Below are 120,903 nucleotides of genomic sequence, written 5' to 3'. Positions count from 1 at the left end.
GTTCAAATCTAAGCACAGAAGCCTCGTCTAATTGAAACCAATCCAACAGAATGGAGTGGCAGCCCGCTACACCTATGACGCCACTCCCGATGCGCCCATTCCAAGGCAGTTATCATTGGTACAAATAAAGTGCACTGCACCTTTCTTTCCAACAGGTGGTGCATAAAGCTAACAATGCGGCCTAACAAAAGCATTTTTTTAAATTGAAAAACCACAGGAGATAAAAAAAACACCGATAGAGGAAGCACTAAGCTCACTGGAGCCCATTAACTGTTAGATGTGTGATCTGCACCTCTGCTCCTGGGTGGGCAGTTGTGCCCCCTTTACAGCTGTTCATAGAATTTAGTGTTGATTTACACCATTTCCTCCTGCTCCTCTTTTACTATGTTGCAGGCAGATCACCAGAATGTTTAGTGGGCTTGAATGAAAGTCATACCCCCTTTTATCCTCCTTGTGATTTCCTATACTTTTATCTATTTAGATTTTACTTATTAAGTTATACTGGTGTTTGTATTCAGTTTCCACACTTGTATGCTGTTTGCTACATGATTTGCTATTGGATAACAACATTAGAATGAGAAATGCACAGCAGTTTAATGCTACATGCATTACCAAATGCATTCCAACAGATGGTGCCTCTTGCTAATTGTGCTGATGTGTAAACCTGTCGCAGAACACAGGACAATGTTGACTCTCTAAGCTGTAACACTGAACACACCAAACACGTTGGACTTGATGGACAGACAGACTAAGATTTTAATTGTACATTTGACTGATCTCCAGATCCAAAGTGACTTCCAAGTTTCAGATACACTACATCTACCTACAGATATGTTACAGCTGGAGCGCAGGCAGGCTAAGTGACCTGCACAGGGTGACACGGCAAGTCGCAGGTTTGAATTGAAGTTCCATGCCAGTGCGAGGGAAGCTGGGCTTGTCTAAACGTTTCAGAAGTAAAAAGACATGGCAGGGGGGCTCCAGGTGGTGTGTGCGCGAACTCTTGAGGGTCTCCTTGTGTGGCCTCACAAGCCCGCTTTCCTGATTAGAAACATTCTCGCCACAGGCCAGCGTTCTCATTGAAGGGAAGCTTTAGAATTGTATTTGGAAAAATAAATGGTGTCGCCTAAAAGAACTGGATGATAAAACGATGAATCGCCTTCCTCTTTGTATCTGTGTTGTGCCAGAATGGCGACGCTTGAACCACTTTAAAAACCGGGCTGCTGTAAATGAGCTCCGGCTTTGCATTAACCCCTTCTGCTGGGCAAGCAGCAAGTGTCCACCCATAGTGTCCCTGAGCTTAACACCAAGAGGCTGGCTGAGCTAAACTGGAGCAGGATGGTTGGTGGTGGTGTAATCTACCGATGAAGGTGATGGCACTCGCCTGTCAAACACTTACACTGCCTCCATAAAAGACGGCCAACTTCTGACACTCATTATAACCGAGGTCAGGCCCAGCTGTTGTGCCCTCTTCTGCTGCCCACCTGGCATACTCACCAACTGGTAACTGAAAATTGTGTGGTGATCCCAAAGTTATGGAGCCAGCATGGTGGTCAACGGCCAGGCAGACTTAGGGTGGCCACATTTGAACTGTTTTTTCCCAGTAGGTCGTTGAACCCCAGGGTTTTATTGTGATGGGATTGTTGGCAACGCTGGCTTTCGTCTGCATTTTCCTCCCAAGTCGCCTGTCCAGATTTTGCATTACTGTGCTGCCTTCTGCTAGACTTTAGCTTCCCGTCCCCCTGAATTAGGTGAATTGTGACCGTTCCATAATGCGTCTTCTACATTCCACCATTGTACGCGTGGATCGGTGTTGTTGTTTTATATGTGGAAATCCGCTTTGGTGCTCTGCTGCTGACTTCTTTTAAGAATAAGATATAAACTGCACTTGCTGTCCATCCTAAGCAGCTCTTGACACTGAGCTTTGGTTTACCCATTCGTCCCTTCACCCCCTCACCCCAATGAAGCCTTTTCTGATTTTCATGTACTTATTTTTGACATTTGCCTGACTCTGTACAGACTGCTTTGGTTTTTTTGGACTGACCGAGTATTGCCTGTTAGGAGAGAACCTGATGCTCGTCATTAGTTCATCCAATTACACACCTACTCCCGGCAAGAATGAACCCCGAATGACATGTCAGACAACTGCTGCCCACACTCACTCCAAGTCACCACTCAACCTAACCCGCATACCCCTGGCAGACTTCACATGATTGGCGAACACTTTGCCTCCCCAAACTGTTAATCAGCCCTCCGTTTACAGAAACCACAGACTCGACCAGGAGAGTAGGACTTCAGGGACCTTCGAAACCCACCAATTAGGTGGCTGTGATACGATAGGATAGGACAGGACAGGAGTGTTCTCCTCAAGATTCGGTTTGGGGGTATTGCAGGACTCGGTCACACCAGTCAGTCTGTGTGTCCTCACAATATGCAGAACCAGAGATGAACCCAAGCAAACACGGGCTGAATATTCAGACGATAAGCCATTTGAGATACACAGCTGCACTAACCACTGTGCCACCACAGTGCCACAAACCTAACCAACGTTTTTTTTTGTATAGCGCCTTTCACGGACCGTCCAAATAATTAGCCAAACAATCTTAACCTCTAATCTGTGTTTTGAAGATTTGTATCTGGTAGATTATAAGGTGTTGGTGTAAGCAACTCAGTATTCCACCTGTAACATTTTGAATGCACTTTTTGTTTGGGAATATAGGATGGAATAATGCATGGAAAGCACCAAATCACCATGAGCTTACCAATACAAAGACGTACATCTGTGTTTAAAACACTCGACCCCAACTGAGGGCTGAAATGTCTGTTTTTTTTTTTTTAAGAACCCATTTTATATTTTTTTGTAATTACTCTGTGCACACCAAAGTTTTCCAGAAGGACGCTGAGCTCTAAGCCTTAACGACTGGACCTCGAGCTGAGCGGCGTTAGTTAAGGACCTGCCTGTTTAGGCCACAGGCTTCCACGTTCAGCCCAGCTTGGCTGTCGGTTTTCATCCCAAACAATTTCTGCTTTTTTTTTTTGGTCTCCTACCTGATCAGGGAAGCTGTTGTCTCCCAGTTTTTATTTCTATCAGCTCAGAAATTACAAACTGGTTATGCTAAAATTGTATGGAATGAAGTAAGAGTTTATTATACAGCGTAGATTTTTTGCTCATTTTGCTTTTCACAACTTGGTTCTTTCTTTTTCTTCTTCAGATGTTCTGTTAAACGCCAGTGGTTTTCAAGTTCTGTGCTTGGGGCACAAAATTAGCCAATCAGAGTGCCATTCTTACTGCTAGTTGGTGTCGCTGTTTACTTACGTGGCCTACAAATCGATCTGACCTGTTCAGAAATATCGGTACTCTTTGCCGTGGCTTTAAATGCTTATGTTTCCTTTGCCAGTTTTGAATTGACCTTCTTCTGTGGAGTTTCCTGCCTTACTTGTATCCAAATGCTGATGAGTGCACTGGTCTTTCAAAGGAAAAAAGAAATGACAATAGCAACAACAATAAGAACAGCAATAGCAATGTTTTTTTTTTGTTCTTTATTTTGCCTTATACAATTTCTTGTATTAGAAATTTGTTAGTTTTCGCATACCCCTTGGGGACAGAGCACAGGGTCAGCCATTGTACAGCCAGCGCCCCTGGAGCAGTTACAGGTTAAGGGCCTTGCTCAAGGGCCCAGCAGAGTAGGATCTCTTTTGGCAGTGACGGGGATTCAAACCGGCAACCTTCGGGATACCAGCGCAGATCCTTAGCCTCGGAGCCACCACTCCACATGTTTCACTGCTGTTGAGGTGTTCTTATAGATCTGAGGGTGCAGAGCCCGTATCTGGCTAACGAATCCCTCAATCACATGAAATTGAAAATTTAAAACAAAAATACTATTTTAGAGAGAGAAAAAAAAACAAATTACTATAACTGGAAAAAATGATAAATGACACCTCCAGTTGTTTTCAATGTAATTATTACTCACAAAGAGGAGTCACTTGGTAGTTTCCTCTATTATCCTGCTGCAGGGTGTTCATGGTGTCTGCTCACGTAGATTCACTCCACTGTCCACATCCATTTGATGAACGGTGGCCTGCTGGACCCTCTCCCCATGTTCATCTAAGGGGGGTGAGCGTGCAGGAAATGGATTTTTAAAGACTTGTCACACAGATGAGCCCCTCAGCCCATTCCTCATAGTCTGCCACCTTTTGTATTCCCAAGATATCAGTAGGCACTTCTTTAAAACTCAAATGACCGTCACTGCCAGACAGCTGAGGTGCCACTGAACCTCTGGAGTGAAAGGTCGGCTTTAGTTCCCCTCAACTTCCTCTCAAAAGTTTGTAAAGCCAGTAACTTGTGTTGTCTCAGTAATGGAGGGCAGGGCTGTGTATTCTTTTACTGTTTGCTTACCTGGTCAAGCCAAGTCAATCGGTAGATCAGGCTAACCGTGCACATTTCTGTAAAAACTACTGAAACACCAACATTTTCTGTTTTTTGGACAATAAAAAGTGCTTCTTTCTTACCTTCCAAATATAAATCCCCAGCTATTTACAGGAATTAGAAGAGAGACAATGATGTGCAGCACGTATTTCATTTCCGGTTGGTGCCACCTCCACCACTGATGTTAAGAATGAGGAAGGCTGAGATTTTTCAGCTCCAAATAATATTTTGAAATATGAAAAATATTTATGCCATAAAACAAATCTAACTTGTTAAAAAAAAAAATTTCCAGAAGGTATTTTTCACTGAATCCAATAACTCCAATGAACACGGTTTGTGGTGGAGAAATTCCAATTTCAGAAATGCATTCTGCACACCAAAATCTATAAAGTACAACATTATTATTTTTATTATTAGGAGGAGGATTTTGGTGCCAACCAGTATTAGTGATGAGAGGTGCAGACAACATTGAATGCTAAAGAGCAGCAAAGACTTCAGCGCCATTTTCACGGGCCTAGTCGTCATTCTTGTGATCATAAGAATGACTTGGAAACTCCTAAGAATCAGTTCTGCTTTTATGGATATGAAGTGTTGGTTTTCTCATACTATTTGACTCCTCTTGATGTCTAGTTATTGAAGACCTCAAGCTTTTTTGGGGTTCTCAACCCCAATTTTTAGCCTTCTAGACCCTAAAAACCCTCATTTTTATGCCATTTTTTGGATCACATTTTGTGCCAAGATCTGGTAAAGAGTAAAGCATTCAGCCCGCAGCAAAAACGATCAGGAGGACTTGAAGTTGTGCAGGTGACATTAACTGACCCCACGTGTTCAACTACTAATGGGATATGAGGGCTCAAAAGTGCCCCTTTTTCTCTCAACTTAAAAAATAAAAAATGGGGATCGGTAATACGGGCACATGGGCCGTCATTCTATGCGATTTGAAGGCTACTGATCACAAAGATGATCCCATGTTTAATATTTCATTCTATAGCCCTCCATGGGCCGCTCCCACAAGGTTAAAAATGGCAAATTTCAAACCTATGCATGTCGAGGATTGTTTTAGACTATTTCAGGTTCAGCGATTACTTTGGACTAGGAGTCTAACTCCACCATGGCCCTCTGTCAAGGGGAGAGAAATGACAAATTTCTATTACAATTGGGAATATAAAGACTTTTAAAATTTAAACTGAACATGTTTAATATGTCAAATATTTGACAAAACTATTCTTGTTTAGATTCTAAATTGTCCCTAGTGTGTGTGCCCTGTGGTGGGCTGGCGCCCTGCCTGGGGTTTGTTTCCTGCCTTGCACCCTGTGTTGGCTGGGATTGGCTCCAGCAGACCCCGTGACCCTGTAATTATACCAGCGTTTCTCAACCTTTAAGTATTTGTGACCCGAGTTTTCATAACAGTTTTAATCGCGCCCCCCCTAATGTTTTTTTGAAAGGAGCCCACTAATACCAATCTGTTCTTTTTAAATTAATGATATATCATAGATGCGTATTTTATTATACCTACTTAACTTTTATCGACATTTGTCTAACTCTATATTTATTTTTCTAGTATCAGAATGTAGTTTAAGTTCATTTGTTTTGGTTTCAATAGACGGATTTTTCATATTTTTGATTCTTGTTTTCTTTTTTTCACATCTTCGTGCCCCCCACTAGGGCGGCCCGCCCCACAGATTGAGAACCACTGAGTTAGGGTATAGCGGGCTGGATAATGGATGGATGGATTCTTGTTTAGTACACACTTTGATTTTGACCTTGTGCATCGTTACATTTCCTTTTTTTTTTAATCTTTTATTGAATTTATTAAAAGTATACAACATTCCATACAATCAGGTCAAACCTTAAAATAACTAAATTCAAATCAACGCCCATCCATGAGAGAGGAAGGCCAACAGCCCGAGTAGTAAAGAGAGAGAGGAGTCTTTCTCCCCAGTATAAATAAATACTTATTCTATAATGTTATTGATTAGAAGATCCTGCCAGACTTTTTAAAAAAGTTTTACACAGATCCTCTTAAGTGAGAATTTGATTTTTTTTCCAGTTTCAAATCGTATAGAACATCAGTTACCCACTGACTTAAAATAGGTGGGTTAGGATTCTTCCAGACAGATAGATAGATACTTTATTAATAATTCACATACTCCAGAATCAGCATACTGATAAAAAATAATATTAAAGAGTGATAACAATGCAGGTATACAGACAGACAGACAATAACTTTGTATAATGTTAACGTTTACCCAAAGGGTGGAATTGAAGAGTCGCATAGTGTGATGGAGGAACGATCTCGTCAGTCTGTCAGTGGAGCAGGACGGTGACAGCAGTCTGTCGCTGAAGCTGCTCCTCTGTCTGGAGATGATCCTGTTCAGTGGATGCAGTGGATCCTCCATGATTAAGCAAGACTATTACAGTTTGTTTGTCCTCCTCCACTTTAAGCCCCTCTGTGAGCCCACCAAACACCAGCTGTTAGTGGGTTAGGAGGGACTGGGACACCAAGGCTGTCTTCTAGGCATTTCAAAATTTTGGTCCAAAAGCCTAGTGAGGCTGGAGCTCGATTGCAGCATTCACAGGTTGGATTTTGCCCAATCTTAAATGAGACCGATGTGCTTGATATATAAGTTCAACAACTTAATGTTTTGCACGTATGGAGCTCGAGCGAATGCTGTGCATGGCTGCCTTCCACTCCATCAGAGATCCTTTTCCCACTGTGCTCTGGGGCCTTTAAAAAGGTGGGACTGTAAAATGTTTTTTATATATTCTAGTAATGCTGTCTGCCTCCCCAGGACTGGAATTGCAATAGGTGGGAGGTGAGGAAAATTGGGCAGATTTCATTTAGCAACGTTTTCTAATTTGGAGATAGTGGAAAAATGGTGTTGATGGGAGATTAAATTTGGAGTGTAACTGTTCACAGGATTATTATATATTATCATTTATATTCTTATGAACCGTCCCAAATTATGGCAGCCTGCACTGATTTAGACTTTTTACTTATTTAATGGACTCCTGTAGCTAAGGCGATTTACAACACTGCGGAGTGGTGGCTCTGAGGCTAAGGATCTGCACTGGCAATCGGAAGGTTGCCGGTTCAAATCCCGTAATGCCAATAGGGACTCTGCTCTGTTGGGCCCTTCAGCAAGGTCCTTAACCTGCAATTGCTGAGCGCTTTGAGTAGTGAGAAAAGCGCTATATAAATGCAAAGAATTATTATTTTTAATTATTACATGCAATTGGTTTCATTTCTCTTTGGTTTTGGTCACACATCATCAGTACCAGGATTTGAACCCACAACCTGAGGGTTTAACACCCAAAGCTTTAACCACTATGGCACACTGCCTGCCTAATTAGCAAATGTTTCTAACAAAATAATAATAATAATTCAACACATTTATATAGCGCTTTTCTCAGTACTCAAAGCGCTATCCACACAGATGAGCACATCAGTCGCTTCAGGTCACACACCTGAGGCTAAGCTTGTTTGGACCCAGCCAGTACTTGGATGGGAGTCCATCTTGGAAAAGCTTGGGTTGCTGCAGGTAGAGGTGTTGGTGAGGCCAGTGGGGGGCACTTGCCTTGTGGTCTGTGTGCAGATGCAGTGCATAAGAACATTTGATAAACGAGAGGGGGCTATCAAACCCATTTGTTTAGCTAATGGCTAAGCTGTCCCAATGTATCGTCCAGATTTTTCTGAAAGGTTGTCGAGGTTTTCTGCTTCAACTAGAGGTCTCAGTAGTTTATTCTGGTGCAGTGATGGGTACACTCTGTGGTCATAAAATATTCCTGGGCATACTTCAAAAAAAAAAAAAAAAAACCAGTAGCGCGTACCCTGACATCCTGGCTAAATTGCCCATCAGGGTCTCGTGCGTTATGCCCCCCTAATTCCTAACTATCTCTGTCACCCCTTCATCCCCTAATAGCTAATGTGTGTGGTTAGCAGACTGATGTGAGAATGGCTGCCATCACATCACTGAGGTGGATGCTGCACGTTGCTGGTGCCTGAAGTGGCTCCACTGCTTATGTAAAGTACTCTGAAAGGCGCTATATACACATGATTATTTATGATTATTGTCATCATTATTATTATGGCACTCTGTTATTTCCCTTCCTTAGCATTCACTGTTGTCAGCAATGGGATACAACTAAGAGAGCAAACTCTACAAAATGGAGGAGTTCCACTAAAATGTGAATGGGATCTTGGGCATTTAAAGTTATGGCAAAAACTGAAATGTTTCACCACCTGGCTGAGCACAGAGATCAGGCTGATGCACTGATTGTGAAGGTGCTTGGAATAAAAACCTGCAGCCTTGAGGGGGTCCCAGGCCTGACTCTGTGAATCGCTGATTTTTAGGCCGTAAGGCACAAATAGGTGAGAAAACTCGACAGGAGAAGAGAATTGCAAAGAAAAGCCATTAAAGATGGGCCCAAAAATACCACTAGGTCTTAACTGTACTATTAACACTGCCCTTTTCCAAATCAGAATTTGTGAAGGTTCAGCTAATTAAACAATGACATCAATCAAAGGTAAAACTGGCCGAGCGATTCTCAAATTGTTTGGAAGCAACAAACCGGCAGCCACGGGTCTGAACTCGAGGAGCTCAGCTTGGGCCAAATGGCGACGCACAAGTCATTTGTTGTAAATGAGTTTATATTAATACTGGGCAGGTGTTTTGTTTGTAAAACGAAATTGCTCACATTCTGTCCCTTCAACATTTTTAAATGAGCATTGTTTGAAGTTTGTTTAAAAAAAAAAACAAATGCTATGACAACTGTTGGTGTATTTATACTGTTTAACTTGTTTTAGAAAGATATATTTAAGTAGCCGTACCTTATAAATTAGTCATCTGCTGTATTCGTATCTAGTGTTTTCTTTTAATTTTGCTGTCATTGCTGTAACTTGTCTTGTTATCCTTTTCTTGTATTTGAGATTTGTCACAATAAAGGTTACTGAAAAAAGGGCGCGCGCATGCACACACGCTCGTCTCTCGCATAAACAACCTCCCGCCACCAGGACAATCGAGACTCTTCGTCTGTGGGCGGGCTGATCTGGCCAGTGACCCAATGGCGCCGTCGTGAGCCTGTCTCCAGGGCAACTTGGCCAATCCCCGCCTGCGTAATACATGTCAATCAAACACATTACCAAACCCACAGCCAATGGATCCTGCGTTGGCGCATACTGTTTGACGACTCAGCTAATGGCTCGTGGTCAGCTGCAGGGCGGGCTCTTTGTAGCTTCCACCAATGATCGGTGTGCTGTGGCCAAGACTCCGGACGCCGCGCTGCTTGCCTCCATGCGTAGGCTTGAGCCAATGGGAGTGAGCGTTGCGGGGCGAACGCTCAGTTGGCGGACCAATCGTGACACGCCTGAATCTCGCTGCCTTCGGAGCCCCGGAGATGCTGCCGAGCTCTGGCTGAAGGGAGCGGATCTTGGAGCCGTCGCATCGCCTTTCATGTGGAGCCTCGTGAAGGAGCGCCATGTCTCAGCGAGTACGGAGGAACGGCTCGCCCACCTCCAGTGGCGTCGCAACGTGCACCGGTAGTGTGGGCGCCGGCAGCCGTCTACTGCCCATGAAAGCCACGGTTCCATTCCAGCTGAAGCCGCAGCAGTCGCCTCTGCCACCCCCTCCGCTGCCCCCCTCTCCTCCTCCGCCACCACCGCCGGGCTCCACGCGGGGCAGCCCCACGGTAGCGATCCTTGGCTCTCCCTGCGCATCTCCTCCACCTACGACCTGCAGGGTGAGGCCTCCCAGGGGATCTCCGGAGAGGAAAAGCCCAGGCTCTCCTCGAGGTAAGCGTACGATTGGGGGGGGTCCTCAAAAATAATCATAATAAAAGGTGAGAGGCCTGGGGCCTGAAGGATAACGAGTCCAAAACTGAGAGAGGGGGACAAAACGGGCCTCCAGGACAGGACAATAAGAAGAAGCGGGGGGCCACGCACTCTGTCACGTTGTTCTATTCCTGTATGAGAAGAGCGTGCACCCCGTAGAAGGCGCTATATTAAGGGGCACGGGGGGGGGTGTCGCGCACGTTTGTTGGTGATCGTAACTAGTCGGGCTCACTATGGAGGGTCATTGACGAGGCAGGGCTGAGCTGGAAACGCGAAACGTGCGGGCCTTGAGGAGGACACGACTTGGAGCAGAAAGGAGATCAGGACACGAGCACATTCTCCATGGGAGTCGTAGAGAGAGGGGACCGTGGTACTGCTCACGATGAAGGGCGCTGTATAAAGTAAGGTTTGAACGAAATGCCAATCTACCTGGGGGTGTGGGGTGAATGATTAGCTTTCAGAATAATGTAAATGTTGACTTGGACAAGTGAAGGACTTGGAGCACAGTGGCATGAGGAGGGCCCACCTGAGCGAGGTGTGCAGTCCAAGTCCTAATGGCGGTTCATAGCCAGGGCAGAAACTCTGAACACAAACTTTTGTGGTTGGTGTGCCTCAGAGCTGCTTCTTTGTGCACCCTCAGGCCAAAAGTTGGGAAACAAGTAGATTTCATGCATAGAAGTTTGGTGTAACAGTAGCAGTCAACAGAGTTTTCCGGGAAAGTGGCTAGTGGCACTGGAAATTGTCAGTCGATCACTTTTTATTTTTCTTTTTTCTTTAGACCACCCTTAGATAGAATTGGCCGTTCTTGGCAACAAGGGGTTCAAGGCAGGAACTGAGCTTGAAGAGGAGACCACACTTGTATCCATTCATCTGCTTTGTGCTGGTCAGGGATATTTGGAGGCAGAATCTACCCCTGCAGTCTTCCATACTAACTTTGTATGTTTGAAACTTTATGTTGCTATAGTGTGGTGAGAAGGTGAAGGACGGGACAAGAAGATCGTTTGAAAAGGGACATTTGCATTGTTGACCAAAGTAGGTGTTTTTTTTTTTTCTGACTGACATGGGTCCTTACTCTCCTCGTAATCCTCCGCCAACCTGTTAATTGCTTTTTTTATATCGACACATTTTTCTTGAGCTTACTGGTCATTTGAGTAGAATGTAGGGATGGCCTGTCCCATAACAAATCGAGTCATATAACTGGACATGTCAGGGCCATTTTGTGTGAGAGCCCAGGTGCCCTGCTGTTCGTGGGCCTCCACGGCTCTCTGTTCAGGTTATTCATAGTCTTGACGGTATTAGCATTGATGGCACTCGTTCAGGACAGAACAGGTGCCCTCTAGTGTTCATGGGCATCACACAACACCAAGCAGGGCCTTCCTGGTGTTGGTGCCCGTCATGCAGGACAGAGCAGGTCTCTCTTGGTGTGATGGGCTTGTTTAGGACAGAGCAGGTGCTTCCAGTGTTGAAAGGTCTCGCGCAGGACAAAGCAGGTAGTCCCTTAGTATTACAGAGCAGGTGCTCTCTATATTTGGCAAGCGTTATGCAGGGTACAGCAGGTGGGGTGCCCAACTGTTGAGGAGCCTGAAGTAGGACAGATCAGACACATTATATTTGGTGAATGGCATCTTATGGAACAAACAGAGTGGTGCCTACAAAGTTTGAAGATGCCACTAACACTCTTGCAATGTGTTTTCCATTTTCTGTAATGCTAAAGCTATCTAGGGGTCCGGATTTCGGTCTGTATTGGATCACACACATCACAGATAAAATAGAAATCTTTAGTGTTGGTTTTCCTCCACTTGGTTCTCTAATTGCCATTCCTTGTTTGCCCAGATGGTCTCTGGTTGCCCGCAGGTTTTGATTTCAGTAATTCTTTTGAATTTTCTGCCACTCCCTGTTTTTGATGGCACTTTGCTTCCCTTTAAGTCATTTGCCCCTAGTTCTGTTGTCCAATGTCAGTTTTCTACCATAGCTGAGTCCTGATTTCTGATAAGATCAGCTAAAGGAGAACATGTCTGTTGTTTTTATTCGAGCCACTGGTTTGTGAACAATACACACAGGTGCCAGTGACACAAGTGTGTCTGTTCTGCCACTGGCTTTGAAGTTACTTTCACTTCATTGTTAAGTTACTGTGAGTAACGATAAAACGGAAACAAGAACCCTGAATTTAAACAAGCAAGGGAAACCAAACGAAGGGAGAGGAAGCTGAGGTGATAAATGTCAGCCTGAAGTGCTCGGTGAAGAGGAGCCTGGATGGAATGAAACCAGAGCCACTTCACATTGTGCCAAGAGGGTGGCACACATTGGGGGGCCCTGTACTGGTCATCTCATCCTCACTCTGCAGTCCCTATAACAATATAAACACATATATGCTTAATTATTCGAATGAAGCAACACATGAAACGGTTAACGTTTATTCACAATGAAGTCTAAAAGTGCTGGACCAGCAGTAGCTCCATTTGAAACTGGAGGCACGTCCAGCCCCCTTAAGTCATTGGTCACTAGTTGCTTGCTAAAAGTTATTTCAGACTGTGACCTGACTAAACCAGTTTGGGGTGTTGGAGGAGACTTGGCTGGTGGTAAAATGGTGATTTCAAGCAGAGACGGCGGGCACATGACCACCGTGAGTGCAAGAAAAGAAGAAGGAAGCTGAAGGAGTTAGGAGGGAAACGGTGCAAGTGAGCCGTCTTTGGGAACGTTGGTTATAAAAGTAGGAGCGAAGAAGAGAAGGCTGTGGGTGGGGAATCTGGGCAGCTAGTAAGACACCTGAAGGCTGCAGTGGCATTAGTGACAACTGCATGTCACCTCCCTGCTGCCATCCATCCATCCAAAAATCTTGTGACACCAATCCCCCTGTCGTCCCCTGCTCGCCCCTTGAGAAAGCCTTCAATGGGATTAACAGTCCTGAGGGTTCCTTATTTTAGTGTGGGCCGCAACACAACAGCAACGCTTGTTTCGATTGTCTATTTTAATACTAAAAGTTTCTCTCAACATGCTTTACAATAAGAGAAAAGTAAGAAATAAATTAATAGAAACGTTTACAATACAAATAAGTAGTAAAAATAGATGAGCCCCCAGGCATGGTCTCAATTACTGTGATGTAAGTTTGGAGTCCCCTAAAAGCCCAAACCCAGACCACAACTACATTCTGCAAGGCTCGGGTTCATAAGATCATTTTATTTGTCTGGAAAATCTTTTTCATAAACCTTTCTGCTATTTCGCAGACACAGCAGTCTTCGTCTTCTTTTACCACCTCCATTATCTCTGTCCTCCGCTTCTTAACCTCCAGGCACAGGACAGGGTGACATCCCAGTAGCACCACCCAGCAGGGCCATGCAGATCCACAGGCCTCCAGAGGGGAGCGCTGCCACCAGTGTACTCTGGGAACACCTGTGCCTGATGGGCAGACTTCCACTGTCATTCAGTCCCGCTGGCCTTGTGACTGGGTATGGTACCACCCACCAGCCTGGTTTGGGTTGCCAGTCCATCTACTGTTAACTACACTCAGATGTAATGGTTACAGTGGTAAGTCTAATACCAGTGGAGACAATTAACCTGCAGGGCTTCAAGGCCAAAAGACCAGGCAGCATCGGGCACACTATTTTTGTCATGATGGAGCAAGTCTTGTCAAAACATTGAAGTGTCCACATTCCTTCCAACACCATTGGCAGATGCCACTGCAGAAAACCAGAAAAGTGAGGAACACAGTGAAAGGTGCCAGTCTGTTAAGTGGATGGCATAGCAGCCCAGATTATAACCTGTTAGAACTGGCACAAAAGCGGGAATTGAGAGATACTCACAGGGTGACTGACAAAAATTGATACACAATAATAATTCTGTGCATGGAAGTGGTTGGTAACATAAGCGTCAAGTTAGCGGGCAGCACAGACAGACTCTGGCGTTTGTGGGCTTATTTCCGTCTCGTCTGGTGGTTGGGAGTCTGCGCCAATACAGCACCTTGCTGCACCCACCACATGGCTACTGAGTATTCACGTGTAAAGTCGGAGTCAGTAAGGCGAGTTGGTCCTCACACTCCGTGTCACAAAGGTGAGCAGCACAAATACGAGGGCCTGTCTGGGGCTGGGGTGGCACATAGATAACCTAAGCCCGCTCCGCCGACCGGCCTGCTCATTTGTGTGACACTTTACGCGTTCTGTTTCATCAAATGTTGTCTTTGCGTGTTTAAAGCGCTCCGAGCTGGGAGGCAGCAATTGTGCAATATAAGAATTTATTTGAATTTTATTTTGTGGTTTTTAGCTCTTTTTGCATGACTGCTATTTTTGGTTTTGTGAAGCAAAATAAATTACAGTAGGATGAATCAACAGGTCACAGAAATGAAAAGGCAGTATGGCCGAATAGGCAGTGACTCAGTCTGTTACACCATTAGTCAATGTGCCGCTCCTCACTGGCAAGAGTGTAGCGAGGCCCGCCGACGCACATGGCGCGTGTTTGTGGCACCTGCCACAGTCTGATGGGCGATGATCGGCCACCACGTCTCAGGCTTTTTTATTTGCTGCCGGTGTTGGTAGATGGATGGGCCACAGGACAGATTTTCTTTGGATAAGCTGGGGTGGTCCTTGTCTGTGTGACGGGGGACCTGACTGAAGGAGCAGTCCTTACGGGGTCAGGTGGTTGCTAATCGGTGTGAGGAAGACTTGGGAGTCGTAGTGGACTGGTCCTCCACTACATCCAGACAGTGGACAGCAGCCGGTAAGAAGGCTGACAGGATGTTAGGTTATATAGCGCCCTGATGTGTAGAGTACAAGTCAAGAGAGGGTACCCTTATGTATCTAACAAGTATCTGCACCCTTCAGTTTTCTGTGTAATAAGTTGAAACTGACAGCCGTTGTTTGGCAGCCCCCATTTTTTTATTCCCTAGAGCAGACCCTTTGTTTTCGATATTGGACTGACGTATTATTTTAAACAATAGAAACAAATGAAAATAGCAAGGACAAAGTTTAGGGGTCCCAATGATTATTATTTCATACCACACTCTTTTGAGGCACAGACTGCAACCAAGTGCTTTCTGTAGCTCTGAATGAGACTTCTGGACCCCTCAGTTGGCCATTTGGCCCAATCTTGATCGGAGTGCTCCTGTTCTCAAAGGCCAGGTTTATACTTCAGAAGACATGACGCGCGCTCCAGTGGACACAACTGCTACGCGAGCGGTGTTCTGTACATACTTACACGCACACTGTATGTAAATCTGGAAGATTCCATCAGGTGGCAGTGCGAGATATCATCACTGGGACAGCAGGTTTGGCTTTGCTGTGGTGGGAATTGCCGTTAACATCCATTAAATTCGGAGGACACCTTGCCACAATATCTCTGAAAAGGATGGACGTTTAATAATTACATCCATTAATCCAGGGATGCACCCATTCCAGCCAGTCTTGGGTGTGAGGCCATAACCAATTCATCACAAGGTGAATACACTGGCGTCATTTTAGTGTCACCAAATCCCCAAAACTGCACGTCTTTGGAAGGAAACCATAGCACATTGTGGCAACCCACCAGGAAAACATGCAAACTCCAGGCAGGGAACACCAGGGACGTGACTCCCTACTACGAGGCAGCAGCGCTACAACTCTGCCACCGTGCCACCCCATATGTGTCATTATTAACAGTATTCCTTATTTAAATGAAGTTACCTGTAAAATGTAACATACATACTTTAATGCATTTCATCATGGAAGTGACGTCAAGTAGAAATCTAAGGATTCTAAACATGCAGAGAGCTGGAATATTACAAACTAGCCAACCTGTGGCGCAGCATACACCGCATGATTATGTATTGATGGGTGAACACTTCCTGAAAGACACAGTTGTCCAAATGGGGTGGGTTTGAGGATACGACTGTAAGTGAATGCAAAGATGGAACTCTGGAGAGAGAGCAGGGAAGCGGGCCCAAGAGGTTTTTGGGTCCTAACCGTCCAACGTCGGGTCGGCACAACCGGTGACGATCCTTTCGCGGGTTCACCTACGGAACCCGTGTTAGGACATTTACATCCTCTAGATAGGCAAGTTCGATCGTCTGACGCCCATTCCGCCCCCGCCATTCTAGTCTGCCGATTTGTTAAGTCATCTCTTAGTCATCGTTCAGTACGCACTGCCTGCTCATGTGTCCGCCCCCAACTCCTCACCAGAATTGCTTTTGTCTGTGTACAGTCCACATGCACTTGTGAGTCACGTTGACTGTTCATTTTCCACACACCGCCTCAGTCGCATGCACCTGCGAGCCACGTTCGGGTCGGGTGAGGTTTCCCGTGTTGAGTCAAATTAAGCCACAGGCTCCACACCTGGTGGTGCCCTTCCGTCAATTCCTTTCAGTTTCAGCTTTGCAACCATACTCCCCCCGGAACTCTAAGACTTTGGTTACCCTGTTGGCTGCCCGGCGGGTCATGGGAATAACGCCGCCGGATCGCCAGTTGGCATCGTGTATGGTCAGAACTACAATGGTATGTGATCTTCTTCGAACCTCCGACTTTTGTTCTTGATTAATGAACACATTCTTGGCAAATGCTTTCGCTCTCGCATGTGCCATGGTCGGCTGTTTAGTGAATTGTTGGCGGGCATGGCTGTCTTGTGTGCGTCTTGCTTGCCATGGACTTAGTGAATTATATATATAGATGTAATGTGTTCTATGTGGCGATTGTTACCTGCTGCTGCTGTCAGGTCAGGAGGAAGCCACAGAAGCTGGTAGCGATTAACAAAGGGGTCAGTTTGAAGATGACGTTTACAACGGTCTCCTTTAATGATAAACTACAAGATTAAAGTGGGCATTTTGAGATAAAAGCCGAAATTTCCACTTTAATCACATATAGAATAGAATGCCTTTTATTGTCACTATACACATGTACAATGAGATTAAAGGCAGCTCCTCCAGTGCAAACATATATGGAGAACACAACAAGTCAATAAACGTCCATCCATCCATCCATTTTCCAACCCGCTGAACCCGAACACAGGGTCACGGGGGTCTGCTGGAGCCAATCCCAGCCAACACAGGGCACAAGGCAGGAATCAATCCCGGTCAGGGTGCCAACCCACCGCAGGACACACACCAAGCACACACTAGGGCTAATTTAAGAATCGCCAGTCCACCTAACCTGCATGTCTTTGGACTGTGGGAGGAAACCCACGCAGACACGGGGAGAACATGCAAACTCCACACAGGGAGGACCCGGGAAGCGAACCCCGGTCTATTAACTACAAGGCAGCAGTGCTACCACTGTGCCACCATGCTGCCCAGTCAGTAAACAAATGGTGCAAAAAAAGTTCTGCGACGCTATATACAAATGGAAGAATAAGTAACTATTGCACATAATTTAAATATTACACAATAATGCTGATCATGTGCAGTGAGTAGTGGATGTTGGACCCTGAGAGTAATGATATTGCACAGTTATTATCAGTACCATTTAGATATTGGATATTGCGCAGTTGATGGCTAGAAGGAGGTCCAGGGATTGGGGGGTTGGACTGTGTAGTTTAGAACGGTTCTGGCTGTTCTCGAGTCTATTTGTCCTTGTTGTGATGCCCCTGTAGGCGGCAGGTCAAACAGATCAAAGCCAGGGTGGCAGCTGTCCTTGATGATGTTGATGATGAGGTGTAAATGTCCATCAGGGAGGAGAGAGGGCAGTCGATGATCTTCTGTGCCATCTTTACTACTCTCTGAAGCCTCTCCCTGTCTGCCGTACCATACTGTGATGCAGTACGCCAGCAGGCTCTTGCTGGACAAGTGGTAGAAGGTCAGTAGCAGGTTGGAGTCCAGGTTGTGCCTTCTGAGGACCCTCAGGAAGTGTAACCACTGCTGAGCCTTCTTGATGACTGCTGTGATGTTGTCTGTCCAGGAGATGTCCATGGAGATGAGGACGCCGAGAAACCAGAAGGTATGGACCCTCTCCACACACTTGCTGTTGATGTAAAGGTTGGCCAGGTCGGTGCTGTGCCTCCTGAAGTCGACAATGATCTCCTTGGTTTTCCTGGTGTTCAGAGCCAGATTGTTCTTTGAACACCAGGCTGCCAAGTCCAACCACTGTGGTGTCGTCAGCAAACTTGACGATGAGGTTGTTGTTGTGGGCCGAACAGCAGTTGTGGGTGTAGAGACCGTAAAGGAGGGGGCTCAGCACACAGCCTTGTGGGGTACTGGTGTTCAGTGTGCGAATGGAGGAGTGGTGGGGGCCGAGTGTCACAGTCTGGAGCCGGTTGGTAAGAAAGTCCTTTTATCCAGACACATGTGAGAGGGGGAGGCCAAGAGTGACCCGTTTGGTGATGAGGATACTCCTTTTCACTGTGTCCCTAACTTTTTTTCCCTCTGTTGCTCAAATACTCCTCTATACAGGACTCCTAGCAGGCCACTTCTGAGCTTTCCAGGGCCTTCTAGATGCTCGTAGACGTGCTTAGGGTCATCACCCTGCTAGACGGAGCTTTCAGACACTCGCTCCAGATTGCCTTTATGATCTTCTGACTTCATTCTGCTCCTGCGCAGATTCAAGCACAGCAAGCCCCCTAATGTTGATGAGCCTTCTCTATTTGTCACAGTAGGGCTGGCATCATTGTGTCATCTGTGACTTCACAAGAGGCTCGGATTTCGTTTCATCTGTCCAAAGAACCTTCTCCCATGCCTTTTAGCAAACTCCAGTCTGGAGTCTTCCACCATGGAGTAGGGCTGTGTGATTGTCACATCACAATTTGAAAGCGTCTTCACTGGACGGTGGGGGTTATGAAGGTGCGCAGGATGCAGTAGTTGTGTTTGTAACTCGGCACACGTGACGGTGTTCAGTGATGTTCTTACGATGATTCAGAGGTGATTCACTTCACTTAAAACTGCTACAAATCACGATTGTCTTATTGGCACAAAGTGAGTCGTCTTCACCTTCCTGCGCTCCAGCACCTTCCTTATTGATCAGCGTTGTGTCTGCACGGCGTATCAAACTGGCTTCTAATTGGAATGTCGTCAGTGTCGGGTTCGGTTCTCTGATTCTGTAAACGGGTTTGTTTGCACCACTAGACTGACGTTAATGAACTGGCGTATCCCTGAGAAGAACAGAATGATCAGTTGTCTCACTTTTCACCTTCAGCTTTTTCTTGTCTGTCTTTTTGGGAACCCAGAATTTGTCTTAGGTAGGTTTTTGTGTTGCTGGAACTGAACCACTGAACGATGGCCTGCAGCAGCTGCTTAATAACCGAGGTGAGCAAGGATCAGGCAGAAAGAGAGGAGGGGACACCATGTACAGACGACTTGGCCAAAAAACACAAAGAAGATTATTCCTGCATTTTCAATAACTGGCTAATAAAAACTAAAAATATAATATATATATGTTCCAGTATTTTTGAGGCCCCAACCCATCTGTCACAGGCCCTTGGAATTGTCGTAAGATTCCCCCGTGACGATGTGATGCTAAACTGGCATAGCACAGGAATGCGAGGACCTGACCGCTTCCTTGTGAGGCGCCTGAGATTTAAATTAAAAAAAGAAAAGCGATGGCCGCAGTTTGAGACTTGGAGGAAAGTGCAAGTGTTTTTAGCCAACTGACGACGTGTCCAGCCAATTGGTGATGGACGATCTCCTTAACCCTGTCATGGGGTCCACCTTCATTCACGCAGCCATGGATGGTGAGCCCTGATCCTGCAGGTCAGCCTGAATGTGTATTATTGTTTCTCCACCATTTGAGCTGTCCTTCTGTTCATTCTGGGGTCACACTTCATCTTCTCGCCACATTCCATAATGTTGGCTGTGGTCCTGTTGACCTTGAAGTTCTTGATCATTTTGGCACCGATGGTCACAGAAACTTGGAAGATCTTGTTGCCTTTACCTTGACCATGTTTGGCTGTTATCCTCTTCCTTTCCTTCTCCTCTTATCCGTGTTCAGCGTGAGGCAGAGACAGAGTGACAAATTAGAAGACACTTGTGATGCTGATTGGAGGAATTAGTTTGCTTGCTTTATAATGATTTTATTTTGTTTAAATAATCCATTAAGTCTTAAATCAAAAGCAAAGGGTCTGCTGTGTGGTGCGTTCATATAGAATGTCACTAAATTGTGATTCTCTTTTAAATAGTAGAAGGGTACCAGGACTTGAGGCCTCACCTGGGGTTCTGTATCCAGTGTTGGTGTGCACATTACAAAAAGAGACCTAGCAGCACTAGAAGTGGTCCTCTTTGGACTAAGAGGTACGAGGAGAGACTGAAGGAGTTGAACTTTTTCAGTTTAACCTCCTTGGCGTTAACCGGAGAATCTGTTGGACTCCAAATTCAATGGAAAAACGGTTAAGCCCCCTGTGTCCCTTGGGATAAGTTGTTATGATCCAATGATCTACCACATTAGGCCTGACTAACGCTCAGGGTGGTATTCTGCTGCCATCTAGTGGATAAAGTAACATTGTGCTGCTAAAACATCATGACAGTTTCTATGTATTTTGCCACTCTACTGTAACTCATCAATATTCATGAGTGGGGCGGAGCCTTCAAACCTAACACACAATGGCGTGTAATCAAGAAGCTGTAAAGTCAGTTTTAGAACAAACTGAAACCAAACTGTTAGTGGAATGAAGTGCTAGAGAAGGAAACGTGAGCGGGCCATCAGACGCTGACACGCACAGTGAAACTGATGCTTACGACGCCTTGCGAGTGAACTGTCGTGATATGTCCGGTGACTTCGGTCACGAGAAGCTTCAGCATGGCGCAGTAGGTGTGTGGCAAAAAAAAAAAGCAAAATGATTGCAATCAAGTAGAAAGACAAGAAAACGTGAGCCCCCCCAGTTATTGTTCACAGTGCAGCAACCGTCTGTGTTTGTGTCCGAGGAAATGTGGAAGTGCTTTGCACCTGGTGGCCTACAATGACACGAGACGCGCCTCGATTGTGCAGTTCAGGCACCAACATTCTACCATCTCGTGTGCAAGATAAAGAAAAACTGCGAGTGATGTCCCCTCGAGCTTCTCGTATGCTCAGATGTGGGGATGGATATCACAAAACAAGGATTAGATTATTCTATTATGGACATTGAAGAACAATCAACGAGAAATCAATTACTGTAAAAGTAAAGGTGAATAAATCGGACTCTGCAGCGGAATGAATAAAAAGGTAAAGTAGCACTTCTGGTTGGTGGAAATGACCCAAAAGTTGATAGAAATCTGCGTTTTGTACCAAATACCTGGTTGACTGAAGTGAAAGCGTCCTCGGGTTATCGCGTTCACACACACACACACACAGACAGACACATAATTCCAGAAATGGTATTTTTCAGACTTTTTAGATGATTACAGTACTATCAAAGTACTTCGTATACGAAAAAGTAAAATATCTCAAAGAAACAGGCGTATGCTGTGACGGTTAGACGGCGGGTTGGTGACAGTCTCATAACGTGTCACACAAAGGGTGTGTACTAAATCTGCATTACAGCACTGGACACTCGGCAGACGTGCCACGTTTTATGTCAGCAGCTCGGTATTTAAGGCTTCTGTTACTCGTTTTTGGCTTAAACCTTAGTTTCCATTTGCTGAGCCTCCTCAGTAGAGTTTGTCATTTTGCAAGTCGAAGTTGTAACACACCCTGAAGTAGCTCAGGACGGGTCACGCTCTGCGTAGTTAGTGTCTGAGACGGTGACACTTTCAGATATTTATTTCAGGACAAAAACCCAACTTTCTGAAAGCGTTAATACATACAGAGGTACATGACGGTGACAGTAAAGGACAATGCAGCTCAGTGATCGAGGGGAGGGTCACTTACCACAGCAGTGACATTCGTGGCTCAGGTGACTGAGCAGTCGGATTGAAGGAGCATGTCATGAGGTGGCTGGACACGGGTGTGTGGTGGTCCTGATATCTGCAAAAGGACGAAGGTCCAAGTCTTTAAGGTGCTCCCTGTTTGTGAGACATGGACGCTATCCAGTGACCCGAGATGAAGACTGGACTCCTTCATGTGGGTCTCTTCAGAGGGTCCAGGGGTCCCGCTGGTTTGATTTTGAGTCCCGAATGAGGCACATGACCTGCACTGTGACAGAGCGTCAGTTACGGCACTACGGCCATGTGGTGTGATTACCCGAGGGTGATCCGGCTCACGGGACCCTGATTGTTGAGGACCAGGCCAAGGGGACGCCTGGCTGTGGCAAATAGAGGGTCATTTCCAGAGGGTGGGACTGCCTGGGGAGTTGACAACCAGGATCCTTGGCTGTTTTGTCGTGTGGTGGGTGCGGTGACGTGCTCCCTGGCCTGATCGAGGGGTCACTTCATTAAATTATTGTGTAGACGTATAACACGTAACACAAAGTCCAGTCCTCTGTGGGCTCAAGGTGAGCAGCCTTCAAACAGGTTAGACACTTCCTACCAGTTCCTTACCAATGAAGGTAAATGTCAGGTTCAAGCACGTTGTCTTCAGAGGTGACACTCCCGCCACAGTGGTGTATGAGCCTCCGTTTGAACCGTCCTCAGTTGTCCTGCACATTTGGTTTTACCTTCTCCTGTTTAATTCCAATACTTCCTTTAAGTATGGCCAATAAGGAATGACAGGGACCCCATTTTACTCCATGTTGAGGGGCAGAAGGGTTTAAGAGATGAAGAGGAGACCTGACTGACTGAAGTGTTTAAAATGATGAAGAGGATTAGTGCAGTGGGTCAAGACACTGACTTTAAAATGAGGTCATCAAGAGCATGGGGACAGCTGGAAACTTGTGAAGGGGAAATTTAGAACAAACGTAGGGATGAAAACCAAGAGACCGAGTCGTGTGGGGGACAGAAGGACTTTAGGGACTTGATGTTTTTTAGGAGAAATATGTGGATGGGAACGGCGAGTTTTGTTGGGCTGAATGAATGGCCTGTCCTCGTCCAGACTGTTGTAACGTTTAAAGAGACAATCCCAACACACTCGTTGACATCGTGTTTAAGAACATTCCCACCTTTCACAGATGTGTCTTCACTAACACGGGGCGCATGCGTCTTGCTGTGTGAAATTGGGCTCTGCAGTCCAGCGATGATCGTTTTTCTTTTAATAAATTGTAATAAACTCTCCGGACCCTACTGACGTTTCACATTGGAATAACGGGACGGGCGAACAGAAGCCTTCAGACTTACCAGTTAATGCCGTTGCCGAGTGTTGATCCGCGTCTTGTAAAATCCGGTGGGGTTCACAAAGATGCGTCTGATTTCAAAGTGATTTGTTTCACTTGTACGTCATTACAGAGCAGTGCAGTGTGGGTAAAGGGTTTAGGTGAGCGTCACATTTATGACGTCATGTCACGAGGGCTCAATATGACCTCCCATACTGACGGAGCTGAGGGGTCGACATCTCCTCGCAGGCTCGTCCGGTGACAGTCACAACTCTGTGACCTGTGATTGGTCCTTTGAAATCGAGTGAATCTTTTTGAATGACCCTGTGCTTGAGACCCGGCGTGACTCTGATAGGAGGAGAGTGGGAGAGTGAGAGCCATTTTGAAAAGCGTGCAGCACTCGCAGTCCTCCCCGGGTGGCGGTGCTTTGTGTCACATGGTTGGTTTTGATCCGATTCACACTTCATGTTTGTATCCTTACCTCGAGCATCTTGGTACCAGGATTGTGCGAGACTTTGTGTCGTCACTAACATGCTTACGGGTTTCCTTTTATCGAAGCTCAACGGCGGCCGTGTTTGGTAAGTTTTCAGTTTTTGTTTTCCGGGCAGGATATCGCTTTAAATGGCTCGACTTTGGAACGCCATTTCACGTGATAAATCGGGCCAAACTTCCCGTTTACGAGGTCGCCTGATTGAAGAGGGTCTGCAGAGCAGTTGGAGGACATTAGGAAATCTGAAGACGAGCCGCCCAGAGGTGACAGAAAGTAATTTAGCAGTAAGGGTGGGTAAGGATATGTGGAGGGTGAAACGGGCACCATTGTCCTGAAGACGTTGTGAGTGGTTTATGAAGGCGCGGAGACCTGAAGTAACATGGCGGTGTCGTCTCGGGAGATGCGGTCGCGTAGCCGTCGTGTGAGGCACCGTGCAGGATGTGAATCATTGACAGCCGTGTACTGAAATGCATAGACAATGTGTGGAGGGGCACACACGTGGTGGTGGCACACGTACGCACTTGATTCTGAAACTCTCAACTACGTTGTGACGTTGGCCATGTGTCGAAACACGGCGACTTCATACTGGAGTGCAGTTAAATTATACAAGTGTGGTGGTTTTGTGGCTTTTAAATGTCGGCTCCTGCGTTGTGCCAGCGAGAGAGTGGGCTTCACCCCACATACCCCTCTGAGAGAGGACACCATGGATTGGGGAATCGACTAGAAGACGCACTGAGACATTCAGTTACCCAGCGTGTACGATAAGGAAATCCGTAATTTGGTTGCCCGGTAGCTCGACTCATCAATGACGGCGTGGAGATGAGCTGCACGTTGATTGGCACAATGATGGATTTCTGTGGACTCTGTAATGTTATGACGGTAGCGGGTGGAGTAGTCGGGGTTCCCGTCATTTCACGGTGAGTTGGTTCTACTTCACTACCCTGAGATTAGCGATTGGCACAGGTAGGAATTTTAAACCATCCTAAGGACATGTGACATTAGTGACCCTATAACCGAGTTTGGACACTAGAGGGCGATGTGTTGCATGTTGATTGTCACAATGAAGAATTTCCCAGAACTCTGAACTCAGGACATAAGTAATAACAGAGGTCAGACACTAGGGGGCGGTGTAGTCCTGGTCAGGTACTCCTACTGACTGATGACGGTGCCAGAGAGTGGCAACGTGTTACATGGTATCAGTTGAGCTGATGCCCCCCCGTGTCATTCATGACTACTGAAATAAGGAAAGGTATTAAGTTGTCTGCGGTGTGCGCACTCGGCTGTATCGCTGAAGGTGGTCCACTGTTGGGTGCCCAGCGAGTCTCGAGTCAGTGCCCAGTGTAACTGCCATTCACAGCCCTTCTCTCGCCTGTTGTTGACAAGTTGACGCTGCTGCCATTTTTGGCTTTTCTTGTGTGGACACCAGAGGTGCTGTTCTGGCCGCAGCGGTGGGCATTCTCAATGCCAGTACTGCCTCGGGTGGCCTCCCTCATTGTTGAGTGCCACTCACCCTTTTCTCCATTCTGCATTGCCACTTTTGTGGTGGGCAGGTCGTTAGCCGAGTGACCTGTACTGGTGTGCTCACCATCTCCCCTCTGGGCATGTTGACTGTGCCGAGGGGCCGCCATTGGCTGGTGTTTGCTGCCTGTGCTTAATCCCAATATCCCTGGGCCAGTCGAGTGAGGCCTGAGCAAATCTTAGTGCCAGACAGCCAGCTGCCACCGGCAATTAGGCACACGGGTGCCCAGCAGGGGTTGTGGAGGGCAGATGGCCAGACAACAGTCCGTGCTTTGATCTCGGAGAAGAAAGGCCACCATGTCACATGTCCATCTCTTCTCTTCATACAGAAAGACCACGGCCCCCTCCAGTGAGCCCCTCCAGTAACAACATCCGGCGGACGTCTTCTTTGGACACCCTTGCAGCCCCTTACCTCTCTGGACACTGGCCACGGGACGGACACACGCCATGCGCACCCTGCATGAGGGACAAGGCCACACAGGTAATTCTGGGTAACCCTTGGTTTCTTGGGGGGGGGGGTCTGAGGGTTCAACACAGTGCCCCCCCCTTCATAGTCTTTTTGTTCTCTCCACAGACCCCCAGTGCCTGGGCTGAAGAATATTCAGAAAGGAAGAAGGGCTCCCATAAACGATCTGCTTCCTGGGGAAGCACCGACCAGCTGAAGGAGGTGAGCGTCCAGCATCCGGGGGGGTCCAGCCAGAGTGGCTGCAGGTTTTCATTCTGACCGTCTTCTTAATCAGTTTGTGCTGCTAATTCACTTGTTTTGTGACTCAGACCCCCTTGGTGGTCTCTCTTTCCTTAATGAGCAGCCAAACAATAACGTGACACAAAACAAGCCATCGCAGGACCAGCTCACCTGAAGATAAAGGAAGGTGACGGCCTCGGCCATGTTGGTCTGCTCAGGTCACCAAAACAGAAAGTGAGCAGAATGAGAGCAGCGACGAGTCCTGAAGTTCAGCGACGGCTTTGATTAACAGCAACAATCGGCGTCTGGTTAAGGATTGGCAGGAGTTTGATGTTCACCCGTCAGCGCGTCTCACATCTCGGTTCTGATTGGCTCGTCTCACATCTCGGTTTTGATTGGCTCGTCTCACATCTCAGTTCTGATTGGCTGCCATTTAATGAAGAAACAAATCAATACAGAGGACCGAATCCCTAAACTCGGGAGTTCATGAGCAGTGAAACTGATCAGGAAAAGAATGAAAACCTGCAGCCCTCCAGGACACCCCAGCTCTATGCCAACCTCCACTGTCGTTTGGCCTCTAGGGGGGCACACATCTCACTACTGCTCTCTTCCCCCCTCCCATAGATTGCCAAGCTGCGTCAACAGCTGCAGAGGAGCAAACACAGCAGCCGCCACCATCGGGAGAAGGAGCGCCAGTCACCCTTTCATGGCAACCACAGTGCCATTAACCAGTCGCAGGTGAGCGTCTCCCCCTGGCGTCGCTGTTATCGTGCCCACCTCCTGCCGTCACCAATCTCCACATTTCTCTTGCAGACCCACATTCCAAAGAGCGTACTCATCCCCATCCCATCGGTGTCCAAGCCCACAGCCTGCCGCTTCCGGAACAGCGTGGAGGGGCTGAACCAGGAGATCGAGCGCATCACCATCAAGGAGGGCGGCTGCCGTGAGGAGCAGCTGCTTGTGAGTCCGCTACTGGTCTCTGTGGGTGGTCTGGGGGTGAGGGAGACCCCGGCGGACTTGTCACTCTTGTTGTGTCTCGTGGCTCTGCAGCCTCAGGATATTCCCGACGGCCACCGGGCGCCCCCTCCGCTCCCCCTCCGCAGCAGCAGCACGCGCAGCATCGACACGCAGACGCCGTCGGGGGCCGACAGGAGTAGCAACAGCAGCAGCCGCTCGCACTCGGTGTCACCGTCCTTCCTGGCCGTCTCCATGGAGGGCGGTGGGGACAGCCCCTGCTTGGCGGACGACTTGTTACCTGATGGCAAAGAGACAGGTGAGAGTGCCTACCCGGGTGGCACTGGCTCCTGCCAGGCCTGCCGGCTAATTTGTATGTCTGTCGCCCTGCAGAATACGGTGCCAGCTCACCGCTGCCCAAATACGCCTGCTCGCCCAAACCTAACAACACGTACACGTTCAAGCGGGAGCCGCCCGAGGGCTGCGAGAGGGTGAAGGCTTTCGAGGAAGGCGCGTGAGTAGCGGGTACAGGTGGGCGGGGGAGGGGTGAGGTCACCGAGCTGGGGTGTCTTTGTGCCACTCTCACTTTCCTGTGTCCTCCCACAGGCCTCGGCAGCTGCACGAGGTGCCACCGTTCTACGCGCCCGACAAGAACAAAGTGAACTTCATCCCCAAGAGTGGCTCGGCCTTCTGCCTGGTGAGCATTCTCAAACCACTGCTGCCCACCCCAGACTTGACATTTAAGAGCTCCACGCACAGCCTGGCATTACTGCCCAGCAATGGCGAGCAGGAGCGGGTCTCTCGTGGCACGTCGACCAGCAGCCAGCAGCCGCCACCGCTGGCCCGGTACATCGAGGAGTCCGACGACTAAGCGGCATCGCCACGACAAACTTAACCAAACGGCAGCTGCCTTACCTCCCCAAAGAGCGCGGTGCCAGACTTTTGAACTAAAGTGGGCAGCAGGGTGGCCCCCTGGACAGAAGGGTGGAGGGAGATGGGACGGGTCCCAAGCGGCTTGTCTCCAGTTTTTTTTTTTTTTTTTTTTACACTCTGCACGCTGGGGGCTCCTGGTCGGGGGTCTCTGCCTGCCTCAAGAGGTCGTTAGGGTTGGCATGGTGGGTATGGACAAGGAAAGCAAATCCAACAGCTTTGCACTTTGTTATCTTTTTTTAAAATCAATAAATTTGTGCTTCTACGTCACCTGGCGTGAGCAGCCTCTGCATGATGGGGGTCCGTGTTGACCCGAAACAGAAACAAAGCAGGCGAGGGGGACACCAATGGACAAAAAAAAAAAAAAAACAAAACATTTTATTAGAAATCCATCCAAACACACGGGGGTAGAGGGGGCACTCATCTGCTGGGACTGGCAGGCCCACCAGCAGCCACTCAGGCATTCAAGAGGTCCCCATCAGTGCGCCCGATGGCATCGGGGTTGGAGAGGGGGTCCAGGTCAGCAAACAGGTTGAACCAGGCAGACATGTCGCTGGCTGCAGTCTTTGTGCCTACAGGTAGGAGACAAACAAACCAACAGCTAGGGTTAAGTGGCAGCAGCAGGGGGCACCAAGTGCAGCCAGGGCACTACTTCACCTTGGGGGGCTGTCTTGGCCATACTCTGGGTGGGTTCCTGCAGGTGGGCCTCCATTGCTTGAGCCTTGAACATGGGGGGTGTCGTCCAGCCTGCAGTCAGGGAAAACAAGCTGAAGTCAGTGACCACCCAGTGTGTATGAGTGAGGGTACTGAAGTCTGCCCACTCAGCTAAGCAGGTATTAGTGAAGTCCAAGCCCATCCAGGGTAGATGGGCATTATTACATTTTAGTCTAAACCCACCAAGACTAGGCAGGTATCACTGAAGTCAAAGCCCACCCAGATTTAAGCAGGCAGTGGTCATGTACTGAAGACCAAGCCCATGCGAACTCGGTGAGTACTGGTGTAGTCAAGTCTGAGCCCACCCAGGCTAAACGGGTATTCTGTCACCTGAAGGCAGAGCACATTTGACTAACCAGCCAGCAGTGGATGAAAGCGGGAGCCCACCCAGGCTAGGTGGGTACTACTGTACGAAAGTGTGAGCCCACCCCGATTAAGAGGGTACGAGTGTAGTGTGGGTTTGATGCACTCCACCCACCTGTGGCACTGAGGCTGCGATCGAGAAGCTGTGAGGGCAGAAAGCCTGTTGGACTGGAGGGGGGCTCAGCAGAAGACCCCTCAAAAGCCCCGTACCAGTCCTGGCCGAGCTCGTCCAGGCCCACCGGTGCAGGACTCCAGAGCTCTTTGAGGAAGGTCAGGTCGGTCCTGTCAGAATCGCCAGCTTCCTGGAGGTCCCCGAGGAGGTCCCTAGGCACTAGGAGTGACAAACACAAACCCCAAATTATTGGCTGTGCCCCCTTAAGTGGTCTCCCTGCCCATCACCGTTACCTGTTTCCAGGCTCAGGGACAAAGGGCCACTTCTCACTTTCCCGTGGACGCCCGTCTCCTGATCTGCAGAACAAACATAAGCAGGGTGAGTGGCGTGGAGGGTGAGAGACAAGGGGTGTCAATTGTGCCATCTGTCTCACCAAACTCTGTGCCAGGTGCTGGCGGCTGTTCCTCATTGAGCGCAATCAGCCTGCAAAACAGAGGTGGCAGCGTCAGCCCCCCCACCGGCTCATGAGCACACGTGGGGTCAGGCACCACCCCCCAATCCCCCCCCTCCCCAACCCCGACCCAGAGAGACACTCACTTGTCCAAATGGCTCGCTGGAGACTCCCCCGGAAGCTTCTCTGCACTGTCGTCACACACCAGTTGGTTCAAGGGGTCCTGTAGGTCCTGTGAATGAAGGACACAGGATCAGGTGACATCACCCACTCTTCATGCCCACGGCCAAGAGAACGGCCAACTGACCTTCAGTGTGGTGAACTCGTAGGGCATGTGACCCGAAAATGACTCCTCGATTTGGGACATCATCAGGGCCGTCTTCTCCCAGAAATGGAGGAGAGTCATCTGTGACACAAAGGACAGGGGGGCTCTAATGTCACTCGCCTTGCTCTTCTTCTGGGGACGGGACGGGCAGGACGTGGCCTACCTGGTATGTGCCCAGAGAATGGGACAGCATGTTGCAGCGGCTCGCCCCCAGAATGTCCACCTTCTGGCACACGTCGTTCTTGAGCTTCTCAAACTGCATCTTTGTGTTCCGCACCTGCGCTTGGACCTGCACAAACCGCAGAGACCCTCAGTGAGCCCAGCCCAGTGCCCCCCACACACAATAGGACCCACTCGCCATCTCACCTTCCGGAACTTCTCCAGCTGTTTGTATGTATCGGGGTCCAGCTCCTGTGACACGTCCTTCATCCACAGCAGTGCCCCCCGGTACTCGGTCCGGGCCTTTTCCATGCGCTCCACCGTGATGAGCGTGTCCGAGATGGCCCGCCGCCTGAACGTCTCCACCTCTTGTTCCAGCCGATGGAGGGGCGGCACCAGTGCCAGTCTGGGAATGGGCAAAAGGGAAGTGCTGGGGATCAGCTGCTGTTCACAGAGGGCCGCATTGGGTTTAGACTGGCGGGGCAACTGAAACCCACCAACCAACAGAAAAGGAGCTTCAAGGAACTGGCATCCATGTGGGTGGGCCGAATGCTCGGTGGCACTGGCAATACATCAGCGACTTGTCTGGGGGCCACTAAGGGGTGTTGTGGGCAACAGGGTCAAGGGGTGGGTCAACTGCAGGGGTCAAAGGGCACAGAAAGACAACGTGTAGAGGGGGGATGAGGGCTACACCACATACAGAGGTCAAGGGGCACACAGAATGAATGATCAGGGGCAGTGGTGTCAGGAGGGGGACTTCCAAGGCTGAAGCCCCTGATCTTTTTTTAAACATCATAGAAAAGGTCAATTGTGACCCCAACTGTATTGTCCCTTACAGATTATATAGCCCCCCCCCCCCCCATATTAACACGTAGGGAAACCCTAAGGGGGATTTGCTCCCAGTCTTCGATTTTCTTTACAACACCCCCATTGGGAGATGGGGTGGGCACACCCTTTAACTTTATTAAAAAGTTACAGATTCTTATATGTCAACTGGGGGGCAAGCAGAGCAGTCAGGGGGCAGAGCACACAAGCACATCAATGTGTAGTATGAGACCCCCCACCTGCTCATTTGATGCCCCCATTACTCAAATGGCTACTCCGTGACCCACAGACCCCAAGTTCACAGTCAGCCTCTCCAAGATGAGGGTGACAAACGGGTGGGGGGGTCTGAGTGACTCCTCACTGGTGACAAGAGGGGGGACATTGGGGGGAGGAGCCTGAGTGATGAGAGGGGACGCTCATGTGGTCGGTGCCCTTACCTTTGGTTTGCGGACGCACACAGCGCCTTGCTGGTGGCCTCCATCATGTCACCCGCTTTGCTCCTGTCACGTTCAGCATGGAATTGAAGGAACAAGCCGAGTTCATTTTCCTCCACAGAAAGACCTGAGAATGAGACGAGCGCCACTCAGAGACCCTGGTCAGAGTGTAAGGGGGGGTGTGGGGGGGGTCTATCAGTGGACTGTTCTTCTGCTTTCCATAAAAGTCACTCTAAAGCATACTGGTGCTGACGGGAGTCATTCAGCTGGCATTTTATTTTAGTGAGGCCGCCCTTGGCATTCCTGCTCCCCTCATGCCCACCAAGTCTGCAGGGTGCACTCACTAATGGAGCAGGCAGCAGGTCAAGATGGCCTCTTGTTTTGTTGACAATGGAGGATTTAATGGCTCAGATGGACTTGACGCTGCAGCCCTGGACCGCTTTAGGGCCCTGTGGCCATACAGGTGACGTGCCCGACCTCAAAGCTCAGCCCACCATCGAGACGTCTCTGGATCTGCTCTTCAAGTTCACCACAGACACTGGATGTAAGGGTCCCCAGATGACTTGGTCAACCACCAGTGCCAATTATGAGCAATGCCAGATGTCTAGATGGGGTGGTGCACTTTGGAACAACTTGGAGAAGTTACTTTGATGACAAAAGGCCACCCAGCCCACCAAGAGACCCTCAAAGTGTTTGAATGTTAAAGTCAGCCAAATCACCCCAGATTTGTGTCACCAATGTGGGGACCCCCCGGACAGGGTCAGATAGCAAGCCCAGGGACCTGGGGGTGTGCATTAGCTGGTTTGTACCCATCTAAGTCATCCTGACCCTAAATAAAGTCCCCTCTAGCCTGACACCTACTGGGCAGACGACATACAGCAGCAGATGTAGTCAGAGCCAACGTCACAGAAGGGACTCGACCATCAGATGCAGTGCGCTAGCCTGGCACCAGGTGACGACGGCAGCCTTCTCAGGTGATACTCACAGTTTATCCTTTGCTGGTATTTCTCCACAACCTTCAGGAGGTCCAAGCAAGTCGTCTGCAAGGATCGAAAGAACTGAAAAGAGAAGAAGATAAATGAGTGTCAGCGAGCCAGGCCAAGAGAGAGAGACACGCCAGTGATGCAGCGCGAGGCACAACGCCACAAAGGAGATCAATGGCCAGCTGATTCCCTTGCACCCCAGTCACCATGCAGGGTGAGGCCCTCGTGACGGGCACTGCCAGGTCACATTACAGCGCGTCCTCAAGCGACTTCAGCCATACGATCGAGCTAGTAGTGCTGCTGTCCTCTGGTGCCACCGAGGAGCCCGTGTCCATGGCGACAGTAAAGTCACACGGCATTTATAATTAAAGATTCTCCAGGGAATGGACTTGGCACGTGGCGACTGGGGTGTGTGTGCTGAGTGACATTGTCAGACCTCGCCAGCTTATGCTGCCAAGAACAGCTGTGAAGCAGGAACAAAAATGCAAGAATGAGGAAAAAAAACCCAAGACAAGAACTGGCCAGGGGACCGCTGATGCAGCCACGCCAACACACTGTGCCACCATGCCATCCTCATGACCACTACGGTTACGCAAAACTGACATTTTTGGGTCCCCAAGATGGGGACTTGGAAATGTGTCACTGTCCTGTGTGCCTGTCAGGAGAAGAGAATAAAACTTTACGCCTGCAATTTGAGGGCAACTCGGGCACAGGCCTCCGCAGAGTCACACAGGCCAGGCGGGCACTGCCGCTCTCTTCATTTTAAAGAGAAGTACATTTTAACAAGAACCTTAGGCTTGGTGCCACCGGTGTACTGATGCAGATTTAGGACATGCCCATCGTGTCACATGTTTCAAGACGGTCACCAGTGCGCAGCCTGACGTCGCGATCAGGACAGCAGACGCACATGAGGCCTGACATATCACGGTGGTCCAATGCCCGAGGACCACTCATCATCATCATCATCTTCACCACGAGATTCAATCAATGGTTCCAATTTCAGCTTATTCTAAAACTGCCTCTGCAGCTTTTATTGACATGCCATTGTGTTTTGATTGGAGGCTCCGCCCCACTCATGAATATTAATGAGTTGCTATATATATTCACAATATTTGGGCGGCAGAATCCCACCCCCAGAGTTATTCGGGCTTAAAATGATGAAGGGAATTAGTGCAGTGGGCCGAGATGGTGACTTTAAAATGAGCTCCTCAAGAACACGGGGACACCGCTGTCACACTTGTGAAGAGGAAATGTCACACAAACATCAGAAACCACAGACACTTGACACTGTGAAGCGCATCATCAAACGTCACCCCGAGTCGGACTCTGGTGTAATCGTAATAATGCAGAACTCTGCCTGGGGTTACCGAGAAGAAGAGCTAAGGATTAGGGCTGTGGCCAGGACTAGGGGGCACCTGTGACCGGACCACTTATCAGCATAAGACCCAGGTGCCCCTCTGATCCTCGCTGATGACAGTTCCCTGCCTCCTCTTCATCTTTTCCCACTTCTACTGTACGTGGGGTCGATGTGTCTGATGAACCTTCTCCACACGGCTCAGTCCTGCACCTCTTCGCCAGTCAAGCCCCTCTTTTCCTTTATTGGTGCCCCTGCACCTTGCCCTCCTCACTTTCTCTTCTCCGTGCCCATCACTCTTTGGCCCACATTATCTATTGTCCGTCCACACCACCTGATCCTGCTTTCCTCTCTTATTTGTCTCTCCCACTCTTGTTGTTCCTCTGATGGTCTCGTTTCTTATTCTGTCCTCTGCACTGCCACCTCCACATTCTCCTTTCTGCCACATCTGCTACACTCCCTTTACTGCTCAGGTCTCTGCTCCATACATCATGGCTTGTCTTAAACGCCTGACCTTGAACCTCATTTCTCCTCCTGATGTCTTCTTCCAATTGTTCTATCTGCACTGCACTCTCCGAGTTCTCTCTACATCTAATTGTCCATCTTGGGCTCCCACTCATCCTCCACATTTAAACGTCTCCTCTCTTTTCAGTAGCTCTCCCTCAACCTGATTGTTCAACCTCAGCTATTGTGTCTTCTCCATTCTCCTACCTTCCTCTCCATGTCCGGCAGAACTTGATGTCATCAGCACAAAGCTTGCATGCGCCAGAGAGTCTGCTCTCTCACCCCACGACTCAACACACCCGTAACCCGATCAAGGAGGTCAGGACTCCATGAAGATCCCTGGCATAGACCTCCTCTAATTGGGGGGGGGGTCCGTTACCCCAACCCTACTTTGACCCGAGTCTTCCTGGATTTTCCTCACATTCTTCTCGGGTCCTCCTTGGTCTCTCATGGACCTCCAGACCTCTTGACGTGGCACCTTCTCCAAGACCACCACATGCAGGCCTTTCTGTTTTTCTCGATGCTTCTCTATGAAGAGCAAAGTAGATGGACGAAGTGAAGAAAAGTCTAGAAGGCCATGCAGTCACGTGGCAAAGCAAGACCACACATGGACAGATGAAGATGTGGTCTTCATTTAAACAGCATCAGTAATGAGGAGTCAAGCAAAATGACCCCTTTGATTGGCAAACTAAAAAGATTACAATATGCAAGCATTCGAGGCAACTCAGGTCCCTTCTTGCTTGACTTGTCACGACATCCATAATGGCCATCACGGTACAACACCCTCGTACTACAAACAGCATCAGTAGATAAAGGTGATAGAACAGGACAAACATCAGGCCACGCGGACATTTTGTACTCCACTGTATCTTTTAAATCTCATAAATGCAAACTGTACACGCGGAGAAAGTGAAGTGCAGCCCTCCATTAATGCCAACCTCAAATTAGATTAGAACGTCATCAGAGGGTCTTAGCACAACGTCGTCCTGTGTAAAGCTCAGGAGTTATCAGCACGTCGAGACCCACAGAGCTCTCCGAGGACTTCAGATGAAAGCTTATGGGTTGGCTAGGAGTCTGGGAAGTCAGCCACTGCACTGTCCAGAAGGTCACCTGCAACTGCAACGACTGCCAACTCAGCCTGGTGAGGCGACACCCACCAGTTCAGCCCAAGATCAGGACACAAGATGGAGAACGAAGTCTCTAAGAAGCCCAGAATGTCATCATGGGACCTACGGGTAGGCAGAGTGGCACAGAGGGTAAGGCTTTGGACTTTAGGTTTAGATCCCACTACTGACACCACCATGTGACCCTCGGCAAGACGCTTCACCCGTCTGTTCTCCAGAAACACAAGAAATGGGGCCAACTGTATAACCAATGTTAGAATGAAATCATTATTATTATTATCCATATTACTAACCGAGAATGCTAAACCAGATGATGGACGCAGGCACATCCGGCAATGGGCCGTAGCTGCAAAAAGACGTACTGCGCAGGCGCAAAAAGAGTCCGCGAGGGTCGGCTGAAGAGCCGAGAAAGGCGGATAGAAGAGGGCGAGAGAGGCGGATGAGGGGCCGCGAGAGGCGGACAAGACCACAGAAAAAAGGAGTGAGCACAGGAAAAATTGAGAAATGAGGCGCAAAGAGCACCGAAAAAAGGAAACGGCACATAAAAAAGTATTCAAACGCAAGCAAAGCACGAAACACATTGCACACGAAACTAAACCCAAAAAAAAAAAAAGAGGCTCGCGCACAACAGCAAGGCACCCCCCCCCCCCCCCCTACAGGCACCGGACGGGACACACACCAAGAGGGGGATTCAACAAGCCCATGGAACACAAAAAAAAGAACACAAAACCACCCCACAGACCCTACAAGCAAGGGATGGGACACACAAAGAAAGAAGACGCTCGCGCGACAACAATCCTCACCCCCACACACACACACACACACACATCCATAAGAAGTGACACCCAAAGCCACATATTCTAAAGTGAACATCAACACCTTCACAGTAGACAGCATAGGTGTCAGCATTGGTGGATCTCCTTACAATAAAGCACTATTAACCGTTCAACTGCAGAAAAAGAAACATATTAACAGTGACTGCGACCCTCCTTATTACTTATCCATATTTCGCATGCTGAGAAAGAAACAAGTCATGAATACACGGTCACGGGTACAAAACGAAAAGGAAAGGATAACAGGAACAAACACACGAAAACGAAAGAAACAACAAAATAGACGGCTATGCAGCATAGGTGGATCTCATTACAATAAGGCACTATTAACCGTTCAACCGCAGAAAAGGCTCCATATTAACAGTGAGTGCAATACTCCTTATTACTTATCCATATTTCTAAAAGAAAAAATGTCTCGACTCCAAAAACGCAAAGCTCAACTAAAGCTTCTAACTAACGATGTACCTAAAAGTAAAAACTTTATGAACTGCGTTAGATCCTACAATAGTTCATTTGCTTTTAGTAAATATCAGGCCACCAAAAGGCAATGGCCCATACTGCTTTCGCATATGTGCACAAATACTGCATCGCATTGGAACAGTGCACCCTGAAACAAATCAACAACGCAAATATGCACAAATCTACATCCTAGATCCACATGACGCAAACTATCAATCAAAGTGCTGCATCACAACAGGCACGGATTCAAAATGAAACACCTCCCGTCTCAGACATACGTTAATGGCAGCGAAGGCTACAACGGGCTTCTCACACAGCACAGACATATCAAATACAGCTCCAAAACAACACGTCCCAAATACTACACATGCAACAACGCGCCTCTCAAACGGCACAAGAAAAACATACACCAGTAAAATTCATTCGGATTAATGAATGTCATTTGCAATCATTGTCATTCAGTTCACTTCCCTGAAGAAACAACTGGAAATACAAGTTATACATTTACACGTTGTTGTCAAAAGGGTCAAATTAGACTGCCTTCTTTACATTCATATACTGAATATCTACAGAGGCTTATAACTGACGATGTACCTGAAAGTGAAATCTTTATCAACTACATTAGATCCTACAAATCGGAATCCACTATGAACATTAACGGTGGCACTGCACGTGACATCCGTCTTGAAAAAATGTTGTTTATTGATGATGTACAATGGCATGAAGTCACTTACTCAACACCATTCATAAACTTCTACAAACGTTTATGAATAATAATATTCGATTTGAAGGAAAGGTACTTTTATGAGGAGTAGATTTTAGACAGTGATTAGCTATTCTTCCAGATGCCATGCACTCAGCTATTGTTCAGTGCACCTTAAAATACGCAGACAATTGGCATTGCTTTCAAAAGATACAGTTAGTAAAAAAGATACGATGTCCAGAACCAGATCATAACAATTGCTTATTACAACTGAGAGATGGTACACTCACCAATACAGCTGGACTTCAGGCACATATTATTACAATTCCTCAAGCCTTTATCTGCGACAACTTAGTTACAGAGACATTTGGAACAGCAATCTCATTGGACCAAATGCCCCTTTTAACACAACGCACTATATTATGTCCAAAAAATATTAATATGGAAAACATTAATACCCAGGTCATTCCATTACTTCCTGGAGAGACACAACTCTTTCTAAGCTCTGACAAACTTGACTCTGATCACAACAATAACCATCTTAAATGACCTTACAAGTTCTGAGCTGGAATTACCTTTTACACTTAAACGGCGTGTACAAAGACATTTTCAAATAAACCTTTACACTGTGCCACACACTTTATTGTTTGCTTTCTATTTGCATCATCTACACCGTCACACTATTCTATATCTCATTCATACATCACACTCTTTGTCATTCCCAACACCAGGGGTTGGCGAGCGAAGCGAGCAGGGGGCGGAGCCCCCTAGTATTATTATAAATTATCCATCATCCAACCGGCTATATCCTAACTACAGGGTCACGGGGGTCAGCTGGAGCCAATCCCAGCCAACACAGGGCGCAAGGCAGGAAGCAAACCCTGGGCAGGGTGCCAGCCCACCGCAGTATTACAAATTATTATTAATTCAATTATTGGATGAAATTATTACGGCTGATGTTGAAGTGCGCGAGTCCACCATCACAAAGAGGCTCCACAAATCAGATCACCATGGGAGGTCTGCCAGGAGAAAGCAAGAAAGATGACCCCACGCCGCACTGCCCTGCATCTTTTTTATTTGGGGTGCCCAGCTGTCATCATGCCCACCTGTGCAGGCAGTCTGGAACTTGTCATTGTGACATGTGACCCCCCCCCCAAAACTCCACAAGGGGAGCCCCCCTCCACTGCTTGTCATTCATGTTTCATTACTTCGCGGAGACCACCACCTCTGCTCCTGTGGTGGTTGTTATGAGATGGAAAGTTCCAGAAAGTACCAGGTAGCTCCTGCGTTATTCACATCTGCTCATCGGTTAAAATAAAAACAAAAAAAAAAACAAAAAAAATCAGAGGGAACAGAGAACGTGGCTGCAGTTGCCCGTGAACATCTAGGCAGACTTTTCGCCAAGCCTTAATTACCGTCTTTCCAAACAAAACTAAGGACTTTTAACAATGAGCATCATGCAGACCGCTCTCCCTCCTGAATAACGATGTTAAGATTCTCTCCAGAGTTCTAGCTAGAAGGACTGAGAAAGGCCTCCCTTCTGTAACATCACACGGCCAAACCAGATTTACTGTTCTGATGTTCTAATTCGCGTAGATTGGCAAAATTCGCCAAGGCCGCTTTTTTTTTTTGCAGCGAATAGGCCGCATTCACCAGAGACCTGGACGTGTTCCTGGAAATTCGCTGTGTGGCCGGCCAAAGCAAACATTTGCAATCCTAGAGCCCCATGATGCTTTGCAAGGCCAGTGTGACACCACAGAGCTGTAAAGCAGCCGTGCGCTCAACCTTTACGCCTGCCTCCTGTAAGAATACTACTTATGTGACCATCAGTGGGTCTCAAACATAAAAGAGGGGGGGAAAATGCCATTTCAGCTACTAAGATGCGCAGAAACTGTCCTCCAAAGCACTTGACATGCTGTCATGTCAATATGGACCAAAATCCCTGAGAAATGTTTCCAGAACCTTTCTTCAAACTATGCCACGCAGTTCTAAAGGCAAAAAGGGAGTCCAAGTTGGTACCAGCAAGGTGTACCTAATAAAGTGGCCGCTGAGCGCACTGTAAGTCCATCTCACACAATTTAGATGAACACAGGTAAGCAACACAAAGAGCGCCATGGAAAGCAACCTCTCAGCGTCTGCCATGCTGGAATCAGGTGACCAATCAGGGAATGAGCTGCTGTAATGAGCAGGATCCAATCAGAGAAGAGCCACGTAATAAGGATGAACCAATCGGAGCACGATTAGCGTCAGCGCTTTCAGCCATCCACACTGAAACACTGAATCCGTCTTGTCTGACTGACATACACGGCCCTGCACAGCATTTTCAGGGGGGTTTAAAACACCAGGGTAGTGTGGACAAAAACACAAAAATGGAACCCAACGCCTGTGTTCTTACAACAGAAACGTATTAATGCGGGCGAGGACTGAGTGATGTGTCACATGGTCTTATCAGCCGGAAAGATGACTTGGTCAACCCACGGACTACCAGGCACATGCTCAGGAGCCACAAGTAGTCTACAGGTGACACTTTGAGGACCACTGGTTTAAATCAGGTCAGCTGACTCCATGAATTTAAAAAAAACAACTCCAAACTCATCTGTTCAGTTTGTCTTTTAGCTCTACTTGACTTTATTACCCTTCTCTCAGTTTACTTCTCTGTCAAGATGCTCATGCAACCTGTGTGTGTGTGTGTGCGAGACCATCAATTATGGTGTCTGTTTTTTTTTTTGTTTTTTTTCAGAATTCACTCTTAATCTGCTTTATTTATGTATCTGGTTTGTACAATGCTATATAAATGTATACGCTGCCATTCTTTATTATATTCTGTAAGTGCTTTGAGCATGGGAAAGGCGCTATATACAGTGGGTGCGGAAAGTATTCAGACCCCCTTCAATTTTCCACTCTGTTATATTGCAGCCATTTGTTAAAATCATTTAAATTAATTTTTTTCCTCATTAATGTACACACAGCACCCCATATTGACAGACAAAAAAAAGAATTTTTGAAATTGTTGCAGATTTATTAAAAAAGAAAAACTGAAACATCACCTGGTCCTAAGTATTCAGACCCTTTGCTGTGACACTCATATATTTAACTCTGGTGCTTTCCATTTCTTCTGATCATCCTTGAGATCCCCTTCATTTGAGTCCAGCTGTGTTTGATTATACTGATTGGACTTGATTAGGAAAGCCACACACCTGTCTATATAAGACCTTACAGCTCACAATGCATGTCAGAGCAAATGAGAATCATGAGGTCAAAGGAACTGCCTGAAGAGCTCAGAGACAGAATTGTGGCAAGGCACAGATCTGGCCAAGGTTACAAAAAAATTTCTGCTGCACTTAAGGTTCCCAAGAGCACAGTGGCCTCCATAATCCTTAAATGGAAGATGTTTGGGACGACCAGAACCCTTCCTAGAGCTGGCTGTCCGGCCAAGCTGAGCTACCAGGGGAGAAGAGCCTTGGTGAGAGAGGTAAAGAAGAACCCAAAGATCACTTTGGCTGAGCTCCAGAGATGCAGTCAGGAGATGGGAGAAAGTTGTAGAAAGTCAACCATCACTGCAGCCCTCCACCAGTCAGGGGCTTTATGGCAGAGTGGCCTGTCGGAAGCCTCTCCTCAGTGCAAGACACATGACAGCCCGCATGGAGTTTGCTAAAAGGCACCTGAAGGACTCTGAGATGGTGAGAAATAAGATTCTCTGGTCTGATGAGACCAAGATAGAACTTTTTGGCCTTAATTCTAAGCGGTATGTGTGGAGACAACCAGGCACTGCTCATCACTTGTCCAATACAGTCCCCACAGTGAAGCATGGCGGTGGCAGCATCATGCTGTGGGGGTGTTTTTCAGCTGCAGGGACAGGACGACTGGTTGCAATCGAGGGAAAGATGAATGCGGCCAAGTACAGGGATATCCTGGACAAAAACCTTCTCCAGAGTGCTAAGGACCTCAGACTGGGCCGAAGGTTTACCTTCCAACAAGACAATGACCCTAAGCACACAGCTAAAATAACGAAGGAGTGGCGTCATAACAACTCTGTGACTGTTCTTGAATGGCCCAGCCAGAGCCCTGACTTAAACCCAATTGAGCATCTCTGGAGAGACCTAAAAATGGCTGTCCACCAACGTTTACCATCCAACCTGACAGAACTGGAGAGGATCTGCAAGGAGGAATGGCAGAGGATCCCCAAATCCAGGTGTGAAAAACTTGTTGCATCTTTCCCAAGAAGACTCATGGCTGTATTAGCTCAAAAGGGGGCTTCTACTAAATACTGAGCAAAGGGTCTGAATACTTAGGACCATGTGATATTTCAGTTTTTCTTTTTTAATAAATCTGCAACAATTTCAAAAATTCTTTTTTTTGTCTGTCAATATGGGGTGCTGTGTGTACATTAATGAGGGAAAAAATTAATTTAAATGATTTTAGCAAATGGCTGCAATATGACAGAGTGAAAAATTGAAGGGGGTCTGAATACTTTCCGTACCCACTGTAAATAAAATGTATTATTATTATTAAATCGACTGAGAAGATGTGCCACAGGATTCTGCCCGCTCAGAGTTGTGAGTGTGGGCAAAATTTTCCAAAATCTGCCCAGCATGACTGCATGAAGCGACGACTTTAATACTAGAAGCTCAGAACTCCCCATCAGGGGTCTGCGTCTGAAGTGGGACTCGAAGGCCGAAGATCATCCAAACTCTAGTGACGATTCACCAATCAGAACACGGTGCTCACTAAGTGACAATGACAGTTTTCATTTCAAAGGCACATTTCACAGTGCATGCAGTGTCATTGAAACAAATAAATGAATGAAGAAATAATTAAAAACACAGAAATAGGCACATTTCATTATTTATGCTCACATATCCGTTTCTTCTTAATTAAATATACCAAGACATAATAAATATTTAATTTTGGTCCAAAATTTTCCTCCAATAAAAGAAAGTGAAGCATTTCAAGTGTAAATTTCTCTCTTAATTTGTTAAAAATGCAAACCTGTCACTATGGCGCTTTTCTGAGGGGACATAAGGTCTCCACTAAAGACTGTGAAGGAGGTGGGGATGAAAACCTGCAGCCACCCGGGGGCTCCAAAACTGAAGCCGAGAGCCACAGCTGTCACCACCATAGACCACCGTCACTACAGGGTCAGCTTCCGGCCGAGAGCTGTCCACCCGTGACCCGCCAGAGCAGAGCATGGAAACAGAAATAAAGAGAGCTCATGTGCTGGAAACTTGGCCGTCATTCATAATTTAGAGAGTCACCCGATACGGCAGAGCGCAGCTTCTCCCAGCATGCAGTCGTCACTCAGGACACAGACGCACCATCTCAGTGGTGTTACAGTGCGATAACAAAGGTCCCGAGTAGACCTGTCAACAGGCACTCAAGTGGAACGACCCAGAAGGTCCGTATGCTGGGGCCCGACTCACGATTTCCATGGTCACGAGTTCATGAGGTATCTCGACACATTTGATACTCTGTAAGTGATGTGCAGCAGCAGCAGCAGCATTGGAACTTTGAGGACAGGCCAGCCAGCACATCGTGGCACGCCAATGCCCCTTCTCTTCACTTTTTCTAAAATACTGTCATCAAGTCGAGATCAGCATCAGCAGGTCCCCAAAGTGCGACTAACCCACCACCCGACTCCCTTCATGTCAGCTTGGTTAGGACGTTCAGGTCCCACGCGGCTCAAACCGGACACTCAAGTCTCGTCGCTCGTCTCTCTCTTTTTTGTAAAATGGGAATTTTAAAAACTACACACAACATCCCAACCGAGGCCTCATGCTGGTGCTGCACCCACACCCCCCCTTGACTTGCACTCGACACAACATAATAATAAATAAGAACAAATATAATTATTTTTCTTTACATTTACACGGTGCTTTTCTCACAACTCAAAGTGTCACAATTCGTGCAGCACCCACCTGGATGATGCCACACATGAGCCGTTGGGTGGTCAAGTGGTGGGAGACAGTTAGCCAATTACAGACAGGGGATGATTAGAGGGCCAGAATGACCAGGCCATGGTGGGCAATTGTGCCAGGTCATCAGGATACCTCCTGCAGTTTATGAAGGATGCCCGGAGATCTTTTATGACCACAGAGAGTCAGGAGCTCCAGTTTACGTCTCACCCAAAGGACAGTGCTATTGTTACAGCGCAGTGTCCCTGTCACTGCACTTAGGGGGCACTGGGATCCACATTCAGAGCACAAGGTAGGCGCCCCGCTGGCCTCACCACCAACTCTTCCAACAGCAGTCCAAGCTTTTCCTAGAAGGTCTCCCACCCAAGTCCTGGTCGGGCTGAGCTTCAGGTGGATGACAGGCAGTATCACTACTGGATAAACGTGGACCCTGAATACCGTAACGTGCCTTTAGCCTCCTTTAAATTGTTCGGGGGTCCAATGCCTGGTTGTGAACTGTCCACTACGACGGTCAAGTCCAAGTGTCAGGCCTCCCATAGGAAGTAAAGCTGAGATAGAATTACCCAAAGTGCAGGCAGCAGTGAAGATCAATGATATGCGGCCTGTGAATTCAACAACTCGTGTAAACAGCCTGCTTATGAAAGGTCATCCTATCGAAATATGATAAACACAATACATATTGATATTCAAATATAATTCAACTCTTGATTGAAGAAAATTCTAATTTGAAGGCAAACGCTGACATTCCATTATTCGAGAACGTCTCTTTATTTTGCCTTGCGCTAATTTCAGCGGTGCGTTACTCCAGACGGGCTGTGCTGAATTGCTTTTGTATTACGAATAGGGTTTCATGGTACACCACCACTCGAAAAGTTTCGAAACACTCAAATTTTAAAATGGCACGATACCAGCAGGGATTTTCGGTACCAGAAGTGTAACGAGTTCCTCTAAATGCAACATGAAGAGCCCGACACACACAAGAACCTCCTACTCTTCGTAAGAGACCAACACAAACGGGTTCGGAAAATGGACAGAACTGTAGCCCTGATTTGATCCCCTCTGATGGGGGTGTCGTTTATACACAATAAGTGAAACCACCAGACTAAGGTAAGCCAATTAGACAGAGTATGTATTATGTAAAACCTCAAACAGAATTACCGTGTACAGTAATCCCTCGCTATATCGCACTTCAACTTCGCGGCTTCACTCTATCGCGGATTTTAAATGTAAGCATATCTAAATATATAACGCGGGTTTCTGTGGACAATGGGTCTTTTTACTTCTGGTACATGTGTTTCCTCAGTTGGTTTGTCCAGTTGATTTCATACAAGGGACACTATTGGCGGATGGCTGAAAAGCTACCCAATCAGAGCACGCAGTTAATTTCCTGTGTGCTGATTGGCTCAGCAACGGTGCGCCGATTTGATTCTGCTGCGTTAACCAGGAAGTCTCATCTTGCTCATTCAGCATCAACGTGTTTCGCTGTGTAAAGAGTTAACTTTTGTGCTCTTTTATGTTTATCTTTGTGCGTAGCCAAGCCCTTCATTATGGCAACGATCTGCTCCTGCTTCAGGGGTCTGCCCAAGCGCCAACGGAAGATGCTAACAAAAAGGTAAAATGTTTGGATATGTTGAAGGAAGGGAACAGCTACACCGCTGTAGGATGCCATTACGGCATCAATGAGTCCACGATTCTTTTTATTTAAAAAGTAGGAAAAGAATATAAGATCTACGGCCGCAGTGTCCTTTAACCAGGGCGCAAAACGAGTTGTAAGTGGACGTAATAAGGCGGTAAGGTTTATAAGAGTGTGGGAAGGGTTTATAAAGCCTTAAAATATATATAAATAATAAAATAAATATAAGGTCGCTACTTCGTAGATTTTCACCTATCGCGGGGGGCGCTCTGGAACGTAACCCCCACAACAGGTGAGGGATGACTGTATTCCATTGTGTTATGGTATCTAAAATACGAGGCATCAGACAGACGAGCGTCTCTGCTATTTGTGTGGTTACTTCTCGTCGCTCCATTCTATGCAGTGTACTGTTGGATGAGCATTCACTGGTTGTCAGCTCTCCTCTGACTAACGACACAATCAAACCTGTCTGAGTTTGTCATAGCCTGTCACAGACTCGCTGGTCTCAGTCGTTAGGTACATCACATTAGATGCCCAGCTTTGTGGAGTGCACCGCCGACAGCCTCCGATGATGTAAACGAAGGCTATGACTGAAAATCGCTGGGAAAGTCGTCTAATGTGACATCAGCTTTATCTACCCCAACCAACGCCTGTCATTTGGAGGCTGCTAGCTTGGCACACAATTCTTAAAACAAAATGTGGAATGAACAATTACTACTAAGGTTCGATGTCTTATATTTTGTGGAACCTATGAAGAGGGATAAGAATCGCGACTAATTTCATTGTGTTAATCTTTGACCACTGGACACCTGCTGCAGCGCTCGACCAGCGCCACGCTCTACAAACTCATCACAATGGACTTCGACTTCTCTGCACCCTTGATTTATCTTGCACAAGCTGCTTTTTTATAATATTTTTTTTAAAAGTACAACATACACTTCTCACAACTTCTTTTACATGGAAGAGGAAACCCTCCAAGATGATTACAATGCACCATTCAGATCATTCAGCAGCTCGGTTTGTGAAACACAACTTGACTCACCGCGCCTCGACTTGTCTAAAATTAACACAGATGGGCAGCGACTTCACGTCTTTTACACCCAAGGAGCAGAAATAATAATTCATTTCACACAGGGAGGAACCAGGAAACGAACCCACAATCTTCCACAGTCTCCTTACTGCAAAGCAGCAGCACTACCACTGCGCCACCTGTGAGGACACAGAAAAGGACACAATGGAGTGGCGCGGAGGGCTTGAGTGGGGGACAAAAGTAATGAGTGTGCTGAACAGATTCTGTACAATACTTATGCATATTTACGCACATTTTGGTGTTTAATTTTATTTGTGCAGGATCAATTTCTGACATTTACTACACGTTTTCAGCAAAAATATAAAAGCTGACTCTGTTACCATCTTGATTTTTCTTATGTGATGAATTAGTTGTGATCACGTGTCTGTGACCATCATACCTTTGACGTCACTGCAAGTTATGTAGAAGTATGGCAGGGGCAACACTTTCAAGTTATGCCTCGGTGGATGCAACGTCTCCGCTTCTTTAGTGTTTGGTCAGCTTCAGGTCCAAGTAGGCCCTAGCATCACGTTTTGGAAGCACTTAACAGGCCGGCCCACCTCAGCTATAGGGTATATGTTTCCAGGACCCCTGGTGGATGTGCAAAAACCTCAAGACTTACATAAAAGCATAAAGACAAATGTGTGCACGCAAAGCAAATCCAAGGGCTGATACAGCAGGAATAAGGTGTTGGAGAGGCAGCATCAGCCAACAGTGTTCTCCAGTGGTTCCTGTTAAAACAAATGTACGGGATGCTTAGTCAGTTTGTCTTTCCTAAGGAATCGGGCCACTTAGCAATTTGTCTTTTAATGAAGATGTGACAGAAGGATGGGAGAAAAACAAAATATTGGCACCGAGATCAAAAGTGACAATGGACACCGGTGAACAGGCAGCACTGTTGGGAAATGTTGTGTTACTTGACCTCTGCTAAGTGGTGCACCACATGAAGAGATCACATTGGCAACACTGGGAGGAGGATTTCTTTATGGGATAGAGAGTTCAGGGTGTGGTGTGCAGAATTGGCTCGGACAGAGGAAGCAGATGGCGATGGCGATAAACCATCAGAGCTGGCTGACGTTAAGAGTGGTGACCAGCAGGGGTCAGTGCCGGGGCTACTGCTCTATTTAATATAAATAAATAACTTGGACAAGAATATAAAGAACAAACTGGTTATGTCTGCAGATGATACCAAGCTGGGAGGATTGGCAGATAATTTGTAATCTGTTGAATCATCACAGAGGGACTTGGACAGCAGACAGGCTTGGGCAGATTTGTGGATAATGACATTTAATGTCAGGAAATGTAAAGTATGACATGTAGGAAGTCAAAGTGTGAGGTCTGAATACACAATGGGGGGTCTGAAAAATCGAGAGTCCACCTCATGAGAAGGAATTAGGAGTCGTAGTGGACTCTAAGCTATCAACTGCCAGACAATGTGTGGAAACCATTAACAGAATGTCAGGTTATATAGCGCCTTGATGTGTGCAGTACAAGTCCCAGGAGGTTCTGCTCAAGCTTTATAACACACCGGTGAGGCCTCATCTGGAGTCTTGTGTGCAGTTTGGGTCTCCATAAAGACATAGCAGCGCTAGAGAAGGTCCAGAGAAGAGCGACTGGGCTGATTCAGGGCTACAGGGTGAGTTATGAGGAAAGATTAAAAGAGCTGAGCCTTTACAGTTTAAACAAAAGATTAAGAGGTGACCTGACTGAAGTGTTTAAAATGATGAAGACCATCAGTCCAGTGGATCGAGACGGTGACTTTAAAATGAGTTCATCAAGAACACGAGGACACAGCTGGAAACTTGTGAAGGGGAAATTTCGCACAAAAATTTAGAAGTTTTTCTTTACACAAAGAACGATAGACACTTGGAATAAGCGACCAAGTAGTGTGGTGGACAGTAAGACTTTAGGGACTTTCAAAACTCGACTTGATGTTTTTTTGGAAGAAACAAGTACAGAGGACTGGGGAGCTTTGTTGGGCTGAATGGCCTGTTCTCATCTAGAGTGTTCTGATGTTCTAGGTGCAGTTTGGGTCTCCATAAAGACACAGCAGCACTAGAGAAGGTCCAGAGAAGAGCGACTCGGCTGATTCAGAGCTACAGGGGATGTGTTAGGAGGAAAGATGAAAAGAGCCGAGCCTTTACAGGAGATGAAGAGGAGACCTGACTGATTGAGTGTTTAAAATGATGAAGGGAATTAGTCCAGTGGGTCGAGACGGTGACTTTAAAATGAGCTCATCAAGAACACGGGGACACTGAAACTCGTTAAGGATTAAATGTCACACAAACATTAGGAAGAGAACCACAGACACGTGGAATACATGACCAAGTAGTGTGGTGGACAGGAGGACTTTATGGGCCTTCAAAACTTAACATGATGTCATTTTGGAGGAGTTAAGTGGACAGGACTGGCAAGCTTTCTTGGGCTGAATGGCCTGTTCTCGTCTGAAACTTTCCGATATTCAAAAGCGGCACTCCGCTAAGGTGGCCTCAGTGCTCCAGATGTTCTTGGAAATGTACAGAAATTTGGGTTGAAGGTTATGGAGAGACGCAATTAAAACATTCCTGGGGTTGAGAGCATGAGAGGTGCTCTAGCAGTTGTGGGGGGGTCTCAAAGGCCATTACATGTTTTGTAACTTTAAGAGAATCTTGTTTTGGTATAATAAACAGTCAGCGCCTAACAAGAAGCCCACCCCCCTTTATCAGCACGTCTCCTGGCACAGCCCAAGAAATGCTATCCCACAGTCAGAGCACAATAAGGCAAACAAAACAAACAAATAAAATCAATAAAGCATAATAAGAGGGTAAAAAAAGCTATGTAATCGAATAATAAAATCCATACGGTACAGAAAAGAAGAACATTTCATAGGCAGGTTACGAGTGCACAGTCAGAGCGACACCCTGAAACCTGGCATTTGAGCACCACAGTCACGGACCTGCTCAGTGCTGGGACTGTTGAATCGCTGCCCACCGTAACTTCCCACCCTCCAAACTTCTGCACGCTTGACCAGACTCGGAGCACCTGGAGCCCCTCAGCGCACTGCTGTGTTCAACTCTGTCGACTTTTATCGAGGGGTCTCCTGGCAGATGCCGACGGGATGTCTAAGCTGAAAGGGTCTCAGTGTGAGCTCAGATCACTTCAGGGTATTCTGTATGGACGGCGGGTGCAGAGCACAGTCTCAGGTGTACTTCTCGCGTGTTTGCCGCTTGACCATTGTGTTGCTGTTAAAGGTAGATCTATACACAGAACAACATTTCCACTGAGCCCTTTCCCAGCGTGGACCTCGTCCTTCTCTGGAGTTACTGGACACACAGTACCTCTAAAGTTTATTTCCACTGAACATCACCTGTCATGGCAGCAAGCAAGGTGGGACAGTGGGTAGCACTGGTGCCTTGCAACAAGGGGAGCGGGGTTCAAGTCCTGGGTTCCCTCTGCATGGCATCTTCCTGTGTCCACAAGGCCTTCTTCCCACAGTCCAAAGACTTGCAGGTTAGGTAGAGTGGCAATGCTGAATAGCACCCTGATGTTTGTGCTCACCCAGTGATAGGCTGGCACCGTGTCCAGGGATTGATTGTTCCTGCCTTGCACCTGATGATAGCGGGGATAGGCTCCAGATAAGTGGATTTAGAAAATGGATGGATGATTGATCACCTGCCATGCATCTACCCAAATGTGGACTCTGTGCCCATCCACCTGCACCGATTCTACCGCCTCTAGGGCAGCAGTAATGCTTGGTAGTTTGGCATCATGAAAGGCAGCCAGCTTAATTTTTTGTTAATTGAATCTTTACCAAAAAAAAAAAAATCTTAGAGTAACAAATAGCATTTTTTATATAAAAAAACAATAAATCACCACAATGCCCGATGTTCTGATCTCTCTATTGAGACATAAAGGATCTCCCAACAGCTGAATTGAAGCTTGCAGGAAGGCCCAACCAGAAGTACTTCCAGTGTCAAATCGGGGTCAGGCAGTACAACCCTGGAAGAGGGGAGACTCCTCCGGTCAGCTCCCCCTGGTGGCACCCAGTGAAGCCAACAGTGCAGCCCCTTTGGCATCACAATTCCTATGCTGGGGTTTTGCCAGCTAGAGTACTGGGAAATGACAAGCATCTGGGTGGCAGTCTCTGCCTGCCCCTCGATTCTTTTGGCCTCCCGACTGGGAATGGGACTGCCAACCATCCCAGTCAGAATATTCCACCATTCATACACTGCATCCATTATACCAGTGGTTCTCAAACTGTGGGGCGGGCCCCCTAGGGGGGTGCGAAGTTACAAAAAAGGGGGAGCGAAGATGTGAAAAAAAGAAAACAATCGAAAATATAAAAAATACATCTACTGAAACCAAAACAAATTAACTTAAACTACATTCTGATACTAGAAAAATAAACATAGAGTTACATAAATGTCAATAAAAGTAGGTATAATAAAATATGCATCTATGACATATCATTAATTAAAAAAGAACAAATTAGTATTAGTGGGCTCCTTTCAAAAAAACGTTAGGTTGGCACGATTAAAACTGTTATGAAAACTCGGGTCACAAATACTTAACGGCTGAGAAACGCTGCATTATACTGACCTCCTGGGATGCCAGCCAATCTGTTTGTAGCATAAGTGCCAACCTCCTGGCTCCCTTCATGACCATACACTATACTGGCCTACCAGCCAGGCAAGGAAATGGCATCCATCTCTGCCAGGATGCCAGTTTATCTATGACAGGGGATTACTTCCAATGCACAGAGCCATGCTGGGTAAGGAATAAGAAGCCTCTCCGCTAGCTTGTAACTGGGGTCTTTAGCCAGCATACGAATGCCATCTTATTATGCACTAGCCACGTCACTTGTCGAGGACAGGTAATAGAATACATTTTAAAATATTTGATCTCTCTCTGTACCTTCAGCGTCTTTCCTCTGTATCTTTGTGTGTTGTCAGACCCGGGCGAGTGGGAGGCAGTCAGTGGGCTAAACGGAGGGTAAGACGCGGAGTCAGGGGTTTGACGAAGTGCACTAATGTCTTTTGTCCTTCCTCTGCAAATCATCAGAAGGGAAGACCAACTAAAATCCAACCAACTTCCTCATCTTCCTCCAGGGCACGCCCTCCTACTGACCTCACTTGCGCCAGTTCCCTCTCGGCCCCCCACCTCTTCCTGCCAACCGCCTATAAAGAGCAGCCCCTTCCTTCACCCTCCCTGTCAGTCCCATTTTGGACACAGTCCTATAAGACTACTCGCTTGTTATAATATACGGGGTGGATCCCCAAACCTGTCTCTCTTATTTACGGTGGGTACCCCTCTTCTCCGGTGCATTCCCATAAAGCCTGCTTCTCAGACTTGCTCAGTATTTTTGAGGTGGCTTTCTTGCCTCCTATCCATTTTTATACTTCCCATCTTTGAAGGCAACACTCAGCGTGGCTCCTAATGCTTTACTCCTCCTTGTGTGTCTCACACTTGCACTTCCTGCTCTGACTGCATCACTAAAACCAAACTGACCAATCAGTGTGCTCGCAGGGACTGGACACACCCACACACACAGACCTCAGTGTTTTATCTACTCTCTCTCTATATATATAAAATCCTAAGCCTAAAAGTGCAACGATTTTATGCGACTTTTTTTGTCACGCTTATTTTAAAACCTACATATATATGTTTGGTATCATTCTTTTCACAATTTATCAAACTTTAATGTGATGTTGTTAGATTTTCAGATTCTTATTTGGTTTTTAAATTATAAACTAAAAAAATATCAAGAACTCACATCCCGCGAGACGAGACTACGTGCCAAGAGATGTACCCAGGCCCAGGGCTGGAAATAAAACACAAGCAGTAGGACAGCTGCTGTAGAGGCTTTTAAAAGGTTTAAAGTGCCACACGAGATGAAGATCACACGGCACAGCAGCAGCTGATTGAGCAAAGTGGAGGTAAAAAAAACAACTGTATGTGTTTCCCATTGGGTTTCGGAGGAGCGACCGCGTCTCCTTGGGGTGCATTCAGCCCCCCTCTTCACAACATGAGCAGAAGACTGGCCGCAACTGGGGGTTGAGCACCTAATGTGCCGGGGGGGGGGGGGTTCTTGCCCCCCTAGTTAAGATACATTATGATAATCTTAGGAAGAACACCCTGAACTGTACCAATCCGTGACAATAACAAAACACAATCAATAAATAGGTGGGGTTAGGCTTAGGGGACACGATGGCCTCATTTGACAGGTGACACTGGGGGACTCGGCAGACACTGACCTCTAATTTTGCGTCCAGATCTGCGTCAGACGCTACGACGTGTTCGTCCTCTTTCTTCCCTGTGGCTTTGATCAAAACCTGTTTGGTCTTCCAGAACTTCTTCTGCATGCGAGCCATGACTGAGCTGTCCTCTGCCAGGACGTGTCTGCTGTACATGTCTGCCGAGTACCTGGGGAGTTCAATAAAAAAGGAAGGAAAAAAAAAAAAATTAAGACGGCAAGTTCCGAGTCAACAAATATTACCGATAGCAACTTCAACCAACTTCCTGCAGTCACCTGGTGACACAGACACAACATATCATTGGCATTATAGGACAAAAGCAAACAGAGCCATCAAGAAGTCCTGTCAACAGGAACTCAGTAGAACACCCCAGGAATCAGCAAGCTGAGGCCGACCTCACGATTTCCATGGCCACAAGTTTATTTTAACACATTCGATACACACAAGCTTCTTTCTTAGAACTCCTTTCGATGCCTTCCTCCACTTCTTCTTCCGTGTTGACGTCAATCTGACGCATGTCCTCCTTGATTCTGTCGAGCCAGCGCATATTTGGGTCTTCCATGTGATCGCTTGCCGTCTGGGCCGCGACAAAGGGTGATGTTGGCCACTGTCTCTTCCTCGTTATGCGGGACATGTCCATACCACCTCAACAGATACTCATGATCAACGGTAAGAGGATGGGTCTGACTGGGACAGGACAACCAGCACAATGTGGCACACACAAAGCCCAGGCGCTTCACTTTTTAAATAATATCATCAAGATTTCCACACAGAACCTACTTCTCGCCCTACACACGTTTTGCTCTCCGTAACACAAAGTGACATTTCTGAGAAACTCGGGGTCAGCCCTTGTGAGCCACACATCAACGGCAGATAGCCAAAGAGCACATCATCATCACTGCTGCCCTCCTGCCAGCAACTCCACGCATTTAGCTTAATTTTGTGTCTGTCTGACTGACTGGTCTTTCAGGGTCATGGTGGTGCAGAACTTGGTGTTAACTGCCTCACCGCTCCAGAGGTCTGTGGTCAAAGTCTCGTGCGCAGAGCCAAACTGTTTGAGTTCTCCGTCTCCCATTCCATAAACGTCAGGCTAACTGGCAACTCCAAAATGGCCTCTCATGTGAGCCTGTGCTCCAGCGGGCAGACACTGGCACAGGGCAGACTGCCATCTCGTGTTTGATGCTGCCAGGATTGTCTTCGACTGGTGTAACCAGATTACAAAAAAAAAAAAAAAATGGAAATGAATAAAGGATTTGTCTTTCCGTATCTGTGTCGCTTTTCCTGAGCCTCACGTTTGTATTTCTGTGTAGCGCTCTTTGTCTGGAAAAGTGCTAACCAAATACGACAATCGTGATGACCTGAACTGATATGAAACAAATGACAGAGGAGAGACGGAGATCGGGGTCATCCTATCAACTCTCAGGTGGCTGACGAGCCAAAATCGTCCCTGCTGAACTTGAGGGTCTCTGCCACAGGCTGGTGTCCTGTTCAGGGTTGTTTGGCACCTTGCGCCTGATGCTGCAGGTACAAAGCCGGCCCTTAATGATACTTCAGTATAAAATTCACTTGTGAGCTTAATGAATACAAAAAGGCGTAAATGATCAGAATATCAGAAAAAGAGCAAAATCTTAAAACAGCAACAGAAAGAACACAAATGCTTGCTAAAATCGCCCTACAAATTTAGCAAAACCATCTTGTCATTTCTGGATTGACACAAAGAAAGAGCAGAAACAGCCTTTAAGTTTTATAATAAAGCCAACCGGTAAAAGCAGAAGGCAGCTGGGAAGAACCGCCGCAGTTCAGGTGGTCCACAGGACCACTTAGCCGTGCCCTGTATTACTAATTACACACAAACGAGTGGACTGGCGCCCTGTCTGGGGTTTGTTCCTGCCTCTCACCCTGTGCTGGCCGGGTTAGGCTCCACCCCCCCACCCCCGACCCTATGTGGGGTAGAAAATGGCGGAACATTGAAGTAGCAGCTCTGCTTTAACATTCAGTGTCATCTGCACCCGTGTCTGCACTGCTCATCACTAATTGTCAGGATTTGGATCTAATTTAGAGAGAAAACTCCACAGAAATAAAGTGAACTGAAAAGAATAAAAGGTAAAAAGAAAAGTATGTCTTTAAAAAAACGATAAAGATAAGGCACCTTTGAATTTGTTCTAAATGTCATACTAGGACACATTTTCTAAATATAGAATGAGAAAAGGCGAGCTAAACAATCGGAATGATGGGACATCAGAGTGACCCACTGGCCAGTCTTAGCGTCCTTACTCTTGTCACCGATGTCCTTTAGAATTGACTTTAAAATACTAGTAATGGTATATAAGGATTTACATAATCTTTGCTCTTCCCTATATTTTGGAATGTAAATCTACTATGTCATCACTTTATGGTGGTCTGCTTATTATTGTAAGCATAAAAGAAGTGGTGAGGTGGTCTTCAAGTGACTCCGTGAGAACCCTAACTACAAACAGGACTATTTCATTTATGTTAGGTAGAATGCCCAGAGGGGACTGGGCGGTCTTGTGGCCTGGAACCCCTACAGATTTTATTTTTTCTCCAGCTTTGTGGAATTTTTTTTTGTTTTTTCTGTCCACCCTGGCCATCAGACCTTACTCCGTTTCTATGCTAACTACTGTTGTCTTATTTTAATTTCTTATTTTGTCTGTTATTTTTCTTTTCTTCATTATGTAAAGCACTTTGAGCTACTTTTTGTATGAAAATGTGCCACATACAGTGCATCCGTAAAGTATTCCCAGCGCTTCATCACTTTTTCCACATTTTGTTATGTTACAGCCTTATTCCAAAATGGATTAAATTATTTTTTTCCCCTCAGAATTCTACACACAACACCCCATAATGACAACGTGAAAAAAGTTTACTTGAGGTTTTTGCAAATTTATTAAAAATAAAAAAATTGAGAAAGCACATGTTCATAAGTATTCACAGCCTTTGCCATGAAGCTCCAAATTGAGCTCAGGTGCCTCCTGTTTCCCCTGATCATCCTTGAGATGTTTCTGCAGCTTCATTGGAGTCCACCTGTGGTAAATTCAGTTGACTGGACATGATTTGGAAAGGCACACACCTGTCTATGTAAGGTCCCACAGTTGACAGTTCATGTCAGAGCACAAACCAAGCATGAAGTCAAAGGAATTGTCTGTAGACCTCCGAGACAGGATTGTCACAAAGCACAAATCTGGGGAAGGTTACAGAAAAATTTCTGCTGCTTTGAAGGTCCCAATGAGCACAGTGGCCTCCATCATCCGTAAGTGGAAGAAGTTCGAAACCACCAGGACTCTTCCTAGAGCTGGCCGGCCATCTAAACTGAGCAATCGGGGGAGAAGGGCCTTAGTCAGGGAGGTGACCAAGAACACGATGGTCACTCTGTCAGAGCTCCAGAGGTCCTCTGTGGAGAAAGGAGAACCTGCCAGAAGGACACCCATCTCTGCAGCAATCCACCAATCAGGCCTGTATGGTAGAGTGGCCAGACGGAAGCCACTCCTTAGTAAAAGGCACATGGCAGCCCGCCTGGAGTTTGCCAAAAGGCACCTGAAGGACTCTCGGACCATGAGAAAGAAAATTCTCTGGTCTGATGAGACAAAGATTGAACTCTTTGGTGTGAATGCCAGGTGTCACGTTTGGAGGAAACCAGGCACCGCTCATCACCAGGCCAATACCATCCCTAGAGTGAAGCATGGTGGTGGCAGCATCATGCTGTGGGGACTGGGAGACTAATCAGGATAAAGGGAAAGATGACTGCAGCAATGTACAGAGACATCCTGGATGAAAACCTGCTCCAGAGCGCTCTTGACCTCAGACTGGGGCGACGGTTCATCTTTCAGCAGGACAACGACCCTAAGCACACAGCCAAGCTATCAAAGGAGTGGCTTCAGGACAACTCTGTGAATGTCCTTGAGTGGCCCAGCCAGAGCCCAGACTTGAATCTGATTGAACATCTCTGGAGAGATCTTAAAATGGCTGTGCACCGACGCTTCCCATCCAACCTGATGGAGCTTGAGAGGTGCTGCAAAGAGGAATGGGCCAAACTGGCCAAGGATAGGTGTGCCAAGCTTGTGGCATCATATTCAACAAGACTTGAGGCTGGAATTGCTGCCAAAGGGGCATCGACAAAGTATTGAGCAAAGGCTGTGAATACTTATGGACATGGGATTTCTCAATTTTTTTATTTTTAATAAATTTGCAAAAACCTCAAGTAAACTTTTTTCACGTTGTCATTATGGGGTGTTGTGCGTAGAATTCTGAGGAAAAAAATGAATTGAATCCATTTTGGAATAAGGCTGTAACATAACAAAATGTGGAAAAAGTGATGAAGCGCTGGGAATACTTTCTGGATGACCTGTAAATAAATGTTGTTGTTCTGCTGGCATGCACCAAAAGCGCGCGTTGCCATTAGGCAAAAGTGAGAACTAAGTGGCTCGGGGAACAAAACATCGAAATTTGGGGTGCAAGGCCAGGAAACTCCCCAGACCTTAACATCCCATTGAGAACTTGTGGTCAAGAGGCAGGTGGACAAACAAAAGCCCACCAATTCTGATTATGCAAGAATAGGGGGCTGCCATCAGTCAGGATTGGGCCCAGAAGTTGATTGACAGCCTGCCAGGGTGAATGTCAGAGGTCTTGAAAAAGAAAGAAGGGCCAACACTGCAGATATGAACTCTGTGCCACATAAATGTCATGTCATTGTCAATCAAAGCCTTAGAAACTTCTGAACTGCTTGTCATTCTACTTCAGTACACCAGAGAAACGTCTGACACAAAGATCTAAAAACACTGAAACAGCAGACTTTGTGAAAACCAACACTTGGGTCCTTCTCAAAACGTTTGGCCACAACTGTAGATGTTCACTTGCACTCTTCAAAATGGAAGAAATAAGAGAAAGGGGCTTTATTTAATTTGAAAGAAGCTGAGCAATGAGGGAAAATAAGATTTTATGTCTATGGACAACCAGGGAGGAGGATGCTGGGGAGGGCAGACTCGGCTCCAGAGTGGCCTCAGAGTAAAGGCAAAGGTGGCAGAGCTCCAAATCGGGAAGGGCGACGCCACCCACTGACCTGTGGCCGATCAAAGTGGAATGGTTCCTAGATGGTCTCTTGTGATTCCAAAGGAATGAAGACCCCAGAGACTTGACAGATTGACAGAACTTAGGTGGGAGAGAAAGAGGGAGCATAGAGATAATAAAGTTAATTCCAGGCAAGTCTGGAATGCAAGTCTCTCACATCCTTCAGGACAGCGAGCTACTGGACCCGGGCACAGATGTCCAATCTCAGGTGTCTGAAAGACACCAGCCGGGGAATGAATGAGAGAAACGTTAGAGAGATGACTGCAGGAAGGATTTAGTGGGAAAAGAATGGAGTTAGACCAGTCAGTCAGGTCTTCACAGATATTAAGGTGGAGAAGAACATCATCCGCATACAATGAGACTTTCGGGGAATATCATCAATCAAGATGGCACTGACACCGTCTGATTTGCAGAGGCTTACTGCCAGAGGCTCAAATGAAAGAATAAAGAGAAACGGGGACGGAGGAGGACAGTCCTGTCTGACTCCTTGAAACACACAGACAGGGGACCAGATGATTAATTATTATGTGAGCTACATTTCATATACATAAGAAGGATAACAGCACCGATTTATTGTATTACACATCTGAAGTTTGCAATCTCAACAAAACAAAAAGTTAAATAAGAGTATTGCTCTGTTAAGGCTTTTCAGCTTCATGTAATTTAAATATTTTTGGTACGGATTATTTCCTTATCTTTTGCTTTATTCGGTCATTTAAAAAAAATTAGGAATGTCTATGTCATATATTTTAGGAATATACAAAGCAATTGATAAAAAAATACCTGTTAATAAAAAGAAAAATCTATTAATTGTATCCTGCATATGGTAATGTGCCACTGAAATGAGGTGGTGTTGTGGATTTGTGAAACCGCTTGGAATGAAACCCCCACAGTGGTACTTAACTTGGGACCCCCTGGCATGGCTGGATAAACGAAAGAATGAATGAATGAATGAAGGCGGTGGTTAACAATACGTATGGATGGCGGACACTAAGGCTACTGCCCGTCTCTGCGGACGTGGCCTGGAAACCTGCCGGGGCGAACCCCACTGCGCATCCGCCACACCCCGACTCCACGAACGAGATCCCCACCCCTCCAAACCCTTAGCGATGCCCACTTACCCGTCCATAGTGTGCACGACAGCCGCCTGGTCACGTCAAGTTCCGTAGAGATGCAGGATGTGAGTTCGACTGCGAGGAGCTACAAGGACACAAGACGACGAGAAGCCGAACCCGGGAGCCGCTGACCACTCAGGGGTCAGTAGCCGCCCCGTCTGCGAGAGGAGAGTCGAGCCTTGTAAGGCGAAGCAGCGTGTTCGAAGACGAAGAGCGTAGCAGGTCCGTCCTTGAAATGCTCAAACAATACTCACCGGCGACCTCGCATCCGTTTAGCTCGGGGACCGCAGCAGCATCAGCAGGAGAACGGGAGAGGAGGGAGGAGAAGGAGGAGCTCGAGCGCTAACGACAAGACATCCGGACTGCAGGCGGCGCTCTTCTACATGAGCGAGCACAGCCGTCGAATAAAGGATTGGACGGTACAGCACGAGCCCACAACGCCGAAAAACAAACAACCATCAGAACGTTAAAACGGGAGAAGAGGAAAACACCGTGACGGGGAGGCGTGCGCGGTTAAAACAAAAAAAAACAAACTGAACTCAGAAATAAACACAGCGGCACGGACCGGAAATGACGCAAAGGCACCCGACGCAAAGAGCGGAAGTAAACATATGATGGCAGGGGGCGGGGCTTCAGGTCGAATCTGACAGACGCAGTGGGCACAGAGGCGCTGACAGCTTCAGTGGTGGAAAAGGAAGATTAAAAAAGGAGGTTTAATGGCCGGAGGTACCTACTGCGTCTGAACTCAGACAGTAATACATACGCGCCGCGCTCCTTGTCGGGGCTGCTCGCAGCCTTCAGACAGCGCAGTGCAAAGGCGTTTGCACAAAATGTCTTGTGCTTTGTGCCGCATTTCACCTCATTAGGAGGACGACGAGAGCTGGGCGGGCGCTGGAACTGTCCACTCCGTCAGGGGAGACTGGAGCCTTCCATTGCCCGATGCAGCCCGTGAACCAGGAGGTGTCTGGTCTGCGTTTTATTAGGCTCACGCGTGACGTTAAAGGTGACCAGAAGGGGGCGCACCGTGCACACTACTTTAGCAGCCCGGCTTCGGGGGGGGGGGTCGCCGCCGTACCTTTCCTTTCATCGCAGGACGGCAGTACATTCGGGTGTAGCTCAGCCTTCAGCATCCACTGTGAAGTACGGTTCGATTTGGGGTGATGAGGAACTGCTGTTTTTTACCAGTGGCATTGGGCACAAGGAGACAGACATCCGTGAATGGGGTGCCAGTCCACACTCATACTAAAGGCTTTAAGAGGAGAAATTCCACAATGACGGCACTACTTAAGAGTTGTCGAGATAGTATGGCTGGCCAAAACTACCAACATCCTTCTAGATCCTTCTGGGATTCATCAGTTCCTCCTTGCCACCCTCTGTGACATTGGCATCACTAGGACTGCCCTCGGGTGAGCTGAGTCCTACCAAATGGGCAGATCCTGCTGTGTGTCCTGGCATGGAGAGATGTCGAGGGTACACCAGGCCAGCACGGGGGTGCCCGCTCCTCTTCTCTCTATACACCTCCTCATTAGTCCCATGCTTAGGATACACAGCTGTACTTGTCATTCCCGCCCCCTGCACGTGTCACTTCATGTTGGCAGCTGGTGAAGGAATGCCATCTCCAGCTTGTTTGTTCTGAGCTCTCCTCTTATGATGATCAATATTGGGCCCTTGTCCCGTCATACTTGTTCTCAAGCAGTCCCCCAGATTGATGTCTACTTGATGACATTGACCTCTTTGGATGAAAGCACCCGCCAAGTAAATAAAGATGAATGTAAAGATTGCGTCTCAAGTGCTCGTAACAAACAGGTGAATGTACAAGTGAGCCCACATTTCTGCACTTCATAAATGTATGTACAAATGGTCACCTCTCAAATGAATCAAACTAATTGGGGGGTGTGGGTTATGGCAGGGGTAGGCAACGTCGGTCCTGGAGTGCCACAGTATGTGCAGGTTTTTGTTCCAACCCAGTTCCTTAACAAGAACTCAATTATTGCTGATGAAGCACATATTGCTTAAGTGACATTTTAATGCTTCATTTTAGTGGTCTCGCTTGTTAAGGTTCTCCAACCTTAATTGCTTATTTCAACCTTAAACTGCTGCATTCAGTGTTTTAATTGCTCCTTATTAGCAATAAGATGTAAAAGACAAAGCAGCCAGCAGTTCTCCAGCTAGCTTTTTTCCAATTACATCTGTGTGTGTTCATCATGCACGGTTTGATTTAATAAAACACTTAATAGAAAAATGTGACAGACTGAAAATGATCTGTTTTAGGCTTCCAATCATTTGGATGATATCCTTGGAAAGGAAAAAAATCTACGATATAAGAGCCTTACATTGCACAGACTAACAAGCCATAAAATTAAATAAGGTCTGAGATTGGCAATGATTGGTTTCTAATTAAGCAATTGGGTTGGAATGAAAACCTGTAGCCACTGCGGCTCACCAGGACCGACATTGCCTACCCCTGGGTTATGGGATTGGCAATTCCAGGTTGGCCCTGCATGTGCAGGAAGTGAGGGTGATGGACCGGCGCCCCCTCCAGTGTGGTCTCCTGCCCTGCACTCCATGCCCCGGGGTGGACTCCAGTCGGCCGTGATACGGGCATGAATTATGTAGGCTGGAGAAAGAAACACTGTATGTAATATCTTGCTGCCCAGGAACACTGAAGGTGAAGGAAAAAGATTTGATTGGGGGGCAACCAGCTAACCCAGCTAAACCTGGCTGTAAAATTGATGAATGGAGATGATTTAAACCAGTAGACATGGAGCTGGTCCCCCATTATAGGTTTAGGGGGTCTTTATTGTCACGTGTAGAGAGTCCAGTGGCCAGGAGGCTTAGCAAAGCAGAATGTAAAGGCCTGAAGGGTGGCAGTCTGTGGTGCCCTTAAGATCCAGTGGTTGAAATCCTTTTCTACAAGTTATTTTTTTTACCATTAAATTTCTCAAGAGACGTTTCTTGATGTGGCTGCTGTTCAATTTCTTTTATCCTGTGACATGAATTCTCTTTAAACTTCCATCCATCCATTTTCCAACCCTCTGAATCCGAACACAGGGTCACGGGGGTCTGCTGGAGCCAATCCCAGCCAACACAGGGCACAAGGCAGGAACCAATCCCGGGCAGGGTGCTAGCCCACCGCAGGACACACACAAACACACCCACACACCAAGCACACACTAGGGCCAATTTAGAATCGCCAATCCACCTAACCTGCATGTCTTTGGACTGTGGGAGGAAACCCACGCAGACACGGGGAGAACATGCAAACTCCACGCAGGGAGGACCCGGGAAGCGAACCCAGCCGGGTCTCCTTACTGCGAGGCAGCAGCGCTACCACTGCGCCACCGTGCCGCCCTCTTTAAACTTTCTTCTTTTTCTTCTTACATTGTTGTTTTAATGCACCTGCACACCTCACCTTTGCCGTGACCCGAGCTCACCCGGCTCTCTCCTGCCCACGTCCATCTCCAGGCCCACTCCAATGCCTCGGTGTTTGTCTTGATGGCCTTCCTCACCTGTGACATCATACTGTAGCTTTAAACAGACACTCACCTGTAGCCCACCTCCGTGGCCACACGCCATACAGGACCCTGCACCTGACGAAGTCTCATTACACCACAAAAAGGAAGAGTGCATTAAAATACAGAGCTTCATGTTATTGAGTAGGAACACAAAGCAGCTTGGCTGATGGACGTTTACTTGGACTAGGGGGCGGAGCTGGGGAAAAATGACACTGCAAAAAGGGGCGGGGCCTGAGAGAAATTGCAGAAGCAAAGCCTTGAAAAGGGAGTGAGAGATGCTGTCAGATGGGGCGGAGTTTGAAAGAGACTGTCGGAAGGGGTGGGGCCTGAAAGTGAGGGAGGGAGGGAGAGAGAGGTGCTGTCAGACGAGGTGGGGCCTGAGAGCGGGCAAGAGACGCTGTCAGAAAGAGTGGAACCTGAAAAAGAGAGACACTGCCAGAAGGGGTGGGGTTTGAGAAAGGGGTTGCCGGAAGGGGCGGAGCTGCGAATTGTGAAAAGGGTGGAACCTGAGAGATAACAACATGTCACTGTGCCCTCCATACGATGAACCACCTCAGAATCCTGAATTAGGAGCCGAGTGCAGCCGTGTAGCAGGTGCCACCTCAGTACCATCCATCCATCCATTTTCCAACCCGCTGAATCTGAACACAGGGTCACTGGGGTCTGCTGGAGCCAATCCCAGCCAACACAGGGCACAAGGCAGGAACCAATCCCGGGCAGGGTGCCATCCCACCGCAGAACACACACAAAACACACCCACACACCAAGCATACACTAGGGCCAATTTAGAATCGCCAATCCACCTAACCTGCATGTCTTTGGACTATGGGAGGAAACCGGAGCACCTGGAGGAAACCCACGCAGACACGGGGAGAACATGCAAACTCCACGCAGGGAGGACCCAACTGCAAGGCAGCAGCGCTACCCACTGCGCCACCGTGCCGCCCCATCTCAGTACCACACTAGTTCAAATGGAATGGAACAGTGTGAGATTTTTTTTTTTTTTTTTTTTTATAATGGTGGCTGCAGTGCCAATCCTGCCACCAACCCCCCAAATTTTCCCTCGCAAGCTGGAGGACCTGCATGGAGGCCTGGAAACAAGTTAACGTGAGACACGTCCTCAAAAGAAGTGGGGCTAGAGAGAGAGAGATGCTGTAAGAAGGGACAGAGTTGCAGAGAGTGAGGTGGGACGTGAGAGAGACATCATTAGAAGGGGGGGAGAAATGCTGTCAAAATGGGTGGGGCCTGGGAAAGAGCAAGACTGTCAAAATGGGTGTGTGTGTGTGTGTGTGAGAGAGAGAGAGAAGTAAGCACCTAGTGTATGAGAGCTGCTCCTCTGCTTACATCCTTTCCATTGAAACCAGTCTGGTGAGGCTTGGGGAGGATCCTGGCATGGATTGGCACAGACAGAGGGGAAAAGTGAGTGCAGATGTGCAGTACCCAAGTAAGGATCAGGAGGGAGAACAAGCGGCATGAATGTGTGGGCCGTGGACACGGCTGAGAAAAGATTATTGGAGATTTGGAAGAGCAAAGGGGCAGTGGCAGAGCTGGAGGACAGCCAGGGTAAGAGATGTGAGGGAGTGAGAGACCCAGCACTGGACAAAGTGAAGTGTTAGGCTAGCAGCACCAGTGACAATAAAATGTCAGCTGAGCAATAGCATTAAAAAAAAAAAAAAAAAAAAAAAAAAATCAGACAAAATGAAGATCTGCCAACAAGCTGTCATACAGGACAACCAGCAAAGGACGGGGCTAAAGGCTTCAACATCAAAAACTCGACACCCAAAGCAGAAACGTAAACGAGCACTCGCACGTCTCCAATCTTTGCTCAGCGGGCACCGCGTTACATAAATGATTAGCGAGACTCGTAATGCCGACGAGGACGGTTCACAGGTAGTGAGATGGGTAGGTTCACGCATCCCAAAAATGTAACCGATGGGTCATTAAAAAGGGGCTCGGCCTTCAAGCTCCAAGGTCGGAGGGAAGAGTTGAAGCTCAGAAAAGATACGGAGAGGACACTGAGGGTCCGAGGGCAACCCAGAAACAGGCGAAGTGGCACCAGGTGCAAACCCCAAAAGAAACGTTATAGTTAAGACATTGCATCATGGAAAACTGGAAAAATGGAATTACGAGGACCAAGTGGAGTTTACTGCAGACATTTGAACAAGACATTAGATTACGGAGGCAAGTCAGCGGCTTATTTAATTCTTGCACTACAGTGCCATCTGCAAGGAGGGATTGGGGGGGGTGTCAGTGTCCACTTCCCCTCAATGCAGAGACAGAAAGTCTGAATGTCGCCATTCTCTGTGCTCCCAACACGACGCCTTTGACGATTTCTGTTTTTAGAGCACTTTGGTCACTTTAGGAATCCTTGAGGAATAAAACCTGCGACGTTTGCCAAGCTGTCATGTCTGCTCCTCTTCCTTCTTCTCAGGGTGCGGGCAGCACCACTATGCCAACTTGCTTTAGGGTTCGTATCTTTTCTTCAGTAAGATCAGCTGTTTTTGTATCGTCACCAATGAGCTTTATTAAAATAAATGCAACCTGCCCTTGTGCGGAACCTCCAGCCATTGCCATGGCCTAGCAATCCCTCACCAGTCCTGCAGATGAAGTTCACCACACACACGGGGCAATCGCTGTGGAGGAAAGCGTGGCGCTGACTGCTGGGGGCTGTCAGCAAGTGCATGAGGTGAGGGTCTCCTAAATTAACCAGGGAAGGTGAATGGATGGACCACACGTGTCAAATTTACAAGTGCATTCTCTGTATGGGACAGGCCTGACCTTGACGTAAACACAATCTGACTGGCAGAATTGGCACATTAAAACTGGCATCGCCAATACACAACAAAGACATGAATTACACACAAACACAAATCAATGTGGCCTTTGTGACCCTGGTGACATTGCAATGTCTGGCCTCAGTATGTTTGTACCCGTTCACCCACCTGCCTTGTGCTCATCACTCAGCACATCATTTTTTTTTGTTTTTGCACCTTTATCAGTAAACCCTCCCATGATGACCACCATTCGGTAGAACTCCGTTGGCATCACACTGATGAAAGGATCAGAGCTTGGAGTGGGCCACAAGACAGCCCACGGAACCATCTTGTTTGATGTCAACAAGACAGGCATGGTGGTGGCCAAGTGACAGCGTGGCACATGTTAGGCTCTTCAATAGGTGGTTGCCGTGTGACAGTGTGGCACAGATTAGGCCCCCAATAGGTGGTGGTTGTGTGACAGCGTGGCACAGATTAGGCCCCCAGTACCCACTGAGACTATCTGAGCAGCGAGGCAAATCTGAAAGAACTCACTGCTGGCCATCATCACCTCCTCCACACTCAGCTCCCCTCCCATATCGTTACAGACATGACAGCGCGTTTGTGGTCTGCACAGCCCTTGGGATGAGGTGGACAGGACTGTGCAGGGCAAAACGGGTCATCAGCCACCAGCATGGCACCACCTTACTGAAGAACACACTGGACGTCTCGTAGAGTCCACGGCCAGACGTGCGCAGGCTGAACGAGGCCCAACATGCTACTGGACAGAGGATCCCTTTACTTGAACTTCATGTTCAGCTGTAATTCTAACTTCAAGGTAGGCCAAGTATCTCAAGAAAGGAAGATGGATGCTTCCCTGTCAGGTTGTTCTACGGAGTTGTGGTGTCAGACACGGAGTCACATGTGACAGTAAGACATTCACCAGACTCTGTACACGTGACAGTAAGGACTCTAAACCTAAGAAACTGGCAACTCCACATCTACTGGTTTGAAGCCAGACGCTGTCCTTACTAAGAATCATCTCCAGTCATCAGTTTTTCAGACACTATCCACGTTAGCCCCTTGCAGCCCCCCATCTATCCTGTTTCCTCCGTTTTTTGTGGTCCTGGGTGGCAGTTTCAGGTCAAAATCAAAAGGACGATGCAGCCACAAAGTCTAGCGTGCATCATGGGTAAATTAATGGAAGGAATGATTACAGAGAAGGGTCAAGCAGCACATGTCTATACCCCCCCCTACTGTTCTTGACGTGTGCTGCTTGACCCTTCTCCGTCAACATTTCCACATGGTCTGCTTTTAACTTACTGAGAAGCTGCTGGCCACTCACTTACACCATTGACTGGGTTGCTTTAAGAGGTGACAGAGGGTCTGGTTTCATGGCTCGACTGCCAGATGTTGCCCACAGGCCACAGTGCCATGGTGTAGAGGGACCTTTGACCTTCTACCATCCAGTCTCCATGGCACCAACCTGCTTAAGCCTTCATTTCCGAGAGTCTTTGCTCAACAAACACAGATCACCCTCTCAGAGATGACAGTGGGGGAGGGAGAGGGGCACAAACTCAGGACCACTGACTTGTACAACAGCCTTCCATGGTGCCACACCAGAGTTCTCCTTTAGCCCAGCTGGGTAAGCTGCAGCTTACCAAACTTGGAGCCCCAGATTCATGGCCAGCATTTCTATGTCACACGAACAGGTGGGGGTCCCCAAGTGATTTCTCAGTGGTGACACCATGGGATAAAGGCCCCCCCTTTAGACTTCAGCCCATTAACTGTACGCACAGGTCCCAGGAAGGCTCACTGGCCTCCAACAAACACTGAACTGTAACCCCTGGAGCAACCCTGTACTCATCCCCCCCCTACCTATAGCACTCACCACTCAGTAAGTGGTTACCCACAAAACCCTCCGATACAAATCCCTGCTTTCTTCAGGTTTGTTTCTAGCAGGAGGTCACTGGGCAGTAGGTGGTGGCCTCAGCCATCAGCCACATGTCATGAACGTGTCTCTCCATGAGCCCCCAGCAGCACATGCCATCAGGCCGCACAACACAGCAGAGATGAACACACAGCTAGTCAGTTAGAGACCTCGTTTAGTAGTTTGTTTGTTTGTTTGTTTGTTTTTTATAAAAGCAGGACAGCGTTGAACAAGTCAATATAAAATACACACACACACACACCGGCAAATGGCTCCTCCGTGATGCCACAGGACTCACGCTCCATCGTCGGAAGGGGGTGACAAGTAGCGAAACGCATAGAGCTTGTTGTCTGCACCGCCACTCAGGAGCAACTAAAAACAAAATGAGAGAAAAGAGGAGATGAGACATGCAAGAACAGCCCACCGTCCCTAAGGGGTGACTTCTCCATTTCTGTGGTGTGACAGAAAAGCCAAGCTAAGTTGGTGGGCTTCAGACACTTCACAGCATCAACTTCTTCACATGAAGACACCATCAGTCTGAAGAGCAGAAGCCAAGAGCACTGCAGACCAGGACCAGGACCAGGGTGGTGGGTCTATACAAGCTAGCATGGGGGCGACAAGGTAGGAATAAGCCCTGGATAGGGTGCCAGTCCATCATGGAGTGATCGCACACACGAGAAAATTTAGTGATAGCAGGCCACCTAACCTGCATGACTCTGGAAACCCATGCAGAAAAGAGAGCAAACTCCATGCTCGGAGGACCTGGGATGCAGACTCTGCTTTCCTTACTACAAGGCAGCAGCGCTACTCATGTGCCACTGTGCCACCCTGCTTCATAGGCATTTGTTGTCATTTTCAGAAAACATTTGATGACAGACTGAATGAGATGGGAGGTAAAAATCACAGCATGGAAATGTGGGCAGAATTGACTTCATTAAATAAAGGAAGCAAAGGATTATGGGTAGATGCACTTTATCAGAATTAGGTGAGGTTGAGAGTGGCATCCTGCACTTTGTTGATCAGCACACACCAAGTCTGAATTCCACTGGACCCTGCACAACAGACAATAAGGACCAGAGAAACCTTCGATATAACGGTAGGTTTAATAGCGCCCACGCTGTGCCCACCTCAAGTCTATTGCAGTTACTCTTAGGTCGGGTTTATACTTCACGCCTGTGGACACTACTGCTATGCCAGCGATGTACTGTTTAGACTTCTGTGCGTACTTCACGTAAATCTGGAGCATTCTACCAGGTTGGCAGTGTGAGATATCATCACGATGAGGAAACAACATTCAGCTTCCTTGTGCTGTGAATTGACGGAAACATCCATTAAATTCCAAGGACAACTTGCCACAATATCTCTGAAAAGGACATTTAATGATTACATCCAGCAATCCAGAGACGAGCCCATTCCAGCAAGCATCGGGCGCGAGACAGAAACAATCCCTGGACAGGGCATCAGTGCATCACAAGGTGAACACAAGCAAGAAAACACACACAGACATTATTTTAGTGTCACCAAATCCCCAAACCTGCATGTCTTTGGAAGGAACCCACAGCCCACTATGGAAACCCACCAGGAAAACCTGCAAACTCCAGGCAGGGAACACCAGGGACTTGACTCCCAACTGCAAGGCAGCAGCGCTACTGCACCGCCACCGTGCCACACCCATATTAACAGTATTCATTATGTACAGTGCATCCAGAAAGTATTCCCAGCGCATCATCACTGTTTCCACATTTTGTTATGTTACAGCCTTATTCCAAAATGGATTAAATTCATTTTTTTCCTCAGAATTCTACACACAACACCCCATAATGACAACATGAAAAAAGTTTACTTGAGATTGTTGCAAATTTATTAAAAATAAAAAAATTAAGAAATCCCATGTACATAAGTATTCACAGCGTTTGCCATGAAGCTCCAAATTGAGCTCAGGTGCCTCCTGTTTCCCCTGATCATCCTTGAGATGTTTCTGCAGCCTCATTGGAGTCCACCTGTGGTAAATTCAGTTGACTGGACCTGATTTGGAAAGGCACACACCTGTCTATAGAAGGTCCCACAGTTGACAGTTCATGTCAGAGCACAAACCAAGCATGAAGTCAAAGGAATTGTCTGTAGACCTCAGAGACAGGATTGTCTCAAGGCACAAATCTGGGGAAGGTTACAGAAAAATTTCTGCTGCTTTGAAGGTCCCAATGAGCACAGTGGCCTCCATCATCCGTAAGTGGAAGAAGTTCGAAACCACCAGGACTCTCCCTAGAGCTGACCGGCCATCTAAACTGAGCGATCGGGGGAGAAGGGCCTTAGTCAGGGAGGTGACCAAGAACCCGATGGTCACTCTGTCAGAGCTCCAGAGGTCCTCTGTAGAGAGGAGAACCTTCCAGAAGGACAACCATCTCTGCAGCAATCCACCAATCAGGCCTGTATGGTAGAGTGGCCAGACGGAAGCCACTCTTTAGTAAAAGGCACATGGCAGCCCACCTGGAGTTTGCCAAAAGGCACCTGAAGGACTCTCAGACCATGAGAAAGAAAATTCTCTGGTCTGATGAGACAAACATTGAACTCTTTGGTGTGAATGCCAGGCGTCACATTGAGGAAACCTGGCACCATCCCTACAGTGAAGCATGGTGGTGGCAGCATCATGTTATGGGGATGTTTTTCAGCAGCAGGAACTGGGAGACTAGTCAGGATAAAGGGAAAGATGACTGCAGCAATGTACAGAGACATCCTGGATGAAAACCTGCTCCAGAGTGCTCTTGACCTCAGACTGGGGCGACGGTTCATCTTTCAGCAGGACAACGACCCTAAGCACACAGCCAAGATATCAAAGGAGTGGCTTCAGGACAACTCTGTGAATGTCCTTGAGTGGCCCAGCCAGAGCCCAGACTTGAATCCGATTGAACATCTCTGGAGAGATCTTAAAATGGCTGTGCACCGACGCTTCCCATCCAACCTGATGGAGCTTGAGAGGTGCTGCAAAGAGGAATGGGCCAAACTGGCCAAGGATAGGTGTGCCAAGCTTGTGGCATCAAATGCAAAAAGACTTGAGGCTGGAATTGCTGCCAAAGGAGCATCGACAAAGTATTGAGCAAAACCTGTGAATACTTATGGACATGGGATTTCTCAGTTTTTTTATTTTTAATAAAATGCAAAAACCTCAAGTAAACTTTTTTCACGTTGTCATTATGGGGTGTTGTGTGTAGAATTCTGAGGAAAAAAATGAATCCATTTTGGAATAAGGCTGTAACATAACAAAATGTGGACAAAGTGATGAAGCGCTGGAAATACTTTCTGGATACACTGTACGCTCTTGTGTCTGAACCGAAGTGGATATCCACACTCACGTCCAAAATTTGATTGAAAAGAAGAGTGGAGGCTGTGACAGCCGATAAAGCTGCGACCAACTCCTTATAAACTGCCCAGGGTTTGCCATGGGATGTTCAACAAGCACATGTACAGTAGGTGCGATATTTGGGTGTCCATGTACTTTTGTCCAGTGAAGGAGTTTAATCTTTTTAGCTGACATAATTGAAGTTTTTAAAATTTATGAAAGGTTTTAGGACAACGAGTGTCAGCTGTTACTTTAACTTCTTCAACAAGAGCACAGGGGCACTGCTGAAAACTTGAGAAGAAATTTTGTATAAAAACGACAAAAGCACCTTCTTGATGCAGAGAACCACAGACTCATGAAATAACTGGCCAAGCAGTGTGGTGGAAATAGGGGACTATTGGGAACTTCAAAACTCAACACGATATATTTTTGGGGGAAATTAGGCAAATAAGATTGATAGATTTTCTTGGCTGAATGGCCCATTTTCACCATAATAGTTCTAATGTATGAATGGGCATCTGCCCAACATGAAGAGCCTCTTACCCCTTGCTCTGTCCAGTCCACACACAGCACTTTGTCATCATGGGCAGACATGTCATAGAGAGGAGCCTTGCAGCTGTAATGAGAACACAAGATTCAGTCACCATAAGGCCTATGACACACAGGACTGCTGTCCACCACACCACAGTGGAGTGGGACATCTCAGACAGTGACTGTCAATGAGACCCCATCAATGAGCCCCAAGGCAAAGCTGTGAGCAAAAAGGCCATCCAAGCAGACCAGGAGACCGACCACAAGGCTGGACCTCACAGCAGGCTCTGCTCACTTGTCCCAAAGAACCAACAAGAAGGGGACAAACCCCCCTAGCACAGGGTTCTCAAACTCTGCTCCTGGAGGGCCGCAGTGGCTGCAGGTTTTCATTCTAACCCTTTTCTTAATTAGTGACCTGTTTCTGCTGCTAATGAACTCTTTTGAATTCATTTTAATTGACTTGCTCTTGAAGACTCATAGACCCCTTAATTGATTCTTTTTCTTTAATTAGCTGCCAAACAATAATGAGATAAAAAATGAGCCAAAACATCTGGTGTCCATTTTTATATATAATACGCTACCGTGGCTGTCCAGGATTTTAAATCACCTGTAGCTTGCAAACCGTTTGAACTATTGACCTGAAATTTGGTACACATATACTACGTGACCTATACTGTCCACTTTCGGGGTGATGATTGACCTCCAAGGCTATTCTTCTTTTTATTTTTATTTTATTGTAGAATCAACTCTCGCCAGCAAGGGTGCCATGTGGCGCATGCGTATGGGCGCCGTTCTCATCGCTACCACCTTCGCTGTCTCTTCCCCTACCTCTTCATATCCTAATTCATTCTTGAGTCAGATTGAAGGACTTAAGTGAAAAATTAAAGAAAACGTACTAAGTAATTGCAATACGAACATTGACTTAATCAGTTTTAACGTGAAAAGATGCTGACGAAAGAAGAGAAGAAGCGGGCCGCTAGGGTGGAGAAAAGAAGAGCTGCTCAGGAAACAGCAAGCGCATCAACCTCTGAGCAAACGAATGATAAACGTACAGAGAAAGAGGAGGAAAACTAGGAGTCAAGTGTATTCACTGCACATTATCGTGGAGTGTGCTGTTACTGGTCTAAAATATCTGAAAATAAAGAAAGGTGAAGGTCTCAGGAATGTGTGACAGTGGTGAGGTCTGTGGTAGGAGTGACGGAGGTGGGATTACATCAGGGATCGGCTCTGAGTCCTTTCTTATTTGCAATGTTGATGGACAAGTTGACAGACGAAATTAGACAGGAGTCCCCGTGGACTGTGATGTTTGCTGATGACATTGTGATCTGTAGCAAGAGTAGGGAGCAGGTTGAGGAGACCCTGGAGAGGTGGAGATATGAGAGGAGAGGAATGAAGGTCAGTAGGACCACCAAGACAGAATACATGTGTGTGAATGAGAGGGAGGTCAGTGGAATGGTGAGGATGCAAGGAGTAGAGTTGGCAAAGGTGGATGAGTTTAACTACTTGGGATCAACAGTACAGAGTAACGGGGATTGTGGAAGAGAGGTGAAAACGAGAGTGCAGGCAGGGTGGAATGGGTGGAGAAAAGTGTCAGGAGTGATTTGTGACAGACGGGTATCAGCAAGAGAGAAAGGGAAGGTCTACAAGACGGTAGTGAGACCAACTATGTTATATGGGCTGGAGACGGTGGCACTGACCAGAAAGCAAGAGACAGAGCTGGAGATGGCAGAGTTAAAGATACTAAGATTTGCACTGGGTATGATGAGGATGGACAGGATTATTAGAAATGAGGACATTAGAGGGTCAGCTCAAGTTGGACGGTTGAGGACAAAGTCAGAGAGGCGAGATGGCGTTGGTTTGGACATGTGCAGAGGAGAGATGCTGGGTATATTGGGAAAAGGGTGCTAAGGATAGAGCAGCCAGGGAAAAGGAGAAGAGGAAGGCCTAAGAGAAGGTTTATGGATGAGGTGAGAGAGGACATGCAGGTGATGGGTGTGACAGAACAAGATGATGAGGACAGAAAGAGATGGAAGCCAGAAGTCTGTATGACCATCAGCATCAAGTGACTCCGTGAGAACCCTAACTACAAAGAGGACTATTTCATTTATGTTAGGTAGAATGCCCAGAGAGGACTGGGTGGTCTCGTGGCCTGGAACCCCTACAGATTTTATTTTTTTCTCCAGCTTTCTGGAGTTATTTTTGTTTTTTCAGTCCACCCTGGCCATCGGACCTTACTCCTTTTCTATATTAACTAATGTTGTCTTATTTTAATTTCTTATGTTGTCTTTTATTTTTATTTTATTCATTATGTAAAGCACTTTGAGCTACTTTTTGTATGAAAATGTGCTATATAAATAAATGTTGTTGTTGCTGGAAGAAGATGATCCGCTATGGCAACCCCTAACGGGAGCAACTGAAAGAAGAAGAAGGTCTCGGGAATGCTGATCTGCTCAGGTCCACAAAACATTTGAACAGAACTCTTAGAAAAGAGAAAATCAACAATTTTGGAAAAGTCTTATTGCACAATGACAGCAGCAACAAGGAATTAAAGAACGAGTTTAATTAACCACAAGATTTGGGGCCTAATTAAGCAGCTGGCTGGAGTGAAATTAGTTGGAGTTTGAGGCCCTGACTTTGTTGGTCTTCTCTTGGGTCACTCGCTTTACATTTCATTTGTTTGGATGCCATTTAAGGAAAGAAATGAAGTAATTCAGGGAAATAAATCTTAAATAAGTCCATTAAAATGAATTCAAAAGAAGTTAATTAGCAGCAAAAACAGGTTACTAATTAAGAAAAGAGTTAGAATGAAAACCTGCAGCCACTGCGGCCCTCCAGGAGCAGAGTCTGAGATCCCTGCCCTGGCAGTATGTGGGCACCTGAGGGAAGAGGACAGACAGACAAGGATCCCCTGACAAGGGTATGGAGGGGATTGAAACAGCCCACTCAGAGAGGGGAAAAAAAAAAATAAAATAAACAGGCCTGGTCAGTACCAGGCTCTAACAGGTCATTTCTGCCACTAACCTCCTGGTGTCCCAGAGTTTCACAACGTTGTCCAGGGAGCCGGAGACAAGCTGCTGTGGGTGCGTTGGGGACCACTTCACTGCCGTTACCCAGCCCGTGTGGGAAGTGAGAGAAAGCTGCACGAGGGAGCCATCTGAAACATGAAAGTAATGACGATGAGCTGCCAGGACAACAGCCAAGCCACCTAACAATGCCCAACTGCCATCACGATGACAGGCCTGCTACACACACCTTTACTGCGAGTGTCCCAGAGGCGGATATGCCGGTCCACACTCCCTGATGCCAGCCTCCTGCACAGCGGCGAGTAGGAAATGCAGTTGAAGACTTTGCTGCCTGTCTAGAAAATGAAGAGCAGAGGCAGTGAGTGGGCAGCAGGCAGTGATCTACCGGGCACAGAGAACGGACCCCCCCCCATCCCAACTACTCACCAGAGTGCTCTTTAAGCTCCCCGTCTCCACGTCCCACACTTTGATGGTGTGATCCCAAGATGCACTGCAGACCTCCTGTGTATCGGACCACAGCACAGAGGAGACTGCCTCATTGTGACCAGAAAGGGTCATCAGTGGGGTCTGGACAAGCAAACAAAAGAGAGCGAGTTTTTAATAAAGCTGATCACTCAAACAGCAGCCCACCAAGGAAGTGCTGGCCCTCACCCTTGTCAACCCGCACTGCTCTGTTTTCTGTTTCTTGCTTCGGCTGCTGGACACTTCCTCGGCCACATCCTCTTCCTCAGAGGGAACTGACATTAAAAAAATCAAATCACAACAGTCAGCTTTTGCCACAGACTTGCCAGCGGTACCAATACAGCTTAACAGAAAATAAAGGCAAAGCCCACCTGCTGACCAGACCTTCAGCATTCTATCCCAGGAGCCACTGCAAAACTAAAACAAAACAATCCAGCATGAGCTAAGTAAAGCGGCACACATAGGCAGGCACCTCATTACTAGAACACCCACCTTTGTCCTACTGCTGTCCACTGCGATGGACTCCACACTGCCAGAATGGCCCCGGCAGCAGTGCAAGGCCTTGACTTTCCGCTTCTCCGAATTCCACTCCCACAGGACCGCAGTCTGGTCCATGGAGGCACTAAGCAGCAGTAGGGAAGTGGAGCCATCTGTGGGAGAAACATACAATGCTAAGAAGGAGAGCTTAAAGTCCTCCTTGATGTCACAAACTCCTCACTCTTGACACCGCAAGGTCCGTGTCATTAAGGCTACAACAATAAGGTCCTTTGTTTTGTCGTGGGATCACACCGTAACCTGTAAGAGTAGACATCTGCACTGTGGGCACTGCCAGCAGGCAGCCATGAACCTGCAATGTCTCAATTACAAAGACCTTCAGAACCAGCGTCTTTACAGCACGAGCACCCAGGAGTTCTACGCTCATGCAATGCAGTGACTGCCTCTCTAAGCACTACATGAGGAGCGCCTCCTAGTGATGTCAGCCGAGAACTCCATCACTCAGCCACCACTACACCCCTTGAGCTCTGCCTGTCGTAACAGCACCTCAAGTTTTAGAGGCTGAGGGCCACACCCACAAGTGGGTCACATCCCAGACGCGACATGACGGGAGGCCCCACCTTACGCAGGCCACACCCATATTAAGCTCACATCCCACAGACACTTCTTCCTTCAGTCCACCTTATAAGATTTGCCTTCAGAACTGCCGTAATTCTTTGTGGCGTAGAGTCATCAAGGTGCTCGAAACATTCCTAGGGGATTTTGGTCCATAATTGACAGGACAGCATTACGCAGTAGCTGCAGATTTGTCGGCTGCCCATCCATGATGTGAATCTCCCGTTACACCACATCCCCAAGGTGCTCTACTGGACTGAGATCTGGTGACTGTGGAAGCCATTTGAGTGCAGTGAACTCATCGTCACGCTTAAGAAACTTGTTTGAGATGATCTGAGCTTTGTGACATGGCATGTGGAAGAAGCCATCAGAAGACGGGTAACACTGCGGTCTTAAAGGGATGGACATGGTCAGCAACAATACTCGGGTAGGCTGTGGCATTTAAACAATGCTCATTTGGTACTAAGGAGCCCAAAGTGTGCCAAGTAAATATCCAGCACACCATCACCAGCCTGAACTGTTGATACAAGGCAGGATGGATCAATGCTTTCAAGTTGTCAATACCAAATTCTGACCCTACCATCCGAACGTCGCAGCAGAAATCCAGACTCGTCAGACCAGGCAACATTTTACCAATTTTCTATTGTCCAATTTTGGTGAGCTCGTGTGAATTGTAGCCTCAGTTGCCTGCTCTTCGCTGGCAGGAGTGGCACCTGGTGTGGTCTCCTGCTGCTGCAGCCCCCAACTTGCTTTAAAGGTTCAATGTGTTGTGTGTTCAGAGATGCTCGTCTGCATATCTCGTTTGTAATGAGTGCTTATTTGAATCGCAGCTGCCTTTCTATCAGCTTGAACCAGTCTGGCCATTCTCCTCTGACCTTCGGCATCAATGAGAACTGACGCTCACTGGATAGTTTCCCTTTTTGGACCATTCTAGGTAAACCCCTAGAGCAGCTCATCTGGCACCAACAGCCATGCCACATTCAAAGTCACTTCAACCACCTTTGTTTGCCATTCTGATTCTCGATTTGAACGTCATCGGCATGTAGACCTTGTCAAGACAACCTGAAATGCATCGAATTGCTGCCACGTGATTGGCTGAATAGATATTTGCATCAACAGGCAGTCGAACAGGTGTACCTAATAAAGTGGCCAGTGAGTGTACAACATACACAGAGTAAAACGTGGAGGAAATTAAAAAGATGTTGCACTCAGGGATGTGGAATTGGTACACAAAATCTCCAACTCCTGACTTGTCAAGTCATATTACTGCTGAATACGACTCATCAACTTATGGTACCTCTCACTCTTCAATTTGTAATTAGACTTTGTAATCAGCTTTGCTGATAAATGACAGTGTCACGCCATATTTGAACCAACCTGATCTGCACACAATGCCACCGTGAAGTTCTTTTTAGCGTAACGGAGATCTTGAATACTCCTTTATTCACTGCAACATAACGAGTTACGAGCCACAAGTAGCAGATAGTCATTTCCACTTTCAGAAATTTCTACCCAACTTAAGTTGCTTGTATTGTTTTTACTTTCTCGTATACGAAGTACAGGGAAAGTATTGTTATCGATTTTTTTTTATGAATCTTGACGTTTTAGACCTCCGAGTCCGTGTGTGTCTGTATGTGTGTGTATATTTTTTTGTTCTTTATTTCACCTTATACAATTTCTTGTATTAGGAATTTGTTAGTTTTCGCATACCCCTTGGGGTCAGAGCGCAGGGTCAGCCATTGTACAGCGCCCCTGGAGCAATTACAGGATCTCTTTTGGCAGTGACAGGGATTCGAACCGGCAACCTTCGGGATACTGGTGCAGATCCTTAGCCTCAGAGCCACCACTCCGCCCCATGTATATGTAAACACGATAACTTTCACTAACATGAGTTCGCTTTCACTTCGGTCAACCAAATTTTGCATACAAAATTTATATATATTTTTATATTTATATATAAATATAAGTTTTAAATATATAAATTTTAAAAAATTTATATATCCCTTGGGATTAATAAAGTATCTATCTATCTATCTATCTAATACTTGTAGGTAGATAGATACTTTATTAATCCCAAGGGGAAATTCGGTTATTATTAGGTACAAAACGTAGATTTCTATCAAATTTTGGGCCATTTCCATTAACCGGAAGTGGTACTTTACCTTTTATCCATGCAGCAGCAGAGTCCAATTTATTCAACTTTATTTTTATAATAATTGTTCGATATATTATTAATTTGATTTGTTATTGATGGTTCTTTAATGTACATACTATAATATTATAATCATTGTCTTGCTGTTTACTCCTCAAATATCCATCCCCATATCCGAGTATACAAGAAAGTTGAGGGGAGACCACTCATGATTATTTACTTTTATGAACATCTTGCCGCTTGCTCACTATAAATTTCAAGCAGTAGGGGACCCGATGTGCCACAACTGAATCCGCTGTGCTGGCGCATCTATGGATGACACATCAGGCAGGGCGTGCGACTCTGCAGGTGTTTCACTATTTTGCAGTCTGTAGTGACCATCAGATGAGGTAGAGTGTAAAATTGACAAAATATACAAGTCAAAATGATTGCTCTCAAGGTAAATTTAAAACCTTTAACTATTCCATAATTAAAGTCGCCACAGAATGTTGTTCTGCTTTGACACAGAGGAGTTTGCAAATTGGCCAATACTTTTTAATGGGAAGTTTTGAAATTTCACAACTTTGTACAGCGCATTCTACTGCAGATATCTCAATGAAATTGAACTGTCCTGACTCATTTCCCTGAAGAACAACTAAGCCAAATTTTGGCAACAACAGCTCACTTGTTCCGAGTTCTTTCAGGTGTACAGACAGACATGGCAACTACAGTAGGTGCTTTTTGAATTATATGGAATACACCTAAAAATGGAACTAAAACCACCACAGCCCACAGTGCACTTCCCAACATTAACCTCGGTTTATTTATGGAGCTTATCCCTCCCTTGCTGGACACCAAAGTGCCCCTCTGCAGGACATCTGTAGTTGTGGCGTTGTTAGCTGAGATCAGTTCATGTCATTTGTTCTTTGCAGAGCTTTAATAAACTCAAAGTTAACTGCCATCAATTTGCTAAACAGCATCGCACTAACAGATGGACGAATGAAGCACTGAGTCTTGAGTACACACAAAAAACGAAAGAAAATGAAGGAGGCACTGCTGTGCTGCAAATGTCCACAAGAGGCATTAGAAAGCAACGTTACATGTTAGTGTAGGGCACCACTTTGAAGTAAACGTGGATTAATAAAGTGACAGATCTAAATGGTGGCTGCATGGCAGTTTTTAGGGCATACTGCTGCACTTTACCTTCATTATATAAAATGGTAAACAAAAAGGGGGTTTGGGAAAAGTAACTGGCACCATACCAATCAGACATTGTACTGAATTAAATTTCTGGGGAAGTGATTCATCAAAAAAAAAGATGCCCACCTCTCTGTACCCAGGCAACATCTTTGACCACATCCAGGTGTCCTCCAATGGTCATGACAGCCTTCCCTTCAGATGTCCAGATCCTAGCTGTTTTGTCATAGGAGCCACTGAGTATCCTAGAAGGCAAGTTCAGCCATAAGTGAGGGCCAAACACAGCACTAAATAAATGGCACTGGGCCTCTGTGCCCCTCACCTACCAGTCTGCAGTTGCATCAACAGCACTGACCCAATCATCGTGCATCATGCACTCCTCTGGCTGTGGGGCGATGCTCTTCTCGATGTACTCAATCTCCAACACATCTTCCTGGAACAGAAAGTCAAAGATAGGAGGCGGTCACAATGGCAGGTGTACCAAGGTAAGCAAGTGGCAAACTAGGGTGCGGGTGTCCTACCGTCGAGATGTTCTCCGTCTCGATGTGTTTGCCCAGTGACATGCGCAGGAACTGCTCCCGGATGAGGAAGTCAAACTCCACATGTTGGTGGTCATCTGCAACAGAGAGAGCTATGGATTAGCAGGGACACCTGGCAGAACAAAACTGAAAAGTGAGCACCAGCTAACCTGTCCACATCTCCTGCAGGGATTCAGCGCTCAGGAGTCGCTGACAACAAATCACTCAGGGCCTTGAATTTGGGGTCTCTAACTCGGAAAGCATCGGGTGTATGAGGAAGAAGGAGCAGAATCTTTCTTGCAACGTTTTAAAAATGTGACTTACATTTCAGCCAAGTTGTGCTCCCTGGCTTCTGTTCATGTTCTTCTTTTAGGACTTCTTGGTTTATTTAAAATTATTTTTTCCATGTTAATTTCTAATTATGTGTTTTCTGTGAATATTGCCTATTATTTGTCTTCTACAAATAACTGTAGATATTATTATTATTACTATTATAATTGTTCTGTGGGTGGTGCCACCTGGATGTCGCCACTTCTGAGACCACCCTTGGCTACACGTTGATCTACCGAGGAGCACTGCATTTGGAAGGAGACTTTGCACCTCGTAAGTGGCATGGCTAGATGGACTGGCGCCCTGACTGGGAGGGAAGGTGAATCCTTGCCAAGTTGGGAAACCATAATCGGAAGGACAACAAAGGCTCACAAACCGTGCAACCAGGCCAATATCTACAGACACCCAAACTTAACGTCATAGGCAAACAAAACTGTGGCAGGCCATTCACCAGATACCTCCCACCATCAAGGACCAGTCCAGCCTTGCCCACCACCTGCTGTTTCCAATGTAAACTGTAGTACTAGGGTGTTGTACCGTGTTATCCATCGTGAATGAAGTGAGAAGTCAAGCAAAATGACTCCTTTCATTGGCGAACTAAAAAGATTACAATATGCCAGCTTTCGAAGCAACTCAGACCCCTTCTTCAGGCAAGATGGAATACAGAAACTGGAGTTCCCCGTGTTTATATAGGCACCAGGACAGACACATCATTGGAAAACCTTTAAGTGAGACATCTTAAATGTAAAAAAATAATAGACCTCTTCAAGCTATCTGTCCTAGTGTCTATATAAACCGTAGGTTTAATTTGAAAGTCAGTGAAGGACTGCCAAGACCACCTCTAGTGTGGATGGAGGGGCAGCCGAGCTACTTGTGCAAGGGCACTGAAATACAACAACGATTCAAGTGGAGCACAGCTCTGGAAAGTCACGCTCTTCTGTGCCGTTCAGGTCTGGTTAGCTTGGCACCCGCTTTCAAACACATGGGCACACACTGAGGACGCTCACCCTTCTTGGACTCCAGCAGCTTGTTGATGACATTGCTTAGATCCTGAGTTTGTGAAGATGCAGGAATGGAAAAAGGAATGTCATCCACTGAATACCTGAAAGAAACAAATCCAAAGAAACAACATTAGGTCTGGTGGGGCTGAGTGTGGGGATCTCTGTGCTTTTGTAAGACTGATGGGAAAGATGGCAGTTCCCTATGTCCATTGTGGCGGACAGCCGGGACACCTCGATTATGGAAGAACCAGGGGAGAGAGTATTTTCAAGACCGTTTCTCCCCCGGGGTAACAGAGGGCAGATTCATAATAAAGTCCACATCACCAAGGGTATTTGTAACTGCCTGATAGCGAAGTACAGAACTTAAACAGGGAAGCACTTCATCACAGCTACAGAGAACTCATCAATAAGCATGTCATCACTTGTTTCACAATTATGCGAAGTGAATTTGAATAACGATTGTATAAAAGGTACGCCCCTACTTCTTCTTTCAGCTGCTCCCATTAGGGGTCACCACAGCAGATCATCTTTTTCCATCTCCTCTCCATCTTGTTCTGTTACACCCATCACCTGCATGTCCACTTCTCATCACATCCATAAACCTTCTCTTAGGCCTTCCTCTTCTCCTCTTTCCTGGCTGCTCTATCCTTAGTACCCTTCTTTCGGTATACTCAGCATCTCTCCTCTGCACATGTCCAAACCAACGTAATCTCGCCTCTCTGACTTTGTCTCTCAACTGTCCAACCTGAGCAGACCCTCTAATGTCCTCATTTCTAATCCTGTCCATCCCCATCACACCCAATGCAAATCTTAGTATCTTTAACTCTGCCACCTCCAGCTCTGTGCCACAGTCTCCAACCCATATAATATACATGGTCTCTCTACCGCCCTGTAGACCTCCCCTTTCATTCTTGCTGATACCAGTCTGTCACAAATCACCCCTGACAGTGTTCTCCTGCCACTCCACCCTGCCTGCACTCTCTTCTTCACCTCTCTTCCACACTCTCCGTCACTCTGTTCTGTACTGTTCATCCCAGGAATTTAAACTCATCCATCTTCACCAACTCCTCTGCTGCTGTGTAAAAATGGTTCTCTTTTCACCAAGCTGAATTCTGGAACACCACGCAAAGGAAGCCTCACCCTTTCAGTAGCTCGACTGCACTTGTATCTCACATCGTATGAAATCATTTGCAGAACTCTGGTACCACTTTAAACCTCTAGGGTCCCTTCTGTCACTGTTTGCCTCATACTGTTCTGCCAGTAATGGAACATGGTGGGGAAAGGGACAAGAGAACAGAAGATGAGGTGTAGTTAAAACTGGTACAAAAAGATCACAACCAGGACACCACTAAACCAAAGTGGCAAACCAAAGTTAGAAATTACGCTTCCATCAGAAATATGAGGTCTCAAGTTCATAGCCGGAAAACAGAAAAGAAAAGCACACAAAGATTGAATGGTATCCGTAATCTTGGACACCCAGAAAGTGCCGAAACCAAAAGACCAGGGATGACCTACACCATGCACCTCCAGTTAAACACAAACCAGACAACATGGTAGCTCCTTTACACAATTAATTTCGGGGGGGGGGTAAAAGATATTAAATCATTTTGACCCCATTACATAAAAACTAAAAAAAAAAATTGTACATGAACATCAGTAGGCTTTGCATCCAAAGAACCAAGTCACCTAAACTATTCTATAACATTTCAGGAATTATTTACCGCTCTGATGCAGATCTTTCGGATCATAAAATGGGTCACTATGATAGCACTTGACGAGAAGAATTCATCATTAATTGCAGAATTACAGCATTTGACGGTTCCTCTCGAGGGCCTCTTTCTCGTGTACGATTTGGTTAAAAAACTAATCAGCACATCGTCATCACATAACAGGCTTAAGTTTTGAGTTTAGTATTTTTTCCATCCAGCCATTTTAGCTCCAAGACCGTCCTCAAGAAATTGTGACACACAGACACAAACTCATTATCGAGACATTGATGTTTTTGGTATAAGGGGACAGTAAAACGTCGAGATCCGCCGAAAACCGGAGATCGAAATTTTTGACAAATCTAAAGTTTTGCTCCTCCCCCACAGACGACAGGTTATTGTGGGGGGAGGGTGCAAAGCAAAAAAACTAACTGAAGTGAATTCTACGGCCAAGAAAACCCCCCAAATACTAACAAAAGAGCAAGAAGAAAAACCTAAACAAAAAAATCTAAAACAGACTGAACTATAATACATACAATTCCGTAAGACCCCCCCCAACCAAAGGGCTTCTTGGTCTCCCCTGCAAGACCCTCCCCCCCAAGCAATTTTCAAGAAACACTCCTTCAGTTGTTTCAAGATATGCTTGAAGGCCCACGCTTTTCAGATTGGCACTCCATGTTTAACTGATCTTCTGCTGTACCCTTTAGTGCCCGCTGTAAACTCTGCTATGCCTTCCATCATATGATACAGAAGTTCACTTCATTCCTCTCCCCAACTCTGTAATATTTGCTGTACTGAATGTGCATTTCTAGGCTTTTCCTGTGCCCAGCGCTAACTCCCTCCTCCGAGTCAGCGTCAGATCAACATTAAAATGTTCGCTTTGGTACCCGATGCCAGCTTTCACACCTCAGTGCTGATGTCAAAACGATACCAAAGCAAATAACTGAGTACATGGAACTTTCCAGTAAAAAAAGAATTCCGTACAAAACTGAACACCGACTGTACTAACAGAATGGTGGTGCATTTCGATTATTTATAAATAGGTTTAGTATCTTCTTATATAATACGCTGTATTATTAAATCACCTGTAGCTCGCAAACCGTTTGAACTATTAACCTGAAATTTGGTACACATATACTACGTGATGCCTACTATCGGGGTGATGCTTGACATCCAAGGTTATTCCTCTTTATTTTTATTTTATTTTATTGTAGAATCAACTCTCGGAAGCGGCCAGCAGGGCGGTCGTGAGGCGCATGTGTACAGGTGCCGTTCTCATTCCCTTCCACTTTCGCCGTCACTTCCCCTACCTCTTCATATCTTAAATCATTCTTAGGTCTTCAATCTGCCTCAAGTGCCAGCTTAAATGAAAAATTAAGGAAAATGTACTAAGTAATTGCAACACAAATACTAACTTACCGTATACACTCACGGATAAGTCGGGACTTGATTTTATAGTATAATTTCTGGTATTTTATAATGTCAGTCAAATAAATCAAATGCGGAAAACGCGTGCTATTGGTCCAGGAGATTATGATATGCTAACACCCACCTGACAGAGTAATGACAGCGCACACGGCCTTTTGTTTTCTATGTATTGTGCCTACGTGACCACACAGTAATACTTGAACTATTCCGAAGTGACGTTTGTACTGTTTCGTGTTTTTTAATTGTATCTCGCACCCTCATACACCTTTATCGTAAGAGCATCCCTTATCTATGATGGAGCGTTCGATCAGAAGAAAATATCAAGCTGGTTTTCAATTAAAAGTTGTTGAAGTGGCGAAAGAAATTGGTAACTGCACTACTGCAACAAAATTCGATGTGTCTGAGAAACTGAGGAGAGATTGGAGGAGGCAAGAAGAAATAAAATTAAGTGTATTTTTGAACGGGTCTGATTTTATGATCGATTTTTCGGGTTTACAAGGCCCCACTTATACGTGAATATCTACGGTAATCAGTTTTAACGCGTAAAGATGCCGACGAAAGAAGAGAAGCAGCGGGCCACTAGGGTGGAGAAAAGAAGAGCTGCTCAGGAAGCAGCAAGCGCATCAACCTCTGAGCACGCGTGTAGCGCTGCCACATAAAGATAATATGTTTTCTGCTGTCGATCGGGTGTTGTGGGGAACATTCTTACAGCCAGAGATTGACAGCAGTGCCCCAGAGGTGGAACTTCCGGTTTTACTGTTTTTTCGGGGAGTGATTTGCATAAAGCGCGCCGTTTTAAAGAGAGAAGAGAAGGAGGAGGGAAAAAAGAGCATCGGATAATTAAAAAAACAGATCAGCTACTGCACTGGCCATGTAAGAAGTCTAGGAGCTCCTACAGTCCTCTCAGAAGGTGGAAGGTCTTCTTTTGATCGGGGAATCGAACGTTCTGCTAATTCCTACAGACTCAGGTGAGCTATTGCAAAGGACTTACCATATTGTATCATGGAGCAAGACTGACTGTAGGTCTTTTATGACGAAGAGGTGATTGTGCTTGTAGTCCGCAATTTTCAGGACTCCTCATTTTGCCTGCCGGCAGTTGCGGGGCAGAACTGTGGACAAATGTGGATATACAGTGGTGTGAAAAACTATTTGCCCCCTTCCTGATTTCTTATTCTTTTGCATGTTTGTCACACAAAATGTTTCTGATCATCAAACATATTTAACCATTAGTCAAATATAACACAAGTAAACACAAAATGCAGTTTTTAAATGATGGTTTTTATTATTTAGGGAGAAAAAAAATCCAAACCTACATGGCCCTGTGTGAAAAAGTAATTGCCCCCTTGTTAAAAAATAACCTAACTGTGGTGTATCACACCTGAGTTCAATTTCCGTAGCCACCCCCAGGCCTGATTACTGCCACACCTGTTTCAATCAAGAAATCACTTAAATAGGAGCTGCCTGACACAGAGAAGTAGACCAAAAGCACCTCAAAAGCTAGACATCATGCCAAGATCCAAAGAAATTCAGGAACAAATGAGAACAGAAGTAATTGAGATCTATCAGTCTGATAAAGGTTATAAAGCCATTTCTAAAGCTTTGGGACTCCAGCGAACCACAGTGAGAGCCATTATCCACAAATGGCAAAAACATGGAACAGTGGTGAACCTTCCCAGGAGTGGCCGGCCGACCAAAATTACCCCAAGAGCGCAGAGACGACTCATCCGAGAGGTCACAAAAGACCCCAGGACAACGTCTAAAGAACTGCAGGCCTCACTTGCCTCAATTAAGGTCAGTGTTCACGACTCCACCATAAGAAAGAGACTGGGCAAAAAGTTGAGACAAAAGTTGAACTTTTTGGAAGGCAAATGTCTCGTTACATCTGGCGTAAAAGGAACACAGCATTTCAGAAAAAGAACATCATACCAACAGTAAAATATGGTGGTGGTAGTGTGATGGTCTGGGGTTGTTTTGCTGCTTCAGGACCTGGAAGGCTTGCTGTGATAGATGGAACCATGAATTCTACTGTCTACCAAAAAATCCTGAAGGAGAATGTCCGGCCATCTGTTCGTCAACTCAAGCTGAAGCGATCTTGGGTGCTGCAACAGGACAATGACCCAAAACACACCAGCAAATCCACCTCTGAATGGCTGAAGAAAAACAAAATGAAGACTTTGGAGTGGCCTAGTCAAAGTCCTGACCTGAATCCAATTGAGATGCTATGGCATGACCTTAAAAAGGCGGTTCATGCTAGAAAACCCTCAAATAAAGCTGAATTACAACAATTTTGCAAAGATGAGTGGGCCAAAATTCCTCCAGAGCGCTGTAAAAGACTCATTGCAAGTTATCGCAAACGCTTGATTGCAGTTATTGCTGCTAAGGGTGGCCCAACCAGTTATTAGGTTCAGGGGGGCAATTACTTTTTCACACAGGGCCATGTAGGTTTGGATTTTTTTTTCTCCCTAAATAATCAAAACCACCATTTACAAACTGCATTTTGTGTTTACTTGTGTTATATTTGACTAATGGTTAAATGTGTTTGATGATCAGAAACATTTTGTGTGACAAACATGCAAAAGAATAAGAAATCAGGAAGGGGGCAAATAGTTTTTCACACCACTGTATTTATCATCTCTGGAAGGGGAACTGGGGGAATGAATATTGTTATTGTGTATATATATATATATATATGTATATATTTGTGGCGCTGCAATAAAAGGGTTATTTCAGGGTGGCGGGGTGCATGTGTAAGGGATTATATTTCTTTTTGCTGTTTATTTGATGTAATGTGAGGATAGATATTGACTATATATATATTCTTATATATCGGAATGTCTGACACCTTATATTCCAAATCGTAACCTCAGATCCTCAACTGAGTGTGCTTAGAATTCCAAGAGCAAAACTTAAAAGAAGTGGTGAGGCGGCCTTCTGCTGTTATGCACCTAAAATCTGGAATAGCCTGCCAGCAGGAACTCGCCAGGCTAATACAGTGGAGCACTTTAAAAAACTACTGAAAACACATTACTTTAACATGGCCTTCTCATAACTTCACTGTAATTTAATCCTGATACTCTGTATATCCAATTCATTATAATAACTATTCATTCAGAATCTGTACTAACTCCTACTCTCTCTTCTGTTTCCTTTTCCGGTGTCCTTTTGGTGGTGATCTACCCAAAGCACCATGATGTTCCAACAACGATGGATGGATTAAAAGCCAGAAGTCTGTATGACCATCACCATCAAGTGACTCCGTGAGAACGCTAACTACAAAGAGGACTATTTCATTTATGTTAGGTAGAATGCCCAGGAGGGACTGGATGGTCTCGTGGCCTGGAACCCCAACAGATTTTATTTTTTCTCCAGCCTTCTGGAGTTTTTTTTGTTTTTTTTCTGTCCACCCTGGCCATCGGACCTTACTCCTTTTCTATGTTAACTAATGTTGTCTTATTTTAATTTTGTATTTTGTCTTTTATTTTTCTTTTCTTCATTATGTAAAGCACTTTGAGCTACTTTTTGTATGAAAATGTGCTATAGAAATAAATGTTGTTTTTGTTGTGGGCTATAAATGCACTGGTATTAAGGGACTGTTTTGAGTAGAATAAAGGGTATACGGGAAATTTATTGGGGGTGTGATATTGGCCTATCCTTTTATCATCTGCCGTAACCTAGGACGAATTAGTGGTAGCAATTGTCTCAGGTTAGTGCTCAAGACAAATTGTTACAAGCGAATGATAAACATACAGAGAAAGAGGAGGAAAACTAGGAATGCTCAAGTTAAGTGGATTCACTGTACGTTATCGTTACGGCATTGCGCTGTTACTGGTCTAAAATATTTCAACAGAGTGTTTTAAACAGAAGAAAAAAATACAGTTAGAAAATCTTTTCCCAACATCTTTTGAATCAAATAAAAGTCAATCTGGAACAAAACACACTTCAAAATGTCGGCGAGTGGCCTCTCTGTCTGACAGACGTGCCGCAAGCTCAATGAACCCAAAGTCCGCAAATCCAATTTGGTGGTCACATAGGACTTTCTACTGCTCTCCGAGTGTGTGTGATGGGTGCTTTCAATGAAATCGATCAGTCGGCCTGACTAACCTGCTTGCCATGCTTCTTTTCCTGTCAGCTACTCCGTGGGTTTGCCTTGCTTTTTCTTTTCCGGTCAGCAACTGTGCACTTTTCTTTTTTTTTTGGTCAGTCAGTCATTGTCCAACCTGCTATATCCTAACACAGGGTCACGAGGGTCTGCTGGAGCCAATTCCAGTCAGCACAGGGCGCAAGGCAGGAACAAATCCCCGGGCAGGGTGCCAGCCCACCGCAGGGCACACACACACACAACCAAGCACACACTAGGGACAATTTAGGACCGCCAATGCACCTAACCTGCATGTCTTTGGACTGTGAGAGGTAAATTCCTAAATCTTTTTAAATTTTATTCTCACTTCATCATTCCGCGTTATTGAGTGTACATTGATTGACAAAAATTGCAAATATATCCATTTAAAATGAAATCTGGAACACAATGAGAGTGCAGAAATGGAAGAGAGTTGGAATAATTTCTCAATCCACTGTATGTGGAAGGTGTGCCAATGTAATTCCTGAAACTGCCATGTGGTGTCACCCCGTGCTACAAAGTGCCACTGAAACACTAGAACTGTTGAATATGGCGTATGGAGAGGATGCTATGAAAAAGTCAAGCGTCTTTGACAGGCACAAGAGGTTCAAGCAGGAATGAGAAAACGTGAACGATGACACCAGTAGTGGACCATCCACCATGACAAAGCCTCAAGCCGTGATGTCTTCTTGTTCTTTTTTATTTCACCTTTTACCATTCTTGTATTAGCAATTTATTTTTCGCACACCCCTTGGGGTCAGAGCACATAGTTAGCCATTGTACGGCACTCCTGGAGCAATTGCATGTTTAAGGTCCTCGCTCAATGTCCCAACAGAGCAGGATCTCTATTGGCAGTAACGAGGATTTGAACTGGCAAACTTCCGGATACCAGCGTAGATCCTAAGCCTCAGAGCTACCATTCCGCCTTTGCTCAGCGTTTGCAGCTTCCTGCTTAATTGGATCATCCACCCGATTCACCTGACTTAGCCCCTTGCGATTTCTGGCTCTTCCCAAAAAAAAATAAACCGACATGAAAGGACAAAAATTTTCAGGCATTGCTGACAGAGTAGCGTGACAATGGGACTCAAGGGTATTGCAGAAGGAGAGTTTCAGCAATGGCAACGTCGTCTGACTTTGAATGTGACAACAGCTGCTACTGCACAGACACACACACACACACACACACACACACACACACACATTTCTTCCACTGATTCATTCTGGGAATTAGTTTGTCAAACCTTGTACATAATACACATACATACTGCTAATAGATATGCACGCACACACACAGTATTATACACTTGTTCTATGGACCAGAGCAGGTTGATATCTCTCAGACTTCCAAATTGTTCTTTTCAAAGTTTTAAGACATATTGTGTGATGGACACAGCTGCAAATAGGATCACGTGGGTCTGCTTGTTGGTTGGCTGGCCTTGCATGTCCGCAGCTCAAAACATTAAAGGGGGAATCTGACATACAAGGTGGTTGGGTGGTCATGATATAATAATAATAAATATAATAATTCTTTACATTTATCTAGCGCTTTTCTCACAAAGTCTCAAGGGTATTGCAGAAGGAGAGTAACCCAACAAATAATGTTACACCCAACAGATTGGCTTCTGTGCTGGGCTCAGCTACATTGTAAAATTGTCAGCAAAAGCTATTCTCATGGTAAACTGTAAACATTTTAATATGAATGGCATATCACGATCTCCTTTGGTGTCTAATGTTATTCGCGGAATGTATACATCACCTTACATGTCGTCTGTTAAAATTTGCATCGCTTCTCCATCATCATAAATATACAGTAATCCCTCCTCCATCGCGGGGGTTGCGTTCCAGAGCCACCCGCGAAATAAGAAAATCCGCGAAGTAGAAACCATGTTTATATGGTTATTTTTATATTGTCATGCTTGGGTCACAGATTTGCGCAGAAACACAGGAGGTTGTAGAGAGACAGGAACGTTATTCAAACACTGCAAACAAACATTTGTCTCTTTTTCAAAAGTTTAAACTGTGCTCCATGACAAGACAGAGATGACAGTTCTGTCTCACAATTAAAAGAATGCAAACATATCTTCCTCTTCAAAGGAGTGCGCATCAGGAGCACAGAATGTCACATAGATAGAGAAAACAATCTCTAGCAAACAAATCAATAGGGCTGTTTGGCTTTTAAGTATGCGAAGCACCGCGGCACAAAGCTGTTGAAGGCGGCAGCTCACACCCCCTCCGTCAGGAGCAGACAAAGAGAGAGAGAGAGAGAGAGAGACAGAGAGAGAGAGAGAGAGAGTTTGTTTTTCAAGCAAAAATCAATACGTGCCCTTCGAGCTGACATGCAGCTGCACAAAAGATAGCAACGTGAAGATAATCTTTCAGCATTTTTAGACGAGCGTCCGTATCGTCTAGGTGTGCGAACAGCCCCCCTGCTCAATCCCCCTACATCAGGATCAGAGAAAGTCAGCGCAAGAGAAAGAGAAAAGTAAGCTGGGTAGCTTCTCAGCCATCTGCCAATAGCGTCCCTTGTATGAAATCAACTGGGCAAACCAACTGAGGAAGCATGTACCAGAAATTAAAAGACCCATTGTCCGCAGAAACCCACGAAGCTGCGAAAAATCCGCGATATATATTTAAATATGCTTACATATAAAATCCGCGATGGAGTGAAGCCGCGAAAGGCGAAGCGCGATATAGCGAGGGATTACTGTACACCTGACCGAATTGTGTATTCTTTGAAATTAAACTTGTTGTTGCTTTAACCGTTGTGGGATGACCTTGCTTTGTCCAACTATTTTTCCAATTACTCCTAGCTCTGATGATTAATCACCTTTTGTTTGCGCTAATGAGATATTTACTATCTTTTTTTTTTTTTTTGATACTGTAGCGACTGACGTAATAAAGTGTCACAAAAGTTTTACTTGAACAATCGCCAACTTCGTAACCCCAAACACAACTGTCTAGCACCCTCTCCGACCCCGGGTCTCGCCTCCCCCTTACCGCATCAATCAGTTCCCCCCGCTATCAGTCCTCCGTGCTGTACTCCACCCCCCTCAATCGGACCTGTCAGTCACTTAAAATAAAAAAGGCTTCAACCTGCTGGAGAGCGGCCTGTTCTGCTTGTCGCATGTCGCGGTTTTAAGAGCCAGGAGCACATTGTGGGTTTCTGCCAAAAGCAATCCAACAACTGCTTAGTTAGAGGTCTGTGGACTTGTTTTAAATGATGGCTCACTGCCTTATCTCGCGTGATGTTGTAAAAACAATAATTGTCCTTTATTTCCGGCCCGGGCGTGGTTAAATCGCTTTCTTGCAGGATGAATAACGCTGCTCCTGTTTATGAAGTTCTAATCTTTTAATTCTGAGCCCTATTGGACGTGCTTTGTTTTCAATTCCACTTGTTCTGGGCTGATTATCACTTTCCTTATTTTCTAAATTTGCACCTAGATTATTGCTTTTCTTTTTAGCATTTTTTTCTCTCCACCGCATTTGGGTCTCTTTACTCCACGCTTTTCTTTCATCTTCGTTTAGTCGTCGACATTTCATTTCTACCCTATTCATTTAATTTCTACCGTATTGACCTTACACACTTTATATGCACTGAGAGCCATGGAGCTGTGTGTGCTGCGTGACTGACTGCTTTTACACTACTGATTTTTGTTTCTGCCCGTGGTCTTATCTTGTAAGTAGGGCGTGTCTTGCACCGTGGCGTCTTTGGTCTCGCGGGTCTTTAAAATTGTCTTCCGAGAGGATCACATATCATAGCTTTGCATTTGCTTTCCATTCCAGGATTTTCTTTTATAATAGAGAGAGAGAGACAGAAAGAGAGATATACATATATAAAGTTTATGAGTAGAACTGTGTGTCTGTCTGTCTGTCCGGCCCGACGTGCGAGGCTACAGCATGATGCACAAATATATCGACTCTGTCACCAAAGTAAAACCGCTGACAAAAGAGAAACTTGCTTAGCCGCTAATGCACAACCGATGCGATTGATTGAGCGAAGTGCCAGAATCCATGGTTTCTGGGAGCCCAGCATTTTTTCTGCACAGGCTTACACAGCTGGTACATACAGTGGGTACGGAAAGTATTCAGACCCCCTTCAATTTTTCACTCTTTGTTATATTGCAGCCATTTGCTAAAATCATTTAAATTAATTTTTTCCCTCATTAATGTACACACAGCACCCCATATTGACAGACAAAAAAAAGAATTTTTGAAATTGTTGCAGATTTATTAAAAAAGAAAAACTGAAATATCACATGGTCCTAAGTATTCAGACCCTTTGCTCAGTATTTAGTAGAAGCACCCTTTTGAACTAATACAGCCACGAGTCTTCTTGGGAAAGATGCAACAAGTTTTTCACACCTGGATTTGGGGATCCTCTGCCATTCCTCCTTGCAGATCCTCTCCAGTTCTGTCAGGTTGGATGGTAAACGTTGGTGGACAGCCATTTTTAGGTCTCTCCAGAGATGCTCAATTGGGTTTAAGTCAGGGCTCTGGCTGGGCCATTCAAGAACAGTCACAGAGTTGTTGTGAAGCCACTCCTTCGTTATTTTAGCTGTGTGCTTAGGGTCATTGTCTTGTTGGAAGGTAAACCTTCGGCCCAGTCTGAGGTTCTTAGCACTCTGGAGAAGGTTTTTGTCCAGGATATCCCTGTACTTGGCCGCATTCATCTTTCCCTCGATTGCAACCAGTCATCCTGTCCCTGCAGCTGAAAAACACCCCCACAGCATGATGCTACCACCGCCATGCTTCACTGTGGGGACCGTATTGGACAAGTGATGAGCAGTGCCTGGTTGTCTCCACACATACTGCTTAGAATTAAGGCCAAAAAGTTCTATCTTGGTCTCATCAGACCAGAGAATCTTATTTCTCACCATCTCCGAGTCCTTCAGGTGTCTTTTAGCAAACTCCATGTGGGCTGTCATGTGTCTTGCACTGAGGAGAGGCTTCCGACAGGCCACTCTGCCATAAAGCCCTGACTGGTGGAGTGCTGCAGTGATGGTTGACTTTCTACAACTTTCTCCCATATCCAGACTGCATCTCTGGAGCTCAGCCAAAGTGATCTTTGGGTTCTTCTTTACCTCTCTCACCAAGGCTCTTCTCCCCCGGTAGCTCAGCTTGGCCGGACGGCCAGCTCTAGGAAGGGTTCTGGTCGTCCCAAACGTCTTCCATTTAAGGATTATGGAGGCCACTGTGCTCTTGGGAACCTTAAGTGGAGCAGAAATTTTTTTGTAACCTTGGCCAGATCTGTGCCTTGCCACAATTCTGTCTCTGAGCTCTTCAGGCAGTTCCTTTGACCTCATGGTTCTCATTTGCTCTGACATGCATTGTGAGCTGTAAGGTCTTCTATAGACAGGTGTGTGGCTTTCCTAATCAATACAATCAGTATAATCAAACACAGCTGGACTCAAATGAAGGTGATCTCAAGGATGATCAGAAGAAATGGAAAGCACCTGAGTTATATATGAGTGTCACAGCAAAGGGTCTGAATACTTAGGACCATGTGATATTTCAGTTTTTCTTTTTTAATAAATCTGCAACAATTTCAAAAATTCTTTTTTTTTTTGTCTGTCAATATGGGGTGCTGTGTGTACATTAATGAGGAAAAAAAATAATTTAAATGATTTTAGCAAATGGCTGCAATATGACAAAGAGTGAAAAATTGAAGGGGGTCTGAATACTTTCCGTACCCACTGTATATAAAATCAAACGTCTGTCTGCTTTTCACAAGAGAACTACTTAATGGATTTAGATCGGGTTTTTTTTCTAGAATTTGCTTGAACATTCCGGTTGATTTTACGACTACACTCATCACGCTAAGTATCATAGTTCACTTGCGGTACAGATTTATTTGCGCGGGATCTGAGAGATACGCTGTAGGCCTCACGCGCCACCCTCCATTCGAGTCAGTCTACCTCTTGCCACGTGTTGGAGCATACCTCGCTTCCACTTAGCTAGCGATACCCGTTTGTTCAGCAGACATTACCATCTACAGATTTTTAAAAAGTAACGCTTGACATTTTTGAGGGAGAGATGAGAGCTACGTGTGTTTTAGAGGATAGCTGCTCATTGGCTGAGATATCACAGTCATGTACCCCAAGCAGGGGATGTTCTCCCTTTAGAGCTGAACACGATCAAATACAGTGCCAGCGTTTGACTTTGGAGCGTACCTACCTTCTGCTTGGCCAGAATCACATTTTTTAAATTTTTTTTATTGATTTTTAAAGCTTGTCCTCTTTCATTACAACGTGGGCAGTAGGGGACAGCTAGCTAGTCTTCCATATACTAGTATGTGCCATTAGCATTTAACTGGCCGCTAATAATGAAAGTGTCTGGAAAGAAAACCTGCAGCCACTGCAGCCCTCCAGTCACCGTCCTGATGTTCAGAACTTGTTGGATATATTAATGGTTACCTTCCTCATCCAAAAGGGGTTTATGTTGAAACAACATTTTCTTCAGCTAGGCAATGCACAGAAGCAATTAAAAGGGCTAATAAAATGTTAAATTCCAACAGTTTTTATGAACCTAAGTCAATTGAAGTCATGCTCAAATTATCTAATGCACTACTAAGACCCCATCTGGAGTATCGTGTGCAGTTCTGGCCACCACAGTACAAGAAAGACATAGCAGCACCTGAGGCTGTGCAGAGGAGCGCAACCAGGCACACCCCAGGACTTTAAGGACATTTCCTATTCTGAAAGACATAGAGCGTTAAACCTGTTCAGTTTTGAGAAGAGGACTGCATGGAGACCTCATCCAGGTATAGTGGTGTCTCGTACTTCAAACAAGTCTAAGTTCAAATGCCAAATTCGAGAGAAATGCAATCCAGAGTTCAAACAATGCTTCTAAGTTGGAACTGTGGATGCAGCAACTTATGGCGCTTATGCAGCAAGCATAAATAGATAGATACTTTATTAATCCCAATGGGAAATTCACATTCTTCAGCAGCAGCATACTGATACAATAAATAATATTAAAGAATGATAATAATACAGGTGAAAAACAGACAATAACTATGTATAATGTTAAATGTTAACGTTTACCCCCCCGGGTGGAATTAAAGAGTCGCATAGTTTGGGGGAGGAACGATCTCCTCAGTCTGTCAGTGGAGCAGGACGGTGACAGCAGTCTGTCGCTGAAGCTGCTCCACTGTCTGGAGATTATACTATTAAGTGGATGCAGTGGATTCTCCATAATTGATAGGAGCCTGCTGAGCGCCCTTCGCTCTGCCACAGATGTTAAACTGTCCAGCTCCATGCCTATAATAGAGCCTGCCTTCCTCGCCAGTTTGTCCAGGCGTGAGGCGTCCCTCTTCTTTATGCTGCCTCCCCAGCACACCACTGCGTAGAAGAGGGCGCTCTCCACAACTGTCTGATAGAACATCTGCAGCATCTTATTGCAGATGTTGAAGGACGCCAGCCTTCTAAGGAAGTATAGTCGGCTCTGTCCTTTCTTGCACAGCGCATCAGTATTGGCAGACCAGTCTAATTTATCATCCAGCTGCACTCCCAGATATTTATAGGTCTGCATCATCTGCACACAGTCACCTCTGATGATCACTGGGTCTATGAGGGGTCTGGGCCTCCTAAAATCCACCACCAGCTCCTTGGTTTTGCTGGTGTTCAGGTGTAGGTGGTTTGAGTCGCACCATTTAACAAAGTCATTGATTAGGTCCCTATACTCCTCCTCCAGCCCATTCCTGATGCAGCCCACGATAGCAGTGTCATCAGCGAACTTTTGCACGTGGCAGGACTCTGAGTTGTATTGGAAGTCCGATGTATATAGGCTGAACAGGACTGGAGAAAGTAAAGTCCCCTGTGGCGCTCCTGTGTTGCTGACCACAATGTCAGACGTGCAGTTCCCAAGACGCACATACTGAGGTCTGTCTTTAAGATAGTCCACGATCCATGCCACTAGGTATGAATCTTAGTGTTAGTCCACCAGCTGCTGTTGACATACAGGCATAATCCTCAAAGGCATTGATAAAGTTGATCCAGCAATATTCTTTCAGCTTAATGGTGAATCAGGTACTCGAGAACATCAGTGGAAATTAAGAGAAAGTGCATTCAAAACTGAAGCACTTCTTTACACAAAGAGTTATGATATTTTGGAACAAAACTACCAAGACATGGAGCTGAAGCAGAAACAACGACCACCTTTAAGAAAAATCTGAATGAGATACGGGGACAGGTTAGCTATTAGCTAAACAGACGGACTTGACGGACTGAATAATAATAAATAATAATAATAATAATTCATTACATTTATATAGCGCTTTTCTCAGTACTCAAAGCGCTATCCACACAGGGAGGAACCGGGAAGCGAACCCTTTGGTCTCCACTCGTTTGTCAAATTTCTTAGGTTCTTTAATAGTGGTATGAATAACCTTCCACAAGCTAGCATGTGCCATTAACATTTAACTGGCTGCTAATAATGAAACTGTTTGGAAGGAAAGCCCGCAGTCACTGCAGCCCTCCAGATCACCGTCCTGTTGTACAGAACTTGCTGGATATGGTCATAGTTACTTTTATCGTCCAAAAAATCATTCACGTTGGCCACCGCTAACTTTGGGAAAACGAGAACATCCTGCGGATCGCTCCACTCCGATCTGCTCCAGTTCAGAACTTCCTCACACGGCTGATGCCCTCCACTTTAATGTCCATTGAGCCAACATACACAGACACCAATTCGGAAAGTAGATTAGCTGGACCTGCAATGCGACCCCACCGGTAAAAGCAGCTCAATTCCCGAATGGGCCCCGTCACAAGTCGCGCACCCTGCTGTAACGTACGCTATCTGACGATGTCTGTGCACCCGGTCACTAAGACAGACCCGCACCCCGGTCGAGGTCGCTCATCCAGTCACAAACCCAAACCCCAACTCCAACTCCAACTCCAACTCCAACCCCAACCCCGCTGACTGTACCCCCTCGGTCGCATTAGGCGACGCGTCAAGCGCCCCAGCGGTTTACGTTTTCGTTCGCAGCGCCCTCCACGCAAACACTCGGACTCGGTTTCCGCCGCGCCGCTTCCCTCCAGCCGCTCTCACCTCTTGTTTTTGGTAAAGAAACGCGCCTGTACCTGCGCCATTCTCTCACTGCTACTGACTCCGAGGATGCCTCCTGTGCTCCATGTGGTGCTGCGCGTGATACGTCCGAACGCACGTGATCAACGTTATGCGTGCGCGTGCCCGAGCCTCCGCCAACGAGGGCGCGAAGAGAGAGCGGCTCTGCTATACGTCACCATTTATTTTTCCCCGGAAATACGTTGCTTTAATGTCTCGCAGAAGAACACATTGACAAGACGAATCTTAACGAGTCTCTCGAATAAAGAGTTTGAAAATGGGAGGGTGCATTGTTAATGGTAAAAGAGAAAAGATGTGATGAGATTCCAAAATACAAGAAGACAACTGGAACGGACTGCACATCCCAGACGTTCAAAGTGCGAGGCTTCACCTCAGCTGTTTCATCCTTCAGGTTACAAGCGCGTGCTCTTCTCATTTGTCTTTAGCTTTTTTAATCAATTTATTACTGAGTCTACAACATGCCTGCTAAACGTCCTGTCACTGCCACTGCTGCTGGTCCTCCTTCTGGCACAGCCAAGAGGGTGAGGAAGAGCGTTACACTGGCAACCAAAATGGACATCGTCAACGCCGTGGAAAGCGGAGAAAGGCCCGTCAATGTCTCTCGTCGTCTGGGCCTCCCTGCATCAACGGTACGCACGATCATCGGCAAAAAGGACATTTTCAAGAAAATGGCTGCAATTCTCGCCAAGAATGAAGAGATGAAAATTACGAGGAAGAGACCAGACATAATGGAGAGGATGGAGAGAAGACTTTCTGCTTGGCTGCAGGACCTCTACCTGGACAATACCCCCGTTAGCCTGTGCCTCATCCAGGTGAAGGCGCGCTCCATCTATGACGACTTGAAAAGGCAGATGCCCCCAGAAGAGGCGGCCAAGCTTCCGGAGTTCAAGGCTGCCCGCGGCTGGTTCCACCGCTTCCAGCAGCGTCACACCTACAAGAACGTTCAAGTCTCGAGAATCTCAGATGGTGCTGACACTGAGGCTGCTGACATGGAGGCTGCCGGTCACTTCCCCGAGGACTTGGCTACCTTAATAAACGAAGGTGGCTACAGCCCAAAGCAAGTTTTCAACATGGATGAGTTTGGACTATTCTGGAAGAAAATGCCCACAAGAACGTACATCTCGGTGAAGGAAGAAGGGGCACCAGGGTTCAAGACAGAAAAGGAACGTGTGACGATTTTGATTGGTGCCAATGCCACCGGAGATAGAAAGTTGAAGCCTTTGTTGGTACATCGCTCAGAAAATCCTCGAGCAATGAATAATATTGTGAAATCCCGTCTGCCTGCTGTTTGGAAGTCTAATCGTAAAGCAAGCATAACCAGGCACACCTTCAGGGAATATTTTGTTGATCACGTAATTCCCGAATTACGTGAATACTGCTTGCAAGAAAACATGGCCTTTAAAATCCTCTTGGTTCTGAACAACTCTCCTGCTCACGATGTGGACTTTGAAGCGCTGTGTCCAGAAATCCAGGTTGTGTTTTTTCCTCCAGGAATGACCTCGGTTTTGCAGCCAATGGACCAGGGTGTTATTGCTGGTTTCAAGGCAAATTATCACAAAGAAATTTTGAAAGGGTTGATAGATGCAACGGTTGACAGGGAAAAAACAATTGAAGAGTACTGGGGGGATTTTTCAGTTCTTGACGCCGTTTACAGCATCGGTCGAGCTTGGCAAGCAGTCACCCAGCATCTCCTGAATGGAGCCTGGAGAGCTGCGTATCCCAAGGCCGTGTTCAAATTTGAAGTATTGGATGAATCGGAATCACGAAGGGAACTTGCGATGCTGGCGAAGGAGGCCGGGTTTAACCACATCGACGAGGAAGGCATAAGAGAGCTTATCGAATCTCACAGTGCTCCTCTTTCAAATGAAGAATTAGAGGAGATGGACAGGCTGTCGTTTCAAGAGGAGAATGTCGATGACGATGAAGAGGCAAAGAAAGAAACAAAGTTTTCTATCCCTGTGCTCAGAAAGTTGTTTGAATATATAAATGCAGCAGAAGAACTGGTGATGCAGCATGATCCCTTATGTGACCGAGCAATGACGTTCGGGAGTACAATACGAGAGGCGGCAAACTGCTACAGAGTTCTCCTAGACACGAAGCTGAAGAGGAGCAAGCACGTCATGATGAACGTCTGTCTGAAAAATGAGAAAGAAGACGAACTATCCATGGAAATGCCTAATCCCGGACCCTCCAGTCTACAGGAGAGTTTAATAAAAGTCTTACAAGTGAAGACCGAGGAAGACGTGGCTGCAGAAGGTGGACTTGAAAGCTTCTCCAGAGGTGATGACGAGAATCCTGCTATTCCTGCTCATCTCTCCTTCATCCCTTCCATTTGAAGTACTTTCTTCCTCAAAGCCTTCAGCCATGACACACAAGACCCCTTGTGTTGTTAAGGTAAGAAAAGCTGTTTCATTCCATAGACTCTAGCTGCAGACCTCTGGAGCTCCACTCCACTGAGCAGGTTGTCATTTTACGTTATACGTCAGTGGTTACGCTATGCCTGGCACCCTATGCTAACTGAGAGAGGCTCCAGCAGACCTCCATGACCCTGTTCAGGACTAAGCGGGTTAGAAAATGGCTGACTGACATACACATAGCAATCCTATTCAGGTAAAGTCTTGCGTGGTCCCAGTCACTCTGCAATATTCTGTATAGGCTCCTCTACACAGGGATTCACAATCACCAGCACTAACAAACATGCAGGTGTCATGTGGCACACATGAAAGCTCAATTGTTTTGGTCATGTGCCACTTACTAACCAAAAGAGGTCTTACTTTTACCGCGGTTGTTCAAATTATTGTGGAGCGACCTCAGTAGCCTTAATAAGCCCTGTGAATAAGAAAGCGATTTAACTCACACTTGATACCCTTTTATTATTTCAATCACATTTGATAAAACACAAAGTATAGAAAATATAAAAGCAACGTGGTATTGATTAATGTATAAAAATGACAAACAGAAGAAAGTATAGTAGAAAATAAAATAGACAGCAAAGTCTGGATATAAACAGTCTTAGAAACACTTGCTGAAAATCAGAAATGTCCGAGGTGGATGTTGTTCTTGGTGCCTTTTTGATTTAGCAATTGGTGTTCTTCACAGGTTACGTTTTTTTCTGATGGTCTCACGTCTCTTGATCTCTGACGTTGCCTCGTATGTTGCCTTTCTGTCATTTTCTTCATTCCAGTCCCTCAGACAAGCCATATTTATGTTAAAATGCACACATGGGGTTTTGTGACATGTGACACTGCACACTTTTGATTGGCTGTCTTGTTCTGATGGCAAATGTCTGATCGGAGTGTTTGATCTTTGAAGTTCCTCCGTACTCCTTCCTTTCCCAAACTACTGTAAACTATTTCTGTAATTATGTCGTCCATCTGCTCCCAAGTTATAAATTATTTAAAATAGGTTTTGTGGCGTCTAGGCTTATTTCTCATTCCCATGTCAAAAACTAAATTGGAAAAGAAACCGACTGGAACGAATGTATAAAGTACAATACAAAAGGATGTTTGCAGTGCCTGTAATGAAAGTCTTGTAAATTCAGTTCATCCTGGTTCATTTGAGCAAAATAATTACAGTTTAAAATAAACAGTCTGCTGTTTAAAAATGAAAGATTTTCCACACCAGGACACAATCCAAATCAAGCAAGTCCCAATTCAGTTTGTTAGTATAAAATCTGTGGAGGGCATGTAAAGTGGGTTTTAAAGAATTCACCCTAAATACACGGAAACTTCTGTACAGAAGCGTATCAGGGCCATGAAGAAGAAAAAAAAATACGGACTCAGTGAGGAAAAAAAAGTGTATGTCGAGAATAAAGTCAACATGCCAACTTTATTCTCGACTTTGCCCGTTTATGTCAAGATTAAAGTCGGCATGTTTTACTTTATTCTCGACATTTCTACATGGATCTCACTATTAATGTCAAGATTACAGTCGGCATGTTGACTTTATTCTCGACATGCACTTTTTTTTCGTCACTGAGTCCGTACTTTTTTTTCTTCTTCTAAACCCTTGGTTTTTCTCTCTCTAGTTTAACTTTGCCATGTCGTAAACTTCATCTCAAATCCGATTTTTAATGTACTAGATTTTCTCAAACCCCGTCATAACTAATGTAGCACATTAAATGTTTTGTATTAAGTGTTCCCCGACCCAGATGTTAATCGCTATGTGCTTCTTAAACTGAGGCACTGAGAGGAGCCGCAGGCAGCGATCGCCGCACAGAATACATTCACTTCACAATATTACTGCTCTCTGAACATTTAGAATGCTAAGATAAATACCTGGTATCATCTTCATGATGAAATGCATTAAAGCATTTATTAAACATGGGGGGGGGGGGGGGGCATGGTGGCGTGGTGGTAGTGCTGCTCCCTCACAGTAAGGGGTCCCCAAGTGTACGTTCAGTGTAGAGAACCTTTATGGCAGGTGTGATGAGGCTGCATAAAGCTGGATGTATGACTGGCTATCACACTGGTTTATTTGTGTAAATGTTGGGTTCGTGAGCTGGTGGTCGGAGACATGAACACAGAATTAAATGGATGTTCTTCTCAGTGGAATTTCTTTATTGCATGCGTGCTGTCTCTGTCAAATGTACCAAACCCCCAGTTCCTATCCTTCCTTTTTCTTTCTCCACACAACCAATCACCACACAATAAACGTCTTTGTGAAAGTAAAACTAGCTATAAACTTAGGACACGGAGTGTTTGGAACTTTTAAGGAACTTTGAAAAATCTTCGTTATACACATTTATTTATGCCATCCATGCAGGGTTGCGCCCATCCCAGCAAGCATCATGCGCAAGTCAGGAAAATTTTCTGAATGGGGCGCCAGCTCATTGCAGGGGGAATACGAGCAACACAAACACGACGGGTCAATTTAACAGAACAAAACTCCACATCCTACATGACGTTGAAAGGAAACTGAAGCACGCCGAGTAAACCCACCAGAAAAATATGCAAACTCCAGGCAGGGAACACCCGGGACCTCCTTGCTGCGACGCAGCAGTGCTACCACCATGCCACCATGCCCCCCATGTTTAATACATGCTGTAATGCATTTCATCATGAACATAATATCAAGTATTTATCTTAGCATTCTAAATGTTCAGAGAGCAGGAATATCATAAAGTGAATGTGTTCTGTGTGGTGATCGCTGCCTGCGCCTCCTCAGTGCAAGAGGAAGTCACTTTAATAAACATGTAGCGATTAACAACTGGCTCAAAGAACTATTATTACGAAGCATTTAATGTGCTACATTAGTTATGATGGGGTTAGAGAAAATCTAGTAAATAAAACATTGATTTTAAAATGAAGTTTACGATGTTGTACTTTAATGGCCAAATAAACTACGAGAATAAAGTCAACATGTCGACTTTAATCTCGAAATTAGCGTCAAGATTAAAGCGGAAATGTTGAGAATAAAGTCGGCCCATCAACTATAATCTCGACATTAGCGTCGAGAATAAAGGTGGCACGTCAAATATAATCTTGATATTAGCGTCAAGATTAGATAGATAGATAGATAGATAGATAGATAGATAGATAGTTTATTAATCCCAAGGGGAAATTCACATACTCCAGCAGCAGCATACTGATACAAAAACAATATTAAATTAAAGAGTAATAAAAATTAAATTAAAGCGGAAATGTCGAGAATACAGTCGGCACGTCAACTTTATTGTCAACGTACACTTTTTTTCTTCACTGTGTTCATTTTATTTTTTCTTCTCTGTGGCCCTAATACACTTCCATACTTCTGCAATTAAGGGCTCAGGTTTAGCTGACATAACATATAAGAGGTGACTTCTCAGGGATCGGTCCCAAAAGACAGCTCAGTGGAGGCAGCCGGTCTTTTTATAACAGGAGGACCCGAAGGGGCGGAGCTAATTTCCCTCACTGGCTGGCTTCCTTGAGCTGCGGGGAGAAAAGAAGACGACACAGTTAGCGACAGCACCCCCTCTCGCTCCAGCGGGTCAACACTGTAACGGACGGCCAGCAATTTATCCCGCCCGGGACGCCCCAGTAACAGAAGGATGGGACAAGGCAGCTTATCAAGGACACTGCCTCCCCCAGGATGATAGATGGCAGCTTCTCTGGACTGCAGCGGTGCCCCGGATGCCCCCAGGGCACTATGGGACTTGGAGTTTGGCAACACAGCCCTGCTGGGTACTGTGGGTGCCGCCGGGAGACACTGCAGGGAGACTGGGGATTCCCTACTGTTTACATACTCCGGAAGTACTTCAAAGTCACATGGATGGAAGGACAGAAGCACTTCCGGGCTGAAGTGCTCCATCTGTCCCAGAAGTGCTGAGTCACATGGACAGAAGGATAAGGTCTATTTAAAGGACTGCTGTGAACCCAGCAAGCCAGCCAGAGTTGGGAGGAGATGGACAGAGCTTGCTGGGAGGTGTGGAGGAGAAATTAGGAATTATTATTGCTTTATTGTGTTTATTGTGGCTGTGGTGCTTTGGAGGCACTATTTTGAAGAAGAAAAATATTAAAAGTCTTCTTAGTGCTTTTAAACTGCGTCTGTGTATTGGGAAAAAGGTGGGCAACAGTGTCGCTTAGCGTCCACGTAACTTACACCACCTACCTCGAATGAACCAGCAGGGAGATCCTTGGATGTGCATGCGTGACAAGAGAAATCTGTTTTTCCAACTCCAGCATTACTTGCCAAGTCCAGGGGAATTTTGAAGTAACTGGGCAATGCCACTCCAAACTCATGACAAGCTCTTGTCCTCATTTGCTCAGTTCTGTCACCGTTTTCTCCTTTTCTTTCCAGGTAAGATCACTGCTCTGCGTTTCATTTTCTCTACTGTTTTGTTCCCCCTCCATCTGTCCCATCTTGCTAGTCTTCATCCTTCTCTCTCCGCCTTCTCCCTCCGTCTGTGTGTCTGACGTCACTGACCTTCTTTCCCATTCTAGGTCTCAGACCGGCACGCTTGGCAGGCTGACGTTGCTCCTTCCCTCCTTTTCTTCAGTTCTGCTCCATTCCAACTCATAATCATAACCACACATTAGATTTAATTATAACTTACAAAGTTGAAATTCAAAATTGAAACCTAAATAAATGAAGTTATTTCCGATCACTATTTAATTACATTTGATTTAGTCCTGCCCTTGCCAACACACTCACAGATTAAAACAAAGGCAGTGCAACATCTAGATTGTAATTCTGCTTCAAAATTTTTAGATACTTTGAGTAAGTTGAATGTAATTGTGGAAAACCATTTAGATCAGCTAACATCAAATGTAAATGTGGAAAACAATTTAGATCAGCTAACATCACATTGTAATGTGACCTTGAGAGATTCTGTGGACGCAGTGGCTCCCCTTAAAACAAAAGTGATCATAGAAACTGTCACGGGTTTAATGAAAACACTCGAGCTCTTGAATTAAAGTGTTGAAAACTGAAGCGCAGATGGAGAACAACAAAGCTACATGTCTTTTAAATTGCATGGACAGAGAGTGTTAAAAGTATAAAAAAGCTCTCTTTAAAGCTCGCTCAGAATACTATTCTACAATAATAGATAGCAATAATAAAAATCCTTGGATACTGTTTAGAACAGTGACTAAATTAATAAAGATCTACAATGCAAAATACCAACAGATGTTAGTCACTACTTGTTCCCTGAGACAGTGCCAACAAAACTAGTAAAAAGTGCAATGGATGTTCTTGCAGCACCTATTCTAAACATTATCAATAGTTAATTATTGCATGACATAGTACCTGATTCACTAGTGTCAGTCATTAAATCATCACTTAAAAAGTCAGACCTAGACCCACACATACTAAATAATTATAGGCCTATTTCAAATTTACCCTTTCTCTCTAAAATACTAGAAAAAGTAGTCGCCAATCAGCTTCAGTCACATGTTACGCATTACAATTTATTTGAGAAATTTCCGTCTGGTTTCTGCACTGGTCATAGTACAGAAACGGCACTAACGCGGGTTGTAAACGACATTCTGATATCCTCTGATGAAAGAAACTCCACTGTGATTATGTTGTTAGACTTAAGTGCAGCATTTGACACCATCGAACATTCTATTTTACTGCACAGGCTAAAAAATGACGTTGGGCTTACAGGCAGTGACTGTGCTCGCTTGGTTTAGTTCTTATTTAACAAATCGATTCCAATATGTACAGAAGTGTGCTGACAGGACTCCATCATTATACACAGAAGTTCAATATGGTGTCCCGCAGGGCTAAGTACTGGGACCTTTACTGTTTTCACTTTACAGGCTTCCACTGGGATCTCTCATTAGGAAACATAATGTTAATTTTCACTCGTATGTAGATGACACCCAGTTATACCTTTCAGTTAGATCAAATGAAGTTTCTCCGATGTTGTCTTTAATCAGTTGTGTTTGTGAATTAAAGGAGTGGATGGATGAGAACTACTTGTCTTTAAAAACAGATAAAACAGAGATGTTAATTGTTGAAGGGAATGACGCTGATCGCAACAATACTCTGTCCTCATTTAACTCTGTTGGAATCTCCATTAATTTTGCAGAATCAGCCCACAACCTAGGAGTTCTCTTTGACTCTAACATGTCATTTAAAGCGCATGTTACAAAGTTGTCCAAATCAGGTTTCTTCCATCTTAAAAATGTTAGGAAATTAAGGCGCTTTCTAAATAAACAGGATTCTGAGAAATTAATTCATGCATTTATTTCTAGTACAATACAATACAATACAGTTTATTTTTGTATAACCCAAAATCACACAGGAAGTGCCGCAATGAGCTTTAACAGGCCTCTTGACAGACCCCCAGCCTTCACTCTCTAAGAAGACAAGGAAAAACTCCCAAAAAAACCTTGAAGGGAAAAATGGAAGAAACCTTGGGAAAGGCAGTTCAAAGAGAGACCCCTTTCCAGGTAGGTTGGGCGTGCAGTGGGTGTCAAAAGAAGGGGGTCAATACAATACAATGCAGTACACAGAACAGAACAAATTCTCAATATAGTAAGAAATAAAAATACAAATTTTAGAAGTACAGAGCAGAATTTAACAGTAGATGATATATCCCATAATAAGATTTGGATTTGACTAGTAGGATTGACTACTGCAATGCAGTGTTCACTGGATGTTCAAACTGTTCTTTATACAGCCTCCAGTTAATCCAAAATGCTGCTGCAAGAATTATTACAAGAACTAGAAAATACGAACACATAACTCCAGTTCTTAAATCCTTACACTGGCTCCTGGTTAAGTTTAGGGCAGATTTCAAAATCCTCCTTTTAACATATAAAGCATTAAATGGCCAAGGTCCGGCTTACTTGTCTGAACTTATCGTGACTTACAAACCTGAGCGCACATTAAGATCTCAAGATGCCGGTCTGCTTATGATTCCAAGGATTAATAAAATAACAGTGGGAGGTCGAGCTGTTAGTTACAGGACCCCCCTAAACTGTGGAGTGGTCTGCCTGCTACTATAAGAGATGCCCCTTCGTGTCACAGCTTTTAAATCCCAGCTGAAGACTCACAACTTCAGTTTAGCACACCCTGACTAGAGCTGCTGATTAACTGTGCACACTGCATCTCTGTTGTTAGTCATTAGCACTTAAACATCAGTAACATGGTCATTCTAATTTGTTACTAACCCTCCCCTATTCTGTTTCTCTTCTCGGTACTCAAATGGTGCAACGGCCCACCTGCCAACTTGTTTCACCTGCCTAAGGTAAAGTCATCTCTAATGGAGGATCGCAGGAATCATGGGGTAGAGGAGTCCTTTCATAGGATTGGCTGGCCCAGCGCTGACTCAGCTGTGGAATGGCCAATAGGGGGAGGCAGCTTGATGGCTGAGGTCTCCAGGACTCTAAACAAATCCAAATCATATTATGGGATATCATCTACTGTTAAATTCTGCTCCATACTTGTACATTTTTTATTTTTATACTGTATTGAGAATTTGTTCTGTTCTGCATATTGTATTGTATTGACCCCACTTTTTCTTTTTGACACCCACTGCACGCCCAACCTACCTGGACAAGGGGTTTCTCTTTGGACCGCCTTTCCTGAGGTTTCTTCCATTTTTTCCCTACAAGTTTTTCCTTGTCTTCTTAGAGAGTCGAGGCTGGGGGGCTGTCAAGAGGCAGGGCCTGTTAAAGCCCATTGCGTCACTTCTTGTGTGATTTTGGGCTCTACAAAAATAAGTCATATTGTATTGTATTGTATTCCAGCCACCCTCAACCTTGCCAGTTTATCCAGCTCTGAACATCGGCCCTTGTGTTCTCTCCTTCCTTCACCTTACTTTGAATCTCCCTTTCTTATCTGACACTTGTGAACATCCTCGGGGTAATCGACTTCTAATCAGTATTGTATGTGTCTGCTTGAATCTTTGCAGTTCTTCTTCTCCGAGTACTGCAGCTGCCCTTGTCTGAAGTATGACACCCCCTATGATGGGCAGAACCTCCTCTTGAAAAGGTTTGAAGGACTATCCAAAGGTGGCCGGACTCCGTTAACTCCTGGATGTCATTTTCCCTGCATGGTACTCGCTGGTCTTCGGTGGAGAATCTGGTGCCGCGCAGCCCCTCTCCTGTGGCGTCCCTCAAGATCTTGTACTTGGTGGTCTCCTACTTTACGTCTACCTGCTACCACCACTTTGTCACCATGAGCTCCTGTTTCACTCTTATGGGAACAACTGACAAGCTCTACTTGAATAGTTCTCGTTGATGGAGAATTGGACTGCCTGCCTCAATCGCCCCCATTATGGAGGACATATCTGTGCCAAAATTAACTGTGTTAACGATGTGAAAATGCAGTACCTGTGCAAGTGGGACATTCGATTGTGGCGCAGTTTTATCAAATCATAATTAGAAACATATCAACCAAACGATTGATTGCTTTTCACTATGGCTTACAATTTTCACGTCAGTTTAAAATGAAATACAAAATGCATACTTCATTTAACTCTTTCAGGGCGGGTGTCCACTTACGTCGACACATAGGGTCAAGGTGGATGTCAACATTAATTGTCATCCTGGGCTGGTAGGTGATAAGCAGCTGGAAACGTCGATTGTTGAGTTATCGTTTGGCTCTATTTGCTAGCAGTATGCTGGTTGTGTTACGTGTTACACTGGTACCGCCCTTTTGGGTGTCTGTTGCTGCCTACTGGGACTGCTGTCACCGCCGTCTGCTTGGCTGTGCAAAGATGGCTGATCGAAGACAGCCACCATCAGCTGAACAAAGACAGCTGATTGAAGATGGCCACTGCCAGATGCCACAGCGTTCACAGTATGCGGCGCCAGTGTAACACGTACTGCAAACAGTGTAATATGGCAGTGCACGCCATTGGCTGCTTCTGCTGTTACCATACAAGTCCCAGGAGGTTCTGCTCAAGCTTTATAACACACTGGTGAGGCCTCATCTGGAGTACTGTGTGCAGTTTGGGTCTCCATAAAGACATAGCAGCACTAGAGAAGGTCCAGAGAAGAGCGACTCGGCTGATTCAGCGCTACAGGGGGTGAGTTAGGAGGAAAGATTAAAAGAGCTGAGCCTTTACAGTTTAAGCAAAAGAAGATTAAGAGGAGACCTGACTGAAGTGTTTAAAATTATGAAGGGAATTAGTGCAGTGGATCAAGACTGTGATTTTAAAATGAGTTCATCAGGAACACGGGGACACAGCTGGAAACTTGTGAAGGGGAAATTTCGCACAAATATTAAGAAGTTTTTCTTTACACAAAGAACGACAGACACTTGGAATAAGCGCCCAAGTAGTGTGGTGGCCAGTAAGTCTTTAGGGACTTTCAAAACTCGACTTGATGTTTTTTTGGAAGAAATAAGTGGATAGGATTGGCGAGCTTTGTTGGGCTGAATGGCCTGTTCTCATCTAGAGTGTTCTGATGTTCTCACTAAAACAACAGGAAGCCTGTTTTATGTCTTCTGTTAAAAAGTGGCCTTTTACGTTAAGTTGTTGTCCTTTTATTCATGTTAAATTAAGCAGTGCGGTTACATTTTCAACGTGTGGCTTGTTAGCGATTTTGACCAAATACTGAATATAGTGAAACGTTTGTGGGCGTCACTGAGCTGGGTTTCTTCCCAGCTTTTTATTCATGCCCTCTGCGATAAACAGATATTTTAGATTTTTTTTTCCCTTCCTGTCAACACACAATTGAATGAAATCGTCATGTAGACCTTCCACCCATTCGATGAGACGGCGGATGTCTTACTTTATCAGCTCCCTGTTTTCTTCTTTCCAAGTACCACACACTCGTGATGGGAACGCGTCTCACCCCAGCTGTCAACACCCCTTGCCACACCTCTTGACGCGGATTGGTCATTTGATTACACTCGGGTTTTGGCTCATTGACGTGGGGTCTGAAAACGGAATGCAATACAACACAGTCTGTTCCAGGTCTGCTTTAAGACAGACGGAGGGTTTTTAAGTAATCAGCAGAAGTCGGGACACCTGTGCAAATTGTCTCTACTTGAATTGCTGCAGAACATCTGTAGATTGTGACCTATTAGTTGTTCCCTGAAAAAAGCCCATTTCTAATATTCTGAAATTTCCTTTTTTTTCAGTTTTTGCCAACAGTTTATAGAGGGGGAGTGGTGGCTCTGAGGCTCGGGATCTGCACTGGTAATCGGAAGGTTGCCGGTTCGAATCCCGTAAAATGCCAAAAGGAACTCTTCTCTGTTGGGCCCTTCAGCAAGGCCCTTAACCTGCAATTGCTGAGCGCTTTGAGTAGTGAGAAAAGCGCTATATAAATGCAAAGAATTATTATTATTGGTTACCTTTTCACCATTTTAGGTCATTCACTTGCATTTCAGTAAATTACATTTGAAGAAAAATGGGAAAAACTGAAATGTTGTAAAACTTCTGACCGGTAGTGTATTAGTCATGAGGCAACTCTAAAACTCATATTGTATTGTATTAGGGCTTCATGATACGATATTCCCTTAATATGACATTTTCATAAAAGAAATGTGCTGAATGTTGAGTGTTACTAATTATTAAGAGACATTCATAAGTCAAAGCATAAAGTCAACTCAGTGCACAAATTCAAAAGTTCTAACATAAATTTTTGTAATTATTTCTAGAACTTATTTGGTCTGCGGTAACGTAAGACGTGTGACGTGTTGATTAGGACACGCAAGTAGGAATTCCACCGGACCTCGTGCACAAGACAAAACCTTCAACATGCCATCAAGACCTGGCCACATTTACACTTCATTCTGCAGGTGGCGCTGTACTTTAGTCATCTGACAGCATTTTGTTACCAGGGCATCTTCATAATAATAAAAGTGGTGTGAGGCCTTCAGACAGAGCCAGGGAAGCAGGCCTGAATCCCAGCAGCCTGTCCAGAGGAGGTGCACCGGAAGGCAGCCGGGCTTCCACTTGAGTGGCTGGCTTTGGCCTACACTGGAGAATAATGTGCGTCACTCTCAGAGTTCAAACATACACAGTATAAACCACAAGCGTTACCTGGTAGGTAACCACCCACACAATTCAGGTCGTTGAGACTCAGTCTATGAATGCAATGAATGTAATTACTCCGGACCTACAGGCTGTCAAATAAACGAACCACACACTGTGGCGCAGCGTAAAGGGGCTTTGTCTCTGACGCTGACGTCCGAGGTTCGATTCCCCGAGAGGGGAGCAGTAGAGTGTGTACACCTGATGAGCCCAAATGACAGCGAAACACGTGTCGCATACTCTTTGCTTTATTTGACAGTAAACTATGCAACATATATATATATATATACAGTGGTGTGAAAAACTATTTGCCCCCTTCCTGATTTCTTATTCTTTTGCATGTTTGTCACACAAAATGTTTCTGATCATCAAACACATTTAACCATTAGTCAAATATAACACAAGTAAACACAAAATGCAGTTTTTCAATGATGGTTTTTATTATTTAGGGAGAAAAAAAATCCAAACCTACATGGCCCTGTGTGAAAAAGTAATTGCCCCCTTGTTAAAAAATAACCTAACTGTGGTGTATCACACCTGAGTTCAATTTCCGTAGCCACCCCCAGGCCTGATTACTGCCACACCTGTTTCAATCAAGAAATCACTTAAATAGGAGCTGCCTGACACAGAGAAGTAGACCAAAAGCACCTCAAAAGCTAGACATCATGCCAAGATCCAAAGAAATTCAGGAACAAATGAGAACAGAAGTAATTGAGATCTATCAGTCTGGTAAAGGTTATAAAGCCATTTCTAAAGCTTTGGGACTCCAGCAAACCACAGTGAGAGCCATTATCCACAAATGGCAAAAACATGGAACAGTGGTGAACCTTCCCAGGAGTGGCCGGCCGACCAAAATTACCCCAAGAGCGCAGAGACGACTCATCCGAGAGGTCACAAAAGACCCCAGGACAATGTCTAAAGAACTGCAGGCCTCACTTGCCTCAATTAAGGTCAGTGTTCACGACTCCACCATAAGAAAGAGACTGGGCAAAAAGGGCCTGCATGGCAGATTTCCAAGACGCAAACCACTGTTAAGCAAAAAGAACATTAGGGCTCGTCTCAATTTTGCTAAGAATCATCTCAATGATTGCCAAGACTTTTGGGAAAATACCTTGTGGACTGATGAGTCAAAAGTTTAACTTTTTGGAAGGCAAATGTCCCGTTACATCTGGCGTAAAAGGAACACAGCATTTCAGAAAAAGAACATCATACCAACAGTAAAATATGGTGGTGGTAGTGTGATGGTCTGGGGTTGTTTTGCTGTTTCAGGACCTGGAAGGCTTGCTGTGATAGATGGAACCATGAATTCTACTGTCTACCAAAAAATCCTGAAGGAGAATGTCCGGCCATCTGTTCGTCAACTCAAGCTGAAGCGATCTTGGGTGCTGCAACAGGACAATGACCCAAAACACACCAGCAAATCCACCTCTGAATGGCTGAAGAAAAACAAAATGAAGACTTTGGAGTGGCCTAGTCAAAGTCCTGACCTGAATCCAATTGAGATGCTATGGCATGACCTTAAAAAGGCGGTTCATGCTAGAAAACCCTCAAATAAAGCTGAATTACAACAATTTTGCAAAGATGAGTGGGCCAAAATTCCTCCAGAGCGCTGTAAAAGACTCATTGCAAGTTATCGCAAATGCTTGATTGCAGTTATTGCTGCTAAGGGTGGCCCAACCAGTTATTAGGTTCAGGGGGCAATTACTTTTTCACACAGGGCCATGTAGGTTTGGATTTTTTTTCTCCCTAAATAATAAAAACCATCATTGAAAAACTGCATTTTGTGTTTACTTGTGTTATATTTGACTAATGGTTAAATGTGTTTGATGATCAGAAACATTTTGTGTGACAAACATGCAAAAGAATAAGAAATCAGGAAGGGGGCAAATAGTTTTTCACACCACTGTATATATATATATATATATATATATATATATATATATATATATATATATATATATATATATATAAAATCAGATCTCAAGGGGAAAAGAAATCCTGCTGGCTATCACTGCTGCTATGGAAACTGCTACTGTGTGGGGAACGAAAGGATGAAATGAACATGATCAACCAACAGAGGTCTGAATTCAAAGACACCCCGAAAATCAAAGAGTAAAAATGAGGCAGACAAATTCCAAATCGTACTCCGTAGTTTGTATGACCCACATGCCTGATAATGTCCTAATAAGGGATCTCCTCCCAGATCTGGATCAGGGCATTGCTGAGCTCCTGGATAGTCTGAGGCGTCGGATGGACCGAAACATAATGTCCCACCCAGAGGTGGTCTATTGGATTGAGGTCAGGCGAGTGAGCATGGCTGGGGGGGGGGGGGGCAGTCAATGGTATCAATTCCTTCATCCTCTTGCCACAAGGCTGGGCATTGTCGTGCACTAGGAAGAACCAGCATAGGGTCTGACAATGGGTCCAAGGATTTCATCCCGATACCTAATGGCAGTCAAGGTGCTGTTGTCTAGTCTGTAGAGGTCTGTGTGTCCCCCCAGACTGACCATCACTGACCCACCACCATACCGGTCATGCTGACCGATGTCACAGGCAGCATACCGTTCTTCACGGCTTCTCCAGACCATTTCATGTATGTCATGTCAATTGACATGTGCTCAGGGGTGAACCTGCTCTCCTCTGTGAAAAGCACAGGGCACCAGTGGTGGACCTGCCAATTATGGTATTCTATGGCAAATGCCAATCGAGCTCCATGCTGCCCAATAGAGGACGTTGGGCCCTCAGGCCTGCCTGCCTGCTGGAGGTCATTTTGTAGGCTCTGCTCATCCTGTCCCTCTGGTGGATCCTGATAATGGGTTAAAGACCTTCTACGAGTGTTCCTGTCCAGCTGTCCTCGAGTGACTGCCTGTCTGTCTCCTGGAATCTCCTCCATGCCCTTGAGACTGTGCTGGCAGACACAGCAAACCTTCTGGCAATGGCACATGGTATTGATGTGCCATCCTACCTGTGCCAGCTCTGTAGGGTCCAGGTATGGCCTCATGGTACCAGTAGTGACACTGACGGTAACCAAATGCAAACCGAGTGACAAAACAGATGAGAAGGGAAAAATGTCAGTGGCCTCCTCCACCTGTTAACCCATTCATTCCTGTTTTGGGGGTCCTCTCATTGCTGCCCCTCTAGTGCACCAAAGCAGCTGACACTGATGAACAAGCCCCTCTGCTACTTCACTGAGCAGATCAACAGCCCACAAGTTTCATTGACTTGATGCGATACTCTCATTAAAAAGGGGTCCTTTAATTTTTTTGTATATATTTATATATATATATATATATATATATCCATATTACTAACCGAGAATGGTAAACTGGAAGGCACGGACGCAGGTACACGGTGATGGACCCAGGAGACATAGTGCGCAGGCGCCTACAGCGCGCATCTCATAAACCGCAAGCGAAGTCTGATCCACCGTGAACGAAGGAGTCACGGCTCAAAAACGAAAGAGCTCAACTAACATAAATAAGACATGAAGCAACAACGCGCCCATAGCTAACGACTAACGACACAGCCACACAGAAAAGAGGATTCTGCACTGCACCCCAGAGTCAAACGGAAGACACTACGGAGTCCACAGAGGTCCACAAAGATAGTACGGAAGGCGCGAGAAAATACGAAAGGCGCAGGCGCCTACAACGCGCTTCTGAACTAAACGTCCACACTACACAGCATGGTCCGGGTAATAAGAATAAACAAACTCTCCGTATTAAACGTACGTCATCCTCACACGTCCAAACCATATAGCATATGTGAATCACATTACAGTGATGCATTATTAACAGTACAACCACAGAAAACGCTCCGTATTAACAGTAAGTGCAATTATTCATATTACTAACAGTAGACAACGGATAACTAATGGAGTCACGGTCACGGCTCCAAAACGATCCAGCTCAACTAACGGAGGTACAAAAACGAGCCCGCATGGATAAAAAAAATAGACGTGGGCGCCTACAACGCGCGTCTGAAACCGCGGAAGCAAAACTGTCTCGGCTCCAAAACCAAACAGCTCGACTAACAGAGCTACAAAAACGAGCCTGCATGGACAAATATAACTTCAATTTACCAAATGTTCCAGATTCATTACCAACTCTACATTCAACACCAATAAATCTGCAAGAAGAACAACATATTGCGCAAAACTATGATTTCCAGTTTAAATACCTTACAATCTGCTGCTTATAATAAGATTGTTCTTGCCACAGAAGACGACAGCCCGATACCCAAATGCTACTTTCTTGACGGCCGTGGGGGAAGCGGAAAGACATACCTTTATGAAACACTTATACATTTCTTTACTGCAAAACATCAGTTAATTATCGTAGCAGCTAATTTGTTGATAAATGGTCGCACATGTCACTCCTTATTCAAACTTCCAGACCCAATCACGGAAACATCGGTATCAACTATGAAAATGAACAGTAACAATGCACAAGAAATCCGTCTTGCAAAACTGTTGATTTTAGACGAATGTACGATGGCATCCAGTCATTTACTCAACACCATTGATAAACTTCTCCAAACGTTAATGAATAATAATATTCCATTTGGAGGAAAAGTACTGTTATTAGGAGGAGATTTTCGACAATGCTTAGCTAATGTTCCACATGCCATGCGTTCAGCTATTGTTCAGTCCAGTTTGAAATACGCAGACAATTGGCATTACTTTGAGACAATACATTTGGTACAAAACATGCGATGTCCACATCCAGAATATACCAATTGGTTATTGCAACTAGGAGATGGAAACCTTACCAATACATATGGACTTCACCCAGATATTATTCAGATCCCTCAAGCCTTTATCTGCAACGACTTAGTGACGGAGGTGTTTGGAACAGCAATCACGTTAGACCAGATACCACTATTAACACAATGGGTTATATTATGTCCAAAGAATATTGACGTTGATGGCATAAATAAGCAGGTCATTGCGTTACTTCCTGGAGAAAGCCGCCTGTTTCTAAATACTGACAATGTTGATTCTGAGGACGAGAATGAGCATCTCAATTTCCCCTTAGAATATTTAAACACTATTAACCCAGCCGGATTACCACAACACAATCTTAACCTTAAAATCGGGACAATAGTCATGCTATTAAGAAACCGTAATACTAAACAAGGTTTATGCGACGGTACACGTTTAGTCATCAACACCATGACAGACAATGTTATTGAAGCAAAAGTACTTACAGGATCACATTCTAACAATACTGTTTTGATTCCTAGAGTTGATCTTACAAGTTCTGACCTGGAATTACCTTTTACACTTAAACGATGCCAATTTCCCATTAAACCTGCATTTGCCATGACAACAAATCCCAAGGACAAACCATGGACAGAGTTGGCATATACAGTACCTCTCTGAGCCTGTATTTGGACATGGACAACTTTATGTAGCCTTTTCAAGAATTTGGCATTCATCTGACATTAAAGTTAAAGTTATAGATACTCCATACCAAGGAAAACTCATTCAAGGACAACACACCATCTTTACTACAAATGTTGTGTATAAAGAAATATTCCAATAAATCTTGTAATAAATGTGCCATGCTATGGGTTCTTTACTTCCTTTGTTCGTCATCTACACCTTTACACTCCAATATATCTCATACACACATCAATGTATTTTGGGTTACCCAACACCAGGGGTTGGCGAGCGAAGCGAGCAGGGGGCGGAGCCCCCTAGTATATATATATATATCATCAGAAATGTCCCAGAATCCACTGTAAATGCCCGTCTAGGGAGGGAATCAGCAACAAGCACAGGTCAGGTCAGGTCAGGTTGGAGACCCTGCACTGGTACAGCGCATTGCCGCACCCACCACATGACGAAACACCTCGGGATCCTGGATGGCGACCCCCCCAGGCAGACATGCGGTCTGTCCAGTCCCATCCTCCACAAATGACTCTCTATCTGCCACATCCAGGTGTTACGTGGGCATCCCCTTGGCCTGGTCCAGCCACTTGGGTCCTCAGCAGTGAGGGTCCTGTGAGCAGATCATCGTCAGGTAATCGCACCTGATGGCCATAGTGCCGTAACTGACGCTCCCTCACCATGCATGTCACGTGCCTCATTGGGGACTCCATGAGCAACACAAAGTCACACCAATGGGACACCAGGACCCTCTGAAGAGACACACATGAAAGAGTCCGGTCTCAGTCTCAGGTCACTGGATAGCGTCCATGGCTCACAATCATATGGCAAGAAACAACAATCACAACAGCATTTATTTCTGTAACACATTTCCATAGGCAGGATGTTAAAGAAAGAAAATAGATAAGAATAACAAAGAATAAATAACTAACAAGAAATAAATACTCTACACTTACATAAGATAGATATACATTAGTAGAGAAGTAGAGTCCTTATATAGAGAATCAGTTGAGTCAGATAACAAGGGGCGATAGCCGGGGGGGTGTGGGGGACCAAAAACAAAAACCTCAAAGAACGAGAAGCTGCAGAAAAAAAAAAATCTGCAAGGGTTCCAAGGCCAAAAGACCAGCCAAGCCCCCAGTGGGCATTGGTTCCAGGCTTTGTCCCAGAGGTCACTTTGAGCCTCACAGGTGGCTGCACAGGACTTTGATCAGGTGGTGGTGGCACAGAACGCCACCACAGAAGAACCAGAAGAGAAGGAAGAGAAAAGTAAAGATTAGTAAAGACTGCAAGTCTACGTGTGTTTACTTTATTAGGATGTCACAGGTGGCTGGGGGGGTGACCCGGCCAGGATGCCCTCGGAGGACCTGAAGAGGGCTTACGCCTCCCCCAGACCACGTGGGGACGACCGCCCTGGTGGCTATGGGGACCACGGGTACAGAGCTTTAAAGCTCAGCCCTGTACGGGCCTGTGGTCACCGCCAGGGGGCGCCCCAATGCCTATGGAGCTCTGGACCTCAGCACTTCCGCCACACCCGGAAGTGCTGGTGGGGAAGAAGATCGGGGACACCCGGAGTGGTTCTGGGTGTGCAGCTGGCACTTCCGCCACACTGGAGAGTGCCGGCGGAAGATTGTCAGGAGGCACCTGGAGCACATCTGGGTGATTATAAAAGGGGGGAGTCGAGAGGCCGAGAAGACAAGGTCTTGGTGGAGAGGCAAGGAGGCGGCCTGAAGAGAAAGTGGCATAGTGTGTTGTTGGCCTGGACGTTTGGGGACTTTGGGGTTGTGCTGCACTATTGTAAATATAAGTATAGAGAATAAACGTGTGTTGGGTGATTTAAACATGTCCGCCTGTCTGTGTCCGGGCCGAGGTCCACAAGGAGTACAACTAAAATCCATCCATTCATTTTATCAACCCGCTGAATCCGAACACAGGGTCACGGGGGTCTGCTGGAGCCAATCCCAGCCAACACAGGGCACAAGGCAGGAACCAGTCCCGGGCAGGGTGCCAACCTACTGCAGGACACACACACCCACACACGAGGGACAATTTAGAATCGCCAATCCACCTAACCTGCATGTCTTTGGACTGTGGGAGGAAACCCACGCAGACACGGGGAGAACATGCAAACTCCACACAGGGAGGACCCGGGCAGCAAACCCAGACAGGTCTCCTTACTGCAAGGCAGCATAACTAAAATGTGGCTACAAATAAAATCCAAAAACGTTGCACAGTGTCAGCCTGGTGTGGCTCTGGTCAGTAAAGCCTTCCAGATATTTGGTGCAGAAGGCCGACTCACTGCTTCCTTTATGCTTGGCTCTTGGAATAAAAAGCAGACTGTCCTGAATGCCAAGAATCCCCAAAGAAACTTCCAAAAGTGCCCCCTGGGGTGCTACTCACCATCAAACCCAGCTTTTTATAAGGCCAAACACAGGATCTCCTTAAAATAAGATTTATTTTTCACAAGAGTGCACCAAACAGAACATAAGCTCTGTGAAGCACAAAAGGTGTTGCCAGACACCAAAAGCAAACCAAGTCCCACACACGAAATCCAAGGGGAAGTCAAATAACAGTGTAGGGGTCTGGTGCCACTAAGATTTGCGACGGAGATTTTTTTTTTTTTTTTTTGGTGGAGATTTCAGGGACGCACCCCAGCCTCGGCCCAACCCGCGCACACACTCATAAGCAGAGACACAAAAGCAAGCGGTAATAAAACGGCAATTAAAGAATGTATTCAACAATAATGAATGAAAGAACGATCCCACCCCAGTACAATAAACACAAACCACTAACAGAAAGCACACACTAGGAAGTCCATGAAAACAGCAACTGATGAAATGAAATGATGGAGGTGGAGAGTCCAGAGATCAACTTGCCGTGTGTGAATGTAACGGTCAGTCCTACTGGGATTTCCTGATGAGATGATGATGTGTGAGGGGATCAGGACAACAACAACAACATTTATTTCTAGATCACATTTTCATACAAAAAGTAGCTCAAAGTGCTTTACATAATGAAGAAAAGAAAAATAAAAGACAAAATAAGAAAGTAAAATCAGACAACATTAGTTAACATAGAAAAGGAGTAAGGTCCGATGGCCAGGGGGGACAGAAAAAACAAAAAAAAACTCCAGAAAGCTGGAGAAAAAAATAAAATCTGCAGGGGTTCCAGGCCACGAGACCACCTGGCCAGTCCCCTCTGGGCATTCCACCTAACATAAATGAAATACAGTAATCCCTCGCTACTTCACGGTTCACTTTTCGCGGATTCACGACTTCGCGGATTTTATATGTAAGCATGCCTAAATACATAACGCGGATTTTTCGCTGCTTCGCGGGTTTTTGCGGACAGTGGGTCTTTTTACTTCAGGTACTTGCTTCCTAAGTTGGTTTGCCCAGTTGATTTCATACAAGAGATGCTATTGGCGGATGGCTGAGAAGCTACCCAATCAGAGCACGCAGTTAAGTTCCTGTGTGCTGATTGGCTCAGCGACGGAGTGCTGCATTAACCAGGAAGTCTCATCTCACTCATTCAGCATTAACGTGCTACTGCTTCAGGGGCCATGTCCAAGCGCCAACAGAAGATGCAAATGATTGCAGAAAAGGTAAAAGTTTTGGAAATGTTGAAGGAAGGGAACAGCTACACCGCTGCAGGACATCGATTCTTTTTATTTAAAAGGGAGGAAGAACATATAAGATCTACGGCCGCAGTGTCCTTTAACCAGGGCGCAAAACGAGTTGCAAGTGGACGTGATAAGGCAGTAGTCTGGATGGAATCTGCTTTAGGAATCTTTGCAACAAGGTCGACGACGTCATGACCGCCTACAAGCTGCTACGTGTACTTCGCTATACAGTAAGTGTAAACTTATCTACCGATTTCATATTGCTTAGCAGTTGTCCCTGTTATTAATAGAGTAAAGGGTGGGTTGTAAACAATACAGGGAGGGTTTAAAAACGTCCAAATACACGTTAAATAATTAAATAAATATGGTGTCCCTACTTCGCGGAAATTCAGTTATCGCGGTCGGCCTTGGAACCTATCTCCCACGATAAGTGAGGGATTACTGTAGTCCTCTTTGTATTTAGGGTTCTCACAGAAGGACTTGATGATGATGATGATGGTCATGCAGACTTCTGGCTTTTAATCCATCACTGTTGGAACATCACGGTGCTTTGAGTAGATGGTGGTGGCCACCAGCAAAAGGACACCGGAAAAGGAAACAGAAGAGAGAGTAGGGGTTAGTACAGAGAGGACGACCACCCAAAACACCCAAAGACACCCAAAACAGGAGACGATCCTCGACAAGACGAGAAATCACAGGCAGCCAAAACGGGACGGCAAACGAACAGGCAACTCCAGACACAAAACACAAAAAACGTCTTCCTTTGTTATCACTGGCCCCCTTTTAAGTGTCGCGCCGGCCTCCTTGTACCCAACAGCCCCAGCAGACATCCAATCAGAGCCACTGCAGGGACTGCTGGGAGTTGAAGTTTCAGTCCCCAGTAGCACCGCTACAATCCCCACCCCCAGGCCATGGTGTACGGCCCAACCAAGGCTTGAGGTTTGAGATGTTCACCGTGTCTACCTTTTTGGTCCCCGGTAATCCCCACTGTACTATGTAGGTCAGCGGACCCTTCTGTTGGATGATAGTTGCCGGGCTGAACAACTTCGGAGCCAGTTTAGCATTGGCTTTGGAGAGGGGATGAGTCCTGATCCAGACTCTCTCCCCAACTGAGAATTGTACAGGCGGCTTATGTCTCTGGTTGTACGACTGAGCCATCACCGTCCTCTCCTTCACCCGTTGAGTAATTCGCTGTAATGATTGTAAATGCTCACGAATCGATGTGTCTGCTTTGGGTGGATTGTGATCGATTATTCTTTCCAGACGGCCGTCAAGATGTCTGCCTAAAGCTAACAATGCTGGGGTCTCACCTGTAACCTCATGCACCGCCGTGTTCAATGCACCGTCCTTGGACCCAGAAGCCATTGCACTCCCAGCAGACGACCAATCACAGCCAGTGCAGGGACTGCTGGGAGTTGAAGTTTCAATCACCAGTAGCACCGCTACAACAGCACAGGTTTAAAATATCCACTGAATCACAAAGTACAGAAAATCCTAGTAATAACTTCAGAGGACTCGCCACACCACGAGCGCATTCAGAATGAACAGAAAGGAACCCTGGGATGACCCCGTCTTTATAGGGCTGAGGGCGGTCCCTGGCGGTGATGGGCAGGTGGCCCCGCCTCAAGAGGAACCACCCACAAAACACATGGAATGTAAGCGAGGCACACGTGTACAAAATCAAATACAAAGAATAACGCAAAGAACCAGAAAGGAAATGAATACAAGCAAAGGGATTAAAAAATGAACACAGAAGACCGAAAAACAAGGATTGAAATACAACACAGAAAAACATCAAGTTACACCAAACCAGCTGCAAACCAAAGAACAGCCAAGTCATTTATCAAAAATTTCTGTTCACGTTAGAAACTACAGGCTCACAAATAACCAACCGCCACTTCAAAAAAAATGTTTTCTTTACTTGAGCACAAAGGCTTCCACCATACCAGACATTTATTAAAATATTAGCTGTCCCCCCGCGGCTACGCCCACCTAGTAGTGAAACAGGACAAACTTTAAAAACCAATAAAACAATAAAAAA

The 120,903-nt window shown here is 45.9% G+C and overlaps 4 protein-coding genes across 5 annotated transcripts; 2 read left to right on the top strand and 2 right to left on the bottom strand.

Annotated features, from left to right (window-relative positions):
• Positions 1-9,799: 9,799 nt before the first annotated feature.
• Positions 9,800-28,144, top strand: fam117ba (family with sequence similarity 117 member Ba). Its single transcript, XM_028806159.2, has 8 exons — positions 9,800-10,214; positions 25,635-25,786; positions 25,880-25,972; positions 26,615-26,728; positions 26,804-26,950; positions 27,041-27,263; positions 27,338-27,458; positions 27,551-28,144. The coding sequence occupies exons 1-8, from the start codon at positions 9,902-9,904 to the stop codon at positions 27,813-27,815; spliced, it is 1,428 nt and encodes a 475-aa protein (XP_028661992.1). The 5' UTR covers positions 9,800-9,901; the 3' UTR covers positions 27,816-28,144.
• Positions 28,145-28,254: 110 nt separating this feature from the next.
• ical1 (islet cell autoantigen 1-like) lies at positions 28,255-59,102 on the bottom strand. Of its 2 annotated transcripts, XM_028806160.2 has the most exons (13): positions 58,268-59,096; positions 52,065-52,233; positions 32,243-32,315; positions 31,261-31,384; positions 30,206-30,404; positions 30,003-30,128; positions 29,822-29,920; positions 29,661-29,746; positions 29,497-29,546; positions 29,357-29,419; positions 29,067-29,282; positions 28,532-28,621; positions 28,263-28,446 (listed from the first exon to the last, which is right to left on the bottom strand). In XM_028806160.2, the coding sequence occupies exons 1-13, from the start codon at positions 58,273-58,275 to the stop codon at positions 28,331-28,333; spliced, it is 1,419 nt and encodes a 472-aa protein (XP_028661993.1). In that variant the 5' UTR covers positions 58,276-59,096; the 3' UTR covers positions 28,263-28,330. The 2 variants fall into 2 exon arrangements, with proteins under 2 accessions (XP_028661995.1, XP_028661993.1); XM_028806162.2 differs by lacking the exon at positions 28,532-28,621 and having other exon boundaries at positions 28,255-28,446; positions 58,268-59,102.
• A 7,536-nt stretch (positions 59,103-66,638) lies between these two features.
• Positions 66,639-96,508, bottom strand: LOC114655282 (ribosome biogenesis protein wdr12). Its single transcript, XM_028806157.2, has 13 exons — positions 96,399-96,508; positions 80,106-80,200; positions 78,772-78,866; positions 78,577-78,683; positions 78,380-78,495; positions 74,305-74,462; positions 74,184-74,229; positions 74,002-74,087; positions 73,777-73,917; positions 73,580-73,685; positions 73,349-73,481; positions 70,340-70,412; positions 66,639-66,831 (listed from the first exon to the last, which is right to left on the bottom strand). Exons 1-13 carry the CDS (start codon positions 96,437-96,439, stop codon positions 66,754-66,756), a joined length of 1,275 nt encoding a protein of 424 aa, XP_028661990.1. The 5' UTR covers positions 96,440-96,508; the 3' UTR covers positions 66,639-66,753.
• Positions 96,509-96,570: 62 nt separating this feature from the next.
• On the top strand, positions 96,571-107,614 carry LOC114655281 (tigger transposable element-derived protein 1-like). Its single transcript, XM_028806156.2, has 2 exons — positions 96,571-98,828; positions 106,777-107,614. The coding sequence occupies exon 1, from the start codon at positions 96,893-96,895 to the stop codon at positions 98,768-98,770; it is 1,878 nt and encodes a 625-aa protein (XP_028661989.1). The 5' UTR covers positions 96,571-96,892; the 3' UTR covers positions 98,771-98,828; positions 106,777-107,614.
• Positions 107,615-120,903: the final 13,289 nt, after the last annotated feature.

This window comes from Erpetoichthys calabaricus, chromosome 8 (genome assembly GCF_900747795.2).
Source record: "Erpetoichthys calabaricus chromosome 8, fErpCal1.3, whole genome shotgun sequence".
Lineage (NCBI taxonomy): Eukaryota > Metazoa > Chordata > Cladistia > Polypteriformes > Polypteridae > Erpetoichthys > Erpetoichthys calabaricus.
This window is presented reverse-complemented; position numbering and strand designations above follow the sequence as displayed.

Bases quoted from the DNA above. Each gene is read 5' to 3' on its own strand.
- fam117ba (XM_028806159.2), top strand. From the start codon at position 9,902: ATGTCTCAGCGAGTACGGAGGAACGGCTCGCCCACCTCCAGTGGCGTC. The intron at 26,729-26,803 runs GTGAGCGTCTCC...TTTCTCTTGCAG, and splicing joins GTGCCATTAACCAGTCGCAG to ACCCACATTCCAAAGAGCGT. The intron at 26,951-27,040 runs GTGAGTCCGCTA...GTGGCTCTGCAG, and splicing joins GCCGTGAGGAGCAGCTGCTT to CCTCAGGATATTCCCGACGG.
- ical1 (XM_028806160.2), bottom strand. The intron at 30,405-31,260 runs GTAAGGGCACCG...GCCCATTCCCAG, and splicing joins TGTGCGTCCGCAAACCAAAG to ACTGGCACTGGTGCCGCCCC. The intron at 29,420-29,496 runs GTGAGACAGATG...TTTGTTCTGCAG, and splicing joins AGCACCTGGCACAGAGTTTG to ATCAGGAGACGGGCGTCCAC.
- LOC114655281 (XM_028806156.2), top strand. From the start codon at position 96,893: ATGCCTGCTAAACGTCCTGTCACTGCCACTGCTGCTGGTCCTCCTTCT.
- LOC114655282 (XM_028806157.2), bottom strand. From the start codon at position 96,439: ATGGCGCAGGTACAGGCGCGTTTCTTTACCAAAAACAAGAG. The intron at 74,088-74,183 runs GTGGGCTTTGCC...TTTTAATGTCAG, and splicing joins GCTGAAGGTCTGGTCAGCAG to TTCCCTCTGAGGAAGAGGAT. The intron at 73,482-73,579 runs GTGTGTGTAGCA...TTCATGTTTCAG, and splicing joins CTGGGACACTCGCAGTAAAG to ATGGCTCCCTCGTGCAGCTT.